The sequence below is a fragment of the Pipistrellus kuhlii genome, unplaced genomic scaffold (assembly GCF_014108245.1).
Source record: "Pipistrellus kuhlii isolate mPipKuh1 unplaced genomic scaffold, mPipKuh1.p scaffold_m20_p_2, whole genome shotgun sequence".
Lineage (NCBI taxonomy): Eukaryota > Metazoa > Chordata > Mammalia > Chiroptera > Vespertilionidae > Pipistrellus > Pipistrellus kuhlii.
This window is the reverse complement of record NW_023425515.1, coordinates 89,500,060-89,644,238: the sequence shown is the minus strand read 5'-3', so window position 1 is coordinate 89,644,238 and position 144,179 is coordinate 89,500,060. Positions and strand designations below refer to the sequence as shown.

Below are 144,179 nucleotides of genomic sequence, written 5' to 3'. Positions count from 1 at the left end.
CAAAAGGTGGCCCAATGAAGTATTGATGGGATGGTCATAATAATCTGGCCACTCAGTTTATGTCTATGCCATAATTACTCTTATTATAAAAGGTATACACTGTATATAGGGAAGGCTATATGAATATCAGGAGAAGATGGCCATCTACAAGCAAAGGAAAGAGGCCTCAGAAGAAACCAACCCTGCTGACACCTTGATCAGACTTCTAATTTCCAGAATTGTGAGAAAATAAAATTCTGTAGTGTAAGCCAGACCATGGTACCAGACCACGTTACCCTTTTAGAGTAGCCAGAATTGACAATACCCTCAGCATCTGCTTCCAAATGAATTGTCTTTATTCATTCTACTATGAGGTACATAATTTGAGCAAGAGAGCTATCACTCTGCCTTCAAGAGATTTGCAGTCTAGTGGATCTCTACCAATTATATGAATTGTCTTTACCAATATTTACTGATAACCTCGTGTGAGACAGCATCTGTGTGCTGAAAATGCAAGGATGAGTTACATTGTAGCTTGTAGGCTAGTGAGAGAAACTGGCTTGGGTATTGCCATTTCCATCAATAGGAGAGTAAACAGAGCACTGCAAGATAGGAAGGGGGTGCAGAAATCACTTCACTTGGAACACCAGGTGGGTAGAAGATGCTTTCAAATAGGACTTCTTAAAATGAGTAGCTTTTGAATAGAAAAAGATAATATGAGCTTCCAAGCAGAGTGAATGGCCTCTGTCCACACATATCAGGGCAGGCTACTCTGATTGACACATGACAGTCATTTGAGGGTAGTCTGGGAGAGTGGTTGAAAGATGAATTAGTATCAGAATAGAAATACCTTAGGTTTATATTAAGAAATTTTATGCTGATCACAGATAAGGGGAAGAGGGAGAGATGGGCATTCAAGGCTTTTAAGCAAGATGATATAATCAAAGAATAAATAATGACAAGGCAGAGAGGGTGAGTTGGAGAGAGGAGAGATTGAGTGACCATATTAGTAGTTAATGTTAATTGTTCCTATACTTGATGTTGCATCTGTCCTAAATATTTTGTTTGCTTTATTAAATGCTCATGAAAAACCCATGAACTGAGTGTTCTTATAATCTCACACAAACACACCACATGCTCACATATATATGTATTATGTTACTTTATAGTATATATTATTTCATTCCTGTTTCCCTGCCAAACTGTGATTTTCTCATGACAAAGACTTGGTTTCATTTATTTTTGAATACCAAGAGATAGCATAGCACCCAGAATGCAGTTATACAAAGAAGATATTTGTTAAGTAATAGAAGGAAAAGAAGCAATAAAAGATATACTCAGACTATTCCAAAAAAAATGAAAAGGAAAAAACACTTCCAAACTCATTCTATAAAGCCAGCATTACCCTAATGCCAAAGCCAGATAAAGACAACACAATAAAAGAGAATTACAGGCCAATATCTCTCATGAACATAGAGGCCAAAATCCTCAACAAAATTTTAGCAAATTGAAAACAGCATTACATCAGAAAAATGTACCATGACCAAGTAGGATTTATCCCAGGGATCCAAGGATGCTACAATATCTGCAAATCAATAAACATGATACATCACATAAAAAAATTGAGAGCTAAAAATCACAGTCATATCAATTGATGCAGAAAAAGCAGTTGCCAAAATCCAACACTGTTTCTTGATAAAAACCTCCAGCAAAATGGGAATAGAGGAAACATACCTCAACATAATAAAAGTCTTATATGACAAACCTACAGCCAATATCATACTCAATGGGCAAAAACTAAAATCATTTCACCTAAGAACAGGAATGAGACAGGGATGCCCACTTTCACCACTCCTGTTTGACATAGTACTGGAAGTGCTAGCCATAGCAAATAGACAAGAAGAAGAAATAAAGGATATCCAAAATAGGAAAAGAAGATGTAAAACTGTCATTATTCTCAGATGACATGATACTGTACATAGAAAACCCCAAAGACTCCATCAAAAATTATTTGACTTAATAAATCAATTTGGAAATGTGGCAGGATACAAAATTAACACCAAAAATTTATGTCATTTTTATACACCAATAGTGAACTTACAGAAAGAGATATTAATAAAACAATCCCATTTACCAACACACCAAACAAATTAAAATACCTAGAAATAAACTTAACTATCGCCAAACAAATTAAGATACCTTAAAATAAACTAAGGATTTTTAAGACCAGTACTTGGAAAACTATAGGACATTGAAAAAAGAGATAGAGGAAGACATAAACAGATGGAAGAACATACCGTTATCATGGAGTGGTAGAATCAACATCATTAATATGTCCATACTACCCAAAGCAATCTATAGATTCAATGCACTCCTCATTAAAATACCAACAACATATTACACAGTTCTAGAACAACTCACCAAAAATTCATCTGGAATACAAAAAGACCCTGAATAGCTGCAGCAATCCTGAGGAAGAATAACAAAGTAGGAAGGGATCTCAATATCAAATATCAAGCTGTATTACAAAGCCACTGTTCTCAAAACAGCCTGGTACTGGCACAAGAACAGATATATGGACCAATAGAATAGAATCACTATGCTCAATTATTTGACAAAGGAGGCAAGAGCATACAGTGGAGTTAAGACAGTCTCTTCAATAAATGGTGTTGGGAAAATTGGACAGATACATGCAAAAAATAAAATAAAACTAGACCACCAACTTACACCATACATAAAAATAAACTCAAAATGGATAAAGGACATAAGACTGGAAATCATAAAAGTATTAGAGGAATTTATAGGCAGCAAAATCTCATGCATATACCAAAGAAATATCTTCACCGCTACAGCTCTTAGGGCAATGGAAACTAAAGAGAAAATAAACAAATGGGACATCAAGATAAAAAGCTTCTGCAGAAGAAACCATCAACAAAACAACAAGAAAGCCCATTGCATGGGAGAACATTCTTGCCAATGTTATCAACAATAAGGGTTTAATCTCCACCGTTTATAGGAAACTCATACAACTTAACAAGATAGATAAACAACCCAATCAAAAAATGGGTAATAGACCTAAATAGATATTTTTTGAAAGAGGACATAAGGAAGGCCAAGAAACATATGAAAACATGCTCAAAGTCACTAATCATCCAAGAGATGCAAATTAAAATGACAATGTGGTACCATCTCACACCTGTCAGAATGGCTGTCATCAGCAAATCAACAATTGACAAGTGCTGGCAAGGATGTGGACAAAAAGGAACACTCATGCACTGCTGGTGGGAATGCAGACTGGTGTAGCCATAGTGGAGAATAGTATGGAGTTTCCTCAAAAAAATAAAAGTGGAACTTCCATTTGACCCAGTGATCACACTTCTAGGAATATATCCCAAGAAACTAGAAACACCAGTCAGCAAGGACATATGCACCCCTATGTTCATAGCAGCACAATTTACCATAGCTAAGATTTGGAAACAGACTAAATGCCCATCAGCAGATGAGTGGATTAACAAACTTTGGTACATCTACATAATAGAATATTACACTGCTATAAAAAAGAAGAAATTCTTATCATTTGCAACAGCTTGGATGGAATTGGAGAGCATTATGCTAAGTGAAATAAGCCAGTCAATGAAAGATAAATATCACATGATCTCACTCATTTGGGGATTATGATGAGCAACATAAACTGATGAGCAAACACAGTTCCAGAGAAACATCGATCAAATTGTCAAACCTCAGAGGGAAGGTAGTGGAGGGTGAGGGTAAGGTGAAGAGATCAACCAAAGGTCTTGTAGGGTCTTGTATGCATGTGTATAAGCCTAACCAATGGACATAAACACCAGATGGGTGAGGTCATGAGTGGAGGTGTGGGAAGGCAATGGGAGGATAAGGACACATAGGTAATACCTAAATCAATATAGAAAAATATGAAGGAAAAAAAAAAAAGCCTAATTGACTGTTACCAGACTGGTTGCTATAACGTGCACTGATCACCAGGGGGCAGATGCTCAATGCAGGAACTGCCTCCTGGTGGTCAGTGCACTCCCACAGCCAACCTCCTGTTGCCTGCCAACTTCCCAAGGTCCCTCCCCACAGCTGGCAGGCTAATCTCCTGTGGTCCCTCCCCCTGGCTGGCCTGTCACCCTCCTTCAGTCCCTCCCCGTGAACTGGGCAAGATGGCCCTCATCACCAGCCAGGCTGAGGGACCCCACCCATGCACGAATGCATGCACCAGGCCTCCAGTATTATATAGAAAAGTAAAAGAAGTTGGAATTCTTAAATTATTATTTTCTTACATTCTTATTTTCTATGCTGAACTTTGAAACATATTCTAATGTATGTACATTACTTTAAAAAACTACATTTAGAAAAGGGAATGGAAAAGTATTTTACTTAATAGGTTTAAGGTTCAATCAGTTCTCTAAAATTCTGTTTTAAGATGCCCTAGTGGTCTAGTGGTCTAGATTCCTGTTGGCATCTACATGGATGCAATTGAAGAATCAGGAGCAAGCTTCTGGACTTTCAGAACTTCTCTCAGATGAAATTTGAGTTTTTGAATGGAAGGAAATTAGCAGGCAAATTTTTATCCATAGGTACTAAACAACGAATCAAAATGAATTAAACATTTAAAATTTTGCTAAATTTATTTGGGCAGCAGTCATTTGGATAAACAATTACCACCAGTAGGTGTCCTAAAGGAATGAAATGACTTCAATATCATATATATTGTATTTGCCAGATTTTAATATAATCATTCTAGTGAGGGTCTAGTGATATATTTTTTATTTCAATCTCTAGTTCCTAATAATTGAGCATAATTCAGTATCTACTAACCATCTAAATCTTTTCTTTAATGAAGTGTCTGTTCAAATATTTTACCCATTATTTTTGACTATTCGTTTATCTTCTAATTATTGATTATAAAAGTTCTTCATATTTTATAGATACAGCCTTTTATAAAATACATAGTATATTTTCTCCTAGTTTGTGTCTTGTTTTTTCATTTTTTTGGAGCTGACTTTTCCAAAGTGGGTGAGGAGGGATAAACTGAAGAAACTGGCCTCAGCTTCTTATATCTTCTCCATCTTGTCAGAAGTGAGAAGCAGGGATAGACTAGTATTTTACCAAATAGTTAGTTAGGTCTAAGAAAAAACTCATTAGATAGTCCAGTGTTTTAGAAAAGAACAGGCTAATTAAGAATTTATTGATGCCGAAACCGGTTTGGCTCAGTGAATAGAGCGCCAGTCTGCAGACTGAAGGGTCCTAGGTTCAATTCTGGTCAAAGGTATGTGCATTGGTTGCGGGAACGTCCCCAGTGGGGGGTGTGCAAGAGGCAGCTGGTCAATGTTTCTGGCTCTCTATCCCTCTCTCTTCCTCTCTGTAAAAAAATCAATGAAATATATTTAAAAAAAGAATTTATTGAATCTTTATTGCTATTGACCTTTAAGAATTGAACAAATGGCTGGGAGTAGACCTCTCCAGAGTCTAAAGGCTGAAATTTAGATGTAAGGTATTAATATTATTATTTCTATGAGGTTTTTCTAAGTCAAAGATCCAACCATGAGAAACTACAAGACTTCTTATAAATGGAATGGCTGTTAATCACTTAGAGAACTTTGCAATGAATGATAATTGAAAGCTTAATCAAGTTATAGTACAAATCACATTTATTTCTCTGTAATTGGTTTCAATTGAGTTAATATCATCAAACAATTACATAAGCATTCATAAATGATTTGCTAAAGTATTTAGAGGACAGAATGCTGTTACTAATCCATTCATAGCTAATCAATTTCTGTGGAAATTGAAATGTTTGTTACAAACTAGAAATGTCCATTAAATACTTGCATCTTCAATTCAATCATAAATTTTTATTGACACTAATGACCTGCTGGCTGTAGCCTATTATAGTGGGAGATGTGAAAAGAATCTATTGTTGGCTTTACTAGTAACTTCCTTTGGACTACTCTTGTGCATCCCTCCACTTCCCCTAGAAGAGCAGAAAGCCTGGATGATTTTCCAGACCCAAATTGCCCTAAAAAGAGTCATTAACACTTCTTTTGGTATTTTTATATTCAAGGTGCATGGCAAGAAAAGGACAGAGACAATATGGTTAGTTCTTGTTATAACTGTTTTTAATTCATAGACAAATCACTGTATCAAAGTACTGAGCATAATCCCTAAAATTGCTGGCTGCTATTCACCTTATTCTACAAATACCCAACCTTCAAAAAAGCATACAACAAAATACTGCTGAGGAAATAGGGGAAATGAGTTAAAAAGAAAAGCATAAAACAACCATAAAAATAAAAGATATGTTGACAGGTTTAAAAAGTCTTGTAAAAGTATATTCATCTTCTGCTTAAAAATATCTCTAAAATTAAAAAGCATTATAGAATTCAATGCAAAAAATGTTTTTTTTCTAAACCATACCATGACTACCATGACTTGCTCTGTTAGCACTGATAAATATATGTATTTATATTTATGTATATGTATATTTATCCTAGGAAAAGGAGGCTTTTGTAATACCAATAGCATGATCTGGGAAGAAAAATAAATACAGCGATGCATTTTAGAACCAATTCTCTTCAATCCTGAGGTCAAATAAATATTGAATTCAAAAAGGATCTCCTGACTGCCTATGTAGTTTATTTCAGTATCGTGAGGAAGAAGCTTCTCTGTGTTAGGAAAGCCTTTCACACAGCCCAGGGCTGTTCTTGTCTCTCAAAATAAACAGAGATGGATGTTTTTGAGGTTCAGCAAAGCTTAAACTAAAAAGACTTTATTGTGATTTACTGAATGATTGACATTTTGATATAAATTAAATATATTGATATAAATATGTAGTAACTATAGTTTGAATATTTTTAATATTATTAATAAGTTCATCCATATAGAGAAAGCACAGTTTCACTGATCTAAGATCAAAATAAATGTCATATATTACAGCAACACTCTAGTAAAGCATTATAAACATATTAATAATTATAGAAAAATAATTTTAAAAGCAATGTCAGGTTTGTTGAATGAATTATACTTGTGAGTATAAACAAGATGGTACTTTGGACAATAATAGCATTTAGTTATAGTAAAATCACTATAAAATGTTTAGATACAATTAGAATAAAACAAATTTTTTCCCCTGAAACTAACTTACATGAACTTGTATGAAATCTCTAGTACTTTTTTATTCACTCTATGTTAGGAGACATCTATTATTATCACATAAGATGTACTGAGATTTTGTTTACCAAGTGCATTGTATCAGTGTGCTAGGCTGGTTCTATTTCTTTACTCCTCCCCCCCTTCCATCCCTTCCTCTTCCTCCTTCTCCTCCTCCTCCTCCTCCACCCCTTTTGACACTTGCTTTATTTATTTATTTATTTATTTATTTATTTATTTATTTATTTATTTATTGAAGGCAGTAGTATACAACTAGTTGCTGGAGAACAATTAGAATTACCAGACCTTTACCTAGATTCTAATTTCAAAAGCAAAACAAGACTCTTCCTCTAACAAGATATTTTCTTGTAGAGAGGTGTGTTGTAAAACCTGTTAAAAGCATCAAAGTGATGGTACTTCTATGCCCTCTGTTGGCCATTATTAGTAAAGTAATATGAAAAAGACATGATGTAGCAAAATGGCTTAATTGGTATTTACTTCATGATTATGTTATACTTTATTCAAATAATTTAAAAATTCAAAGTTAAAGTTCTTAGATCAAAGAGCTGGTTACAATAAGCAGAGATTCACTTTGTTTATGAACCCAAACTTGAGGTAAAGGATTCAATGGGGAATGCCCAGAAAACCCAAACGTGACATGTAAAAAATTTAACTGAGAAAATCTCAGGGCAAAGGAACTCACTTTTTTGGATTCCCTGTGGTTTTAGAAACCTTATACTTTTTTGTAGTGTCTAAAGATCCTACTGCAACTGGAAATTACAGTAAAGGCAGGCTGAACCAGATACCTCAGACATGGTTTGTTGGCAGACTGATATTATCAATGCACTTCTCTCCCTGTTTTATTAATTCAGAACAGATGAATATTGCTGAACTCCAAGAAGACAGTCATATCCATCTCCATACAAAGCAATTACTTAAAATTTTTTTCAATTGAAAACGGAAAATGAACTCTTTGTGGTATAGTTATCTAAATGGAAAGTCTGTGGATAATAAATGAAATCACTCATTTAGCAAAGACCCTGGTTCTAAGTATGTAATTACAAAGGGTGGTAAATTTTATTAACTGTATCAGTCATTCTTGGTGTGTGGTACCAAAAACAGTGAAACTTGTTAAACATGCAAATTTTAGGCTCTTCCAAACCACTCCAAATTTACTGACTTAGAAACTCTGTAGGTAAGACCCAGAAATCTGTTGTAACAAGTCCTCCAGGTGATTTGAGTTCATTGTAAAGTTTAAGAACCAATAATGTACATTAATTTGTATGCAAAGTGAGCTTATATAATTATACTAGAGGCCTGATGCATGAAATTTGTGCCCAGCTGCCAGCACCGGCTTCCCTCTAGAACCCGGGACCCGGGCTTGCTTGCCTCTGCTGCCAAAGCACTTGGGACCTGGGCTTTCCTCGCAGCCCTGGCTTTGTCTGGAAGGACATCTGGTCTAATTAACGTATTTCACTTCTATTAGTATAGATAGGTCTTTAAAGACCACCAATATTTATAACAATATGTATGTAAGTATATATAGATACATACATATTTTATTCATAGAGAGTTATGCGCATATATATATTAGATATATGTATGATCATATATGTGACACATATGTAAGATATATAACATAAAGTACATAACAAGCTACCAAATATCATACGCAGTATATAAACACACTATTCATACACATGTGAACACATATAATCTTACAAAAAGGCTTTCTCATAAGTTTTATGGGACATCTGATTTTAAAGTAAACCCTTTAATTGAGGAGTTAGAATGATAAGTCCATAGTAATTATGTATTATAAAACCTAGAATTTTTATTCAAGATGGGATACTACATGAAAGTGCATGTAATCAATTGGTTAGTTTGTATATTATAATGACAAATAGTTGGATTGGTTTTTATATTCATTAGTTGAGATTAAAATATTTATTATGATATATCTCAGTAGTTTACATAAGTTATCTAAATGATAAGAATCGACTACTAGATAATCTATATATACACTAATAAAAGAGAAAAATGCTAATTGACTGTACTTTCACTACACCCACAGCCAATCAGAGTAAGTATGCAAATTAACCCAACAAATATGGTGGGTTAATTTGCATACTCAGATGCTGATTGGCCTGGGTCCCAGGAACATCCTCCTGACCCAGGCTGCTCTTCGCCTGTAGGCCCGTAGGCCCTAAGCGGCAGGGGTCTCAGAAAGCCCTCTGGCCTCTTGGAGCCTTTGAGGGCAGGTGCCAAGTGGCTGGGGGTGGGGTGGAACGTTCCTGCTTTGTCTGCAGCCACTTGGGAATGCACTAGCACCAAGCGATGGTTTGGGTCCACACCCCCAGCCTGGGGTCTTAGGCCGGCAGTGGCGTGCGCACTCATGCAGTGATACCTTCCTGACCCAGCCTGGGTTCTCAGCCACTGAGTAACACCAGCCAGGCCAGATATGGAGGAATCTTAAATGTTTCTTTATATATCGGGTCTAGTAATAATTAATGTCGTTTTTAAACATTCGTTTAAAATCTTGCTTGGCGTTGACTTGTATTGACATAACCTTCAAACACGTGGTATCTACAGAACATGTGAAGTGCAATTAACAAGTTTTGCTTGAAAAAGTTTGTGTTTGGTTTGGTCTTTGTTGCAAAACTAGGGCTAAGAAGATGGCGGATGAAGAGCATATTCGGCACTGCATGCTTTACGAGTTCCAATTAGGAAGAAGAGCAAGTGAGGCTGCAAAAAACATCTGTAGTGCTCTTGGTCAAGATGCAGTTAGTGCCAGAAAATGCCAGCGTTGGTTTGAGAAATTTCGCAAGGGAAATTTTTCGTTAGATGACAAGAGTGGTCAAGGCCGTGTGTCCAATTTTGATCAAGAAGCTCTTCAAGCTCTTTTGGTGCAAAATCCTCAAATTACCCAACAAGAGCTTGCGACAACTTTAAATTGTTCACAAAAAACAATTTCCAATCAATTGCGTGCACTTGGCAAAGTCCAAAAGTTTGGAAAATGGGTTCCTCATGAGTTGACCAACAACAACCGTAATCAAAGAGTCACAATTTGCAGTTCGCTCCTCTCTCGTCAAAACCGTTTGCCGTTTTTAGAGCAAATTGTTACCGGAGATGAAGAATGGGTGCTGTATGTTCATTTGAAAAGGCGGCCTCAATGGTTGGACAAAAATGAGGTTCCGCAGCCCACGCCAAAACCTGACTTGCATGCAAAAAAAGTGATGATGTGTGTTTGGTGGAATTTTAAAGGAATTCTTCATTATGAACTTTTACCATCTACCCAAACCATTACAAGTGCAGTGTATAGTGCCCAATTGGAAAGGTTAGCCCAAGTTTTAAGAGAAAAAGAACCCGCACTGATTAATCGCAAGGGCGTAATTCTTCACCACGATAACGCATGACCGCATACTGCAAGAATCACTGCTGAAAAGCTGCGGCAGTTGGAATGGGAAGTTCTCCCTCAACCTGCATATTCTCCTGATATTGCCCCTTCTGATTACCATTTGTTTCGTTCTTTGCAAAACTTTCTTCTTGGAAAAAAATTTAATAATGAAGAATGCCTCAAAAATGCATTGACCAAATTTTTTGCATCAAAATCACAAGAATTTTACAACAGAGGGATTAAAATGCTTCCTGAGCGTTGGGCACAAGTAGTAGAAAACAACGGCAACTATATATATTGTTGATTAAATTTTGTTGTATTGTTTAAATAAATTCGATTTTAAAAAGTATTAGAAAACGACATTAATTATTACTAGACCTAATATATATATATATATATATATATATATATATATATATATATATATATATATATATATATAATTGATGTTTTACAGAGAGGAATAGAGAGCTAGAAACATCTTTGTGAGAGAAACATTGATCAGCTGTCTTCTGCACAGTCCCTACTGGATATGTGCCCCTAACCAAGGCATATGGCCTTGCTTGGAATCAAACCTGGGACCTTTGAGTCTGCAGGCTGTTGCTCCATCCACTGACCCAAACTAGTTAGGGCTGTTCAATATATTAAAGAAAAAAAACTCTATCTTATAAGAGGGAATATGCAGGGGAGGGCATTTGGGGGTGACTGAGGGAGGGCAGTTAGGGACAATCAGGCCAGCAGGAGAGCTGTCAGGCGTCGATCAGGCTGGCAGGGGAGTGGTTAGGGAGTGATCATGCTGGCAGGCAGAAGCAGTTAGGGGAAATCAGGCAGGCAGGCAGGTGAGCAGTAGAGAGCCAGCAGTCCTGATTGTGAGAAGGATGTCCAACTGCCTGTTTAGGCCCAGCAGTCAAACATCCCCTGTGGAGACCCAGATTGGAGAGGGTGCAGGTTGGGCTGAGGGACACACACCCTCATGCACGAATTTCATGCACCAGGCCTCTGTGCATATATATAAAAGTCTAAGCAACCGGCCAATTGGCCAGTAGGTATGACATACACTGACTACCAGGGGACAGACACTCAAGCAGGAGCTATCTACCAACAGCAACTTTGCAGAGTGCTCTCTCGCACTCCGGGACCCCTCAGGGAATGGCAGACTACCAGTTTCAGCCCTATCCCCACAGGCCAGGCCTAGGGACCCCACCTGCCCAAGGGACCCTGCTCACTCTGTAGATGCCCTTCAAGCCCCAGCACCACCCCAGGTGTGGTCGACCTGGGAGGAACCCCAGGAAGTTGGCTCCAGGGCATGTCCAGCCTGTCTCATCCAGTCATGCACTGCCAGTCACCTTCTAATTAATTTCCTTTCGATGTGCACAAATCCATGCACCAGGCCTCTAGTTAGGAAATAAAGAACTAAGATAGCTGAAACCAGTTTGGCTCAGTGGATAGAGCATAGGTCTGCAAACTGAAAGGTCCCAGGTTCAATTCCAGGCATGTATTGTACATTGGTTGTGGGCACATCCCCGGTAAGGGATGTGCAGGAGGTAGCTGGTCGATGTTTCTCTCTCATTGATGTTTCTAGCTCTCTATCCCTCTTCCTTCCTCTCTGTGGAAAATCAATAAAATATATTTAAAAAAAGAACTAAAGTAAATATTTTAAAGTATATGTTCAGAATAAAATAGTGTAATTTTGATATTACAAGCTAAGCATTGTATATATATTTATTGTCTACAATCTTGAAAGCTTAGTCCTAAGACACAGGCACCTAGACAAGTTTCCAGTCTTAATTTTGTATTAACTCCCTAGTTGATCTGGATAATGCAATCTAGTATTTTGGGTCTCTGTTTATGCAGTCATAAACTGCACGTACTAATATTTGGCTTACCTATATTATTTTGATAAAATGTCTTATAAGTTATTCTATATTTAAAAATAAATAATAAAATTATAAGTTTCAGAATTTGATAAAGAAGTATATTCAATTATTGAATAAGACATACCACATGATTTATTTGAAGATACGTATACATTTAAAAATAGGCCAGAATTTTCCGGTTTGGCTCAGTGGATAGAGCATAGGTCTGCAAACTGAAAGGTCCCAGGTTCGATTCCAGGCATGTATTGTACATTGGTTGTGGGCACATCCCCGGTAAGTCTGCAGGCCGTTGCTCCTGATTGTGAGAGGGATGTCCAACTGCCTGTTTAGGCCCAACAGTCAAACATCCCCTGTGGAGACCCAGATTGGAGAGGGTGCAGGTTGGGCATATGTTACATAATTTATTTCATTAATTAAGTTACTTGATAATGTTGGATATTATATTCATAATGTTTTAATCAATAAATCTAGGTTTGGCCTTTTCCTATATATTGTCTTTCTATAAACCACAATCAAGCAAGAAGATCTCAATGATTCCACAGCCCAGGAAGTTACAAAAATAGATAGAATCCTAATGTTTTCCTTTAAAGTACATCTAATAATTTTTTAAAAGTACTGCAACTGGAGCCAAATAACAATCTTCATGTGAGATTAAATAATGAACCCACTAGTCAATATGTTGATTTATGGGTTCATTATTTAATCTCACAGATAGATTTTAACTTTTAAAACCAGAATGCAGTGTTGAATAGTATCAAGTCAGAATACTTAGAACAACTTTTCTATAAAAATGTCAGACAGACAATTTTGGCCATAAAAGACTAATATTCAAATCGACCAAATGGCAGAATGACCTGTTTCTATGATGTGCACGGACCACCAGGGGGCAGACACTCAAAATAGAAGCTGCCCCCTGGTGGTCAGTGTGATCCCACAATGGATCGATGAGAGAGAAACATTAATCAGCTGCCTCCTGCACCGTCCCCCCCCCCCCCCCCCCCACTGGGGATGTGCTTGCAACCAAGGTGCATGCCCTTGACCGGAATAGAACCTGGGACCCTTGAGCCCACAGTTCGACGCTCTATCCACTGAGCAAAACCAGTTACGGCTTACTTGATTATGTAAAACAAACAAAAAAAAGTTATTGTACACTTCGGGTAGCTTATAGTGAACATACTCCATCTCAAGATACTTGTGAATGGTGGTTTAAATGATTTAAAAGTGATGACTTTGATGTGAAAGGCAAAGAACATCCAGGTCATCTGAAAAAGTTTGAAGACCAACAATTACAAGTATTATTGGATGAAGTTGCATGTCAATCTTAAAAACAACTTGCAGAAAGATTAAACTGCTCAGCAAACAATTTCTAATTGTTTACAATAAATGGGAAAGATTTTAAAGAAAGGAAAATTGGTGTCACATCAACTGAAAGAAAGACAAATGGAAAACCAAAAAGTCATCAACAACGTTACTTCAACAGCACAAAAGAAAGTCTTTTTTGCATTGAATTGTGACTGGCGATGAAAAGCGGATTTATTCTGAGAATCTCCAATGCACAAAATCATGTGTTGATCCACGTCTACCATCAATGTAGAGTGCAAGGCCAAATCGTTTCGAAAGAAAACTATGCTCTGCATTTGATGGGATCAGGAAGGTGTGGTGTATTATGAGCTTCTAAAACCTGGTGAAACAATTAATACTCATCGCTACCGACAACAAATATGGTTCAATTTGAACCATACTTTGATCATGAAATGACAAGAATGTGCCAGAAGACATGACATGGTAAAATAATTTTGCTTCATGATGACACATTTCAAAACTAAAGACACGTTAAAAGATCTTGCCTGGGAAGAATTGATCTACCTACTGTATTACCAGTTCTTGCTCCTTCAGATTATTACCTGTTCCAATCAATGGCTCATGTGCTCTCTGAGCAGCCTTCAAAATGTATGAAGAAATGGAAAATTGGGTCTTTGAATGGTTTGCCTCAAAACAAGAAAAGTTCTATTGGGATGGTATCCACAAATTACCTGAAAGATGGGAAAAATGTGTAGCTAGCAATGGACATTTGAATAAAGCACTTTTGATGTTTCTCTTGAAATTACCGTGTTTCCTTTGATTACAAAATCCACATTACTAACTGGTACACCTAGTATATGAAAAGATGTTCAACCTCACTTGCACTTAGGGAAATGAAAATTAAAACTACAGATGGCTGACAGGTAAACACCTGGCCGCAGCCGCACACAACAATTTCAATAAAATACAACTAAAATATAAAATGGACATTACCCAGAACTACAGGAAAGTTGACTGACTGGAAATTCTACAATGAGAAGCAAGGAGAAAACCAGAAGGAAGCGCAGAGGAGCTGTAAAAGCCTAAGGTACGGAGATGTGCAGCGCGCGAGCAGAGAGGACGGAGCCGGAGAGGAGGGAGGCTGAGTGCCAGGCTGGCATTCCCTAGCAGGAAGGAGATAAAAGCTTCTACTGTGTTGGGCCCCAGTTCTGACTGCTCTGAACCCCAGTTCAAGGCCAGACCCCGGGGACCCAGGCTCATCCAGAGGGAGCTGGGCTGTAAGGCAGAACCCCGGGGGAGCAGCAAAAGGAGGTTCTAGAGACGCGCACATTGTGCTCAGAGAAGGGATGGTTGGCTGTGCCGCAGGATTGCTCCTGGCAGACTCTGAACACCACCTCCAACTCCACTTCCAACTGAACTGAACCCCAATACCGGGCTCATTGGGGGAGAGCATAGACAGTTTGGCAGCAGGCGAAAATCGAGGGCACCTCACTCTCAGAGGTGCTAGCAGCCAGTACTGAAGGACCCTGGGGATTAATGGGACCCAGGAACCGCATAGGGCGGGGCTGATGGAAGCCAAGGCTGTAGGCTCCACCCTGAAACCCCACCCCATCCAAGCAGAACACCAAGACTGTTAAGGCTACCAACTCAGGAAAGCTGCGAAAATGCCGAGAAGAAATAGATCACAAACGAAAGAAATGGAGGACAAAAAGCGACTGGATATAGAGTTCAAATCTACCCTTATAAGGTTTTTCAAGAATTTCCTAGAAAAGATGGATAAGTCTTATGAGAATATGAAAAGGGATCAACTGGAATTAATAAGGAATCAACAAGAAATGATAATAGATCAACAAGAAATAAAGAATACATTGTCTGAAATGAAAAATATTTTACAGAGTCCTAAAAACAGAAGGGAAGATTGCAAGAATCAAGTCAAAGATTTGGAACATAAAGAGCCAGAAGACACTCCTCCGCAGAAGCTAGAAGGCAAGAGAATCCAGGAAATTGAAGATAATCTAAGAAACCTCTGGGACAACTTCAAGCGAACCAACATCAGAATTATGGGGGTCCCAGAAGATGAGAGAGAGCAAGATATCGAAAACATACTGAAAGAAATAGTGACAGAAAACTTCCCCCACCTGGTGAAAGAATTAGACTTACAAGTCCAGGAAGTGCACAGAACTCCAAACAAAAGGAATCCAAAGAGGACCACACCAAGACACATCATAATTAAATTTCCAAGAGCAAAAGACATAGAGAGAATGTTAAAAGCAGCAAGAGCAAAGAAGGTAGTTACCTATAAAGGAGCATCTATATGATTGTCAGCTGACTTCTCAACAGAAACCATGCAGGCCAGAAGGGAATGGCAAGAAATATTCAAGGTGATAAATAGTAAGAACCTACAGCCAAAGATAATCTATCTAGCAAAGCTATCACTCAGAATCGAAGGTCAGATAAAGAGCTTCACTAATAAAAAAAAAGCTAAAGGAGTTCATCAACACCAAACCAGAATTATATGAATTGCTGAAGGGGGTTCTTTCAGAAGAGAAAGTTAAAAAAGATAAAATTATGAACAACAAATACTTAACTATCAACAAGTGAATCTAAAAACCAAGGAAATTAAAAAAATTCTGATGAACAATATTAACTGTTGAATATAATAGAATCAGAGGTATGGAAGGGGAGTGAACTGACGATTCTTGGGGAAAAGGGGAGAGGGGGATGGGGGAAGAGACTGAACATAAACTGTGCACCTATGAATGAGGACAATGGGGAGTGGGGAAAGGGCAGAGGGTGAGTGGGAACCTGGTGGAGGAGATCAAGAGTGGGGGGTGGGAGGGAACATTTGTAATAATATGAACAATAAAAATTTATTTAAAAAAAGAAAAAAAAAGAAAATTAAAACTACAATGAGATATCACCTTACACCTGTTAGAGAGATCATTATCAACAAGACAATAATAAGAGTTGGAGAGGTTGTGGAGAAAAGGGAACCCTTATTCACTGCTGGTCAGAATGTAGATTGGTACATCCACTATGGAAAGCAGTCTGGTGATTCCTCAAAAAAAAATTAAGAATAGAGCTACCATATGACCTGCAACACCACTCCTGGGTAATTACCTGAAAAACTCAAAGTAATTTATTTGCAAAGATATATGCACCACTATGTTCACTGTAGAATTATTCATGGTGGCCAAAACATGGAGCAACCAGAGTGGCCTTCAATAGAGGAGTGGATAAAGAGGATGTGGTAGATATACACAATGGAATACTATTCAGCCATAAAAAAGGATGAAATGGTGTTATTTGCAACAACATGAATGGACCTTGAGAATATTATGCTAAGTGAAATAAGTCAATCAGAAAAAGCTAAGAACTATATTATTTCATTCATATGTGGGATATAAAACTGAAACTATGAACACAAATAGCAGTGTAGTGGTTGCTTGTGGGAGGAGGGATGGGAGGTGAAGAGGGCCTTACTTTGAGGGGTCAGAAGATTTAACTTTGGGTGGTGAGCATTGGGTAGTATATCAGATTTTATAACTTACAAATCCACACATGAAACCTATATGTTCCCATTGATCAATGCCTTCCCAACAAAATTTAATTAAAAAATGGACTCTGAATTCCAAAAATAAAAAAGAAGAGAATAGATAAAAAGGAAAACATTTTTTTTTTCAAAATGGGTTAGTTTGCTGATATAAATATAAAGAGGCAAGTGTATTTGCTATCAATGGGACCAGCAATCCATCAGAATTTTATAAAGATTATTTTAAACTGAAAACATCTAAATAGCTAAACAGCAGTCTCAGAAAGAAACTTTTCTGAACTGATTTAAGCTTCCCTGAACTGATTTAAGCAGAGCCATAACACACCTCTGAAGGGTTTACCTATTCCGGAGAAGACTGATCCTTAACACTGGGATGTTAGAATTCACCTGCCATAAGTCACCCTTTGTGTATGTGTGTGTGGGGGGTGGCGAGGCCAGGAAGGATACTGCCCATCAGTTCCTTGATAAAAAATTGAGAAAAGAAGCCTAACAGAACCTTCCTTACTTTCCCACCAAAGTCCTAAAACATTCCCCACCCTTTTGGTAAGTTGATAACAATTATCCTTGGCACCTTGAAGAGCTACTCCTTATAGAGTACTCACACATGCATGTGAGTTACACTTTTCTCCAATGTGATGTTAGTTTTATGGTATGTCAACTTGATTGGGCCACAGGGTGCCAAGATATTCTGTCAAACATATTCTGGTATTTCTGTGAGGGTGTTTTTTGGACAAATCTAAAAGCAGATTGCCCTTCCTAATGTGGGTGGGCCTCATCCAATCAGTAAAGGCCTGAATAGAAGAAAAAGTTGATTTCTCCCTGAATAAGAGGGCTACTTTCAAGCTGGGACAGCGGTTTACTTTCAGACTGGAGGTATACCACTGGCTCTCCTTGTTCTTGGCCCTTCAACGTTAAACTGAAACTATGTTGTTGGTTTTAGCTTGATCTCGGGACTTGTCAGCCTCTATAATCATGTAAGCAAAATTCCTTATAATCAATCAATTAATCCGTTTTTCAATCCCATTGGTTCTATTTCTCTAGAGAATTCTGATTAATACATTAAATTAATCTGTCTTCAATTAATTCATAGGCCCCCCATAACTTGGACATAAGTTGGTAGAGGAAAATATTTTCTCCCTACTCACTCTCAAGGCTGCAGTTAAGATTTTGAGACTTCTGACCATGCCAGATAAGGTAAGCTTTCTTACCAGTCTTACTTCTGGATCTCTGCTCAGTTCTTGGTCAAGCAAGAACAATAAGAACCTCTCCTTGATTTTTCTAAAAGGTATGTACATAATTTAGATTTATAGGAGAAAACTTTTGGTCCATTTGTCATTGATATTTGTGTGACTGTTTTGTACTGTGGGACATAAAAGGGTTGTTTGTTATAAAAATATGAATTTTAGGGTTGAAAACAGGCATAGTGTTACAGAAAACTGAAGAACAAAGCAATACATAGAGAGATAGAGTTACATTTATTACCAAGGGTCCAGAGGAAAATGTCCCTCAAATTCTGGGCCCCAACAGGCAGGAATTTTCCCTATTTATGTTTTTGTTTTCTTTGCCTCCAAATATGGAGTGTTTCTGGCCCCTTTTGCAAGTTCTTAAAGAGCCCGTATGTACTGGGGCCTTGAGACCTCAACCAGAGGCCTGGCCTGGCACTAGCACTGATAACCTTATCTGGGGAAAGTTTAATGGCCTCTCTGTAGTGGGAGTAGTCTTAGCAAGCAAGAATTTACAGAAGCCAAATAGCAGGGTTAAAATTTCAAACAGCAGTTTTTATATAAGATGGATGCTTCAATCGTACCTATAAGTCTATTGTTTGAGCTGGCCTCATAGACTAATGAGTTGGTGGTTTTCACTGGATTACCCATTTACTTGAACAAACTTTTCTATGAGTCATCTAAAAAACTAGATTAGTTTCTTCTTCCATCTTGATTTTGTGTCCTGAGAATTTGGCTAAGATACAGACATATAATAGTCCTTATTTTCTATCTGCTGGAGGATACAGATAGGTCAGGTTTATGTCTTGAGGCAGCCAATGGTCAGGTTGAGGTTTCAAGACATAAAATGCACAAACATTATATTCTTACTGATCATCACCAACTTTTAGGGGACTATCTAATTTTAACCCTCCCCCACCCACACCCCCATCTCATTCTCTTTGTAGTGCTTTATATTCCCATCCCAGTATTGCCTACCTAATATAATGAATTAGCAGGACCACGAATGGAGGCATCTACTTTTGAGGGAGACTGGAGTACCATTTTTACTTTCTGTGACAGCATGTTTTATTTTCAGTGATCTTTAGGACTAACTTTGGCTTATGGGGGATGCATCTTCTGTTCCCTCTTCAAGGACAACTCTTGTGAGATACTTAAAACACATTCTAAGCTTAGAAGATTCCCTCCAGGCCTTCCCATAAAAAGACACTGGGTTGGGTCACATTTGTAATAGACATACTTACTTATGCAGATCCAAATTATCCATGGCCAGACAATGAAAATTTTGATTTAGAAAAGTTTTATAATTAAGGGGATTCATAGAGAACTCTCATCCTAAACAACTGCCCTCTTGCTACCTCTAGAAGGATCCAATTGAAACAAGGTAAAAAAATTATCACAGCTGGCCTAAAAGACTCCCTTAACAAAACTAAAGAACAGAAGTCAGACTTAGAACAAAAATTAACATTCACACTAAATTTTCCTCTATCTATTTACTTTACTCCCCTTTATTCTCAACTCCCTCTTCCTGACCCCCATAAGGTCTTTTAGATCTCTGGACCCCTGCCCAAATCCATTCACCCCCAGTCCAATTATTTTAATCCTCAAAACTTCTCCAGCTTCCCCAGAAAAATCTCTTGACCACTTAAATGTTTCCCTTCTCTTACCATTACAAGAGACCCTCTAACCTGATCTCAAAATATGGAGCAGTCAAGTCAGTCATATGACTGCTGTCAACCAAGGAATAGCGCTACCAGATATGACTGGAGATGCACAGCCTACCTTCTGTGACTCTAATCCTCTCCCAAACAATTAGGCCCCACCAGCTTTATGCCTCCCATGAAATGCCCATTATGCAAGTACCCTTTATCCCCACCACAAAGAACTTATGAACCCCAGATAGCAGCTGATATTCTAAATTACAAAACCCCTTTATCTCCACTTACTGGAGATCCTACATATTAAGAAAAGAACTAGAAAAATCAGTGGCCTTCTATAATGCCATTCATGGAGACCTCAACTGACTGTCAATGGGTGTCCTTCCCACCTCTGGTTATAAGTAATATGGCAAGCCAGATGGCACCCTGGAGAAAAATCCCCTTCACTGAGGAAACAGATGGCCAGCTCCTCTACAAGTGATCAATAAATCAGCTAATTGGAGGTTGATATTCAATGCCAGATAGGAGTCATTGGAGAAGCCTTCCTTCCAAAAGTTAACAGGTTTAAGTGGAACTATATGCTAAGAAGGCAGTAGAATATTCTAAAGCCTTTGTGGAACAGCATAAAACATTATGAAGATACAACTGTCCTCAATCCAGAGGCCTCAGAACACAAGAAGGATTTGATTTCTGTCTTTTGAAATATCTCTGTTGTAAAAAACAAAACAAAAACAAAAAACAAACAAACAAACAAAAAAAAACAAGTCTAAAATGATGAAGTTGGGTGGGCAGGTCAATCCCTTAGTGCGATCATTGAGGCTACCATTCAATGCTTTAAAAATAGTTTGTGGAAATCAATAAAAAGAAAAAAAGTAAAGACAACAGTAATTTCCCTATGACTGAAGTTTTTATAAGAACAAAAACATGACTTTAATAGAAATCCCAAATCTATCCTTCTTATCAACCACAGAGCCTTGCCTACGGTATTTATCTCAGTACATTTTTAGATACTATATGATGTTAGGACCTTGAAAAAGGAATGCCCTATGCTTAAAGGTAAATAGTGTTTACTCTAGACCTCAGCATCTTCAGAAGTTCTGTTTTTCCCCTTCTGTAAGTCAGTTTCCAATAAAACCCACTATTTGACACATGATAGAATCCTCAGTCACACCCCCAGAACCAATCATTAAAACAGATGATCAGGAATTGGATTTTTAAATTGAGTCTGATGTGACTTTCTCTATCATCTGCTCAGATGATTTATCTTTTCCTCTCACCTCTAATTCCATTCAAGCTATTGAGTCTCTGCACAACTTATTTTGCTGCCATATCCTAGCCCCGTGGTCAGCAAACTGCAGCTCTAGAGCCACATGTGGCTTTTTGGCCTCTTGAGTGTGTGGCTCTTCCACAAAATACCAAGGCCTGGGCGAGTCTATTTTGAAAAAGTGGCATTAGAAGTTTAAGTTTAAAAAATTTGGCTCTCAAAAGAAATTTAAATCATTGTACTGTTGATATTTGGCTCTGTTGACTAATGAATTTGCCAACCATTGTCCTAGCCTATCCTGATATCCTTAGGGTCTCTTAAGACTCACCACTGGTCTTGAGGCTCTGACTCCTCACCAGCAAATCTTATAGGTAGAAATTTATTATGTAAGTTTAGTGCTAAAATAAAATGCAACAAAAAGAGCATCTTCATTTCCCTACCTTTAGAAAAATATCTCAGCCTTCCTGTTATCTTTAAAGAAAAATCATTTTGTTTCAAATTCTTTGAAAAATATCCAGTCTTAAAAGACGTCCCAATTACCTTTTGGCCTTATATGCAAATCAGGTTGCATTATTACAATATTTAGAGCCCACGTACCTTACCTGGAAAGAAACAAACCTCTCCTATTTATAACCCAAACCCTCCTCTATTGAGGTGCAGAATGAGGAACTAAGCCTATAATAGACACCCTTTTACAACAAGATGTCCTTTTCTTCACCTCCTCACTATGCAATAGTCTAATCTTATCATTGAAGGAAGAAAGAAAATTTGATTAGAGAAGAAATTAAAGCTATTAATTTATGCAAGTTCTAAGAATAATTAACTTATCATGATCCCATGCTATGCCATAAGTCTTTAAATCAGCCACCATCTTATTTCAATCTCTGCCAATGCAATATGATTTCCAGTAGCCAAGCTCTGCTCAGCTTTCTTCTCAATACCATTGCACACTGGCTGATATTTTTAAATTTTTTTTTGCAAAGAAAAAGACAGCTAATATGAACTTGCATACCTCGGCTATTGTGAGTTCCCACTCAATATTTTTCCAAGTCTTTATAGCTAATTTATAGATATAAGCTTTACCCAAAGCTCCACACTTGTCCAAGCTTTGATGACCTTCTACTTTGTAATCAAACTAAGCACAGTTCTTGAAGACACCAGCTGGTGGAGGTTATACAGATTCCAGATACAAACTTCAAGGGCTAAAAAATCTGTTTGCTATTTAGATCATGAACTATCTCAGTATATTCATATAGTCACCCCCAAATGCATTGAGTCAATATGTTGTCTATCTCTCTTCCAAAGACAAAGAAACATTTAGACACATTCTTAGGGGCATCTGGCTATTGTTAACAATCAATTCCCAATTTTGTTGCTCTTATCAAATCTTTTTATGTCCTCCACTCAGATATGCCCACAGAACTCTTTTTTCTGGCCTCGCATTAAGCTGGTATATAAACTTTACTTCTACTGTTTGGGAATCTACTCCTTATATAGTACTCCTATGTGAATTTAACTTTTCTTAAATTTACTAAATCAGAGAGAATTAATCTGTCATAAATTACTTTTCAGATTCAAGACAACTTAGACAGAAGTTGGTAGAGGAAAGATTTTCCTCCAACACTATCCAGGTTGTTAATTGAGAATATCCCTCTTTAATATATATCACTTCTCCTCATGATGTTAAATTCAAATATCTTTATTAAAAAACAAATTATAAACTTCACAGTTTGGAAAAGAGATCAACTTTCTTAATTTGTATGCCCATGGTTTCAAAAAGTAGCTTCTTAAAAGTTGGTATCCTGAAAGAAGGGTGGCTTTGGGGTCAGTATAAGTTTCTCACCATCCCACAGAGGGGTTGAAGAAAGACTTCATTAGTGAATCTTAGAGCAAGATAATGAAGGCACAGTTCACCATGCTCTTAATATTCTTTCAAAGTAGCTGAAGTTGTGTGCTGTAGGTATGCCACTGTAGGGACCACCACTGTCCTAAACTTGAAGATACAGGGGAAGTTATAGTTCTCCCTTCTTGGGATGGAAACCAGCCACTTAGCCCTCAGGAAATTGAATTTTAGTTTAATCCTGGCTAGCCAAAGTGGCAGGGAATCCTTATTTCAGCTAGATTCTCATCAGACTGGATGCTTGCTTTTTTGTTGTTTTTTCCCCCCCAGAATATTCTGCTCCTTGCTAACAGTTGACAATTTACTTTCCTTAGAGGTTCACTTATCTAATCACTTAAAATATTTTATGACAGGAGATAGATTTCTTATGCTATTTTAAAGTGTGTCATATTACTTGAGACTCTCTCAACTTAAATTTTAGTTGACTTTTAAAGTTTTGACTGCTATCAACTATAAATAAGTTCCTTAAATCTTCCCACTTTATTTGCCATATTTTGATTACACTTTTCATTTTCCTACCTCTAAGTCTAAACTGTTAATTTTGCTGAAAAATAACCTCTTTATTCCTAATGCTTCAAAATACAACAGATTATTCTAAATTCAATTTTAAAACAATAATCTTCATTGAAATTACTGTGTCACTTAGGTGGAAATGGGATCAAATTCACTTGAGCCCCTTGCTGTTTGCACTATTTATTTGTTTCAAACTCCTCTTCCAATGGTTTGGGGAAATAATATTTGTCAGTGGGAGTGTCATTCCCTTCATTATGATTGTATCCTCTTCAGAGCTGCATAATAGAGGAAACATAATTGTTGTTTTGGTATAAAAAAATCTTAATATAAGCATTTAGAAACTTAAAAGTGCTTATGTTGTATGAAAATCTAAAGATTTTACTTCCTCATATGCTAAGAAAGTACTCCAGGCCCATGAAAGAAACTCAGAATTGCTAATGTTGTATGAAAATCTAGATTTTATGTTCTCATAACTTAGGAAAGTACTTCATGACCCAATCAATATGTAAAATTGAATCTGACACAATTCTAAAAGAAAATACGCTTTTCTTAATATTGCATTGTGAAATGCGTTTATACTCATAATAAAATTTCCAGAAACCATAAAAAGGACTGATAGATTTGAAAACATATTAACTGTCTGCAAATTAAATCTTCTGGAAAGAAAATGAAAAAATAAAATTGAAAATATAAAACATGTATATTTCCTTTTTATTGATTTCAGAGAGGAAGGGCAAAGGAGAGAGAGATAGAAGCATCAATGATGGGAGAGAACCATTGATCATCTGCCTCCTGCATGAACCAGGATTATGCCTGCAACCCAGGCATTTGTTCTGACTGGGAATTGAACTGTGACCTCTTGGTTCATAGGTTGATGTTCAACCACTAAGCTATGCCAGCTGGGCTAAAACATATGTAAAAGAGTTAATTTTCTTAAGATAGAAATGATTTTAATTAGTAAACAACTTCCTTTTAATTATGACTTATTGAGACCAATTTTATCTTCTCTTCCTTCAAAAATATGATTAAAAAAGAGTAAGAATTTTTTTTTTTAATAGTAAGTATTAAGCCACAGAAAATGTAAAAAGAGATAATAAATTTTAGACATTCTGGGAGGAATTGACCTCCAGGCCAATTGTCTGTGAGGATCAGTTGAGTCTATGATGGGAGAACTTCTGTGCTGTAGACACCCTTATAAGGCCTATTCAGGTTTTCTGATTCTTCCTGATTGATTTAGAAAGATTGTATTTCTCCTAGGAATTTGTTCATTTTGCCCAGGTTGTCCAGTTTGTTGGCCTATAGTTGTTCACAGGATTTGCCTACAATCCTCTGTATTTCTGAGGTATCCATTGCTATGGGACTGTTTTCATGTATGATTTTATTTATTTGGGTCCTCTCTCTTTGTTTCTTGATGAGTCTGGCTAAGGGACCATCAATGTTGTTTATATTTTCAAAGAACCAGCTCTTGAATTTATTCTTTGTACTGTTTTGTTTTTTTAATTTTTAAAAAAAAATTTTGTTTTGTTTTTTGTAACTGTGTCATTTATTTCTGCTCTGACCTTTATTATTTCCTTTATTTCCTCTGGGCTTTTTCTTTGTTGTTAGCTTTCTAATTCATTTAGTGTCAGGGTTAAATAGTTTATTAATAACTTTTCTTGTTTCTTGAGGTAGGCCTTAGTCCTATGTACTATGTAATTTTTATCTTTACCTTTTTCTTCTTTTCCCTCTTCTTAAAGAATATCTTTCAGCATTTCATACAATACTGGTTTGGCAGCGATGAACTCCTTTAGATTTTTCTTATCTGTGAAGCTCTTTATCTCACCTTCAATTCTAAATGATAGCTTTGCTGGGTAGAGTAATCTTGGTTGTAGATTCTTGTGTTAATCACTTTGAATATTTCTTGCCACTCTCTTCTAGCCTGCATAGTTTCTGTTGAGAAAACAGCTGACTGTTATATGGGTATTTCCCTGTAGGTAACTGTTTTTATCTTGTTGCTTTTAATATTCTGTCTTTTGCTCTTGGCATTTTAATTATGATGTGGCTTGGTGGGGCCTCTTTGAATTCCTTTTGTTTGGGGTTCTCTGTGCTTCCTGGATTTATAAGTCTACTTCTTTCACCGATAGGTTAAGTTTTCTGTCATTATTTCTTCAAATAGGTTTTCAATATTTTGTTCTCTCTCTTCTTCTGGCACCCCCATAATTCTGATGGCACGCTTGAAGTTGTCCCAGAGGCTTCTCACACTATCTTTATATTTTTGGATTATTTTTCCTCTTTGCTTTTTCAGGTGGGTGTTTTTTGCTTCTTTGTATTTAAAATCTTTGACTTGATTCTTGGGATCCTCTGGTCTGCTGTTGGATCTCTGTATATTATTATTTATTTCAGTCAATGTATGCTTAATTTCTAGTTGGTCCTTTTTCATATCCTTGAAGGTATCACTAAATTTATCAGCAGTTTCTAGAAGATTCTTGAGTAACCTTATAACTTTGTTTTTGAACTCTATATCCTGTAGTTTTCTTTCCTCCATTTCTTTCATTTGTGACCTGTTTCTTTGTTTACATATTTTGGCTGCTCCCCTGTATTAATTGCATGGTTTTATGTGCTAGGTGTCCTATAGAGCCCAGTGGCTCAGCCTCCCTAATTTCCTGAGGTGGACACTCCTGGTGCACCCCTTTGTGGGCTATGTGCACAGTCTTGTTGTAGTTAAGCCTTGATTGTTTTTGGTATCACTGGGAAAAATTGACCTCTAGGCCAATTGGCTGTGAGGATCAGTTGTGTCTATGATGGGAGAACTTCTGTGCTGGAGATACTCTTTTGAGGCAAGACTTGCTTCAGTGGGGCTTTGGTGCTAAGTTTTCCCCCTAAGTGTGTCTCATGGATCTGAAGTTTTAGTCTGGATGGACTCTCTCTGACCACTGGGTAAACTGGCTCTTGGTTATCCAAGGATAGAGGCCACCCAGCAGGAGCTACAGAGAGATCTGCAAATTCCTCTTCTTTGTTTGGGTTTTGGAAGTGCCCAGATGAAGCTATTCAACATGAAAAAAAACTATCCAAGCATGGCTTTTCCTACTGAATTGGGTGGGGACCTCCCAATGATTTAGTAGCTTTAATAAATAAGTATTTTCATTGTTGAAGTTTATGGTGAGCAAAAAAAAGTGAACAAAAATGTCCAAATAAACCACTGATTTTACTATTAAATAAATAAGCCAGAAATAGGAAACTTGATTGGAAAATAAATATTAAATAACATACATTAATGTGATAGTCTATTTATTGTTATCAAGATTTGCTTGTTAAATATACCCTCTCAAATCCAGTTGGTAAAATAATTTATGATAAATTCATACATAACCAACTAATTTTCATGAAATATAGTAAGATGAGGCAGATGTTCACATTTCTATACAGCAGTATAAAAGGAAATAATGCTAAAAATAGCTCCATAATAATTTTTCCTTAGATATCACTACCATATATCCTCATTTTATGAAATACAGTAAACCATAAGACTGAGAAATATCATATTGACAAAAAAAATGAGATTAGCAAAGGAAACTAAAGCTTGTTTATTCCATTTTTGTTAGGAACAACATGTAACTCTTAAATATTTGTACTAGTTTCACTCAGAAAATCTACCATTCCATATAAGCAACACTCTAGGAAAGCATGGTGCCTTACCCATAAGTGGATTTTGATTGACAGTTTATGAAATATCAGTATCACTATTAAAATATGTCACTCAAAAGTATATTTCTTGTTGACAATGTGTCAACAAGACCATTACCAAAGCAAGAAGTTGTATATTATTTAAAAGTCTTTATAATTAAAAACAAAATTTTAATAGCAAATCAGATGCCATATTATTATATATTTCTAAGAACATAAGAAAGCCATAACATTTGTCACTTGGTAGAATACAGGCTTCATTTTTTTCCTTTTAAAAGCATCAAGACCAGTATAGATAAATTCATTTGAAGCTAATATTAATATCTTTTCTTCTTCTTACACTTTTGGAACTTTTTGCTATATTCACTTTCTTTAATGTTTTCTGTGCTACTATCACTATCGCTAGTTTGTTTTTGCCTCTTTCGTTTATTAATTTTGTAAAGGTCAAGGTCATGTGGTTGTTGGTGAGTCCATTCATAAGAGCTGGGTCCAGCCTCTAGATTTGGAACATGGTTTAGTGAAGGAGGCACAGCTGTGCTCTTAGGAAGGGGTGCTGTCATCTCACAGTAAGGAAGCTGCAGCATTGGATTACATGCATGCCACTGCTGTGGATAAAAACAAACATTCATTTATCAATAATGACCAAAATGTTAAAAAAGCTTACAGTTAGTTATACAAATAACTACCAGAAAAATCAAACTGTGTATTAGTATCAGAAAGGCCATGATTTTGCAACGTAGAGATGTGGTAGTTTCCTTAAATAGTTAACAAAGATTCAAGTAGTATACAGCTTACTACTATATAGCCTAGTGCTGACCTATAGAAATAAAATGCAAGCTACATATGTAGTTTTAAATCTTCAAGGAGGCACAATAAAATATATAAAAAACAAACAGTGCAATATATAATGCATTTTATTTATCTCAAAATATCCAAAATATTGTCATTTCAACATGTAATCAATAGAAAATTATGAGATATTCTACTTTCTTTTTTCATACTAAGTCTTCAAAATCAGGTATACATTTTATACTTACAGTATATCTCAATTCTGATAAATTTTCATAGAAAATATTTTATCTAAATTTAGGCTACATTAAATGTACAGTTGAGAAAGTAGATTCCCATATCAAAGTTCTTTCAACTAAAAGTTATACAGTAACTGAATTAATAATATTTTAAATTTTATACTGGTTACAGCATAAATAACATGGTGATACAGGTTTTTGGCCTCACATGTGGTTAATATCCACCATATTGTATAGCACAGTTGTCAATAGTTATGATATACACTTCTTTCTTTTTTTTGAAGTAACTTTTAACTCAAATTTCTAACTATTCAAAGTACACTAAAGATTAATAGAGATAACATGAGAGTAAGTATATATGCATGTTTTTCTCAGATCTACCAAAGATTAAAAATGCTGGGAAAAAGATATTGACAGTTTCAGATGAGAACTGGTGTTTACTAGTATCTCACTATAGCTAAGAAAAGTTTTTTCCTCAAAAATTAAATTATCAATTTTTCTTTTTTGCAAAAATAAAAACAGCTGTTTTAAAATCTGAAGCTCACATGTATGCTGGATATTTGCAAAAACCCTACCCTGTCAATCAGAATAACTGTGTTATAGTCCCACATCTGTCACTAACAAGTACAATCTGGGGTTTGTCGATCAATATTCTTTGACCTCAATTTTATTATGTATACAATGATGAGCTGGAAAAACAAACAATTTCCTCCTAAGTTTCCCTTTAATAATAAATATCATACTTAATATTTCTAAGCCAAAACCATATTTTGAGAGTCTTTGGAAATAATGTATTTATTACATTGAGGATCTTGTCTCGAGTTAAAACAAATTATTTTTAAATTACTCCAAGTCCCAAAGCAACATGTTTGTGATTAATGTATACATTATGTAAAAACAATTCACTAAATAAAATAATTCAATTATAAAAAATATATTTCAAAACAGCCATTTAAGCCCTAGTTGGTTTAGCTCAGTGGACAGAGCTTCAGTATGCAGACCAAAGAAGCCTGAGTTTGATTTTGATCAAGGGTACCTTGATTGCAGGGTCCTCCCCAGCCTGGTTGGGCTCATGTGGGAGGCAACCAATCTCTGTGTTTCTCTACCATGGATGTTTCTCTCTGTCTTTCCCTCTCTCTTCTACCTTCCCTGAAAATCAATGTAAAAATATCCTCAGGTGAGAATTAACAAACAAAACAAAAATGTCATTTAAATGACAACTCTACTCAAATTTTACTTGGACCAGAGTGCATCATCACTCCCATTCACTCTTTGACAGACATGCTGGCTGTCTGCTGATGTAGGTACTGTTCTGGACTTAAGATGACTGTATTAGAGCCCTCTGCCATTGGGGGAAAGTGTTCTAGGAAGCTGCTGACTTTGTCCCACGGTTAGATTTGAGCACTGTAAGCTCCAAATAGTTTTCATATTCTTCACAGTTTGCATCACATTATATATTGAACCAAAGGCATGTGAAACTTACCATCTTCTGAAAGAAAAAATATTCTCGAGGTAAAGCTGCATTATTAGTTGGAAAGAACTGCATGGGAAAGAAAGAACTGCCCATGGCTTCTTCATTTCTTTGGAAAGGCAAAAAAAAAAAAAGTTAAAATTCCTACCCTCAAATGTCCTTTTTTCTTAAAAATAAAAACCACAGGTCTTAATAAGAGAGAGAGAGAGAGAGAGAGAGAGAGAGAGAGAGAGAGAGAGAGAGAGAGAGAAAAAGAAGAAGAGAGTTCCTTTAAGAGAATGTGGTTAAGAGTAGTAATTAACTGTAAACATACATACACAAATTATCAATTAGATACAGCAGTACCTTAAGTCATATTAATATCTACATATTGAAATCTCAATATTTAGAGTCTCATTTGGCTTTTTGATAAGAAAATAGTAAGCAATTCATTTAATAAAGAAAAAGAACATTTAGATATGAAGACAGCAGAGCAAGTCATTAATAATTACTAAGGTTAAATTCAATATTTTACAGATAATGAAGTCGAAAAAAGGTAGATATTTTTCTCAATTTACTTTTGAATGTGTATTCACTGTTTATATAAATATGCTCTTTCCTAAATGTATGTACTATTATTAACATAAACACATAATTGCTGATTTCTTCTACATATTCATATAGTAATAAAAATTGCTAATTTAAAAATGTGGTGTGTAAAGCTTCATTTAAAAGTATACTATTTTCTTCTATGGACATGTTAAAAAAATGGTAATGTTTTCAAAACTGGCTAGATCTGTAGCTAGTCTTCATTAGTCTACTTGCTCCAGCGTATTGTACAATTTTAATGTTAATATTACTAATCTTTGGGATGGAGAATATACTTTGGGGAAGAGTGCAATTAACACAGGCAAGTAGAGGCAGTCAGATGAATTGGTGTATGTCCCAATTGTAAACTGCCACCAAAGGCTAACTGATCTATCACAATGATGCCTTCCATGCTTAGATGATTTTACAGCTATGAAAAGAACATAATAAACTGTAACGAATATATAGATATAACTCTCTACCACATACTGTTAAAAACAATATGACTGAGGTTAAATTAAAATATTTTGTCACTTTTCCTGGTTTCAGCAAAAATGAATTCCTTAATTTTATTGTATGCCTAAATGGTAAGGTTTACAATAATCCAAAACTTTTCCTGTCATAGAACGTATTTTCTTTACCTTTATGAAAAAATATTTTAATTACCTGTAGCTGTGTGAATTGATCTTAACACAGCTCTCAAAACTTTGATTAGCTGGTTCAGAAGAACGAGAACTCCCTTTAAAAGAAATAGAATAACATGGTGATTACTTCATTGTATATATATATATTTTTTTTGAGTTCTAACATAAAACCATAAAAACTCTCCAAACCAAAAAGGTCATAGTATTAAGTAAAATTCTATACTCATATAAGATACATGAATATGTTATTGGTCTCTCAAGTAATATTTATAGATAATTTATATTATTATAAATGACTAAATTATAATCAGGCTTTGTCCAACGCAATGGCTCTATAATAAAATTATATTGACATGGGACCACATAGGATACATGATGTTTTGTACTATACACCTGTAAACTAAAAATAGCAACTCATCAGTGTTATTTGCCTCCCATGTATAAGGCATGAGTTCTTTAAACTTCACTGACAAAGCCAATGCAACTTTACACAGGATGCTAAGCAGCTATGTAGGGATGTGTGAGGACATAATGTCCTGGACCATCCCACCAGCTTTTATAAAAGCTGGTAGAATAGGACAGTATTGAGAGCATGATGCAGCCAATTTTCTTTGCAAAGAAATTAATATTGTAGAATGAAATGCAAAGAGAAGCACTTTTCCTTTGCAACAAGGCATTGTTTTTTTTTTTAATTCTTATTTGATTTTGTATAGAAAGAGAAATAAAAATAGACAAGGGATCCTATATAATAAAGAGGTAATATGCAAATTGACCCTCACACCCTCACAAGATGGCTGCCTACAATAGGCTGGCGGGGGGTTAATGAGGGATGACCAAACGACTGAACAGCAGGCTGTGTGGAGTGACCAGGATGGCAAGGGAGGGCAGTTGGGGGTAAGCAGGCTGGCAAGGGAGGGCAGTAAGGGGTGACCAGGCTGGCAGGGGAGGGCAGTTAGGGGCAATAAGGCTGGCAGGGGAGTGGTTAGGGGGTGATCAGGCTGGCAGGCAGAAACAGTTAGAGATAATCAGGCAGGCAGGAAGGTGAGTGGTTGGGACCCAGCAGCCCTGGATTGTAAGAAGGATGTCCCAGATTGGAGTTGGGTGCAGGCTGGGTTGAGGGACATGCTTCCCCCACCATGAACGAATTTCATGCACCGGGCCTCTAGTATATTAATAAGGCTGAAACATTTAGGGGAGAGAACCAACATTAAGCATTGCAAGCATTACCTCAATCAGTCTATTCAAACATAAAAGGCCTAGAGTATTAGTAGTGTCCTCAGGATATCTAATAAAAGATCAGTTCTTGGCATGTGTATAGGAGAAGGCACTTGAGGCCATTCATGTCAGGAAGCTTTCTTCCACCACTATGAAGGGTCACTCTGGAGCTGGTTTTGGTCAGTTGCTCTTAAAGGGGCTTAGATCCAGGGCAATATACATAGTATGATTCCTTCCCTAAGTCCAAGGAGAAGAAGGACTGTTGCCTACCATATCTTCCAAATAGTAAGTATTTTGTATCACATATTAGAGGCCAGGTGCATGAAATTCATTCACTGGCCTGGGGGGGAGGGAGGAGGGAGTGGGTGTCTCTCAGCCCAGCCTGCACCCTCTCCAATCTGGGATCCCTCTGGGACATCCCACTCACAACCCAGGACTGCTGGCTCCTAACCACTTGCTTGCCTGCCTGATTGATCCTAACCACTCCTGCCTGCCAGCCTGATCACCCCCTAACTGCTCCCCCTGCTGGCCTGATTAACACCTAACTGCTCCCCTGCCGGCCCGATTGACCCCAACTGCCCTCCCCAGCTGGCCTGATTGCCCCTAATTGCCCTCCCCTGTCAGCCTGATCTCACCCCCAAGTGCCCTCCCTAGCTGGCCTGAAGCCCCCCAACTTCTCTCCCTTGCCTGCCTGGTCACTCCCAACTGCCCTCCCCTGCCGGCCTGATCACCACTAACTGCTCTCCCCTGCAGGCCTGATATTGCCCCCAACTGTCTTCCTCTGCAGCCAATTTGGTTCTGATTGTTTGGTTTCTATGCCAGTCAGTGTCAAAAGCTCTGCCTCCTAGACAGCCATTGGTTCCTCACAGTTGACTCAGATTTGGTTCTGACTGATCAGTTTCTATGCCAGTCAGTGTCTCTGGGCCTATTAATGGGGCCTGATCAGAAAGGTAGGGCTGATCAGCAACCCTGGGGGAGGCCTGGAGAGAAATGGAGGTGCAGCTGCTGACCAAGCCGGGAAAGAAAGAGGCAAGTGCTAATCAACAGCTGTGACATAAGCTACAGATCAGACCCTGCTTCTCTCTTCAGGCCTCTATTCAGGCCTGATTAACAGCCCCCTCAGCAGTCAGTGCTAGGTCTCCATGGCAACCCAGTGCTGACTGCAGGACTGACTTCTGGATGGCCAAGCCTCCCAGTTGTTGCAGATGTGATGGATCCAGGGTTTTTATGACAAAAGGATGAGCAAATATTTTTGCTAAATAAAAGATAGAATTGTGTGTCTACATGTCATTTAAATTTGCTTAATTTATAATAGCCAATAGCAATTATCATAGATATTTGCTGGCTGATACTAAAATAGAACATTGAAATTTTTAATACAGAAGAGATACAATAGGGTTGGCAATAATAATTAGTAGTAATTATATACTGTTATGAATTAGATAAGTGTTCTGAGGAAATTTAATTTAGACTATGGGAAAACTTTTTTGGTCTTTGCTTTATAGAAAACAAAATGCTCACACCTCTGAAATCACCAACAATAATAAAATTCAGATAGACCTACCAAATCGATACTGCACATTAATTGGTCTTCCATATAAACGAATTCCATTCAGCAAAGCTATGGCATATGACACTGATTCTGGGTGTTTAAAGCAGACGAATCCAAAGGACTTCGGCTTTCCTTCTCTGTCTTTGCATATAGTCACTTTGGTTAATGGCCCAGCCTATAAAAAACTTAAAAATTATTTTCTCATAAATCTAAAGTGTTTTTTTTTTGTTTGTTTTTACAAATAACTCAAGTACATTTAACTTTAGATTTTAAAAATATGTTAGCAGGAACAGCTTTATGTAGTTCTGCTAATAATAGATTTTCCTAACAATTAATATTATACTTCACTCTTTCTTGGTACTTTCTGGCTCATCAAGAAACATTCACAGTAATAAGAATAGAAAATTCTAGGTAATGGGAAATTCTAGGTAATAGGTCCAAATTTTAAAAGGAATACTTTATTACCCTTCAGTTAGGCTTAACAAAACAATTTAGAGAGCATTTACTATGTATCTTTATACATAGTAACAGTGTATAACTAAAAAATGAAATGACAAACCAATGTTGGTTGAGTTATGACAAAAAATAAAACCGGAAAAAATTTATCACAGCCTAATTTTTTTTTTTTCTGTAAAGAGTGTTTTCATCAAGAAATGTTTTAAGCCGAAATCGGTTTGGCTCAGTGGTAGATCGTCGGTCTGCGGACTGAAAGGTCCCAGGTTCGATTCCGGTCAAGGTCAAGGGCACGTACATCGGTTGCGGGCACATCCCCGGTAGGGGGTGTGGAGGCAGCTGGTCGATGTTTCTCTCTCATTGACATTTCTATCTCTCTATCTCTCTCCCTTCCTCTCTGTAAAATATCAATAAAATATATTTAAAAAAAAAGAAATGTTTTAATATATAGGTCCATTATTTATAATTAGTGAAAAATCAGAAAGGCTCTACATACAATTGGAGAATATTATTCTGTGATGTATTATTTAAAATAAAATATCATATATGGACATATTCAATATGTAATATTGAACTTGTAATTAGAAATATGGAGTAAAAAAGTGGAGTCAAATATTATAAAACAAATAATTTTGTTAATTATATTAGTAACTAAGAAAAAGTTTGCATCACCACAGTAATGATCAGAGGAAGCAAAGACACAAACAACTAAGATTTGATAGTGAATGGATCAAACTTTTAAATTGTACCATAAATTAAAACTGATTGCTTTTCTCTGTAAAGATGAATAACTATATTAAGAAACTGCTTTTAATCTGAAGAAGAATGTTAATTATCATCTTTCAAATGCTGCTGTATTTTAGGATTCAGTCTTCTTTTCATTCTCTGCTGTCTCATGAACTAGCTCATCCTTCCTTCTGGCTTCAAGGATCACTTCATCAACAAAACTATTTTTTCCTACTCATATTTTCTTCTTTTGTGCCTCTTTCTAAGAGACAGTCTCCTGGGGACTTCCGTGTGACTGTACTTCCAACTCAACATTTTTGAAACTTAGTTCATTATCTTTCAACTGGAAATCTATATTCCATTCCTTAGTTTATAGTACAATGATATTAAACCTTACTTTCTAACTTTAAAGGATCATCAGAAATTTGAAAGACACTAGTAAAAGGATAAATGCATAGTAATAAAAACAATTTTTAATCAATACTTTTCTACCACTGTTATTAAATGTATGAAATCACAAAGGGACAGAATATCTTAAATTTTATAAATTAAAAAATATGCCAAAGCACGTTTAAAGATAAAATTCAACAAGAGATGTGCTTGTAGCAACAATCACATGAGCTTAGTCTTTTTATCAAAATAAAATACATAAATAGTATTGTAGTTGTCAAGATTTGTTAGGTTGTCTGGATTGAAGCTTTTCTAAAAGATACCTCACTTTAAAAATATATATATATTTTATTGATTTTTTTACTGAGAGGGAGAGGGACAGAGAGCTAGAAACATGGAAGAGAGAGAAACATTGACCAGCTGCCTCCTGCACACCCCCTACTGGGAATGTGCCTGCAACCAATGTACATGCCCTTAACCGGAATTGAACCTGGGACCTCTCAGTCCACAGACCGAAGCTCTTCCACGGAGCCAAACCAGTTTCGGCAAGATACCTCACTTTTAGCAACTTCTCCTAGAACAGTGATTTTCAATCTTTTTCTTCTCTTGACACACATAAACTAATTACTAAAATTGTGCACACACCAAAAAAGATGTTATCTTTTTTACCAATCTGAAAAAAAAATTGTTATAATTTTGATTCATTCACACCAGATGGTTGTTGTTGTGTTGACTGTTGTCATTTTTTTATTTGGCAGTCTAAGGGGAAAGAAGTCAGTGCCCCTGACTAGTCAGGCACTGCATGTTTTAAAATTCTTGTGTCAGAGGTGGAAAACTGCTGTACAAAATAGAAAAGGACAAAGGTAAAAGAAAAACATATATTTGGTTGCCTTATCATTAGAAAATATGAATATTTTGTTTAGGTAAACATCATTAAAAAATGAGATTATAGATCCAGTCCTTACTGAGTAGAAATAACATATGTGCATGGGGACCTTCATGCCTTATTCCCCCCACCCTCACCTTGTTTTTGGAGGCTCAACATAAAAAACCTTCTGGAGAAAACGAATGATTAAGTTTTGTCTCCCTTCCTTTCCCCTCTCTTCCTCTCTCCCTCCCTTCCTTTCCTCTCCCTTATGTTTTTTGGAGTGACAAGTTTTAATATTTGAGGGGGTGGGGGATAACTAAAGGAAAAAGACAAGTATTAGAGCAGATCTTAAAAAGCAAGTTTTAAAAGACGGCAAGTTATTGGAAGGATAAGCTTAAAAGCCTCCTACTTAATATTTTTCAAAAAGTTTTATGTCCAGGACAGGATACTGTATTCCTGGAAGGGACTATCTCTATCAAATTGTATCTATATTGTATAACTAACAGAGGGGAACTTTAGTTCAGAGACAAAGGGCCTTTCAAAAATAAAGAACCCTTTTCATGGCTGCTACTCATACTTATTCATGGAAATTTAGGTTTTGCTATTGTCTCAATAGGAACTTGTCCTTATTCTGATAGGGGGAACTCACTCTTTCCTAATTTCTCTTGATGTAGGTATTAGCAGTGCTATTAGCAGTCCTGGCAGCAGCACACAGCAGGTGCCAGGCTCGGCTCTATTTTGCCTGGATTCAGTTATTTAATCTTCACACGTCATATTGGAGATACTACTGTGCCCGCGCAACATTTCAGGAAATCCAGGCACTGATACTCAGTTACTTGCCCAAGGTCACAGTGCTGATATCAGAACTCACAGTTAAAAACAAACACAAAACGTCGCTATACTCTGTATCCTGCTCTTCTGGAGATTATCCTAAATCATGGCAATTAATTTTGTTTTCCCTTTTTAAAAGGCCAAGGTCTACCTCTTAAGTTGAATGCTGAGCACCTTGCTCAGTGTTTGCCACGTAACTCTGGGTCATTATACAATGAAGTGAATGTCTGAGTGAGAATCTCTCTTTAGCAAGGGAGACCTGGTGTAAGACTGGGAACAGGTGTTCACAGGAGACAAGGCTCAATCCTGGAGTCGCCAGGTCCGGGATATTCCAGGTCTTCCTGGAATGAGATAAAAGGAACTGAGCAGGGAGTTAATTGGTCACAGTCATGGTTTAGCTGAGCAGATCACTCCAAATCTCCTTTAGCAGCCAGGCTGCACTGTAAAGGGCCTGAGGATAAAGCAGCGGATGGGGAAGCATTTACAAAGCTCACATCGCGGGCTGTAGGGCATGAGGATGCTCATTTCATCACCTGAGGGCGGTTCCTCTGAGCACGGGGCAGGCCCCCATCCTCCGCGGAGCCCTCACCCCGGCGGGGCCGTCACTGCCTGGGGGCGGGGGGCGCCCCCAGTGTCCCCTCACTACCCCGCCGCTCACCGGGGGACGCGAGGGGCGGAACCCTCCCCGAGGCCAGGCACGCCCCGCCCCCGCGGCTGCGCTTCCGGCCTCGCGGCCCCGCCCCCCGCCGCCCCTTCCCCACCGGCGGTACCTGAAGGAACAGCTCGTAAAGGATTTCTTCCCGCACTCGGGCCTCCAAATTCCCCACAAACACCGTCCTGTCCGCCTCCTCCTGAGCAGGGAACATCCCTCCGGTCTCGGCGGAGGACGAAGGAGGAGATGCCACGCGCGCCCGGGCGAGGGTGGGGCACGACTAGAGCGCCGCGCGGGGGCGGGGCCAGGCTGCGGAGCCACGCCCTTTCTGCCCTGAGGGACCGCCCCCGCGCCAACCCCGCCCGGGATTGGCTGGGACTTGGGGGGCGGGGAGAGTAGGGTTAGTGTGAAAGGGGCTTTGCCTGGTTGCTTGTGGAGTACCTGCATTATTTCTGGGTGCAACATTATTCACTGATTCTGGATTTATTCAACCAGCATTTTATATAAAGTTTCTATAGAGATTACTTTATACTATCAGGCTAATGAGGGGGAAATCAGTTTCCAAAGAGTAAATGAATCATTAGGATTTTAAAATTATGTTCTTTATAAAATTCTTTTTTGAAAGAATGAATGCATGGATGTGGCTACAATAGAATACTAAAACTAAATTTTATTCACCTAGATAGCATTAACTGGAAAAGTCTGAAAATGACAGCAGAGGTTTTAGGTGGACACCAGAAGGCATTTGAACTTGAGAAAACAGCCTATACCGAGGAATATTAGAAAGTGTATATAGCAAGTTTTGTGACTGAAGCCAGAATTGTTGAGGATGGCTGCTGGGCACTGTAACAGGATACAAAAATATGTACCTTGTATTAGGACTGTACTTCATATTATTGTGTCCCAGGGTGAAGAATTGATTCCTTTGGGACAGCATGAATGGACCTGGAAAATATTATGCTAAGTGAAATAAGCCAATCTGAGAAAGAATTATCATATTATTTCACTTATTTTGAAATCTAATGAACAAAATAGTTGATCAATAAAATAAGGCCTGAAGCATGAAGGTATGAAACAGACTGACATACCTTGATGTGGGGTTGGGGAAATGAGAAGAGATAAATCAAAGAACTTATATGCATAGCCCATGGACACTGGCAATAGGGTGGAGAAGAACTAGGTGTGTGTGAGGGGGTGGGGCTGGGAGGACAGGGGTAAAGGAGGGTAAGTGAGAGACATCTGTAATACTATCAACAATAAAAAAATATACATATAAAACACAAATAGGAATATTTTAAAATATTCAACTCATTTGTCAGGTAGATAATCAAGAAGAATAAGTTAGGCCTTCAAAAATTATTCCATTCTATTTATTAAGTACCTACTTCATGTAAGCAGTTAGGTATGGTATATGGACTATAGAACACATCTTCAGCATGCTTCCCTTAAATCTTTTTCCAGGATTATTTGATATCAGTAGTGCATAAAGAAGTAGTCTCCAAACAGTTTTATATAGTAACTAGAGGCCCTGTGCATGGATTTGTGCACTGATGGGGTCTCTCAGCCTGACCTGTGGGGATCGGGTGGAAAGTGGCTTTCTGACATCCCCCGAGGGGTTCCAGATTGTGATAGCGTGCAGGCCAGGCCGAGGGACCGGGCCTCCAACATCCCCTATGGGTCTGGGGTGTGGGTGAAGCAGATTTGGGGCCAACAGTGTCCCAGCAGCAACCTAACGCATGGCCAAATCTGTTAGGACTCAGGCTCCCTCCTCTACTGGTTGGAGTGTCTGCCCCCTGGTCGTCATTGTGCATTATAACTACCATGCAAATAAACAGTCAATGGTTGCTTATGCTTTTATATATTTAGGTTTTGCAAATGTATATCTTATAAGCTGATAAGATATACTATCTTATGTATATTTTAAAAGTAATATGAATGTATTTTTTAATGAATGAAATAAATATAAATGGGGAAATAAAGAATTGACTCCTACTTGAGGAGGAATTTTAAAAATCTTAAAAATAATAAAGTTAATTTAAAGAGAGGGGGAAGAAAACAGAATCTCAGTACGTTGGTAAAGCAATTATCTGTTAACTTGTCTTTCTTTCTAAAGATACCATATGTATGTGCATGTAGAAACCTGAAATCATGGTGTTAGTATCATTTAAGTAATCAGGATGCCATTTGGCCTTTAGGTAGGCATGGAGAGAATTCACTTGGATTTAACGAGGCATGCTTTTGCTTGGTTGGTAGACCAAAAAAAATAAAAACTAGTAATAATCTCTTCAAATGAAAAGGGACATATTTTTGGAACCCTGATTTCTAATTGAAGGCTGACATTACTTAATTTTACGATATTAGATAAGTAAATTTACCTTTTGGAATTCAAGTTTTATTTCTTAAATTGAATGGACTAATATAATTAATTCATTTATTAGGTATTTTCTGAGAGCTTGTTTTGTGCCAGGCACTGCCTTTAATCCTTGGGAAATACAAATAAGTATAAAGATCTGCCTTCCTGAACTCGCATAATGCGAGACACTGACTTAAATACAAAGTAGTGTGCCAGCAACTTTACTAATCACCTTCAGTTGATATATCATAATGTAAATCCTGTCTGCATCTGTTCTTTCTTTCCTCTGTCATCAACATTATTACAGTAAGGTAGAAATGGGTGAAGGAAACTATCATGTTGTAAGTGAATAATAAATATATGTTGATCAAATGAATACATACTTGCAAGTTTTTATTCTGACTACAACTATAGATTTAAAAAATATATATATTTTATTGATTTTTTTTACAGAGAGGAAGAGAGAGGGATAGAGAGTTAGAAACATCGATGAAAGAGAATCATCGATCAGCTGCCTCCCGCACACCCCCTACTGGGGATGTACCCGCAACCAAGGTACATGCCCTTGACTGGAATTGAACCTGGGACCTTTCAGTCCGCAGGCCGATGCTCTATCCAGTGAGCCAAACCTGTTTCAGCACACCTATGGATTTTTAAAAATTCATTTACATTATAAGTTTTATCCAAACAAACATATTTCCTTATTTACTCCCTTCAGGCACTGTTTATCTGGAAGATGTATCTTCAGGTTTTATTGTAATCTGGAAAATAATGTGCAAGATTCATATTACCCTGTCACATCAAAAGCACAAAGCAAAAGGATAATTTATGTTAAATAGTAAAAACATATCTTTTAATTTGAGTATACTCTGGTTAAGAAAAATCTCTTTGAACATGTACGACAATTATATATTTTGTCTTCTCAAATTTTGAAATGATGTTGTCTATTTATATATTGATTAGGAAAATGCAGCTGCTACAGCTCAATAATATGAAAGGACCGGGTTATTTGGTGGTCTTCAGTCAAATGTTAATGGACACAGACAACAAAGTGGTTAGAGCCAGAGGGAGGGGTGGGTGAGGCCTGACTGGAGAGGGACAAAGTGGGGTCGGGGGATAGGGAACATCTGTAATAATACAAAAATGTTAGTGGTGACACCCTTTTAAAAATGAAGTCTCACAAAATAATGATGAGGCTTCATCCGCAGTTATATTTTTCTTGATTTTTAAATGAATAACCCATTCTGTTTGTGAATCCAATGAAACACATCCCCAGACTGCAGACTCGTTTCTATTGATCAATGATATATTTAAACACTTCTTTTTTTAAAGTATCTTTGGAAATGTATAGACTTAAATTTCAAAAAGACAAGTTTAATTTTGAACTTGTAATGCATGTATTTAGAACAATTCTTTATTTTACTTGCTTACTGAAGTCCATTGCTGGAAGGAAAATAAGAGAAAAATTAAGTAACTGTATGAAAATAAAACCTATAATAATTTTAAAATATGTTTGCTATACTAAAAACAAAAATATACATATATTTTACATTTTCAAATTATGGATCTAGAGAGACAGGCTAGCATTTTAACTTAAAATAGCCACTGAATTTGGGTTACATAATGACAAGCATGAAAAAGCCATATTTTATACTTGACAGTTTTATGGATTTGAATTTCATTATTGATTTTATGGTGTATAAAGACAACTTAGTTTATAATCAAAATTAGCATAAAACCACAACTTTTTCTGACTCTTTCCATTTCTAGCATTTGTTAACATCACATTTGCTCTAGGTTTTCAATAGATATGTTTTCCTAACCACTTCTGAAACCCTGAGGTTAAGAGGAATAAAGAAAGATATAATTAGGTTTTTCTTTCCCTTAAATCCAACTTGTATAGTTGAATGTTTGTGAGTTATTACAAAGTCTTTGACTTAAAAGTCTTTCTCACAGCCACAAGCTAATTGGGTAGAAACAATCTACCTCACCTTTTCAACAAACAGGGTGGAGCAAAGGTCAGGGATCTTTTACATTAAAACCTACTAGACTGTAACAGTCATACCAAAGAGAAACCTCACTGACTCTCACAATTTCTTCTTTGGTGAATCTAAGTGCTTCTTTTATCAGATTCCAAATGAGAGTGTACATATTTCTCTGTTTGATGTGCTGGGCAAGATCTGGTAAGAACTTGATAATTTGTATTATTTTTAAAAATTGTGTATAAAATCAGTATGGTCTGTATTGTGGGATATAGACTGTGGACATGATATGAAAAATATACTATGATTATGGATACAAATGATATCAAACAGATTACTATGAAGAACACACACACATATATATACATATATATATATATACATATATATATATATATATAGTGTGTGTCTTGGTAAAATATGTTTCATTTTTCCTTTCCAGGTAATAGTAACTAGAAAACATTTTATAAAAAGACATAAATAGAGAACAAATAGAAATGTTCAAGAGAAATCAGAATAACTAAATTTTTACATAGGTATATTGTCAATTGCAAAGCAAACAAAGTAAATATACTACAATTTTCCTTTAAAAAAAATGCATCCTATTATGCTAAAGTAAAACCCAAACTGATATGTGGTAATAAAACAAAACTTTCTTCTTCTGGTATGCTAGTTTATGGTAATACAGTTTACTATTTTTAATAATATTACTTATTACTTCATGGCAATAAAGTAGAACTACTTGTTCCACTTTATGATAATAAGAAAAGTAACAAATTTAAAATTCATGATGAATAGTTTTTTTGTTGGGATTTACAAAAGAAGACTTTTTTTCTTTGTTTTGATTCCTTTAAAATTCTTTACTGCATACTTGAATCTCTTTAAAAATATAACCTAAAAGTTCAAGTTATTTTTTGTATCTCTTTATCTTGAAATTAGATATTTCAGCTAATTATAGATTCTGGAAATGGTTGCTTTTTATTCTGTGGGGGAGGGGGAAACTTTCCTCTACCCTCAGAGTTCTTTCAGCTGATCTGCTAATGACATGGGCATGAGTCAGATTGACAAGAGAACAAATCAAATTTAATACATGCATATGCATGCGAACCTTCTTGTGCACATGAGAGATTCAAAGACCAAAAGGGAGAGCAGTATATATGACATTCAAGCTAAGGATGAGGTAAGGCACCTGGAGGGAGGAAAGCTGTTTACAAGATGAGAAGAGCAGCTCTTTAGCAATTGGAAGATAGATTTTTTTTTTTTAAAGGATATCTCTAGATAATCTCTTATTATGGGCAAGGACCCTGATTAGAATTTCTCTAAATAGTTAAGGGGAGGGGAAAGAAGTTTCCATTAAGTCATTAGTATCTTGGTTGTGTTTAGCTCAAGCAATTTGAATACCACAGAATCACATCTGTCTACACTTCCAAAATTCAAATACAGAACTTTAAGTGGTACTAATATGGAAGTTATCGTTTATATTTTACTCATTTGGAAGTTTCTTGATAGTATTTTATGTTTCTATAATGTATAATAGTAGCACCTTTACTTGAAAGTCAGAGAAATATGAAGTCTTAGGCTCCTAAGCTTTGTGTCATATCAAGATTTATATCATTTTAATATCACAGTTTGTATATTAAATTTATATGGTTGACTTTCTGAGATTATTATGTTTTTTTTTACTGGCTAAGCAGTTGTCTATATTTTCAATTGGAAAAACTCAGATATAATTACACATATGTTTCTGACTATTGACTGAAATAGAATAGTAGATCTTTTAGTTATTAACAGTAAATAGGAAATAAGGAAATTAAAGATTTCAGTGATTCTCAAAATCATTCTTAACCTATGGAAACTCTTATGCTTCCTAGCATTTTCTTTTTCTTTTTATTGTTAACATTATTATAGATGTTCGCCATTTCCCAGCCCCACTTCACCCTGCCTTCACCACACTGTTGTCTGTGTCTTGGGCATTGCACTAAATTATATGTTCTTTAGCAAATTCCATCATCTTCTTTTATCCAGTTTGCCTTTAAAAAAACAAAAAAATATTTTAAAAAACAGATTAGTCAAATGTTTTTTTTTTTAATTTTATTTATTTAATAGGTTAAAAGGGGAGTAAAGTTGTAGTTAAACAAACTATACATATAAATATGTATGAATATACATCCAAATTGTATGCATAAGTATATATATTCTTAGTATAGTTTCTGATTCATACATATTTTAGGCCTTGAGAGGCATTCAGTCTTTTGCATCTATTCAACTCTGCCATCATAGTATGAAAACAGCCATAGACAATTTGTAAAGAAATGACTGTGGCTGGGTTCTAAAAAAAAATGTTTATGGATGCTGAAATTTGAATTTATTATAATTTTACATGCTATAAAATATTATTTTAATTTTTTATAATTATCTGAAAATGTAAATACCAATCTTAGCTTGCCATCCAGATTTGTCCCACAGGCTTAGTTAGCCAACTCTTGGGTTTCAGTAAGCTGGAAGAGATGTTAAAAATAGACTAATTCATTCTCATTTCACTATTGGAGAAAGCGAAATTCAGAAAAATAGAGTCATTTTTTTTAAGATGGTAGAACTTACAATATGTGATAATGGAAATCTAGAATCTTATCTAAAATGCAGATTCTCATCTATTGGTGGGAGTGGAACCCAATATTTTGGAATTCTAATACAAGGTATCGGAACCACACTTTTAGTGGTGGTTAGAGTTTAGAAATTTGTAGAACGTTACTTCGTAGGCTGTTTGTAGGGCAATGATCTTTTTAAAACTTGTGGAATTCTGAGCCCATTGTTTCAACAAATTATTATTTTTCTCTAAAATGTATAAAAATATCTTTGATGTGGCTAGTAATTTATTCCAGTTGATTTACTTAAATCAGATGCCACAAACAATATTAATTCATTAATTTTAAAAATGAATTGATTTACTGTACATTGATTCTTGAAAATTTGGAAAATGTGAAAGAACATGGGATTGAAGTACTAGTGGCTTGTTATCCCAAGCCAAATTGTTTAACCTCTCTGAACCTCAGTTTTTTTACTTGTAAATGGAAGTAAAAGTATAGTACTCTTTTTCTGTCTTGTGAAGCTCCAAGGAGATAACATAATGTGTGATTTGGTTAATTATAAAACAGTATAAATTAGGATAGAATAACCCACTATATTTTCTCCCATGTCCACGTTCTCTGTTATTCTCTCAATATTCAGGTGTAAGGCTTAGCCATTATGTGGCCTGTATCAGGACCACCTGTATCAGGACCTCCTGGATTATGCAATTAAAAATGCAGAGGTAGCTATCAAACTAGAAACTCTGGGGATGGCCCCAAGAAGCTACATTTTCATTGGCTTTTCCAGTCATTTTACACTTATTTTTAAACCCATATTTAGGAATTCCCGCTCTAAAGACTTATTTTGCTTGCATAGTCAGCTTCATTTCAACAGCTTTCCGAACATTTTGCCCAGCTAAAGTAGTTACTGATTGAATATCTTGATTTCTTAGGACATATTAAATAATTATATATATTCTCAATGCACTTTGATCGCTTCAGAACTAGAACAAGATATTTTTACATCATCTAATTTTGTGTGCTGCCACTAGCTTTCAGAGATTTTAAAGTTCTACCTACAGTTTTGCATCTTAACAGGCTTTATGGCCATACAAACCTCTGCCTTTGTAGCATCAGTCAGTCAATTGCTTGTACCTGGAATTCTGCTGGCCCCAAAAGGTTTTCATGTTTACTACACATGAATAAACAACCGAACTAGTGAACTTCTAATAGTCTCATTTATGTTGTTCAACTGTTTATATAATGACATGTGCCATAAATATGTCCATGCTTTTCAGATCACACCCAGAAATGTCCCCTTGCTTCTAATTGTGTGACCTTGGGCAGGTTGTTTGATCTCATAAAACTTCACTTGCTTCATATATTAAATGAGGGAAAGGGTAGCAAACATAAAGCAGTGCAGTGCCTCACATGGAATGATTGCTAATGATCAATGCCATTATTATTGTTGATTGATAGTTACTGCTGTTAGCAAATACATTTTGTTTACAGAAATGAGGCCAGAGAAGGAAAGAGGTTTTCATGTGGCTTCTGAGATGAGTGTGGGTTTGGAGAGGACTACTGAGGAAGAAGTGTTAAATCTTTCCAGAATGTGAGAGGATTAGTAGCTTTTTAATAGCTGAATTTTGAGGCCTCTCTGTTATTGATTTGGTCAACGCTGAAAGTTGCAAAACAGGCTAACATGTTTCTGAAGGTTACCAACTTTAAGATTTGGTTTGAAATCGAAGAAAGAATAACATGAGTTATTTGAAAAAACCAAGGCTTAGAGATGAGAAGAAAAAGAGAAATTGTCAAGTCATAAGAGATGTTTGAGAGAAGCTAGAGACTCTTAAGCCATAGCTACCTATGTCCAGCCCACTGCCCACACATTGGAACTCTGTTTGATCTCCCCGTCCTCCTCTTCACAGACATTCTTACTATCATGGAAAAATATTTCAGGGACACAGCTGAACGACCTAGAGTGATTGTTCCTAACATCACCATATAACTTTTATATTTTTAACAGTTTACTGCCAAAACCTCAGAAGATTTTTAGAATTCTCTCGGTGTATCTCTGTGATGAAATATTGCTAGAGTTGTGGCAGAATGCACGGGAGAACGATCAGCCAAGACTCCGAGGAAGGACAGTTTAACCTTTATTTCACAGATCTGCTACTCCAGGAATTCCAGATCCAAAGCCCGAACTGAAATAGTGGGGAGGCTCTGACCTACTCAGTCAGTCAGAGCGGGGAAGTAAGACTACAGTTTTAACCAAATACTGGACTAGGTTGCAAGCCTCCCCATCCACATTTTCCTTTTCAGAGTCATTATCTTTCTACATACTTGTTAATGAATTACAATATTTGGTCCCTCTTACTGAGTTTCTAATCATAATACAGTTACTCAGTCTAATTCCCACACTCTCAATTTTTTAGTTTTCAAACAGTATTTAAAAAAACTAATACTTTTCTTCTTGTTTTAGATCTTTTCATTTTTTTGCTAATATCTTATTCTTGTTACTATCATTTTTAACTACCTGTAGTCTTTGTAAAAATTTTTTGTCATTATAAAACTAAAAAATAAATAATTTATAACTAGAACATCCAGAAAATATTAAAATACAAAAACAAAAATAGAGAAAAATATAAAACGTCTTCATTAATATCATCATCATTACAAATAATAAAGTAATTGTTTTATTTCCTACCAGTCCCATTACAATAAATATGTGTGTATGTGTACCAATATGTATCTGTGTATATAGTATCCTATATAATAAAAGGGTAATATATAAATTTACTGAATGGTGGCACGACCTGTCACTATGATGCTCACTTTCCACCAGGGGGCAGATGTTCAATGCAGGAGCTGCCCCCTGGTGAGTGGCACAGGGGGAGTGCCACTCAGCCAGAAGCCCGGCTGAAGGCTGGCGAGCCCAGTGGTGGTTGGGGGAGCCTCTCCCATCTCCACTACAGTGCTAGGTGTGACCAACTGATGGCGTAGGCCCACTCGCCATCCTCCAAGGGCTCCCAGACTGCAAAAGGGCACAGGTTCCCTTCACCACCACCCCCACAGTGCACAATGTCATGTACCAAGCTTCTAGTACTGTATAAATATCATACACTATTGATAAAATTATAACTGTGCATATATGGACTATTAATTGCTGCATATACTCCCTATCTATAGATACACCATAATTTATTTTTCTAGTTTCTCATTGCCATATATTTAGTTGATTTCTAAATGTGCACTATTAAAAATTTTGTGATACATAGTGTTGATGGTCAATGTATATAATGGTAAAATGAGATGGTAATGTTGTTTAATTAATCTTTATTTGACTTTTAAGAAGGTTAAGTACCTTTTAATTAGTTTATGAGCAATATTTTATTTTGTAAAATTATGTCATTCACTTTGTGTTCATTTGGGGTATTTGTTTTCATTCAAAGTATCCTATATAATAAAGAGAGAATATGCTTATTGACTCTCAAGCCATCGCAAAGATGGCTGCACCCGCAGCCTATACGGAGGGAATATGCTAATTGACTGTCCTGCCCTCAAAGATGGCAGTGCCCACAGCCACAAGGTGGCGGTGTCCAGTCCCCTCAGCCCAGCGGGGGTGGCAGTCATGTGGTAAGGCCGGGCTCCACGCTCCTGCCTCCAGAGTCCCTCAGTCCCCTCAGCTCCACAGGTTTCCAGGGCAGGCCCAGGTGCAGACAAACCTCAAATGGTGGCTGCCCAGATGCCCAGGCCACCCAAGGCTCAGGTAACGAGGGCTGGCTGAGGCTTGCGTTGCTGACAGTGGCAGCAGCAGAGGTATGATGGGGGGTCACCTTCCTCTGATAACCAAGTTGCTTCCTGCCCCTGAGGGCTCCCAGACTGTGAGAGAGGGCAGGCCGGGCTGAGGGACTGCCCTCCCCTCCAGTGCATGAATTATCATCCACTGGGCCTCTAGCCTTATTCATAAACATATTAATTCCTTTCCAACCTTTTATTGAAAATATTTCAGAGGGAAGGTTGGTGAGAAGAGATTCACCAAAGCACTTGTATGCATGTGTACATAACACATGGAAGTTGATAATACTGTGGTGAAGGTGTGGGGTATGGGGCAGGTGTGGGCTAAAAGGGGGATAAAAAGGGGACAACTGTAATACTTTCAACAATAAAGATTTTTTAAAAATTTAACAAACATCTTGATGTGTTTCCTCTGCTAATCTCACTTTGAAAACTACTGTAGCAGCATATCCATCACAGAACATTTTAACCTGCAAAAAAGTACACTGGGAGAAAAGAAAAAATACTATTTCCCCAGTTTATTTATTTTTGTCATTTGGCTAATTATAGTGTTTATTACATAAACTTTAAATTAATGTGCTGTGAAATCTATTGTTCTCATGCTTTATAATTCCCCCCTTTATTTTTTGGCTAAAACATTTTTTAATGTGAGATCATGTCCATATTAACTCTATGCTTTTTCTAATTCATATAATTTTACTTTTATGTGAAAATTTAAATATAACAATAATCAATTAATTATCCTAGCCATTGTTTATTTAAAAATTCATTACCATTTACTACTTTGAATTGCCAATGTTATCATGAATAATAAATGTATTGCTGGGTGTTCTCATTCTGTTTCATTAATTTGTCAATTGATTCAGTTTCACAGGCCTCTTTTTAATTCATTTGTAATATTAATATAATATTAATCATGCCCTTTAGTGATTTTTAAAATATCATTCATTTTTTTATTGGGCATTTCTCCCTTTTGCAGCAATCTGGAGACATTATTTTAGAATTGAATTACACAAATAAATTAATTTTGCTAGAATTGAATTTGTGGTATTAATGCTTCCATTCTGGATCATGATATATCTCCATGCTTATTCAAATATTTTATGTTCCTGGGTAAAGTCTTCAGCTTTATAGTTTTCTCTTATGGATACTGTATATTTACTTTTTCCCTTTGGACTTTTCTTCTTTTCTCTTCTACTTTTCCTCTTCCCCCTCTTCATCTTTCTTATCCCTTTCCTCTTCATCCATTCTTTCCTCCTCCTCCTTCTCCTTCTCCACTTCCTCCTTCTCAACCCTCCCCCTACCCAAGTATTTCTTTTTCTCCTCCTTTTATCAAAGAGCCAATTTAACTTTCAAGTCACCAGAAACCTGGTTCAAATTAGCTTAGGCATAAAAGGAATTTGTTATCTCACATACAAGTTTTTCATTAAATACCACTGGGTCCAAATATTGGGGAAAAGAAAAGAAAAGAATAATGTCTGCATTCAATGATTACATCATATTTCTTTTTCTTTTGGCCAAATTAGAATGCTAAAAAATTTCTTAGTGTGATAGCAGATGTTTTATGCTTCTAAAATTTAATGGAAATATGTCACTAGTGTTTAGTTATTAATATAATAATCACTATTGGCTTTAAATAGCATTTTATAATTTTACTAAAAATACTTATATTTTATTTTATTCAAAACTGGAAGCCTGGTGTATGAATTTTATGCGTGGGTAGGGTCCCTAGGCATGGCTGGCGATCAGGACCAATCAGGGCCTTCTGGCTGCGGGCAGGGGCCTTTCTTCATTCCTTGACACTCCCTGGTGGTCAGCACATGTCATAGTGAGCAATCAAACTCCCAGTCTCCCAAACTTCTGAGGGGACACTTGGCATATTAGCCTTTTATATCTATAGATAGTACTAATTAAAGTTATTCTTGTCATAGTCTTATGCTATGGATTGTACTATGAACTGCTCTGTATGTTTGTCAGCATATTACTTGGGAATTTTTCTTTAGATTGCTGCATGAGTTGGAATGGTATATAGCTCATGTAGCTGTGTGTCTGTGTGAGTATTTGTCCTGTTAACCTAAAAATAATAGGCCAATGTGAGAGGCAACAACATTTATTTGAGATTGAAAAGAATGGCTCAGTTGGAAGCACTGATTCAAGCAGAAACCCAAGTAATATTCTGATTAGAAGGTGAAGGCAAGGGATATTTATGAGAAAGAAAAGGGAACAATTACTTCAACAGAAGAAAGTCATTTATATGGATGCTAATAAACTAAATTAATTCTAAAGTATGCTTTTAATTTTTAATACAATAGTAATAATATCCATTTTCTTGTTATCTTTGCAAACAGTTGTTTGAGATACAATGTTAAGAGTAAGACCTGCAATGCAATACAATTCCTCTGGGAGGGCAGCTCCAACTTGATTGTAAAGTGGCTTTGTTTATATTATTTTTTGAGTCTATATTTGCTATGTTTGATATTAGAGTTAATCTCGCTTATAAAAATTATTTGTTAAGCTTTGTATTTTTCTATTTTGCAAAAATATTAGACCTTTGTTATGCTTCAAGTTTTTAAACTTAACTTTATTAAATTTAATTTTATACACCATAAAATGTATTATTTAAATGTACACTTTGATGAGTTTGTAAAAATATGTTCACAATATTTTATATGATATATAACAATCATATCGATCAAATGGAGCAAGCCACCCTACCTATAAAGGGAGAAAAACACACAAATGGAATGGATTCAGGAAAAGATGTTAAATTGGAATCAATGTTTGAAATCTAGTATATTAACATACTTTCCTTTCGAGTAGAATATACTCACATCTCTATTGAAAATATCCCATGTGTGCTTCTTTCAAATATTCATAGCTAAGTTTTATTTATTTTTCTGTGAAAATTGAGATTCTTTGCTTTTAATATTTAGGCTTCATAAAGCTACATAACTGTTTATATATAATTTTTTTCTATTGTAATTTTATTGTTTTTATGCTTTTAACTTTTATATTTCCTTTATTATTTTCTTCTTGTCTTTGCTATACTTTTATATTTTTTAGTGTGTTGAAAGTTGTGTGGACAGTTTTATATAGTATTGTAGTTAACATTTAATATGGCATCAATATTGCACACTGGCATGCAATTATTTTCTTAAATATTGTAACCACCATTCTCTCCCATCTCCATATTTCTCCCCCCACTCACCCAGGGGAACACTGATGATTTTTAATTTGAATTATCATTGTCTGTCCCATATCTTTGTTTTCTTTTGTAATTTTAATTTTTCTTTCTTTTTTCTTACTTTAAAGTGAGCTTTCCGTGTGTCTTAATATAACTAATGTGAATTTCTATTCTGCAATTGTAGTTTTACTTTTTCTTAATAGGAGTTTCTCATTATTTCATGTTTCTTCTTAATCTATGGTATTTTTATCCCAATAAATTTTATACCAATGTCTTCCTATTCCTTTTTTTAAAAACATTATTGTCCTTGCAGTCTAATAAGTATATTATAGTTTTCTGCAATTAATTCTACAGCTGGTATTGGATAACAGATCTCTCTGTTGATTGTTTTGGGTGATTTCTTTTCCTTATATCCTAGCAGGGATTTTATTGATTTATTCCTCATTAATCATTCCAAGGTTAAATCAAATCTAACTTGGCTTGGAATGGACCAGCAGTTTGGATATATCTATTGCATTTGGCCTTCTTACAGTTCCAGATGGTGGGAATATGGGTGGACACTATTCCATAAACAATTTGTATAGTCTAGTAAGAACTGATACTGTACTGTGGGTTTGATTTATCCCTTTTCTTAATTTCCTCATTCCCTAGTACTTAGAATAAATGAAGTATCAGAAATGTTCCAAGTATCTTGTCCAAGTATCTCTTCACTGTTAACTTGGGAGTTAAATGTAGGTCTTGTTTTCCTTCATTGCCTTTCTCCTATATCTTCTTCTAAGTAATTGTGATATAATACATTTATACTTTCCAAATTGGAGTGATTTTAATGAATAAATAATAACATTATTATGGTTTATCATATATATTATATTTATATATTAAATATATTTATATTTATCATATATATTTCACTTAATCAAATTATTATTTGGGCATTTATATAACTTTTATTTCTCCAGTATTGAAATTATATTGGTTATTTTTTTAATGTGTGTGAGAACTCTTTTCTTGGGACAATCTTATGAGTGATATTACTGTGATAAAGTATATTAACACTTCTGTGACTTTTTATATATTAAGAAATAGTTTTCTCACATCTTCACACCAAGTTAAACATTCAGAAGTAGTACAAGCATATAATCTTATTTAAAATTGGTATTATATACTTATTTTGAAAAATAATTACAATTCTGAAAAACTATGAAAAAGAAAATATAAGCAGCCATTGTTTCACAGCCCAGCAATGGCTACTACTATTGATTTGGCTTAGTCATTTATTTTCTGCCCTGTTTCTTTCTAGGTTGAATAGTTAGATGGATAGATGAGTAGGTAGGTAGGAAGGTAGATAGATAAGATGAACATATACATGAGAAGACTTATAAGAGGATTTTTAAAGTGTCTTAAATTTTGGTGTACTTATGCATAACCCTGTGATTTATGTCTTTACATTTAATATAATTGTTTATTAATATAAATCCTAGAAAGAAAATCAGGAAGAATAAATATTTTAAGATTATCTGTGTGATAGACACACAAACATATAAAATGTCAAAAGGATGATGTATTATACATCAGTATCCATGTAAATGAATATTTGTTACATTAACCCTTACAAATATTGAGTATTAAAATGAATTGTCTACTATTGCTTAATTTGATAGGAATAAAATTATGTTATTTTTTATTTATATTTATTTGATCACTAGTCAGGTAAAATATATTTTTTCTAATGCTTATCCATTTGTAACTATTTTCTGCAGAATATCAGTTAAAGTTCATAATCTACTTATCTAATTTTACTGCTTTATTAATAATATTAATAATTTATTCAAACTATTTGCTATACGGTACAGATAAAAATAATTTTTAATCAAATCTTATTTATTTCTATATTTTATAGTAAATTTTAAATACTTCTAGTTCAAAAATTCTTTTTACATAATCAGCACATCAACATTATAGTTACTCAGTAAATTGTGAATTGCTAATGAAATTACTGGTAAATTCTCCCTACCCTTCAAGTTCAATTTTGCTTTTTGCAAGAGCAATGGGAATGGAATCAAATACTATCTCAGTACTCAACTTGACTGAATTTTTTTTTATTCCAGAGAATAAAAGACCATGCCTTAAATTTTCTGAGCTAACTATAAAGGATTCCTTCAGAGATTTGTTTAATCCCAAAGTGGAGATATTTTTGATAATGTATACAAGGAACAACCTAAATTGTGCTGAGCCTCTGTTGGAGCAGGATAATTCACTTAATGTTAACTTCAACACAAGTAAGAAAACAGTCTGGCTTGTTCATGGATACAGACCACTGGGCTCCATTCCATCCTGGCTTCAGAACTTCCTAAGGATTTTGTTGAATCAATATGATGTAAATATAATTGTGGTGGACTGGAACCGGGGTGCCACGACTTTTATTTATGATAGAGCAGTTAAAAACACCAGGAAAGTTGCTGTGAGTTTGAGTGAGTGCATTCAGAAGCTGTTGGTAAGTCTGGAATGTTATATATTATATATGTTATACAATATACAGTGGGTTATGCAAGACTACCAAGTGTTGCCGAAACCGGTTTGGCTCAATGGATTGAGCATCGGCTTGGGGACTGAAAGGTCCCGGGTTCGATTCTGGTCAAGGGCATGTACCTTGGTTGCGAGCATACCCCTACTAATAAATGACTCTCTCTCATTGATGTTTCTAACTCTCTCTCTCTCTCTCTCTTCCTCTCTGAACAAAATAAAATAAAAAAAAGACTACCAAGTGTTAATAAAGAATGCTTTTTTTCATACTTTTAATGCTTAATGCTTTTTTTCCTCAAAATTCAGAATTACTGCTTGATATGCTAATGTATGCAGTCATCCTTTTTTGTATATGTAAATGGATAATTTTATACTTAGATGTGACCTGTCTTAATTTTAAAAATATGTTAAAGACTAAGTTATTGTGTTTTATCTTTTAAGATTTTAACTTTTTATCCCTATGCAGAGTTTAAGATACAGTACTGATTCTGTATAGACATAGGGAATAAACTATATAATCATTAGATACTTTAGTTTTTCTAATATATAGCTAGGGTGTTTATAATTTACAGTTAATAAAGTGTAAATTGGTAAAAAATAGAGAAAAACAACTTGAAAAGTAGCTTATTTCTGCCAACCTTGGAGGAGGTCTTAGTTTCATTCATATTTGTCCAGCATTTAGGTCCAGGGTTGGGGTGAGAGAAATAAATTCAGGACACTTTTAGGTCATCTGTCCTTACTACGTCAATCCATATGGAGATCCATGTCTGTTCCAGATATAGGTGGTGGTGATGTGCACTTGAGAGAAAGAAGGGTGATATTTGATTTGGGGGACATTCATGGCCTTTGAATTGTGTTGTGCTTAACTTCCAAGTCTCTGCTCAAATTGAGCAAGCATGTCACATCCAAGTAGTTACATGCAGTGGTTAGGAACTAGACAGGAGGGTTTCCAAGACCCAATCCATCTCATCATCTGTGTGACTTTGAGCAATTGCTTAAAGTCTCTGCCTCATTTCCTTAGCTATACATTTGGAATAACAAAACTTTTTATCAATGTTTAACTTTTAAATAAAATTAAATTTTAACCAGTGGCTGTTATATAATAATCATTGGCAAAAATCATTTATTCTAATTATTTTTATATACTTAAATGTGGGCAAAGCAAAACCATCCATCTAGACAGAGGTAATTGATTCACCTGTTGTTATGGATAATCTATGAATTTCATAATTGATTTTTTTCCATATAGCAGTGCTCTTTAATTAACATGTACCTTAAAGTATGGGAAATGTAAATGTGAAATAGAAAAATATGGGAAAATTTGTAGTGTTAGATATGCTGCTAAGAGTGGCTTTGCTTACAAAAGCTTCATATTAAGGGGAAGAGATGATAGGATCAGTAGTGCTAAACTTGAAAGTGATACTCCCTCAGGTTTCTGGGCACTGCTCTGAAATTTTGAAGAAAATCACCATCCTGAGTTTATAAAGCCTAAGTCTAATTCCTCATTAGAAGTAAATGCTCTATATCTTCAACAAGCCATCGGATGTGTCACTGTGTAAAATGAACCCTCACTTCCTCCAACTTAGAGGTTGGAGGAAGAAATTCTCCCTCATTTAAGCTCCTAATTGGTCTCCACCCCCGCTAAGGAGGGATGTCTGAAGCTCAGAGAGGTATCTAAAATTTGGCATGGAAGATCAGATTTCATCATTCTCCAGCTTGTTGTGATCTGGGGAAATCACTCAAACACCATGAGTCTCATTTTATCATCTCTGAAATGAAGATGATCCAAACTGTTCAGTCTTTCAATAATATTTGACACAATCTGATGAGAATATAATTTGGAGTTAAACAGACCTGGACTAGAAATACATTTTTTTTTTTTTTTTTGCTTTTAGAAATAAATACATGTGGCTTTGGGCAACTTAAGATCAAATGATATTTACTGTGCATTTCATACATTCTAGGAACAATAGGATAAAAATAAATAACTCACAGAACTATTGTGAATATTAAATATGAGATTTATAAAGCACTTGTCAAGGTAGCTAGTATTGATACAAAGTAAGTACCCAATAATGTCTAATTATTATTGTTATACAATGATTTACTAATTAAATGTTTTATTTTGCATATATTATTCTAGATAATAGATGACAGAGGTTTTAACATCTATATATAGTATATAAAAGCCTAAGTCTCCAGAATGACATGCTCTGTCCATCAGGGGGCAGATACTTAATCAGTGTGCTCCAACAGCCAACCACCCCAGGCCAGCCAACCTACCATGGTCCTTCCCTCCTGAACTTCAAGCTGGGATGGGGAACCAGGGATGGGTGGTGGTGGACACAGCCCCTTTCCCAGAGGGGCTGGCCCTTCCTCGGGACCCTTGGCCGACCTCTTGTGCCCTGTCCCTCCCCTCAGCCAGTAGGCCCTGATTGGCCTTCTGTCTGTCCACCATGGTGGTGGCATGATGGCAAGGGAAGGAGGTGCGGGGAGGTGGGGAATCGCACAGGGGTGGGGTACCAGTGACTGGCATCTAGCTACTGTTCCTTCGGCAGCCTGCCCGGTGACCATTGTCTCCTCTCAGGCCCTGCACTGATTGGCCTGGTCCCAATCTGCCTTGATCACTGACCAGGCCTAGGGATCCCACGCATGCATGAATTTTGTGCACCAGGCCTCTGGTTTTTAAATAAAAATTTAATGTAATTATTAAAAACATGTAGAGAAAAATCAGATATTTCATGGAAGAAATTGAACAAAGATATAGTTATTTTTAAAATTATAAAGTCTTATTTTCTATCTTTCAGAAATGGATTAAACTAGAAAAAGTAACAAATTTTAAAATATTGATGCAAACGGTATAATTTGTGACTTTATGAAATGAAAATTGTAACACTGACTTTCTATTGCAGAAGCATGGAGCATCTCTTGATAATTTTCATTTCATAGGTATGAGCTTAGGGGCTCATATTAGTGGATTTGTTGGAAAGATATTTCAAGGTCAACTTGGAAGAATAACAGGTAAATTTTTTTATACAATTAATGTGTTTGCATACATTTAAGAATCAGAAGTTTTACCTTATTTAAACTTTAATAGCTATAATATTTAAGCCATAAAAATAATGTACAAATATTTATTTTTTTTCTATATTACTATATATTCAAATGCTTGTCTTTATTTTAGTTAGATTTAAAAGTTTTGTTTGGTTCTTAGCTGAGCATGTTACTCTTATAAAATTGAAAAGAATCAGATCAACTTCTGCAGCTACATTTGAATTTTAAAACATTATTTTGACAATACAGAGAAAAAGTTGGCCCATTAAATATAAAGCTTTTTCATGTATTAAATAAAAATATAAACATGTACTATATTTAATTTCAAATTTTAATACAAAATTTGATGTATTTCAATTCTTTTAAAAATTTTACTGGAACAATAGGAGAGTTGGGAGTTGTTATTTAAACTTAAGGGATTCCAGGTCCCAGTTACCCTCATATTTCTATAACAAAGTTCCCTTATCCAGTAAGCTTGATAACTAAATAATGCTGACATGGATTTTCATGCTTCCCTGTAGGAATATTGGTGAATTTTGTAGGAATTACAGATTTGCTTTATATGGGCCACTTCCATTTATGGTAGGGATAAATTGGCCTAAGGTCACAGAGCAGGGCCGCATAAGTACATCTGTACTTTTCTAGGATACGATGGAAAAGGTGCTCCCTTGAGTTCTTGAGTCTACAGCCACACAGCTCAGCCACCCATCATGGGAGAATTAGGGCCAGCTGGTCTTCCTAGTTCTGAGGTGTAGCCAATTAGTGAGAGAGCTGAATTTGAATGCAGGGCTTCTTTTTCTCTGCTCATCATCTTCTAGAAGCATGTACCAGCTTTCTGGGGACAGTGGCAGACGTGGCCTCACTAGGCAGGGCAATATGCTTCCACTCCGTTAGTGTGGAGGTGCTACTGGAAGGTGGTATCCAGATTCTCTCTCTGCCTGTGATGCCATCCAGCCAGTAAGGCCGCATTTCTCAGCAACAAGTGGTCTAAGGGTTCAAGTAGTTTCCCAGACCTCACAGTCAACCTAAGTGTTGATCAGTGAGTATTTCATTTTAATTTTTTATTATTTTTAATGTTTATTTTTCAATTACATTAGTATTATTTTCAGGAATACAGTATAGTGGTTAGATGGCTATATACTTTTGAAGTGACGTCCTCCAATAATTCTAGTACTCACCTGCCACTAGAATAATGGTGATTTGAGAACTGGTAGGATATTATTCCTCCCCAACCAATTTAGCTTTTTAAGAATTATGGAGATTGATGTTCATAGAAGATTTTTAATAATTTCAAGTGCAAGTAAAAGGTAGTAGAGTTTTTTAGGAAAGTTAAGCAAAGGGGGAGAGGAGTGGATAACTTGTGCAGATTTTTAGGATGTTTACAAGCCTTTAATATACCTTCCTTGCCTTGATCAGTTTTAGTGTCATTCTCATTATATGGATGTGAAAAATCTGGTTAATTGAATGAATGTGAAAGTGTTAAAAAGTTAGCAACAGCTAAGCCATAATTTACACGAAGTTCTCTAGCACCCAAGGCCCATTCTTTTTCAATTGCCACATTAACCAGTTTCGACTGGTGGTAAACCTACTTTATTTTAAGGTGTGTTTACTTACATATTAGTCCAATTTGAAAGGCTATACATGTCAAGCAAGTATGAAAGTTTACAAGTCCAAGAAATGTGGTGCTTCTACATAAGAATCACTTATAGGAAGAGAGAATTTTCTGCCTTATTCAGTAAGTGGGCTAACTAAACAAGAATAATAGAAGGGCCTGAGATAATCAACATATTTTACTTTTTAAAATCTCTTTTAAAGATGATGTGTCTTCTATTGTGTATATGTTATCAAGGCATTGACTTTTATCTCCTACCTCCTTTTTTTGACATTATCCAGAAGATCATGAGCCAAGACTTTTTATTTATAATTTCAAATAGAATATATTCATATTTCATGGAACTTTAAATATATTTGTCTTATGTGTGTGGTAAACTTTTGTGAGAAGTAAATGATAAATAAATGTTTATTTAAATATAAAACAGTAATAAATGTATTTTATCTCACAACCCAAATTGCATCTGACACCTAACAATTATTTTAGACCTATAGACAGATCCAGGATGAACTAATAATGCACAAGACTGGAATGGTACTGATTTTCCCCCCCTCAGAAGTAGTAGTAGTTATTTATTATTAAAGTTCTACCATTTTTTCTAGTTACTTCTTAAATAAAATTGCTAAAAAAAAACACAAAACAAAAAACTACAATATTTTGTTGAGGCATCTCTGTGTGACTTATTAATACTATATTGTTGATAAACTCTGAAAATTGGTTAACAGTATCCTATATAATAAAACTCTAATATGCAAATTGACCAAATGGTGGAATGACCAGTCGCTATGACAATCACTGACCACCAGGAGGCAAATGCTCAAGGCAGGAGCTGCTCTCTGAGGTCAGTGCGCTTTTCCTGTGGGAGTGCCACTCAGCTAGAGACTGGGCTTATGGATGGTGAGCGCAGTGACTGTGGTAGAAGCCTCTCCCACCTCTGCTGTAGGGGGTGGTGAGGAGTGAGGGCTCCCAGACTGTGAGAGCCCCAGACTGTGAGAGGGATGTCTAACTGAAGGCTTAGGCCTGATCCCCCTCAGCAGGCAGACATCCTTCGAGGGGTCCTGGATTAAGAGAGAGCACAGGCTGGGATGAAGGACCCCCCTCCCGAGTGCACGAATTTTATGCACTGTGCCTCTAGTTATTAACAGAGTAAAGATACTTGCTATTCATCCAATTTTATTTATTTTTAAATTAGTTTTTAGACAGATTTAAGCTAAAACTATACAGGTTTATATTTATGATGTAATAATAATGAAAGCATATGATCTAGTGAACATTATAGTAGAATTTGATTAATAGATTGATAGTGTCTTTGTTGAATTTCAGGACTTGACCCTGCTGGACCAAAATTCTCCAGAAAACCATCAAATGGCAGATTACATTACACTGATGCAAAGTTTGTGGATGTCATTCATTCTGATACTGATGGTAACAATGCTGGATTTATTGATTAATTATTTGAAAATGAAAAAAAAGGGATGTAAACACTTGAATAGGAGAACCTAAGAAGAGAAAGTGTAGGAGATAAAGTGATGATACTTCTGTAACTATGTAGTGGCTATATTTCCCACAAGCAGTACTTTTTGGAGTTAGTGAAATTCTCAGGCACCAAATGGCACTCTCTGCCTTCAGTTTCTCTCCTTCAGGTTTTCAAAAACTGTCTTGTCATAAAAAATACTTCATCTTGACAATTTATTGGCAGTTTTATTGATTTGACCACAGTTTCCCCCATGCTTAATGTATTTAAGTTACCATTCTCTCCACTTATTTTCTAGTTCTATCACCTAGAACTGACCACAGCAATTCAGGCACAGGTAAGGAATACCTTTCCTTACCGGTAGGAAAATAATTTCTTTAATCTTCCTGAAAATCTCTAATAGACTATTGATAGCTTGGGCCAGAATACATTGAACAGACACTTACAAGGAATAATTTAGTTGACCCTGATACCTTTGACACTCATAATAATAATACTAGTGGCCTGCTGCATGGATTCATGTACATTGAAAGGAAATTAATTAGAAGAAATATTTTAATATCGCTATTGCCATATTTCTGTAATAGAAGTGTCAGAAATGAAAGAAAATTAGTAAAATGTACATGAAAATAATATATAAATAGATTAATAAATAATAACAAAATAATATAACAACATTTAAAATAGGGTTGAATGTGTCCCAAACGAAGAGATGAAATCCATAATACTGCATTTGTGTGACTCAGTTCCTTACATTTTGTCTAATATCATTGTCCATTACACTGTTGTCTCTGAGTCTTAATGCAATATTCATTCCTCAGCCTTTTTCACCATGTGGAGAAAGAATAGGACACGTCATTACATCTAATGTGGGAAACAGGATACTGATTTGTTTTGTTTTAGCAGCATTTGGATTATTGGGATCTGATTTACAATGAACAACGCCAGTTTCTTTTGTGGCAATAGAGATACATTGTGGCAATAGTTGGTCTTTAGATATATTCTGTCAATGCTGCTGCTTTCTTTAGGCTTTATAATGTCAACAAAAACAACTAAATTTATGATTGACAATGACAGATTCAAACACATGCAATTGGTGCCAGAAAGAGTTTTATATGTATTGAGCATGTGTGAGTCAACTTAGCCTTTTATATATATAGAATAAACTTGCTTAATTAGATCTGCTTTCTGATTTAGCTAAACTTTTTCCAGCCCAGTGAAGCACCCCAACTTCTCTTTCAGGTAATTGTCAGCAACACAGCAGTAAATATCAACACAATATTGTAGATCACGCAGGGAAAACAAAGGGTAAAATATTTAACTGTAGCAGTGTTTGACTATATTCTGAGCAGTGAGGAAACTTGAAGTCATTTTCAAGGTCCGCCATTTCTTACTTCTTTTCAATCAGGACAAGTTTCTAAACTTTCCAAATCTCTGTTTTTTGGCTAATGAAAAGAAAATAGGATTCAACTGAGTCTCCTATCTACCTACTCCAGGACTCTGTGAGGATCAAATGAGATCAGGCAGGTGAAAATGCTTCACTAACATTTGTTTAAACTGTAAAATGTTTGCATTTGCCTATAAAACAAGTCATATTCCTGGGCTGAAGAAATTCCAAGGAGGGTAGTCGCTAGGGAGAGGAAGCATATTGTATTGTCTATCATTACTGATGTCATTACCTGGTGCCCACAGGGGACCATTTCTGGGCTGGTCTGGGCTGGGCTGTGGGCCACATTTTTCACCATGGGGTCTTGGAAGTGTTGGATGCAATTCGGTGGGGTGTTGCTCCAGGGTGGTGGCAGGGCCTATGTCCCACTTGGGGAAAGCCAAGTGTTGGTATGTTGGTGCCAGGTTCATGGTGACATTTATTTGTAAATAGCCAGTGCATGTCATGGCAGCTCCTACTTTGAGTATCTGCTCCCTGGAGGTCAGTGTACATCATAGCTACCAGTTGAAGGAAAGGATGGACAGTTAGCCTTTTATATATACAGATATTTTATACAGATTTATTGAACATTTTCTATACAACAAGCAATGCTTTAGGTGTATGTGAATTAATTATGGAATTCTTCTAGGTCCCTATGAGATATGTAAACATTATCATTCACATTTTACCAATGGGGAAGCTAGGGTCAAGGTCACAAGGCCAGCAAGTGGCGGAGGCAGAATTTAAAATGAAACCTTTTGATTACAGAGTCTACACTTCGCTAGTATGTTGCTCTGATTAAGGTGTGTTGTGGTTGTGGGTATGGGGAGATTATGGTGTTAAGATAGAGACATAAGGAAGTGACACTGGACTGCTCATATTCCCCTGATTCCTCGAGTTTTTTTTTCTTTGGTCCAGGTAATTTATTTGCTTCATATTCCTCTGAATTTACCTTGTGGCAATGCCTTTGTAAGGAATATAAATGCCATATATGCCATAGATAATTTTTCAACTTCTATGTCTATATGCCAATTGACTGAAATTATAGTCTGAGCAATTCTGCTCCTTATTTAAAATCTAAATTCACCTACAATGCCCAAAGTTCCATAGTTTGAGTACAAAAGCCCCAACATCTCAAGACAGCTTTATTTCTAACTCTGTATATCAGCTTAACATTCCTACACACTGCACACTTGTTGCCCAATTACTCTTAAGTTCTTTGTCTGAACTCTTCTTCCTGAAATCCCTATATCTATTCTGCCTATGGCCTTTTGAATCAGTTCTGTATACTTTTTAGTATTTTTGTTTGTATATTTCACTTTTCCTAATAAACTCCTTTGGATTGGCATAGGCAATCATCACTTGGTATCCATGGGGTATTGGTTCCAGGACCCCTCAGATACCCAAATTCGTAGCTCTGTTAAAGTCCCATATATAAAATGGCACAGTATATAATATGCATGTAAGCTACACACATCTTACCACATACTTTATCTCTCCCTTACTAATACTCAATATATTGTAAATGTTATATAAATAACTGTGATACTGTATTGTTTAGGGAATAATGACAAGAAAAAATCTGGACTGTTCAATAGAGATGCAAGCATAATAGGCCTAACTACATAGCACATGTCAGAAACAATGTAATATATTTTTTGGAATATTTTTTATCTGTGGTTGATTGAATCTATTGATGTGGAACCCATCGATATGGTGGGCCAACTATACTCAACATTTTTTGATGAAAAGCTCTTCATATCTAAGTTGCCACTAGCTGTCACAGAGTTGATATCTTTGGTAACCTTTTTGGAGAATCACATATGGGGAACAAAGATTTTTGACACTGCATATTCACCTGACAATGTGGTTTTATATAAGAAATACATGGTGAGGCAAAATTAGGTTCACAGTTGTGAGTACATGAAACCCAGAGTTTATTCTTGTAGCATTATTTGTTAAAGTTTTTAAAATTATTTTCCATATGAAAAACTGTAAACCTACTTTTGCCCTGCCCTGTATACTAATAGTCTAAGGAAGCCAGGCACAAAATCACACATGAAGTATAAATCAATTTATGTATTTTTTTAAAAGGGACAATTTTTAAAAATATATTTTATTGATTTTTTACAGAGGGGAGGAGAGAGGGATAGAGAGCTAGAAACATCGATGAGAGAGAAACATCGACCAGCTGCCTCTAGCACACCCCCTACCAGTGATCTGCCGCAACCAATGTACATGTTCTTGACAGGAATCGAACCTGGGACCCCTCAGTCCACAGACCGACACTCTACCACTGAGCCAAACTGATTTAAGCTAAAAGGGACAAATTTAAATTGTAATGTTTTGTGAGGCATGAGACTAGCTAAATGAAGGATTTTATTAATACAAAATATTATTTTTTAGAGGAAAGAGAGAAACTGTGATTGGATAGGGTACACTAGGGGCTTCTGAGTTACTATTTCTTTTCCAGTACTTTAATATACATAATATTTTTCTTTGTTGATTAAGGTATTACATATGTGTTCTTATCCCACCATTGCCCTCCTTCCCCCTAGCCCCCTCATGTCCTTAACCCCCTGGTGTCTGTGTCCATTGGTTAGGATTATATGCATGCATACAAGTCCTTTGGTGATCTCTTATCCCCTTACCCCCACCCTCTCCTACCTTCCCTCTGAGGTATTGACAGTCTGATCAATGCTTCTATGTCTCTGAATCTGTTTTTGTTCATTACTTATGTTCATTATAGTCCATAAATGAGTGAGATCATATATTTATCTTTCTCTGACTGGCTTATTTTGCTTAGTGTAATGCTCTTCAGTTCCATACATGCTGTTGCAAATGGTAAGAATTCCTTCTTTTTTTTCTGCAGCATAGTATTCCATTGTGTAGATATACCAAAGTGTTTTTAATCTATTCATCTGCTCATGGGCATTTAGGATGTTTCCAAATATTAGTAGCTATGGTGAATTGTGCTCTATGAACATACAGGGGTACATATATCCTTTCTTATTTGTGTTTCTAGTTTCTTGGGATATATTCCTAGAAGTGGGATCTCTGGGTCAAATGGGAGGTCCAATTTTAGGTGTTTTTTTTTTTTTTTTTTTTTATAAAGGCTGAGCAGTTAATGTTATCACTTTACTCAGTTCTTTTTTTTTTTAATATATTGTATTGATTTTTTACAGAGAGGAAGGGAGAGAGATAGAGAGCTAGAAACATCAATCATGCAACCAATGTACATGCCCGTGACCGAAATCGAACCCGGGACCTTTCAGTCTGCAGACAGACGCTCTACCGCTGAGCCAAACCGGTTTCGGCCCAATTTTAGTTTTTTGAGAAGACGCCATACTTTTCTCCACAGTGGCTGAGCACCAGTCTACATTCCCACTAGCAGTCCATGAGGGTTCCTTTTTCTCTGCATCATCGCCAGCACTTGTAGTTTGAGGAATTAGTGACAGAAAAACTCATCTTATTAAACATTGCATTTATGTTATTTTCAATTAAAAATTTTAAAAGTCTCTTTCAATAGATTTATAGGAACATTTATTTTATACAAGTATTGTTGATCTGATTATATGCATTTTATGATTCTTGGTTGCTTTTCTTCTCAGGTTTAGGCATTAAAGAACCCTTGGGACATATAGATTTTTATCCAAATGGAGGAAAAAAGCAGCCTGGCTGTCCTAAATCAATATTTGCAGGTATATCAATAGTATTTTTACACAAATTACATGTGATTCAAAATGATGAAAGGAAATCAGTATATATTTTTTCTCCTCTTAAGGTATTTTGACCACTATTGCCCATGAATCAGGAGTTATTGGTGAAAAATGGTTAAGTTCTATCCTTCTTTGTAAAGGTCATGGATGAGAACTAGTACTTTATGCTTTTAGCAATTTTAGTTCTTAATTTTAACACTAGGAAAAGTTTTACATCATTGAAGGAACACAGGTAGCCAAGTATCATATTACACAAGTCTGGCTTCACAATTTAATCTTTACTGTCACTATAATATTGTATAAACACAGATTTATAACTTTGTTGTTTTGAGAATAAATAGCTGAGCAACTACTCCAGGTGTGGGATTAGGCTAACTTGAGAGCCTTAGCGAATAATCCTCTGAGTTGTACAGTAGTCAAGTAACACATTGCCAAATGCCACTGCAGCAACAGAAGTTTAGTCAGGGGGAGAAGGATGTGAGAAGTAGGCAAAGGAAAATAGACATAATAAAGTTTTTAAAAAAATACTCACCTGAGAGTATATTTTTCCAGAGAGAGGAAGTGAGAAAGAGAAAGAGAGAGAAGTGATAGAGAAACATTGATCAGTTGCCTCCTATATTTGAGCAGGGATTGAACCAGCAACCTTTCGGTGTATAGGACAATGCTCCAACCAATTCAGCCACCTGGCTCGGGTGGGACATGATAAAGCTTTAATATTTTATGGACATATATGACATTGAGTAGAAATGTTAAGGGTGTAGGGTTAGAAAAGAGAGATGTATATACTAGTTATTAAGTATGATAGCACCATGTTTGAGTTTGTTAAATTATTGAAATTAAAAAATTGCTGATAATGATTAGAAAAGTTTCTTATAAATATGTTATAAAGGGCATGTTAAACTTAAGTTTTAATTTGTATGACTTATTTAGTTGCTCACAATAACACTGCATTGTAGTCAATACTTTAATATTCATAAAACAGTATTGAGTAGAACTTAATTTTTAATTTTTCACCAATTTTCTTGAACTTACTTTAATGCATCTACAATTCTTTTGCTTGATTTTTAACATGTAAGGAATGAAATTTTTTAAATGTGACCACCAGAGAGCCGTCCACTTATTCATGGCAGCTTTGGAAACAAACTGCAATTTTATTTCATTTCCTTGTCATTCATACAAAGATTACAAGACTGGTTCATGTATGGATTGTGACAACTTTAAGAAGAATTCATGTCCTAGGCTAGGTAAGAGAGATTATTATAATTAGTATAATTCTTTGTGGGAAATGTATAGCATAATTGTATTAGTATTTTGCTGCTGTAAGTTTTCATATTTATTTGTATGCCAACATTTTATGGAAAAATTATCTGTGTAGTAACCAGAAAAAATAGTTCACTTTCTACTAAATATTTTTAATGTGTGTAGTGAAGGGAACTTGATAAACTGCCTTTCTGTTCTTGATATAGTGGAAAAATTTGGTGGTTTCATGATGACCCATGCTCTTTATATTCAAGAGGACTTATTATCTATTTGTCATCCATCTATATTTCCGCTAAAGAAAGAGACTGCTGAATTCTTAGTGGCACCAAGATGTGTTTTTTGTTTTTGTTTTTGTTTTGTTTTTTAGTGTTAAGTGAAGAGGTGTGAATCATAATCATTGTTAACTTTTATTTGCTATTAACAAGTAGACATGACTCATACATGGTTCACACCTTCTGAAGTGTTAACTTTTCATTTGCTATTAACAAGTAGACATGACTCATACATGGTTCACACCTTCTACTTGATAAAGCTTGGTAAGAGCATTTAAGTGTTGCCACTTCTGAGAACTAAAGCCTGCCAGTGGGAAATTTAGTGAAAAAAGATTCCACATAAAAATAGAATGTTAGAGCTGGAAAGAATCTGAAAGGCAATTTGTTCAGAAATTCTAAAGAGAATAGCAGACCCCAAGCGTGTCATGAGCATGTAAACATTGGATCAGTGTCATGACAAGATCTGCCGGATATGTTTCCAAAGCCAAGGGGCTCAACTGAATGGGCAGCAATTACAAAGGCTAAATTGAACAGCTTCCTGCAATTTTCTTCAGCAGGAGTTTTGCACTGAGGTACAGAGAATTGCTACGGAGGTTAGGAAATAAACAAGCTTTGCCAATTTTATTTTCTTGTAGTCAGTTCACAAGATATTTTGTAGAATTCGTTTTCTTCATACCTTATGTTGGGGGTTGCTTTTCTGGTCCCATTGCTTTTCCATATAAATAAGAAACCTCCTGTGAACATATGGATTGCTTCAGGGTACAAGTGAGAACTAGCATTAAACCTCTGAATTCCAAGTTAAGTATCCTTTCTACTATATTCAGATCTCAAATAGAGGTAGCAATATGAAAACAGACAAATACATGAAGAAGCATTTTAATATGTACATATTTGTATAATACACATTCCCTATAATGTATTGAAGTATAGAAGCAACCATACTTGGGTAAAAATTGCTATTTAATATTTTAACCTTGCTGTTTTTGGGTTCTGTACTCATTTAAAAGTTATTTTGATTTTCTGAATTTATGTATGCTATCCCAGTACTCCACTGATGATGGTTTGAATATCCCATTGATTGTGATCTCACTGGTCATCGAAGCACTCGAAGCACATTCCTGGGGTCTAAGACAGTTCAATGATCCTAAATTGCTTCAGTAGCTACAGACAGTGTATTCTTGCTGACTCAGTGATCCCAGAATCTGGACAGCACAATTATTCTAAATTGTCCCGGTGGTCCCAGATAATGTGTTCCTGTCGATTCAGTGATTCGGAGATACTTTAGATAACTAACTTGCTCAGTTTCACTTCTGTAAAATCACGAAACAGGTTCCTCATTCTAGGCCCAGAAATGTAATTGATAGTTTTGTGATATTCTGCCAATATAAGCCAGAAGTGGCATCTCGAGGCTGCGAGATTTGGAGCTTTAGCCCCTCATCAGCCGCTGGCTTTTAATAAATGACTCCATAATTTTACTTTTTATGAGGTGTCCTTTGTGAGATTTGGGGTACATAGTAACAGTATGTATCTAAAATATATATCATTTACATAATAGATAGTGCATATCAATACTACCTATACTTTATTATATTGTACATAATGTATACATAGACAAAACATCTTTATATGAATGTGTATATAGAATTATTGGGAGAAGTACTCATAGAGCTAAGTTTAATGTTAAAGTTTTATCTAATTGATTTATTCTGATAACTTTACTAATAAGAATTACAGATACAATTCTGAACTTGTAATACAATAATGAAAATGTGTACAAATGGACTATAGACATACAGAGTACATTAAGTTCTGATAAGATTTCCAGCGAGTGGATTTATTTGTAAATCTTCAATTTAATACCAATTATTGTAATTTAAAAATGTGAAGTTATTTACAAATTTTTAAGTTATAAAAATCCATGAATAATTATAGCAATAATAATAATAATAATAATAATAATAATATGCATTGATGCTTTAGTTTCTTTAGGAAACTGAAGTTTTTACATGCTCTTTGATGGAAGTCCAATTTCAAATGTTCTATTTCTCAAAATATCAGGTTATCAAGCTGAGCTATGGAAAGATGTTTTAGAAGAAAGAATGAAAACATCTCTTAGGACGACTGTGTTTTTGGATACTACTGGCATAACTCCATTCTGTAGTAAGTAAATAAATAAATAAATAAATATATTTTTATTGATTTCAGAGAGGAAGGGAGAGGGAAGAGAGAAATAGAAACATCAATAATGTGAGAGAATCACCAATCAGCTGCCTCCTGCATGCCTCCCACTGGGGGTCGAACCCACAACCTGTGCATGTGCCCTTGACCAGAATCAAGCCTGGGACACTTCATTCCATAGGCTGGTGCTCTATCCCCTGAGCCAAACCAGCTAGGCCAATAAGTCAACATTTTTAACAAATAAAAAATGATTTATCTTATATACTATTTTGTATATTATCCAAAATATTCTTTCTACCAACTCAAATTTCATCATGCACTTTCAAAAAACTTTAAAAGTTGTTAGAGGCAGTTCTACACATTTAAGTAAACAGTTGATTTTTTTTTTTTTTTTTTTTTAGCTAAAATGAACATATGCTTTGGGTAATATTTTTCCAAGGAACCAATCAAGGTTCTTGTTTTTTGCTGAAAAATTTGCATGACTATCCTTCCCATTTTTGGAGTTATGTCAGCATATAACAGTTGCAAGTATAAGACATTTATCTATACTATTCCACACTTTTGGGAACCAAAATTAAACAATATAAATAAAAAAATGCAAGTAAATAATAATTTTCTAACATATTTAGAATTAGACAAGAAAAAAAATTTAAGAACAAGAGAGAATCTTTTAGAAATATATTATATAATGAACTTATGGGGTGATAGATAAGAAAGCAAAATTATTCTGTTTAGAGATGAAAAGCTTGAATTAGTGTATAAATGAATTTTTTCTAATCACAATCATTGACTTTGGTTACTGAGGGATAACTTTTGGCCTCTGTGGTTTCAGGTAAGGAATCTTTTGTGACTCAAATTGGTGTTCTCCTGTAGGTAATTCATCTTTTTTCTTTGGCTGTTTTCAAGATTATATTCTTTATTTTTAATTTTCTAAACTTTAATAATGATATATCTTGGTAAGGATTTCTTTAGGTTTATCCAGTTTTACTTAACTTCTTGAATCTGTGTGAGTTTTTTTATTGTTGTTGTTGTTGTTGTTCTTTACCAAATTTAGAAAGCTTTCAGATATTATTTCTTTGAATATTATTTCAGTTCCACTCTCTTTTCTGTCCTCTTACACTCTGCTAACACACATATTACATCTTTGTTATGGTTCCACAGGTCCTGAGACTCTGTTCATTTTTTTTTCCTTAGTCTGTTTTTTCTGTTGTACAGAATGAGTGGCAGATTTACCTGTCTTCAAGTTCACTGATTTCTATCCTGTCTCATCTCCACTCTACTATTGAGCATATCCAATTACTTTTTTATGTTGTTATATTTTTTATTTATGTAATTTCTACTTTGTTTTCTTTTATAGCTTCCTTTTATTTGCTGAGAATTTTCTATTCCTTTATTTATTTTTTTTAAAGACTGTGACTTTGAAGTATTTTTATGATGGCTTCCTTAAAATTCTTGTCAGATAATCCTGGCATCTGAGTCATCTCAGTGCTAGCAATAGTTGATTGTCTTTTCTCACCAAAGATGTGATTTTCTTTGTTGTAAGTATAATGGATAATTTTCAATCACATCCTGGACTTCTTGTCTATTATGTTAGGATTTTGAGTTATATTTAAATCTCTCTTTTAGCAGAACACATTGTTTAAATTTTTGCTTATGTATTCTGATGATGTAATTCTTTAGATTATAAAGTTTCAGGATTGTTATATTTCCCTGGCAATTTACTTCTTTTTTGCTTTATATATAAGAATGCATATTGTTTCAAAAACTATTAACTGGATTCACAAGAATTTGCCTCATAGAGCTTTTGAATTGTGTGTCTTCTTTTCTATCTTCTACATTATATTCTGTATTATTTTATTTCACTTCTTACCTAACAATCAATATTTATTATGAATATTATTACTATATCAAATGCTCACTTATATTTAATCATTTCAGTTTTTTACATTTTATCTTACCCTGTTTCACCCACTTTACCCTGTTTCACCCACTTTTTTCTTCTGGGTCCAACTTCTATTTTGCTGAAATAGATTCTAAACTACTTTTCACTACTAGCCCCTCTCCGTGTTTGTTTTGTATTTTCTTTAAATGACTTTATCTTTCTCTTACTCTGCAATATAAAGTTAGTACAGGATAGAATTCTATATCGAAAGTTATTTTTGCTCAGCACTTTAAAGATATTTGTTTCATATAAATTTAAAAAAATTTATTGTCAATGCAATTATTCTATAAAGAAATATGTGGTTTTCTTTTGGTTATATTTATCTATCTATTAATCTAGATATGATTTATTATCATTTTATAGTCTTAATGATCAGTCCCAGTCTCTATCAAAAGGAAAGAAAAATATTTGTGCTATCAAAATAAAAATCTATTATTCTATTACAGAAAATTTTTAACAATCAGCTCTTCTTCAAAATCTCTTCCATCAGAGAAAGTTAGATTTTTCCACCCAGAATTTATGTTCCATAATCCTGGAGCATTTTAAAAATATATATATTTTATTGATTTTTGTACAGAGAGGAAGGGAGAGAGATAGAGAGTTAGAAACATCAATGAGAGAGAGTCATTGATCAGCTGCCTCTTGCACACCCCCTACCAGGGATGTGCCCGCAACCAACGTACATGCCCTTGACCGGAATCGAACCTGGGACCTTTCAGTCCGCAGACCTCTGAGCCAAACCGGTTTCGGCTTATAATCCTGGAGCATTTTTAATACAAATTGGAGAGAGGGGCCTCATCAAGTGGTGAATGTAAATTAAAATTCCATATTATATGGTATTTTATTTAGTTTCAGATAATTGTGCCTTTTTTTTTTTACTTAACCTAAGACTACCTAATAAATAAAATACTGTGCAGGGATTTTTGTTTTAGCCTTATTACTTGTAGAAAATAAGCCTCTGTGGTCCATCTTCAGTGTAGTTAGCTTTTGGTGGGATTATACTAGCAGCATGCTTACCAGCCAGTTACTGAACCACAAGGCTTACACGAATAAAGTCCCAGGGCAAACTGTAGTAAGAACAAGGAATTGTGTATGTGACCAACAGCACCTATTCCAGGATGACCTTCCCAGCACAGGGAGGTGGGGACCGCTAAAAAGATCCTCAGCCTACTTTTTGAATAACCCAATAGGAAACAAAAAGACCTAGGTGACATTCAGGGAAGAATGCTAACCCCACAGTACTCAACAGATAAGGAACCGGGGGAAAGACTCATGCGCACTAGGGATAAATTGCTTGTGGTAACTGCTCAAAAGGGTGTGACTGCTCAACCAGATACCCCATCTTGCAAGACTGCCATTAAAAATTTTGCTTTTGCTGCCTTTGTGTCGCCAAGTCTGAGTCCTTATTTGAATTCAGACAGGTTAGCATATTTTTCATGTTACTTAACATCACATCTTCTGTTCCAATATGGAAGTTGACACTTAAGCCTCTGTTTTCATGCTACACCCAGTTCTTTTTTTTTTTTAATATATTTTATTGATTTTGTATAGAGAGGAAGGGAGAGAGATAGAGAGTTAGAGACATCGATGAGAGAGAGTCATCGATCAGTCGCCTCTTGCACACACCCCCACTGGGGATATGCCCGCAACCAAGGTACATGCCCTTGACCGGAATCGAACCCAGGACCTTTCAGTCCCCAAGCCGACGCTCTATCCATTGAGCCAAACCAGTTTTGGCTACACCCAGTTCTTAAATGCCTCCTAATATTCCCCTTCTTCACCTGAGCTTTGTTGTAATTTAATTTATGGATTGTACATCCAAAATGTCTATGCGCTTTAGCAGATTGAAGGCTTATTCTGTAACATTTCAATATGTTATGCTGCCACAGTTTATGTGAGCAAGTCTGCACACCTTTCTTTTTTGGGTGAGATGAACCAACATATTTTGTCTAAAGCTGGGAAGTCACTTCAAAGTAAGAAGCATTCCTATATATCTCTTGTGTTAGAAATGGATGAGGTCCAATTATAAATCCGTTACCTTATTTGAGGAAGTACTAAGTATCAGACAAGAAGTTACATGTATTTCTCACAAGAAAATTTCATGCATTCTATGTCCTGTTTATATATTGTCTTTAGGGAATGGTGTTCATTACTTGGGAAAACTCACAGAGGGTCAGAACTTTCTGTTCAGCCCAGTCAATAAAGACTACTAGAGCCCAGTGCAAGAAAATTCATGCTCTGGGGAGGGGGGGAGGGAGAGGTCCCTCAGCCTGCCTCCCCCTCTCACAGTCTGGGAGCCCTCAGGGGCAGGAGACAACCTGGTTATCAGGGGAAGGTAATGTCTCATCATACCTCTTCTGCTGCCATTGCCAGCAGTGCAAGCCTCAGGTGGCCCTGGGTGGCTGGCTCCTGAGGCTTGCCTGCACATCAGGTGTTGGCTGCACAGCTGACATCTGAGGCTTGCCTGCACCTTGGGCCAGCCCTGATGAGCTGGGGGATGAGGGGCCTGGGGGACTCCAGAGGCAGGCGCTTGGAGCCGCCAGACCCGCCTGGGGGAGGGCCCAGCTGTGCCACACACCTTCCAATCCAGCAGGGCTGAGGGAACTGGGTGCTGCCATCTTTGTGAAGGCATGACAGTCAATTAGCATATTCCCTCTTTATTAGATAGGATAGTGGTAAGTTCAGAATCTTTGCCTCTAAAAGATATACTGTATCTATTTTTAATAGGAGCATTTTGAATAAGAACTACTATGAGATTAATCTACCTATGATTATTTAATTTTCATAGTTAATCCTAAATTACCAGTAAAATTGGGAACTATATTTGTCAAGCAAGCTTAGCTAGGACTATATTACTTTGATAACTAGGAATGTTATATTTACTTTATAGGTAATATATTTTTAAAAATAGTTTAATTGATCTAAATTCTGAAAACTTTTGGTTTGAAGAAGAGTTAGTATTCACTAATTATTTGTTCATTTGTTCACCATATCGATGATGTCTGGCAGGCTTTGTCATTTCTCATTTTCAAGACTAGTTTAAAATTGATAATAAGTAAAATATATTATCCATATGCCAAATAAGTGCCTCTTGAGATTATTTACATATATAATATGTACTTTTATATATATACATGTGTATCTGTGTATGTGCCAAAACATTTATTTTAAAAATGTGAACTGTATTTTGTATTTTTGTTTTGTAGCTTATTATTTTGTTCTCAGTGTAATTGTTTTGGATAACACCATGAAGGATGGCTATATTACATTTAAATTATTAAACCAGCTTGGAAGGTTTGAAGAACCAAAGCTCTATAAGTAAGTAAAATTTAATATTATTTTTATTCATAAATTAAATGTTTGGGCTTTTTTGAAGGTCCAATTTGGAAGATAATCCAAATTGCGTGGATTTTCTATGCAGGTGCTTTCAAAGGCATGGAGAGAGGAATGTTCCTAATTTCAATAACAGCACACAGACTACAGTCATAGAGTAGTTGTTTCACACTTGTTAGGAAGGCAAATAAATTATAACTCTTGATTACTTTTATAAACATCATGTTCTGTGCAAACACCATGAAATATTAATGTGTTTTATTTAAATACTTGTATTTATGATTTTTAAAATAAAGGAATATAAATATGGAACATGTACCCATGGTAAATCTGTGCTTCTAAACCTGGCCAATTAATTTATGTTTTTATTAATAATTCTTTGCTAATAAATTTAGTCATGCTTTGGGATTTAAACTGTTTTAGATGCCAAGGAAGTAAGAGACTTCTACATGACCTTTTATTTCTCTTTTGAAAATTAAAATAGGAATATTTTCTTGCTGTAAAAAGCATGTCCTATTATATAGTAGCAAATTAGAATAATCTATAATTATATCATCTAGGGATATTTAGATTTATCATTTGGTTTACAGCCAATTTCTACATTTTTTCTCCTTTAATCCCTCCTATATCTTTTTGTACATACCCTTGTGCACACACGTATTACTTTTTATTTAGCAAAATTATGATCTTATTACAAATTTGTTCTGTATCCTGATTTTTATATAAGCGTTATTGTGTGATCACTTCTCTATGTCATTATAATCACATACATTAGATATGCCCGGCCAGTGTGGCTCATGGTTGAGCATCGACCCATGAACCAGTAGGCGATGGTTGGATTCCTGGTGAGGGCATATGCCTGGGTTGTGGTCTACATCTCCAGTAGGGGGAGTGCAGGAGGCAGTTGATCTATGATTCTCTCTTGTCATTGATGTATCTATCTCTCTCTTCCTCTCTTTGAAATTAATAAAAACATTTAAAAATCACATATATTAAGTATAATACCAAATATATTATTATGTCAATATAGGATTTTAAACAGGGGATATTGATAACAGATATTCAGGTTGGAACGATACCCCAAGTGGATGAATAATGGGGCAATTCGAGTGGAACATCAGAGAGGTGACTAGTGTAATAACTGATATGATGTGGGCATAAACCCAGTAAGTGGGAATGGGTTTTTAGTATTTAAATAGATCTATTTTTATGATTAAACATGTGAAAATGAAGGAAATAAATAGATCTAGAGTGACTTCAAGTTTTAATCTTTATAACTAAATTATGGTGCCATTCACCGAGCTAGGATATATATGGTAAGGAACCAATTTAACCAGTCAATAAAAATTCTTGAGAGCTTCTGTAGGACAGGAACTTCACTAAAATTGGGGCTGAAATTTGGGGCAAATTATATATATTTTTTTACATAACTTGTCTAGTACAACAGATAGACTTTATAAATATATAATACAAATAAAATGCTGTTCATTATTTTTCTATTCAAACAATTTTAGTGAATATCCACATGGATGTAGGCACTGGGCTAAATGCTGAGGATGCTGAGATTAAAAAAAATAGATATGGTCTTACCCTCATTTAGCTTACAGCCTAATGAAGGATATAAGTATAATGAAATAATTATTAAAATATGTAAATATAACCTATCCATTCAAAATGTCTTTAGAAACATTATAATGTGTAAGGAAACATAAAATTGGGGATGAGGATTATGTAGTGGGGCCACTAAAAGTTTCTTTAAGGATGTTTTGCATTTATTGGTTGAGAATGAAATCATGAACTAGAGTTAGTCTGCTTTGCTGTATTCCAGGCAGAGACTGATACAAAGATCCTGAAGCAGGAGGGATCATAGGCCATTTCAGGGGCTGAAGGAAGTGCATTATATCTGCAAATGGAGGCAGGGAGAGAGATAGAGAGCACCTAGGTTTTATAGGTACTAGATTTGTAGGAAAATTTTTAGGATTTATATTTTAGTCACTGGGAAAATGAAAATCATTGATATGTTTTAACTGAGGCAATCTGGTTGGGTCAGGACTAGATTTTTATTTTGGAAAAACAGTTTGACTACAGTGGATTGAAAGCAGAAAAGATAGGATACTGTTGCAAGAATATAGGCAAGAAACAGTCCTGAGATAGAGGATTTGCAGTGGAGATGGAGAAATGAGGATTAATTCAAAACAGATTCAAGAGTTTTCACAGGTAAAGTCAGTAGGAATTTATGATAGATTGGATGGAGAGATTGAAAGAAAGGATAATATCAAAAGTGAACTCAAGTTGTCTGGTTTGGGCAACAGGCAGTGGTACAATTTAAAATGGTGAGGAAGTTTGTAAATTTAATTATTATTATTATTATTTTTTAATGAGAAGTAAATGGTGTTGGGGAAGGTGTATTTTAGATTAATGTTCTGGTTACATAATAAATGCTCAGGAAATTGTACTTATTAAATACTAAATTTATTTTTCTTTTGAATCAGGCTTTTAGAATTATTCCTTTAATTCATAGTTTTTTTTATAAAATAGCAGAGAACAACAAAGGATTATTATTTGAATACCCACTCCATGATAGCTGTTCAGAAGTCTACAAATAGAAGCATAATTTTAGACAAATCAACAATCTAAACATCTAGTTAGAAAGATAAAATTTCCCAATTTACCCCCCAAAAGTATTTCCAAATATTGTGTATGTGGATGTAAATGTTATTATTTATTATTTTGTTTTAAATTACTGTATAAATTATTTTAACAAATACTTTAACAAACACATTGTTTGGCCTTTTCCTAGAAAATTGGCCTCTTTCTATCCTGCGTTGTTAATATTATATTGATTTTAGAGTGAAGTTATATTTCAAATTATTAATTGCTGAGTATATAAAATTTTATGTTTAGGAAGAACAAATCATTTTATAAACTTCAAGAAGTCAAGATTCTTGCTCAGTTTTTAAATGATGTTGTAAATATTTCAAGCATTGGTTTGGTATATTATCAGAGCTCCAACCAGCAATGTTCTACATGCCAATATAGTATCCAGCGTCTCATGTTAAAATCACTTACATATCCAGAAAGGTAAGAAAATTAAAATGTTATTTAAATATGTCATCTTTTAAACTTGAAAATATTGGCTTTATAAAAAATGGTTTAAGAATTCATGTACTCAAATATTGGCTTATTGTGTATTTCAAGATGTATCTAAAAGGTGTAAAATTCATTCTGTTTCTTTATTTTATTTTATTTTATTTTATTTTATTTTATTTTATTTTATTTTATTTTATTTGGATGAGATTCATTGGAATTGCATTACCCAAGTGAGGGAAGACACACACAATTACTTCATAAGACATCTTTTCTTTTGTCTAACTTTATAACTCTTTATTTGAGAAGAAAAAAAAAATCTATTTTCATCTTCTGTATCTAAGATTCTACAGTTTGCTGGAGATTCAACCCCAAGAATATGCTGACAGGCGTGAGACTCTAGCATGTGCACAATAACAGCATGAGGACAATATGACTTTACACTCTAATTTTATAGTCAGCTGTCTTGGCTTGTCAGGAATGTCACAAACATCTCAATCCAAAAATTATAACACCATCATTACTGTGTGGGTACCATTTTTTAAAGACAAGAGACTATTGGTATTTTTCTAAGGCCATTTAATATATTCTTGTTCACCTGTCCTCACAATCAAAGAGGTCTTCCCTCTATCCTTGTCCACATGGTGTGGATGCACATGTTCTCCATGGCAGAATCCGTATTTCCACAAAATATTCATTTGAAGCATTCAGAACTACTGAGAGATCTTTAATGATCTGATCAACTGCCAATATGAATATTTGAATTGTTCTAATGTTGTGCATCAATCAAGATAGGTTTTTGGATTGCTAGAAATCTCTCTTTAGCTGATTGCAGCACATCAACTTATTTCTCTGTATGTTTCCGTGTTGATATATTTGATTTCCTAAATGCCTTTCTATGAATGTTGAACTTAGTAAGAATTTTTTAATAATCCTGTATAATAAAGAGGTAATATGCAAATTGACCATCAAACTCTCATACAAGATGGCCACCCCCATGTGGTCACAAGATGGCCCACCACAAGAGGACCTGCAGGGGAGGGCAGTTAGGGGTGACCAGGCCAGCATCAGAGGGCAGTTGGGTTGACCAGGCCAGCAGGGGAGGGAAGTTGAGGGTGATTGCACCAACAGGGGATGGTAATTGGGGGCAATCGGGCTGGCAAGGGAGTAGTTAGGCATCGATCTGGCTGGCAAGCAGAAGTAATTAGGGCAATCAGGCAGGCAGGAAGGTGAGTTGTTGGGTTGGGAGCCAGCAATCCCAGGTTGTGAGAGGGGTCCTGGATTGGAGTGGGTGCAAGTTGGGCTGAGGAGACTCCCCTCACCCTCTGTGCACAAATTTTGTGCACCAGTCCTCTAATATGTGGTTTCTCTTCCTTATGATTTTTCTAATATTTTGTTTTCTGTAGCTTACTTTATTATAAGAATACAGTATATAAAACATGAACGTACAAAATATGTGTTAATTGACTGTTCACATTATCTATTAGTAAGGCTTCTGATCAATAGTATGTTATTAGTAGTTAAATTTTAGGAGGGTCAAAAGTTAAGCACAGCCCAGCTGGTGTGGCTCAGTGATTGAGCATTGAACCATGTGCCCAGAGAGTGCTGGTTCCATTCCTGGTTGCAGGCTTGATCCCTGGTGGGGGTGTGCAGTAGGCAGCTGATCAATGTTTCCCTCTCTCTTCCCCTTATTTCCTCTCTCTCTAAAAAATCAACATATTTTTTTAAGTTAAACAGATTTTTGACTGCTCAGGGTACCTGTACTCCTAATCCCTGCATTGTTCAAGAACAACTGTATTTTTATAATTCCCAAAAGCTAGGTTTAAAGAAGTCAGGGTTGTTGCATCATCCTATTCTCCCCCATTAATACTTCTGTGAACATAAAAAATGTGAGTATGTCTAATATATGGTGATGGAAAATGGTTTGACTTTGGGTGTGTGCAAACAGTGCAATATACTGATCTTTTATCATAAAAATGCACACTTTAAACTTATATGCCTCTATTACACAATGCCATCTCAACAAACTTAGTAATTAAAAAATCCATAAATAAAAAGAAAGGTGAGTATGAACAGTGAAGTTAGAGACTATAGTTACACTTTCTGTTTCTGGCATTTAGATGTAAATAATGCATATTGTCCATGAATAAAGTCTTCTTCCTATATATCATAAATGGAAAGAGAAACAAAAAAGATAATTCCATAGTGTAGAAGATAATTCCATTCCATGTAAATCTTGACCAGACACAAGACATTTAGCTATAATCTCTGCACATAATACAGAACAGAAGCTTTATAAGAAAGATACATTTAGTTTAATACATGTGAACAGTAAAAAGATCCAAAGGCAATCCACCCATGTGTATCTAGGCAAATGCCAGAACTGGATACGCTTGTTTAAATCTTTGTAGAATCGTGCGGCTCATTCATTGCAGTAGCTTCAAGGGTCACTGCTCATATAGATAACAATTGACCATAATGTCCCTGAAGCTTTGCAATATTGTAGATCTGGTTATAAGCAATTTTCTCTTTCTAACTGTAAGCCAACTGCTGCCATCTTTTGTAGAATACTCAACTTAGTTTTCTCTTTATTGTTGGATACTTCATTTTTTCTCAATGTTTGCTTATCAGAAACACTGGCTATACGTAGACATGCATTTGAACTCTTCCCTTGTTTTATATTCATAGAAGAAATATCAAGGTGGGAGAACCTTTTCAAATCTTCCCCTTCACTTCATGATGCTCTCTCTGATACAGAAAGTTGGTGAGTTTACAGACAGCCATTGCTCTCTGAGCACTTCTCTTTTTTAAGTGACTTATTATAAGGGGAAAGGAAAGGCAGACAGATGTGACCACTGTTATATCTGACTCATTATCTTGTTAATTATGGGTTATATAGAGACATTATATACAACTCATTCATTAGGTGAAGTCATAGGTATTTGCCACAGCAAAAAGGATAGCTTTAATTGTAATTTTAAATATATTTTATTGATTTTTTACAGAGAGGAAGGGAGAGAGATAGAGAGCTAGAAACATCGATGAGAGAGAAACATCAACCAGCTGCCTCTTGCACACCCCCTACCGGGGATGTGCCCGCAACCAACGTACATGCCCTTGACCGGAATCGAACCTGGGACCTTTCAGTCCGCAGACCGACGCTCTACCATTGAGCCAAACCGGTTTCGGCCATTAATTGTAATTTTAATGTAACTAGACTATGAATATTTACTAAATTTACAAAATGTAAGTACAATTATTTTCTACTCAGGGAATAAAACACAATGGAAATGCATTGTAGTGTTTAGCACTGCTGGCTGGAGATACTAACAGATGCTTAGACAAAATGTATGCTTTAGGTTTAATTACCTAGATAATTGTCATAACCATTTAGTTGCTTTTCCTATTTAGATCTGTCCAAACAGATAATGTGCAATTAATGAGGATTAGCACTGCCAAATTATTGGGAACATGAATAATAAAAATGCGAGGCCTTATGGTACAGATTAAACTGCTAAGCACTCAACCAGTAATTATCTCCCTGCAATAGACTCTGATAGAGACTGCAACATAATTCTCCTCTAGGTTTTTCCAATAGAGCAGCGCCTTCGAATGAAGGGACTGAGAAAGATGTTCATAGTGGAGGGACATGGCATGACTTCCCAAGATGGACTAAAGCTACCTTTAAAAATGTCACAGTAAAATGTACTCTTTTAGGCATAGAGTTCTATGAGTTTGGCAAATTCATAGTCATATAACCACCACCACCATCATGACCCAGAGCATTTCCATCATTCTCAGAAACTGCCTTGTTCTGTTTTTTGTTTGTTTGTTTGTTTGTTTGTTTGTTTTGTTTTGTTTTCAACATCATTCACCTCTCCTTCTCCCTGGCAATCACTGTACCTGGTTTTGCCTTTTTCAAGACCTTATATAAATGGAATCAGATAGTTGTAGCCTTTTAAGTATGGCTTCTTTCACTTAGCTTCATACGTTTAAAATGTACCCATATTGTTTCTGATATCAATGGAAATTTTGGATGAATAGCACTTTATTATGGTTATGCCAGAGTTCATTTATCCATTCACCATTCACCATGGTTTATTCACAGTTTTTGATATTTGTCTCTGAATAATGCCAACATAAATATTTGCATGCAGATTTTCATGTGAACATAAGTTTTTATTTCTGCTGAATAAATATATATCAATGAGATTGCTGGGTCATATTTTAAGTATATGTTTGTCTTTATAAGAAACTTCCAGATTGCTTTTTTTAAGTGATTGTAAATTTTGCATTCCCACTGACACATCAGAATTTCACTGTTCTCCTGCACCCAAAACTATACATTTGCCAGGTTTATTGTTTTGTTTCTGTTTTCACTATTCTAATAGGTATTGAGATATCTCTTTGTGTTTTTAATTTGCATTTCTCTAATGTCAAATTATGTTGATGACCTCTGACACTTTATTAAGGGTATTAACATCTTTTAACTTAATATGATTATTAAAGTGGTTGGTTTCAATTTATCATCTTGCTATTGAATATTTTGTTTTAGTGTTTTCCTATCTGTTCTTTGTTTCCATTTTTCTCATTGTCTGCCTTCTATTGTGTACATTGAGTGCCTTATGCTTCCATTTTCTCTTTTGTAAGTTTATTATATATAACACTTTAAAAATTATTTTAAAGGTTTATTGCAGTCTACCTTCAAGTGAATTTTATCACTTAATGTGTAGCATAAAAACTGTATAATAATGTAATTCCATTTCTTCCATTCTAGCTTTTGTTTTGTTGTTGGCATACATTTTACTTGTACATATGCTAAAAATTCCAAAATGCAAAGTGTCATATTTTTAAAGAGTAAAACTATTAAAATAATATAAATAATTAGGAAAACTCATATATTTATCCACCTAGTTATCTTTTCTAGTGTACTTCTAAACCTTATGTGGATGTATACTTTCATGTGGTATAAATTATATTTTGACTAAAGGATTTCCTTTAAATTTTTTTTGTAGTATGGGTCTGCTGGTTGTTAATTTTTTTTTCAGACTTTTGTCTAAAAAAGTTTTAATGCCTTCTTTTAAAAGATAATTTACCTGGTTATATAATTCTAGTTTGATATATATATTTTTTACTTTGACTTTAAAGATCTTGCTGTGCTGTCTGCTACCATGAATTTATTCTAATGAGAAATTTCTTACTATCCTTCCTTTGTTCCCATGAAGAAAATATGCCTTTTTCCCCCTCTGGCTAGTTTTAAGATTTTCTCATCACTAATAAAGAGTTTGATTATGTGACATGTAATTTTACTCATACCTCTTGCCTTTTGAGTTTTTGACCTCTTGGGTGTATGATCTTATAGATTTTATCAAGTTTTATTAAAATTTGTCACTATTTTTTGAAATATATTTTTCTGTGTCCTTTCTCTCTCCCTTCGGTGACTATTTCAAGTTTATTAGGCTGTTGAAATTATCCCACAGCTCACTGATAGTCTGATAATTTTTAAATTTGGTTCCTTTTTTACTTCATTTTGAATATATTTTGTTGCAGTATCTTTAAGACCACTATTCTTTTTTTCTAGAATGTCTAATCAGATATGAATCTCATCCAGGGTACTTTTTATATCAGAGATTATAATTTTCACCTCTAGAAATTGGATTTGGGTTGACTTTTTAAATCTTTAATGCCTCTACTTAACTATTTGAATGCATGGAATACAGTTATAATAATTCTTTTAATGTCCTTGCCTATTGTTTCTTATATTTGTGCTACTTCTGGGTTAGTTTCAATTAATTGACCATCATGTGGCTCTATTTTCTTGCTTCTTTGCATTCTTGGTAATTCTAATATTATAAATATGTGAATAGCAGAATCACTTAATGACTGAGGTAATTTATCCATTAGTAAATTTAATGACATATTTGTCCTAGTATGGTAAGTTAAAAAATGAGGTGTAGCCCTGGCTGGGTGATTAAGTTGGTTGGAGTATCATCTTGTACAAGAAAAGGTTGCAGGTTTGATTCCCAGTCAAGGCACCTACCTAGGTTGTGGGTTTGAAGCCCAAACAGAGCATGTACTGGAGGTAACTGATCACTGTTTCTATATCACATTGATGTTTTTCTCTCTCTGTCTTTCTGTATCTATCTCTCTATTAAAATTATTAAAAAAACACAAAAAAAACAACAACAACGTTTAGTCACATGTGAACTTAAAAAAAAAAAAATGAGGTAGAGGAGATCCAAAATACTGAAGGCACATTCAGTGAATAAAGGATGTAGCAGGATAAATAATTGATATAAGTATAGATAAATTTGACTGGGGAAGTGGTTAAGTCATTGTCTACTTAATTCTTAATAATGGAAAAAGGATGAATCTGATTTTTCAATTATATTATGATCTCTAATCTATAATAATAAAAGCATAATTTCTAATTAGACCAGACGTCTTTCTGGATAACCTTCCGGATGAAACCAGGGCTGCAAGAGAAACCCGGGTCCCAGGTGCCTGCCAGCAGCTGTAGTGAAGCCCGGGTCCTGGGTGCAAGAGGGAAGCCAGTGCTGGCAGCTGGGGGGAAGAAAGGTCTACTCTTACACAAATTTTTATGCATCAGGCCTCTAGTAATGTAATAAAATTATTTTTTGCTAAATCTAAAAAAAACCTTATGAGATTAAAGTATTTTACACTTACTCCTATATTATTCTATCTAATAAAAGGTAATATGCAAATTGACCAAATGGTGGAATGACCGTTTGCTATGACACACACTGACTACCAGGGGGAAGACACTCAATGAAGGGGCTGCCTGCTAGAGGTCAGTGCGCTCCCACATGGGGAGCACCACTCAGCCAGAAGCCAGGCTCATGGCTGGCAAGTGCAGGGGTGGTGGCGGGAGCCTCTCCCACCTCTGCAGCAGCACTAAGGATGTCCAACTAACAGCTTAAGCCCACTCCCCGTGGGCCTAAGCCATCAGTTGGATATCCATGAGGGCTCCTGAACTGTGAGAGGGCACAGGCCAGGCTGAAGAAACCCCCCCTCCATGAGTGCATGAATTGCATGCACTGGTCTGTAGTCTCTAATAATAAAAGTGAAATATGCAAATGGCCAAATGGCAGAACAGTAGAACGACCATCTGGACATCCTTCCAGACAACCATATGGATGACCTTTTGGATGAAGCCAGGGCTGCTGCTGTGGGATCGAGGCAGCCACCCTGGCTGCGAAGGCCTACTCTTGCACGGATTATGTGCATCGGGCCTCTAGTTAACAATAAAGTTTAAACATACTTTTATTATTTTAAATGTAAAATACTGTAGTATTGTATATCAGCTTTTATAATTATTGTAGATATGAATGCCTATATTTTATCATTTCCAAATATATTAGAGAAATAGAAAATAGTTTTATTTAAAAATGGAATAATTTAACCTTTCTGTTGAATATTTTAAAACTTTATTCAATGATGTCTTTAACTAAGCTAGAAGAAGACAGGGAGCAGTGTGTCTCTTGAACTAGATAAATGAAAATGAACAATAAAGGTGAACTACCAGCACCTATGAAGTTGAGTTACCCTTTTTTCCTTGATCACATTCTATTGCTAATACAGAAAATTTCTATTTATTGCTACCATTTCTTTCTTTAGCTACATTTCTGAACCTTTGCCAATCTTGTCTTATTCTAGTTAATTACTTTTTTGAAGGTTTTCAAGATATTAGCAAGAATATAATTAGACAAGATGCCTGGTTTACTCGACTTCTCAAAAATCTTCAAATATCAATTATACAAACTCTCCAAGATATAGAATAGTTTACACATTATTATTTCCACTTGAGTAGGTGACAAAGAAAATTGATTAAATTATTTTTCAGCATTTGTCTATGCTTTTCAACCTAACTCTTCCACAGTGATGATCAATGATACATGAGGTGGCCTGACTACTGAGATGAGTTAAGTTTTCAATTATTCAGTTATTTGAGTATCATATATCATCTACCATACATTATAAATATTCCAATGAAGCAGCAAAGAGAGAAGTAGAAACACACAGAATCTCCCTGCCCAGCCCCCACCCACACTGTGTCTACTTCATCCCAGTATAGCCCAATGAGAATGGAGATCATGATGTAGGTGTGTTCCAACTCCCAACATTTGGAGAACTAGTTAGTTAAATGCATAACATAATCTAATATTTATGAGAAAGAAACTTTGTTGTTTTACCAAGAAATTTTTTTCTTTCTCTTTTTCTCTCTCACAGACCCCCACTCTGCAAGTATGATATTATACTTAAAGAAAATGAGGAGGTATTTCTCAATCCATGTACCTGTAAACCAGAGGAAATATAGCATGCCTTCTTACATCAATTGTAACTACTTGTTTGTGAAATAAGGAAGTTGTAAATGGGAACAGTATAATCAGTATTTCTTTTAGAATGTACTGTTCAATCTGGGATTCAGATATTTCTACTTCTTAAAAATTTTTTTAAGAATAAAAAATGTACAAAAATTTAAAAAATGCATATGGCAAATCATTCTGACTATATTCTAAAAGCTGTTTATTTCTGTTTACCTCAACCAACTGTTTATCATCTGATGTTTCCCTTAATTACTTATCCTATATAATAAAAGCCTAATATGCTAAGTATCTGATTGTCTGGTCATCCCTTCAACCAATAGAAGTGTAATTTACTAATGATATGCTAAGGCTGCTCAACTGCTGACTATGATGTGCACTAACCACCAGGGGGCAGACAGTCAATTTTTAGAGAGAGACAATGGCCACCAGGGGGCAGATGCTCCAACTGGTAGGTTAGCTTGCTGCTGGGATCTGGCCAGCCCCATCCCCAATTGGTCCCCGCCACCAGACCTAACCCATGCATGAATTTGTGCACCAGGCTTCTAGTTAATAGATAATATGTCTTTAGAAAGAAGAGGAGCGCAGTCTAAACCTTCTCCACTTCTCAGATGGCAATGATAAAATAAATAAATATTTTAAAATTGTAATTGTAAATTTGTTACTTGGAAAAGTCACTTGGATTAATACAAATCTTATAAACACAAATACACCTTCTGTCTAGGGGTCTATTTAGCATTTTTATGATGCTTTGTACATAAATATTTTGTTCCTATTGAGCATAATAATCTACGGGTCCATAATATTTAAGGACAAATCTTAGGTCCACTACTACTGATGGTATTATCATCAGTAATTAAATTTACCTCACCATGTTTCAGTTACTTAAGAATTTTTGTGAAGATTGATTCAATACTTTGATTAGTATCTGTTTACAATGATAATAAAAATAACGATAGCTAACACATAAATTACTATATTAATATTCATTTAATTATTACAAGAACTGTATGTGATTGGTCTTGTTATATCAACTGATGAAGAAACTGAGGCACAGAAACGTTAACTAACTTACTTAGGATCATGAACAAAACCAGAATTGCAAGCTAAAAAGCATGGCTCATGTGTCCATATTTTTAACCACTATAGTATGTGTTTCTCCACAGTTTAATAAATGTTAGTGTACTCACAAGTATTATTTTCAGAGTAAATAATATAAATGTCCTTGGCATTGTCCTTTTTGCCTGTCCAGTCCAGGAATTCCTGGCCTCAGATCTCTCACTTATGTCTGAATGCTCCCAAGATTTCTTTTATGTATGTTTTAAACCAATCTATTAACTTAGTCTCTAAGCTTCTGAATTCCTCTTTATCAGGGGGAATTTCTGGGGATGCCTTAACAAAATACCACAGACAGAGTGGCCCAAACACATACATTTTCTCAAGTTCTGTAGGCTAGAAGTCTAAGAGGTATCAGCAGGTTTGGTTTTCTCTAAGGCCTCTATTTTGAGTTATTGATAGCCTTTTTTTTTCTTTTTATAATTTGTTTTTAGTGATTTTTAGAGAGAGGAATGGAGAGAGAAATAGAAGTATTGATGAGAGAGAAACAGCAACATCAATTGTTTGCCTCCTGCACACTCCCTGCTGGGGATCGAGCCTGCAACCAGGTATGTGCTCTGACAAGGAATCAAACCCATGACTTTTTGGTGCATGGGTGGAAGCTCAACTACTGGGTCACACAGGCTTGGCAAATAGCCACTTTCTTGCTGTGTTCTCATGGTCTTTCCTTTGTGCATAGTGTCTCTAAATTTCTTCTTATAAGCACACCATTCAGATTGGAGTAGGGTCCACCCCATTAAATTTATTTTAATTTAGTTACCTCTAAAGGCCCTATCTCCAAATACAGTCACATTCTAAGATACTGAGGGTTAGGAGTTTAGCATATGAATTTGGGGAGGGGGCATAGTTCAGCCCATAATACCTTCTATGACTCATTGGTTTCACAATGAGTCTGCTGGCACCTCTATTGTCTGACAGTTGTTGAAAAGAGCTCCTTCAGTTTTTGCTACAGCCCTTCACTCCAACGCCTCTGTCTCCAGACACAGAGACACCTTCTCTCTCACCTCTGACATTTGCTCACAAATTTTCCAAATTCTTAAAACCACATACTGTTAGGTAGTTTCACTTTTCCAATCCCTCCTCCATCTCCCTTCCCCCCAATAACTTGGCAAATGTTTGAGTCTCAGTCAATTACATTAATTACATATAAAATGAAGGGGGGAAAAAAAGCATTATACATATGTTACCAGGAGCAAATATCCTGTTTAGTCTTTTGGTTGCATCAGGCCTCTTGATCACAAACAGTAGCCACCTTGTCTCGGAGCACATTAAGTGACTCCATAACCCTCCAAATAAAACTTCCTTGCCATGAGTGATAGAAACTTCCAAGGATAACTCGAAGACATAAACTTATAAAACGCTGTTAGGTTTTCATGTTAAATTATCATCTTCAATATCTTAATTCCTTACACTTTTACTTTGTTTGTTTGTTTTTCAAGGTAAAGGTTAACAAGGGAAGGAAAACTTGAAGCTTGTTTTGCTGGTGAGGGAAAAATAAACTCCTCTGATACTCAAGTTTATAATCTTCTAGGAATATTTTAATCATATATATTTTTTTTTAATTTGTGGAGATCATAGATCAAAAAATAGAAGAAGAGAAATATGTATTTCCCAGAGGCCCATAAAGAAGTACAGATGTACTATAGCAATTATCTGGTCAGCAAAAGAGAACAAATAGCTATTATTCACAAAATATGTTACTCCAGGCTGCTTTGAAGACATGAAATTCTGGATCAGATACAAAGAGAGTGGAGAGATGAGGTGTTTAAAATCTTTATCCTTAAGAATGTCTACTTGGCATAGGTCACAGAATCAACTCAACAAGGTCTTTAAAAGTTCCCTCACAAATGTAGCCTGAAGATTTTAGGTCAAGATGATGAAATGGGCAAATGCTGTGCTCACCCCCTCGCATGACCAATTTAAATTACAATTAAATTATAGAACAGCCACCCATGAGAACTATGTGAAGATTGGCTGAACAGAACTCTTATAACTAAGGATATAATGAATAAGCAATGTCGAGACGGAGATGTGAAACAGGCAGGTCTTACATCCACATGCAGTGTTTGAGAATCAGGAGGGATATCTTGGCTGCATAGGTCCCCACTGAGGAGCAAGAGGTAGCAGTCCCAAACTGGGTTCCCTAGCCTGGAGTACCAGTGTGACAAAGAGAATTCCCCAAACAGCTGGCTGTGAAAGCCAGCAGGGTCTCCATCCATATGAGATAGGGCTGCTGTGGACCCAGGCAGGTGAGACAGGGCTGCTTTGAATCCAGGCATCTACAAACACTAGACCTAAATTCTAGAGATGGGGCAGCAGCTCAAAAAAGCCTGGGTCACAAGGAGAGGAACTGAATTGTCTGGCTTCAGGGTGAGGGCTGGAGGGGTAGCTCTCTCTGAACTAAAGTGCTGGTAAATGCCATTGTTTTTGTTGACCCCACCCCACACAGCTGGCAGGTGCAAGTGAACACCAAATCTGTGTCTCCATTAATCTGGCTAAAGCCATTCTTGCCCCAAACTGGTGATACTGACCCAATTTAACCACCTTGTCCAAACTTTTTTCAGAGATTAATTTACCTAAAGCACAGATGTTCTATAGCAATTATCTGGTTCTAAAATATAGACTTTTAAAAAATCTCTTAAAGATTCAAAACCCCAAACAAGCAGTCCTGTAACTCTTGGCAAGTGTAACTCTGGCACCAGTAGAAGCAGGCCTCAGTCACTTCCAAGCCCAGCACAGGCAGCCACCAACTACAGATAAGTTTACAACTCTTACCAGATGACCCCAGGCCAGATATAGGCAGCAGCTAATCTTAGCCTTCACCAGAGCCTTTCCACAAAGGTCCCAGTACCAACATACCCAGTGGCCAGCATTAGATCACACCAAAGCACTACCTAATAAAACCACAAACAATGCATGCAAAAGGTGAGTTTGTCAGGCGCCAGAGACCTGCTAAAGCAAATCCCATTCTTTGCGGTCATCTCACACAATAGCTTTTCTGCTATTGTCATAATCAGTCCTCACAGCCAGTCAATCTGAGGGTCAGTTCCACCAACTGAAGGGCCAAAAGCAATTAAGGTGAACTCCAACAGGAGAGCACATATAATCCACACAAAAGACACCCCTAGAGAACTCAGCACAGGTGACCTGGAGCAATGAGACTTTGGGCCAGATAGGATACTACTATATAAGGCCACTTTGCCAAGACTGGGAGAAGTAGCAGATCTATCAATTATATATAAAGAAATTCAGAAAGATAGCCAAAATGAGAGAGTCCCAATCAAGATGAACCCCAAAAAAGACCTACATCAAGACACATTATAATTAAATTGGCAAATATAAGAGATAAAGAAAATCTTAAAGGCAGCAAGAGAGAATCAGAACATCACCTACAAGGGATCTCCCATTAGTCTACTATCAACTTATTTCTCAATAGAAACACATCAGGCCAGAAGGGCATGACATGAAGTGTACAAAGTGATGAAAAGCAAGAGATTAAATCCAATACTAGTCTATTTAGCAAGGCTATCATTGAAAGTGAAACCAGGAGCTTCACAGACACACACACACACAAGTAAATAAAAAATAAATAATAAAGAAAGAAAGAAAGAAAGAAAGAAAGAAAGAAAGAAAGAAAGAAAGGAGTTTATTACCACAAAACCAGCAATGTAAGAAAGGCTAAAAGGACTATTGTAAAAAAAAAAGAAAAGAAAAAAAAAAAAGAAATAGAGGAGAAACCAAGATGGTGGCATAGGTAAACACCTGCACTTGCTGCCTTGAACAACCCCTTCAAAACTACAACTAAAAGACAAAGCAGACATCATCCAGAACCACAGAAAAGCTGGCTGAGTGGAAATTCTACAACTAGAAGAAAAGAGAAAAACACACTGAGACTCAGAGGAGCTGCAGAAGTAAAATGCAGAGGTATGGAGGCGCATGTCCAGAGAGGGCTGCCAACTGAGAGCGAGTATGCGGCTTGCTTTTTCAATCTGCAGGGAGACACAAGCTCCTGACTGCTCTGAAATCCAGTTCTGGGAGAGATTCTGGGGATTCAGATTCATATGGGGAGAAACTGGAATGTCTGGTAGCAGGCAGAACAGGAGGGTGGCTTTCTTTCAGAGGTGCTTGCAGTGATTACCGAGGGACACTGAGACCTGGAGGCTACTTAGGGCACAGCTGATGGGAAGCTATTGCTGTTTCCTCTGCCCTGAGACTCCACCCCATCCAAACTGTGCACAGAGGCTTTTGCATATGAATGGCCTGGTCCTTTGAAATCTAAACTTATCTGACAAACTGCAGCTGAGTTTGTTAGAACATCCAAAATAAGGTGCAAGGCCCCACACCAGCTTGTGTTGCTTCATAGCTGGGCCTCATCTGGGCACCTACAAAACCTACGAACAAAGAAGAGGAATCTGATGATCTCTCTGTAGCTACTACTGGGTGGCCTTAGTCAGAGGCTAAATTATCACTTCCTTGGAGATCTAAGAGCTAGTGTACCCAGGGGTCAGAATAGGACCATCCACATTACAATTCCTCAGATCCATAAAGTACACACTCAGGAGGCAGACTCAGTGAGTACCAAAGCCACAGTAAAGCTAGTCTTGCCTTATAAAGGTGTCTCCAGCACAGATGTTCACCCATTGTAGACACAGCTGATCCTCACAGCCAAATGACCTGGAGGTCAATTCATCCCAGTGATACCAACAACAATCAAGGCTTAACTAAAACAAGACTGTGCACACAGCCCACAAAGGGGTGCACCAAGAGTGTTCACCTCAGGTAACTGGGGAGGCTGAGCCACTAGGACCTATAGGACACCTAGCACACAAAGCCACTCTATTAACTCAGGGAAGCAGCCAAAATGTGGAGACAAAGAAACAGGTCACAAATGAAAGAAATGGAGGAAAGCAAAGTACTGGATATAGAGTTCAAAACCATGGTTATAAGGTTTTTCAAGAATTTTCTAGAAAAGGCCAATAAATTCAGTGAAACCCTCAAGAATATGAAAAAGGACCAACTAGAAATTAAGCATACACTGACTGAAATAAAGAATAATATACAGAAATCCAATAGCAAACTAGAGGATCACAAAAATCAAGTCAAAGTTTTGAAATACAAAGAAGCAAAAAAAAAAAACACTCAACCAGAAAAGCATGAATAAAAAAGAATCTAAAAATATGAAGGTAGTGTCAGGAGTCTCTGGGACAACTTCAAGCATACCAACATCAGAATAATGGGGTGCCACAAGAAGAGAGCAAGATACTAAAAATATATTTGAAGAAATAGTAACAGAAAACTTCCCCCACCTGGTGAAAGAAATAGACTTACAAGTCCAGGAAGCACACAGAACCCCAAACAAAAAAACCCAAAGAGGATTAAAATGCCGAGATCAAAAGACAAAGAGAGAATATTAATAGCAGCAAGAGAAAAACAGTGACCTACAGGGAGCATCCATACGATTGTCAACTGATTTTTCAACAAGAAGCTATGCAGGCCAGACAGGAGTGGCAAGAAATATTCAAAGTGATGAATAGCAAGAACCTACAATCAAGATTACTCTACCCAGCAAAGGTATCATTCAGAATTGAAGGTCAGATAAAGAGCTTCACAGAGAAGAAAAAGCTAAAGGAGTTCATCACCACCAAAACAGAATTATATGAATTGCTGAAAGATATTTTTTAAGAAGAGAAAGAAGAAGAAAATAAAAAGGGAGTGGACTGACAATCCTTGGAGGAAAGGGGTGTGGTGGGTATAGGAAGATACTGTACAAAAATCATACATACACCTATGGATGAGGATAGTTGGTGGGGGGGATTAATGTCAACGGGTGGGGTGGGAACCTTGTGGAGAAGAGCTATGGGAGAAAAAAAAAGAGGAAAAACTGTAATAATCTGAACAATAAAGATTTAATGAAAAGAAAGAAGAAACAGAAAGAGGGAGAGGAACACAAACATAAAGAATAAATGGCAATACAAGTGCCTATCAATAATAACTATAAACATAAATGGATTAAAGCTCTAACCAAAAGACATAGAATAGCTCAATGGATAAGAAAACATGACCCCTACAGTATATATGCTGTCTACAAAAGATCCACCTCAGAACAAAGGACTCAAACAGACTGAAAAATGATAAAAATATTCTGAGGCAAATGCAAATAATAAAAAAAAGCTGGGGTAGCAGTACTTATATCTGACAAAATAGACCTCAAAGTGAAAGCCATAACAAGAGATAAGGAAGACCACTCCATAATACTAATGGGATCAATATAACAATAGCCTATATGTATCTAATACAGGAGCATCAAAATATATTTTTAAAAATCTGGAAGAGAGCAGGGGAGAGATTGACAGCAATACAATCATAATAGGGTACTTTAATACCTCACTAACATCACTGAGTAAATCTTTTAGACAAAAAAAAAAAAAAATAAAAAAAAAAAAAAATAAACAAAGAAGCAGTAATCCTAAATGACACATGAGAGAGAACTAGTTGATATCTTTAGGACATTTCACCCCAAAGCTACAAAATATACTTTCTTCTCAACAACACTTGGAATATTTTCATAGATAGGCCACACATTAGGGTACAAGCTAAGTCTCTACAAATTCACAAAGATTGAAATCATATGAAGCATCTTTTCAGATCACAATAGCATGAAGTAAGAAATCAGCTACAATAAAAACACTAAAAACAAAACCCAAATATATGGAGGCTAAGTAGCATGCTCTTAAACAATGAATGGGTTACCAACGGGGTCAAAGAAGAAATAAAAAACATCCTGGAAACAAATGAAAATGAACACACAACATTCCAAAATCTATAGGACACAGTGAAAGCAGTCCTAAGTGGGAAGTTCATAGCACTACAGGCTATCTCAAAAAAGCAAGAAAAACTTGTAATAAGTTGTCTAATACTACAACTTAAATAATTAGAATGAGAACTACAAAAAAGAAAGCCAAGAGTAAGTAGAAGGAAGGACATAATAAAGATCAGATCAGAAATAGATGACATAGAGACCTCCTCTCTCAAAAAATACAAAAGATCAATAAAACCAAGAGCTATTTTTTTAAAAGATCAATAAGATTGATAAACCTCTAGCCAGACTCTCTGAGAAACAAAGACCAGGAACCCAAATAAACAAAATCATAAAAATCATAATGGAAAGAAGTGAAGTAACAACTGAACCCAGAGAAATACAAAGGATGGTTAAAAAAAAAAAAAAAAAAAAAAAAAAAAAAAAAAAATATATATATATATATATATATATATATATATATATATATATATATAAAGTAGTTCATATATACTTTGAATTACTTTATTCCAAAAATATATGAGCTATTTTATTCTGAACACTTGGATGAAATGGGCATATCCCTAGAAAAATGCACCTTTCTAAAACTTAATCAGAAAGAATCATAAAACTTGAATATCATTTATATAGACCAATAATAGACCAATAACAATTGATGACTTTAAAGCAGTAATAAAACAAAACAAAACAAAACAAAACAAAACAAAAACAACTTCCTGGAAACAAAAGCCCTGGTCTTGACTGCATTTCTGTGGAGTTTTTACTATTGTAAATATTTAAAGGAGAATTAACACCTATCCTCCTCAAACTATTCCAAAAATTCAAGAGGAAGGAACACTTCTAAGCTTTTTCTATGAGGTCAGCATTACCCTAATTCCAAAAACCAGAGGAAGTCACCATAAAGAAAGAGAACTATAGTCCAATATCCCTGATGAACATACATACAAAAATCCTGAACAAAATGTTAATAAATGGGATCCAGCAATCCATTAAAAAGATCATACACCATGTCCAATTCTGATTTATTCCAGGGATGCAAGGCTGGTACAATATTCACAAATCAATGAATGTGATACATCACATTAACATATTGTAAGACAAAAATCACAGGATCATATCAATTGTTGCAGAAAAATCATTTGACAAAATTCAACATCAATGCAGCTCAGCCAGAAGCTGGGATCACAGCTGGTGCAGCTGCGGGAGCATCTCTGGTCTCTGCAGCAGTGCTACCAAAGGTGGCGGCAAGTGGCAGTGGCAGGCAGCAGCTACAGAGCTGGAGATAGCAGGAGGCTTGGGTTGCCCCTGGCAATGGAGGAAGCCAAGCATCCAGCCCTGCCTGGCTGGCCCTGGCCTCCACTCAAGGCTACAAAGTTTCAATTATAGAAGATAAATAAATTCCAACAAAGATGGCACTGGCCACCAAGCTGGAGCTAGCTGGAGGCTTGGGTTGCCCCCAGCAATGGAGGAAGCCAAGCTTCCAGCATGCCCTGGCCAGCCCTGGAGTCTGCTAAAGACTTATAAATAAATCCCAATAAAAATTGTGGCAGCCACTGAGCTGGAGAGAGCAGGAGGCTTGAGTTGTCCCTGGACTCCACTCAAGGACACAAAGTTTCAACTGTAGAAGATAAATAAATCTCAGATATCAAGGCCTCTACTTGGGTCACTGGGAGGGGGAATAGCTGGCCTGCAAACCACCATAGGCACCTTGTCCAGGCTGCCCCATGCTCCAAGGGAACCCCACCCTGATCCAGTACACCATTCAGGGCAAACCAGCCGGTCCCACCCATACACAAGGCCTCTATACTATCTAATAAAAAGTAAAATACAAATTGACTATTACTCTAACACACAAGATGGCTGCCCCATGTGGTCAAAGATCCTGCCCCCGTGTGGACAAAAGATGGCCACCACAAGATGGCCAGCAGGGAAGGGCAGTTGGGAGGGACCAGGCCTGCAGGGGAGGGCATTTAGGGGTGACCAGATCTGAAGGGGAAGTCAGTTAGGGATGATCAGACTGTCAGATGAGCTGTTTAGGCATCAATCAAGCTGGCAGGGGAGCAGTTAAGCATCAATAAGGTTGGCAGGGGAGTGGTTAGTGGGTAATCAGGCTGACAGGCAGAAGTGGGTAAGGGCAATCAGGAAGGCAGGCAGGCGAGCAGTTGGGAGCCAGCAGTTCTGGATTGTGAGAGGGACGTCCAACTGCCCATTTAGGCCCGGCCCTACCTGGATTTGGCCTAAACAGGCAGTTGGATGTCCCTCGAGGGGTCCCAGATTGGATAGGGTACAGGTTGGGTTAGGGACACCCTTTTCCCCTCTTCCCCCCAATGCATGAAATTTGTGCACTGGGCCTCTAGTATTAAATATTATTCTATTGCTTAGCCTTAAAAACAGAATTAAATTTTACTATTTGTGACATGGATAAAACTAGAGGGTATTATGTTAAGTGCAATCAATAAGTCAGAGGAAGACAAATACCATATAATTTTACTTGTATGTGGAACCTAAAAACAAAATAAACGAACAAACAAAAAAGAAAGAAAAACAAACAAGCAACCTCATAGATACAGAGAACTAACTTGTAGTTGCCAGATGGCAGGGGGTTGGAGGGCTGGGTGAAGAAGGTGAAGGGATTAAGATGTACAAATTAGCAGTTGTACAAATTGGCAGATGTACAAAATAGTCAAAGAAATGTAAAGTATAGTTTAGGGAGTCAATATTGTAATAATAAGGGATCTCTTTAAGGTTTTTTTTTTTTTTCAACTTCCCTGAAGGACTTTAATTCTCTATCTTCATATAGATCATTTATTAAATTAGAAGGCAGAAAAGTAAAAATATACTTTACAATCAAAGAAAATCTGGACACTGGACCCAGGAGAATGACAGGAGCACAGACTCCGAGACGCACTTGCACCCACACTGGCAGGTGGGCAGGAGGCCGGAGGTGTGGTGAAGGGGCCTTCAGGAGACTTGACTGCCCAGCCTCTCCTCACCCACAGCTGGCTGAGGCGAGAGGAAGCAGCAGAGCCTGAGGCCCGCCATCTGCAGGCGGCTTGGCATGGGCCTCCTCCCGCCACACTGCCCTGTGGGTGCAGGCGGCACTGCGGCACAGGCTGGGCAGCTGTGGAGGCTGTCTGTTTAGCAAGGCAGGCCTTGTGACACGGGGCTCTGGTCGGTGACAAACACAGGCGCACGAGAAAGAGAAGTGGGGATGTGGCAAATGCTGGTCACCCTAAAAACTACGCGCCTGCACATGGGGCCCAGTGCTTTCAGGGGTCCCACAAGTGTCTAACCACTATGAATACTCCTAAAAACTAATATAATATTAAATGTCCATGGTAATTGAAAAAGTTAACAATAAACCTGTAAAATCAATTTAGTGTGATGATGATTGTTTTTTTTAAAAATCCTTACCTGAATATATTTTCAATTGATTTTTAGAGAGAGTGGAAGGGAAGAATGGGGAGAGAGAGAGGAAGAGGGAGAAACACTGATGTGAGAGAGACACATAGATTGGTTGCCTCCATACTGGGGCCAAGGATCTAAACTGCAACCAGGTGTATGCCCTTGATTGGAAATCAACATTGGCCAGAGTTAGTTTGATTATTTTGAAGTTAATTTTAGAATTTATCTAATTAAATAATATATAACCTATTTTATTTATATGACTTCTTTGTGTTTCAACTGAATAATACAATTTTATTGAGATATATTAAAAATTAATCAATAAAAAAGCCATAAATCAGAGTAGTCAACTGATATAAATGGAAATAATCAAAGGCCAAATGGACTATATTTGTTTTAATAAGCTATACTTAAAAAAATAAATTGCACCACCTAGAGAGGTTGTAATATCATTCTAATATACTGTATAATTGTTTAATTGTGTGTGTGTCCAATACAGAAGAGGCACAACTATGTAAAACTACTTACTACTAGTTAATCATATTCATAAAATTTTTGTGAGTCAAAACTTTTATGGCTTATACATGAACCCTGTTATTTTATATTTTTACATCATTATAATAATAGCAAATGCAGAAAAACTACTATTTTCTACCAGTCAGTTTTAGCTCCAACTTGAATTGTTGTGATTCGATTATCTATATAAAACCCTAAGCGACCGGACGACCTGATGACTGGATGACCAGTCCATAGCTATGATGCCGCAGTGATCACCGGGGGAAGATGCTCAATGCAGGAGCCGCCCCCTGGTGGTCAGTGCGCACCCACAGGGGGAGCGCCACTCAGCTGACCAAAGGGCTCCAGATGGGCTCATGGCTGGTGAGTGCAGCTACAGTGGCATGAGCCTCTCCCTCAGATACTCCCTCTGTGCCACCCCTCCCCCATGAGCTGGCCAGGCCAAGCACCCCACCAGTGCATGAATCCATGCACTGGGCCTCTAGTTGATTATATAATAGGCATTAGGTAAGTTTTCGTGAATAAACAAATGGGTAGCTGGGTCAATTAGAAATCAAATCCTGTGTGAAAAAAGCATAGGCAAAAAGGGGAATACTGCTCAGAAACTGTGATGTGGCTCGTAGGTCCCTGCCAACTGCCCATGAGGCTTGCTGAATGTGACCATCCCGACAAATCTCTAGACACATTCGCTGGTTTCTGACGTGTGCTTTTAGGATCTCAGGATAAAGACACTGCTGAAAGTTACCAAATAACTGAGTTCTGCCTCTGACAATAAACCTGCTTCTCAAGGTGGCATAAACAACATTGTTAGAAAACAGTGGGGGAATGACAATGGGGCTAGAAAATGTAGGACTTCAAAGCACAGATATTTTCTTTGTTCCTATGAACATGTGGTACATGAAAAAAGAAGGAGATATGGGAGTGGTGGTGAATAGCTGGTGATTCAGATGGTATTGATTAATTGGTTTTGGATTTCTGTATCATGGCAGACATTTTTGGAATCCTAGGCTCTTGTCTAGGATTTGAATTATATCTCACAGGGACGTGGAAGAATACATTTGCATGTAGACTAGCAGTAATGAGAAAGTGCTTAAAATGTAATGTAATATTACAGACAGTTTGAAGATTCAAACAACAGATCACCCATTCAGATTCACTAGGAACCTATGGAATATTCTTTCAGCTTTATACTTTACCTCCTTTAGCTCCTTCCAGTTCTTAACTCATAATTTGCCCTCACATTTTTCTTCTCTTTTGGGCCCTTTTTGGATTTTTTCATGGTTAACTTGTTATCTCTCTCAGTGTGACTCCTTCCTTTGCCTTTACCTCCTCTTCTGTTTCCCAGAGATGGCATTTTACAGCACAGGCATTAAAACTCTGGGCTTACTTGTCTGTATCCATCACTAGAATGGAATTTTCCTGAGATAGGAAGTTTTGTATTATACATATTTGCATTTTCAGGGTCCACGTGAGTGACTGGCCTGTTTCAGGAGCTCCATAAATACATGTTGAATGATAAATGAAAAATTAAATAAGCAGAACAGTTTTTAGCTTACTTGGAGAAGAGTGGGCAGAGACCAGTGTGTGCAGGCTATTTAGAAGAACAAAATGTTAAAAGTGGTTCTGGTGAAAGATCAGAGAGCTCTCCTAGTACAACAAATTTAAAATTATCTATGTCTTATACTCTTTTCTAAGAATGAAGTAAAACCAGATTTTAATACAGTCTTTAAGAATATTTTTTATTTAGAACTGAATTTGAACATTTTCCACCATATCATTAAAATATAAAAAAAATTCATTAACACTCTAAACTAGGGGTGTTGAACTCAATCAGAGAAGGGGCCAAAATCTAAAATCCAGCCTAAATCGCGGGCCGAATGGTTTACTGAACAGTCATAAACTGTCATTGTGATGGAAACGCAGCGGAGTGCAGTGATGACAGCGCGGTGCGGGCCACATTGCAAGGCCTGGCAGGACGGATTTGGCCCGTGGGCCTTGTGTTTGACACATGTGCTCTAAACACATGGAGGGATTTAAGTTTCAGGTCTTGCCTTAATAACTCTTTGGGTAGAGAGACCATTTAAAGGCTTTTCTAAAAAGTCTACTGCAGCCCCAGATTCTGAAATCACTAGATTTTGTCAGTTGAAGTTGTCATTGTTTTCATTTTTTTTCCTATTTTTACGCTTCAATATTTGTTAGTATTGTTTTACGTGTAATCCTTGATAGACATATTTAATTAGGAAAATGTCTTTTAAGATAAGGGTTGTCAAAATGAATGGCAAATGGAGAACTATTGATAGAAAGTAGGTTTACTCTTAGCAATGCACTATTTTAGAATGGAGAAATAGAATGAGAAAAAGACAGAGGGAAAATTAGAATTTATTAAGAATATCTTTTATTTTTAATGATTAAACTAAATGTATTCTCAGAACCATATGACCTAGGACACTGTCCCCAAGAAACTTTCATTCTAAAAAACATACTGTTTTTGTTAACAGTGAGTTATTAAACATAGGGACAATCTTATTTCAACCTTTTCTCCCAACAAGCTGTACCAAAAAATAACACTTGATCAATTTATAGACTTTTATATAGACACAGTTTTATACTTGGTAAAGCAAAATTATTTGGAAGACTCCCCAGAAATATGATGATTGCAACCAACAGTGCTGGAAGACCAAGTCAAGAAAATAAACATTTATTATTAGTAGTGGATATTTCATTGTCCAGATATATCACAGTTGATTTATATATTTACCTACTGAAGGACATCTAACCTGCTTCCACGTTTTGTAAACTATGAATAAAACTATTATAAACATTCACATGTAGGTTTTTGTATAGACATATGTTTTCAATGTCTTTGGATAAACACCGAGTAACACAATTGTTGGGTCATATGATAAAATATGTTTAGGTTTGAAGAAACTGCCAAACTGTCTTACGAAATGGTTTTGCCATTTGCATAGTCACCAGCAATGGATGAGAGTTCCTGTTGTTCCACATCCTCACCCACATTTGGTGTTGTCAGTGTTCTGAATTTTGGCCATTCTAATAGATGTGTATTGGAATGTCACTGTTGTTTTAATTTGCATTTCCATGGTGACATATAATGTTAAGCATATGTTCACATGCTTATTTACCACCCTTACATCTTTGGTAAGGTGTCTGTTAAGGTGTTTGGACATTTTTCAATTTTTTTTCTTATTGTTGAGTTTTAAGAATTCTTTTTTGAATAAGTTCTTCATCAGATGTGTTTTTTACAAGTATTTTCTCCCAATCTGAAGCTTGTCGCATTCCCTTTCAAAGAGCAAAAATTTTTAATTTTAATGAAGTTCAATTTGTCAGTTATTATTTTTATGGATCATGCCTTTAGTGTTGTATCTAAAAGTCATGGCCATGCCAAAGGTCATCTAAGCTTTTTTTCTAAGTTATCCTGAAGGAATTTAATGTGTTGCATTTTATGTTTAGGTCTATGATCTATTTTGAGTTAATTTTTGTGACAAGTGAGACATTTGTCTAGATTTTTTTATTTGCATGTGGATGTCCAGTTGTTCCAACACCCTTTTCTCCATTGTATTGTTTTTGCTCCTTTGTAAAAAAATCATTTGACTATATTAATGTGGTCAATTTCTGGATTCTCTATTCTGTTTCATTGATTTATTAGTCTGTTCTTTTGCTACACCATCTTGATTCTTATAATTTTATAGTAGTTCTTGAATTTCGGTAATACCAGTCCTCCAACTTTGCTCATCTTCTATCTTGTGCTGGCTATTCGTTGAAAAAATTTTTTAGAATAGATCTCTGAAGACTTGCTTTTTCAGCTTTAAAATATTTTGCAAGCACTCAAATATTCATCATGCATCTCCTTAAAAGGAGTGGGGTTACTGTATACTTAAATATTACAATAAATTTCTTGGAATGCAAAATGGGAAAAGTTAAAATTTCTAATTCAAGGAACTTGGTTGTATATGCTGCAATACTGTATGATGCTTACATAAATAATTATTATTCTAAGGTGTGGTGTGGAAAAAGCTGAGTATTGGCTGCAGTGGAGGAGGTTAGGGAAGGTGTGACTGGTAGTAGAGATGATTACATTGGTTCTTGAATGTTTAGGGATTAGTATATGCAAGGAGCTATATATAGAAAAATATATCTTGGTGCTTTGCAGACTATGAGACAGGAAGGGAAGACATAATGCAGGCAGGTCAGATTCTATAATTTCTGTATTGTCATAGAAAATGAATTATTCCAGTCAGGAGATCTTTAACATTCTTGTGTAAGGACAGGGCATATTTGTGATTTTTCTAAAGATATATATCTCATGTACCTTACTGGAAATATTATTAGTAACCTCTCTGCTGGGGTCCTGGGCATACCGAGGAAGAAAGATAAAAGATATTAGGTGAGCAAGCACATATATGATGTGCTGAAGTTTTGCTACAACAGTTTGATGAGAGCAAAAGCAAAGTTTATACTTTATGAAAATGTAGCCCTCTAATGTGGTATGATTTTCTCCATCTCTTCTCTAAAACATGTTGAGACTGTCAGCTCCATCAAAGGGAAAACCTAGTGGAAATTATGTAAGTGGTCTCCAGTGGAGTAATGGACAGCACAAGAGAAACAATTAAGAATTGCTCACCACCAACTTGAAAATTGCATGAGGTTTAGTTTACAGAACACAGTACGTATAAGCTATTTGAAGGATTACTAGTAGAAGTGGTTACAAATCCATGCCTACCAAACATATATATCCTAAATGAGTTATATCTATACTCTCTGGGCCCAAACTACAGCATATCTCTGCCATTCCTTCTCCAGAATAAGGGCATTTTTGTTCATTTTTTTAAAAAGAAAGATTATGATAAGAGATCTTATGTGTGAAAGGGTTAAATAGAATAAAATGAGGCAGAGAAAAACTTATTGTGCTTACCAGATATCTTGCAGAAAGCTTGCAGCCTTGGGCACAGCATAGCTCAGATAATCAGAAGACACCTGGCATGGGAGGAACCAGACCCTTACATCAGCAGAGCGGTTGCAGTCAGCAAAAATTAATGAAAACCTGTCTCTCCCTGCTCTCTTTGCTGATGCCTTTCTCTGTCTCAGCCCACCTGCACCCAGGCGCCTGGAATAAAATATATTTTGGTACGTTATGGCCTCATGTCATAGGTGAGTGACCCCAGCCCACTCTGGGCATTTCAATATGTAATTTTTATTTTTATTTATTCCTGGCAAAAATCATATATACATATGACATATATATATATATGTCAATTTACACTTTTTCTTTGTAAGTGCTTGGTTACATCAGCTATTTCCTGTATTACACCAAGAGCTCTTCAAAGCCAGAAGACATACTATTTATCTTTCCATTAGTAATGTTTATTGTTTAACTAATTATTCATTCTGAGGGTGACATTCATAGTTACAATAACATAAATGACAAATTAATTTATTATGTTATATGATATATGCCACTGACACCTCAATCTATAGATAAATTTGACTAATTTATTTATTAAGGGCAGATAAGTGGGTTGTATATGTTAGAAATAAATTCATTAAGTGAGTTAAATATTGAGATGCATTTAAATGTTCAGTTCCCTGGAACATCTGTCTAATCAGTACTATTCATTATCCAAAATTGCTATGTAAGCAAGATAGACATTTTAAATTAAAAACTTTATCAAGGTTTTATTTCTTTCTAATAGTATTATCAGTTGGATTCAAGAAGGTAAGAGGCTGATTTTCCAGTAGTACATACAACGCATTGTCACAAGAGGGCAGCCTTTTAGCAAGGATTGTTCTTCAATTTGTAGGCATTCCTTAAATTTTAGACAGTTACTTTAATTACACAACTCAATAATAATAAAAAGCAACACAAAACATTCAAACAGATATTTCTTATTATGTATGCTGGTTGTTTTTTTTTTTGCATTACTTATTCCAAATATTATTTATATTATGTGTTGAATAGATTGCACTGTAAACATCAAGACAGCAGGTCGATGGCTGAGTTGAATGCATTAAAAAATTACATGACCAAATTTGAATTCTCCTCTGATCTACAAAAAATTCTAACCAATCAGTCTGGAAGCAACCAGATTGATATATTAGCCAAGGGCAAATGAATATCATTGGATTGCATGTTTCTAATTTTTAACTTTTGAAGTGTGTAAAAGACATATTGCCATCGGACATATCGATGAAGAGTAAATTGCAAGATGTATTGGTGCATGGCTGGTCTCGGTTTGTTTTACAGTTAATAGAGCTACCTCTCCCAGAGTCACAAGGCCTTTCCAGGGGGGGCCGGTGGCATGGTAAATGCCTGGCCCCACCCTGCCCACCTTGCTGCAATTTATGTTTCTCTAATGACTGAACAAGATAACTGTGGTTTCACCATCCTTCTAGGATATTCTAACTGAGAACTATGGGCAGCTCCTAGCAGATAGCAACAAAGGCCAAATCCCCCTGTGTGGTTTAAAGGCCGCATCTATTGTAGTTTTCAGCTTTGATGCCACTCTCCTAGTCACAGCCTTGTCCTTTAAGCCCCACACAGTCCTATAAGACAGAATTAACTGTAGTCTAATACTTACCTCCCTGTCTCCTATTCTTAGGTTTCTATTTCGGTAATTGGTTCAGTATTCCACTTGTTCTCACTGCCTGGAAACCCCAGAATACAGCATTCTGCCTTGTATTCTTCTGAGTATTTGAATGATAAACTTTCCTTTTTGCTAGTTTCAGTCTAGCAACAGGCCCAATTTCTGTCTGAATTTCAAAGTACTGACTATTCTAAACACTTTCATGGGTGATATGCTTTTTCATCTTTGACATCACTGCCAATCAATTCATCTTAAATTCAACTGAAATAGCTTAATCTGTGTTACTTCCCAGTAGCAAGGACCTTCTTTACCAAATCTGGAAGGGGTGGGGTGGGGGGGTCAGTGTTGCAGCTTGTGTCCCACTCCTTGTGAGAATGTATGACAAAGCCTGGCCTTTCTTTGCCCCCAGCTGGGTTCTCAATAACTAGATCTTCCCCACGAAGTTCCAAGGCACAGCTCATGAGGCAGGCCATGTTTGGGAGTGATAAAAGCTGTGAAATAAACCTGCCTTAAATAAGGACTTAGAGTGTAAAGAAGCAGGACGGAATTGTTTTTTTAGGATGTATATTAAATTGTTCACTCACTGGTTACTGAGTTTTGAAAGTTATTTATTTTTTTTATTGTTTAAAGTATTATATATATCTCCTTTCCCCCCAATTGACACCCCCATTTCCCACTCCCACCCCCCAGGACAACCCCCCACTGCCCCAGTGTCTATGTCCATTGGTTATGCTAATATACATGAATACAAGTCTTTTGATTGATCTCTAACCCCTTCCTTTTCCTTCTTTCCAAGGTTGAATGGTCTGTTTAGTGTTGCCTTGGCACTGGGTCTATTTTTATTCAATAGTTTATGTTGTTCATTATATTCTACATTTGAGTGAGATCATGTGATATTTATCTTTCTCTGACTGGCTTATTTAGCTTGCCATAATGCTTTCTAGTTCCATTCATGCTGTTGGAAATGGTAAAAGTTCCTTCTTTTTTACTGCAGTGTAGTATTTCATTCTGTACTAGTAGATGTACCACAGTTTTTTAATCCACTCATCTGCCAATGGGCACTTAGGCTGTTTTCTAATTTTAGCTACTGTAAATTGTGCTGCTATGAATATAGGGGTGCATACATTCTTTCTGATTGGTGCTTCTGGTTTCTTAGGATATTATATATTCCTAGTACTGGGATTACTGAGTCAAATGGGAGTTCCATTTTTAAATTTTTTCCCCACTGTGGCTGCACCAGTCTGCATTCCCACTAGCAGACATGAGTGTTCCTTTTCCTCCACTTCTTCTTTAGCACTTGTTATTTGTTGATTTGTTGATGATAGCCATTCTGAAAGGTGTGAGATGGTACCTCATTTTTTTTTTGCATCGTACTCGTGGGCAAAAACTAAAACCATTTTCCCTAAGAACAGGAACAAGATTGAAATACCCACTCTCATCACTCCTGTTCAACATGGTACTGAAAGTGCTAGCCGTAGCTATCAGACAAGAAGAAGAAATAAAAGGCATCAAAATTGGAAAAGAAGAAGTAAAATTGTCATTATTTGACATGATATTGTCATTAGATGACATGATATTGTATATAGAAAACCCCAAAGACTGCATCAGAAAACTAATAGACTTACTAAATGAATTAAGCAATGTAGCAAGATACAAAATTAACACCCAGAAAACTATGGCTTTTTTATTCACCAATAATGAACTCACAGAAAGAGAAACTAAATAAACAATCCAATTTTTCATTGCATCAAAAAATTAAGATACCTAGGGATAAACTTAACCAAGGAGGTAAAAGTCCCATACTTGGAAAACTATAGGACATGGAAAAAAGAGATAAAGGGAGACATAAACATACGGAAGAACATGCTGTGTTTATGGATTGGTAAAATCAACATTGGTAAAATGTCCATACTATCCAAAGCAATTTATAGGTTCAATACAATTCCCCTTAAAATACTAATGACATATTTCACAGACCTAGAACAAACTCTCCAAAAATTCATCTTGAATAATTAAAGACCCATAAGAGCTTCAGCATTCCTGAGAAAGAAGAATAAAGTTGGAGGGATCACAATACCAGGTATCACGCTATATTACAAAGCCATGATTCTCAAAACTGCCAGGTACTGGCACAAGAACAGGCATATAGACCAATAGAAGAGAACAGAGAACCCAGAAATAGAGCCAAGCCATTATGCTCAATTAATATTTAACAAAGGAGAAAAGAGCATACAATGGGATCAAGACAATCTCTTCAATAAATGGTGCTGGGGAAATTGGTCAGATACATGCAAAAAAAAAAAAAAAAAAAAAAAAAAAAAAAAAAGAAACTAGAAACGATCTTACACCATACACAAAAACAAACTCTAAATAGTTAAAGGACTTAAATGTAAGATGGGAAACCATTAAAATTTTGGAAGACTCCTTAGGCAGGAAAATATCAGACATTTGTCATAGCAATATCTTTACCTATACAGCTCCTTGGGAAATGGAAACTAAAGAGAAAATAAACATCAAAATAAAAAGCTTCTGGCCGAAACTGGTTTGGCTCAGTAGATAGAGTGTTGGTCTGCAGACTGAAAGGTCCCAGGTTCGATTCCGGTCAAGGGCATGTACGTTGGTTGTGGGCACATCCCCAGTAGGAAGTGTGCAAGAGGCAGCTGATCGATGATTCTCTCTCATCAATGCTTCTAACTCTCTATCCCTATCTCTTCCTCTCTGTAAAAAATCAATAAAATATATTAAAAAAAATAAAAAAATAAAAAATCTTCTGCAGAGCAAAAGAAACAATCAACAAAACAACAAGAAAGCCCACTACATGGGAGAACATATTTTGCAATGTTACATCTGATGAAGGTTTAACCTCCAAATTTACAGGGAACTCATATAATTTAACAAACAAAAGGTAAATATTCCAATAAAAAAATGGACAAAGGACCTAAATAGACACTTTTTAAAAGAGGTCGTACAGAAGGCCAAGAGACATATGAAAACATGCTTATTGATTCTTAATAGAAAAGGGCCAATAGCAATTTATAAAATTTCTAGAGGCCCGGTGCATGAAAATTCATTCACTGGAGGGGGCAGGGCAGTCAATTAGCATATTCCCTCTTTATTCACTGTGGGTGCCATCATCTTTGAGAATATGGTAGTCAATTAACATATTCCCTCCTTATTCACTGTGGGCACCATCATATTTAGATAGCTGGAACACACAAGTTACATCATTGGCACTCAAAGGCACAGAACCAGGTTATAAATAGTCAGTGGTATTTTCCATACACTTAGCAGCCATAGCAATGGAAGGTGCAGCCCAGAAAATCAATAGATTTGAAACTGTTGAAGAGACATAAATGGCATAAGCACTTTGAATCTATTTGGATTCAGATTAAGTAGGAGGCTGGGTAGCTCATTTGTTCTGCACCAGCCACTCATTACTGCTGTTTCTCCCTTTTCAGTATCTCTAGATGGCAGTAGGTATGGCTGCCTTGGTGTTGGTGGAAAACAGTGCCATTCATAGAAAGACTTCACTGGCCAGCATCTACATCATCTCACTGTATGAGTCCTATTTTTTGTTGCTCAAGATGGAAATGGTTATAAAATACAAAACAGCTATTGGAAAGCTAATATAATACACTTCTCTAAACTCTGATAAAATGATGTCATCAATGTGAACAAGAAAAATCTGGGAAAGCTGTTCAGACAGTTTGCAATCTAAGTAAAATATCTGGAAGTCATTGTAATCTTGAAAATGTGCTTTCATATAGTTCTTGTCATATACAAGACCTTGTTGCTCCAATTGGAAGCTATAATGTGCATTTATTATGAAATTCCTAAGTTGTTATATGATAAATTATAATTCATGGTAGTATTGAAGTGTCCATTGTGATTTCAACAAAAGAAAGATGGTTGCTAAATTCCGATCACTTGAAATTAAAATTGACTTCCTGCCTGCTCTCATTGCTGTCCTGTTGAAATACTGCAGCTTCCTAAAATCTGGAATCTCTTATAAATCCTGGAATTCTCTGTTGTTGAGTAATAAGATCATCTGATAGCAAATAAAGCAAAACTTTTCCTTAAAAGGACATGTACTTTCTTGTTAATCATTAAACAGAATGTGTGTTTGTCTTTGAAAGTTTCTGTAGCTATGGACTAACCTTGGGTCATAATAATTTTCTGCCTACTTTTCATAAAAAGACAATATTTAGTTTTGAAAATATTCTTTTAGTATTTGATGTAAACAGTAAGTGCCAGTTATAAGAGTCTATCTCCCAGCATTTTAACTGTGAAATCCAGGGAAATCAAGAGTCACTATGGAAAGCAGTCTGGCAATTCTCAAAAAATTAAGAATAGAGATACCATACTACCCAGCAACCCCATTCCTGAGTATATACCCCAAAAAACTCAAAATCATTTATACACAAACACCTAGTACCACTATGTTCATTGCAGCAGCATTATTCAGGGTGGCCAAAACATGGAAACAACCAAAGTGCTCTGCAATAGAGGACTGGATAAATAAGATGTGATACCTATATACAACAATACTACTCAGCCACAAGAAAGGATGAAATAGCATCATATATATATGACTAATATGCAAAGTATATCCTTGGGAGTTCAGCCAGTTCAATCACTCGCTATGATGTGTGCTGACCACCAGGGGGTGGAATGTAATGAAGGAAGGCTCTGACTGGCAGCTGGTAGCCAGGGAAGGGAGACCATGGCCGGCAGCCAGAAGGCCCTGATTGACCCTGATGGCCGGCCAGGTCTAGGGATCCTGACCGTGCAAAGATTTTCTGAACTAGGCCTCTAGTTTACAATAATATGGATAGACCTTGAGAACATTATGCTAAGTGAAATAAGTCAAACAGGAAAAGCTAAGAACCATATGATTTTACTCATATGAGGGATATAAAACTGAAACTCATGAATACAAACAGGAGTGTGGTAGTTGCCAGAGGGAGAGGGATGGGGGGGAAAAGGGAGTCCTAATATGAGGTGATAGGAGAAGATTTGACTTTAGGTGGTGGACACATGGTGCAATATACAGTTTGTATAACTTAAAAATTCACCATGAAACCTATATGTGCATGTTGACCATTGTCACTCCAATAAAAATTAATTTAAAAGAAAACGAGTCATGCCCTAGCGGGTTTGGCTCAGGATAGAGCTTTAGCCTGAGGACTGAAGGGTCCCAGGTTCGATTCCAGTCAAGGGCACATGCCTGGGTTGCAGGCTCGATCCCCAGTTGGGGCATGCAGGAGGCAGCCGGTCAGTGATTCTCTCTCAACATTGATGTTTCTATCTCTCTCTTCCTCTTCCTTCCTCTCTAAAATCAATAAAAATATATTTAAAAAAAAGAAAAAGAGTTACTGTTAGAGATCTTCACCAACAACACTGTAAAGTAATAGATATATCAATAAAGATATCTATCTACCTACCTACCTACCTACCTACCTATCTATCTCAGATTGGGCAGGGTTTTGACCTTTCTCTTACAGTTCTGGGTTAGGGATTCTGGTCACATGTACTATATCTTTTAAATGTCCTTCCAAATTATTTTATATAGACTTTCCATGGGCTTGCATTTGAGAACCATTGATAAAGGAAATCATTAGAATTGTTTCGCTCAAGTAGATTTCTCCATTAATTTATATATGCAATAGTGATTTTCTGAAACCAATGTTCTTCTTTTGAAATTGTAAATCTTAAATATTGACTGGTAAGTGCAATACCTTAAATAACAATGTTTAGCTAAAACCAGTTTGACTCAGTGGATAGAGCGTCGGTCTGTGGACTGAAAGGTCCCAGGTTCAATTCCGGTCAAGGTCTGTACATTGATTGCAGGCACATCCCCGGTAGGGGGTGTACAGGAGGCAGCTGGACGATGTTTCTCTCTCATTGATGTTTCTAGCTCTCTATCCCTCCCATTTCCTCTCTGTAAAGATAAATAAATACAGTTTAAAAAATAACATTTGACTCAAGTAAATTGTGTTTTTTTTTGGTGAAGTGGTACAGATTCTGAATCACCATTCACTCCTCTATGTTTTCTAAGTTTCAGGGGAAGATTGAAGCTTCTCTGCTATATTAAAATCATGTGTCAGAATGACTAAAGCAAACCAGTATTTATCAGAAACACGTCCTCCAAAGCCAGCATTGAATATGTGGTGATATTTGATAAGACATCAATTTAATCATCACAGCATTTACTACCAATTACATTCATATTATTGGTGTTTATGATATTTAATTAAATGTTGTGTGTATAATGATAAGATAAAATAGTGTAGCACCTTGGCAAACCTATTACTCAGCTGGTGGTAGCAGACATGTCTGGGTAACAAGAAACAAGCCAGCCATACGTGGTAGCAGTTCTTCAGGCAGAAATGTATGTTAAATCAGAGCCAATAATAACTACTGATGAGTTAAAAGATCAAGTATTTGCAAAGTGTTGCTTAAATTTTTACTAAAAAAGAAATATGGCTATAATGATTTTTCCCATACTTTTCTGGCTGTTACTTCTCAATCCTTTATGAAAGCTTCCACCAGCCATGAGTCATCTAAAACCTATGGATCATACTCAACATTTCATTTTCTCAAAATTTTTTTACCTTCTCAGGTTCTCCATCAGAACATTCCAGGCACTCAACAGTTTCCAGTCCCTGATTGATTCACCATTGTGATCTCATCCTTAGAGACTTTCCTTTCCTCCTCTCAATTTAACATACTTTCAAATATATTTTCCAGTAAAATTGGGCTGTTTATATGGTTTTGTATTTCTTTCTGTTGTCTTTATATATACTTATGCATGTTGACATTGATTTTAATCAGGTGAAGAAAATGGTATAAAATGGCTAATATGTATTAAGAGTCTGGTACTGTTCTAAATGTCCTACAAGCATAAACTACTATAATATTCACCAGGTCATTAGAAAGGTACAGATTGATTCATACGGAAAATTAAGACCCGAAGGGGTAAAAATCACAGAATCACATAGCTACTAATGGGATGACACAGAATTTGACAAGAGCTCATATTTTAGACCATCACTTGTACTGCCTCCCTAAATTATACTCTACTAGTCAGAGTATAATCTCAATTATGCTACTGATTATCTGGGTACCATTACAATTTATTCTCTATATGACTCAATTTAAAAAAGTATATATTTTTATTGATTTTGTACAGAGAGGAAGAGAGAGAGATAGAGAGTTAGAAACATCGATGAGAGAGAGTCATCGATCAGCTGCCTCTTGCACACCCCCTACTGGGGATATGCCCGCAACCAAGGTACATGCCCTTGACCAGAATCGAACCCAGGACTCTCCAGTCCCCAAGCCGACGCTCTATCCATTGAGCCAAACCAGTCTCGGCTATATGACTCAATTTTATGGTAAATGTTCTCAAGGTCTATTTTCTATATGACTCACAGTGATAAAGTTAGTACATACCTCAGATTTTTTGGAAAAATTGCATGAGATATCACATGTAAAGATGATAGAAAGAACTGAAAGATAATAAACTGAGTGGCCAGATTATTATGATCTCTGAATGCATAATAATATGGCCACATGCATGAATTTGTGCATGGGTGGGGTGCAGCCAGCCTGGCCAGGGGGAGGGGACATGGGCAGTTGGCCGACCTGCCTGCTGGTCAAACTCTTGATGGAGGGGACAATTTGCAAATTCATGCACAGCGGGTGTTCCTTAGCCCAGCCTGCACCCTCTTCAATCTGGGACTCCTGAAAGGATGTCCTATTGACGATTTACAGGAATTGGGCCTAATTTGGAGATTGGACATCCCTCTCTGGAACTGCTGGTTTCTATCTGCTCACCTGCCTACCTGCCTGCCTGATTGCCCCTAACCACTCTGCATGCCAGCCTGCTCGCCCCCAACTGCCCCCCCCCGCTAGCCTAATCACCCCCAACTGTCCCCCATGCCAGTGGGCTCTCCCCCAACAGCCTCCCTTGCTGGTCCCCAACTACCCCTCAACTAACCCCCTGCTGGCTTGCTCACTCCAAAACTGTTTCTACCTCCCCCCCTCCCCTGCCCCGCTGTCCTGATCACCTCAACTGACCCCCACTGATGGTCTGCTCACCCCAACTGGCCCCCCCTGTTGGTTTGCTCATCCCCTACTACCCCCCCTGCTGACCAATGCCCCCCCCCCCCCACTGGCCTGATCACCCATAACTGCCCTCCACTCTTGGTCTCTAACCACCTCTTCCCTCAGCCCCACCACCTGGCTTGGTCCAGAAGAATGTCCAGAAGTTCTCCTGGAATGTTTCCAGTCCAATTAGCATGTTACCCTTTTATTTGTATAGATAGAGGCCTGGTGTATGGGTGGGGGCTGGCTGGTTTGCCCTGGAGGGTGTCTCAGATCAGGATGGGGGCTCCCTTGGGGCATAGGGTGGCCTGGGCGAGGGGCCTGTGGTCATTTGCAGGCTGGCCATGCCTGTGTAAGATGAGGGTCCTTATTAGGGGGGTATGGCCAGCATGGGTGAGGGGCTAAGGGCTGTTTTCAAGCAGGACAAAGCCTCTTCAGGGTGGGATCCCCACTGGGGTCCCTGGCCAGCCTGGGTGAGGGGCTGATGGCTGTTTGCAGGCTGGCCAAGGCCCCCTGAAGGGCCTCTCACCCCATGGAAATGTGGCCAGCCTCTCGCGTTGCCTCGCCTCGCCCCGCCCCGCCCCCCCTTCCCTCCCCTCCTCTCCTCTCCTCTCCCATCCCCTCCCCTCCCCTTCTGTCCCCACCCCTCTCTTTCCCACCCCTCCCCTTTTCTTTCCTTTTCTTTTCTTTTTTCTTTTCTTTTCTTTTCTTTTCTTTTCTTTTCTTTTCTTTTCTTTTCTTTTCTTTTCTTTTCTTTTTCTTTCCCTTCCCTTCCTTCCCTCCCCTCCCTCCCCTCCCCTCCCCTCCCCTCCCCCCCTCTCCCCTCCTCTCTCCTCCCCTCCCCTCCCCTCTTCTCTCCTCCCCTCTCCTCCCCTCCCCTCTCCTCCCCTCTCCTCCCCTCCCCTCTCCTCCCCTCCCTTCCCTTTCCTTCCCTTCCCTTCCCTTCCCTTCCCTTCCCTTCCCTTCCCAGTGCCTCATGAATGGAGACTAGATCTGGCTGAAAGGTACCCAGGATTTATTTATCTTCTATAATTGAAATTTTGTAGCCTTGAGCAGAGGCCAGGGATGGCCAGGACAAGCAGGAAGCTTAGCTTCCTCCATTGCCGGGGGCAACCCAAGCCTCCTGCTTGCTTCAGCTCTGTGGATGCCATCATCTTTATTGGGTTAATTTGCATACTTGCTCCTAATTGGCTGGTGGGTGTAGGAGAGTGATGGTTAATTTGCATGTTTTCTTTTATTAGTGTAGATATACGCTGAGTGGCCAGATTATTATGTGTGCAAAGATCATAATAATCTGGCCACTCAGTCCATTTTCTCAGTAGTATATCAATGTTATGTAGTTAATCTTAAATGAGTTTCACTCAATGAACAAATGAAATGTTAATGATAATATTGAATATTTTTAATAACATGAAACTTATTAATATAACATTAATAAATGTAGATATTTAATTGATAACATATATATATATATATATATATATATATATATATATATATATATATATATATATATTGTGCTTTTCAGGGGGCAGGGACTTAAGTCTTCTCAATAGTGCATACATTTCTTAATTTTGGTGGAAGGATTCACATGAGCATTTAAAAAATTATCTTTATTGTTGAAAGTGTTACAAATACTTTTCCCCATTGACCCCCTCCACCCTGCTCCTGCACCCTCTCCAAATGCTAAATTCTGACATGCATGAGAGGTTTTTTTATTGTTGGCACACTGGTTTAATAGTTCTTTTATTTCCTATGTGGTGGTTCTGATCTAATTGGTGTTTAGAATAAAACTCTGTCCTTTTTAGAACCCCTCATAATTTCAAATTTCTATCTTATTACCTTCTGCACATATACTGTGTTTTTCTTTAAGATTTTTACTGTTTTATAATCATGGATTTGAAATCTCATAAATTGTTAGTTTTGGGGCCTGCTAGAAATTTCATCTACATAGTAATTGATTACATTTATAATATCTTTAAAGCATAATAAGAGATAGAATTCATAGCAGAATAATAAATATATTTTTTTAGGGGTTTTTGAAATGGGTAGGATTTTGCTCCCAGAGGGCAGTTAGTAACACAGCATATGACTATGTAAAAAATCCCCCCCAAAACAAAAATTTTCTTTTTAAATTAAATACATAATAATAATAATTATTATTATTATTTAATATATTTTTATTGTTTTCAGAGAGGAAAGAAAAGTGAGTCAGTGATAGAAACCTAAATGATAAGAGAGGATCATTTATTTGCTGCCTCCAGCATACCCACACTAGCAATTGAGCCCACAGCATGGGCTTGTGCTCTGACGGGGAATGGAACAGTAACCTCCGAGTTCATGCATCAATGTTCAACCACTTAGCCATGGCAACCCAGCAATACAGAATTACTATTATTAATTTTGGTCAGAATTCAAAGTCTGTGAATGCTAGACTTGTGACTTCTTAATTTAGCTTTGCAAGTGCCATGAAGTGATCAGATTTTTCAAGGCACTTTTGAGTGAATAATCTGAATCCAGAAGAACATTGTTTGGACACAAGTTTATGAAGTGACCTAACTGAGCAGAATTAAGCACAATAATCCCTAGCTGGTGTAGGGCTCTTCATCTCTTCTTATGAAAGGAGCTTTTGATGTACAGTTAGAAGGTAGATGGATATTTATCACATATTATATGCAAAGGAGAGAGTTCAAGAGAAAGTACTAAATTTAATCCAGAATAACAACAAATCAAAAAATAATGAACTTTACATGTGCTCTTTTACCCATGTGTGCTACTCACAAGATAGCTTAAATACGTTAGAGTTGTACTAATAATTACAAAAGTCTACATTGGTGACATCCAAACAAGCTGTGTTCTTGTTCTGTGAGTCTAAGCATAAGGCACATGGTTTCCTTTGGATATTATAAAGGCATTGTTTATCAAGTCAGCAGTTGAAGTCTTCCCCTGGTATGTTCATACTAGAGGCCTGATACACTAAATTCATGTAAGGGGCTCAGCCCTCACAGCCCAGCCTTCATCCAGAAAATCATTTGGCTGTCAAATTAGCATATTACTTTTATAATTATAGATCTCTTCATTATAATTAAAAACTATTTAGATAAAGTCCACTTGTTGTATCAAGTCTCTCAGAATCTCAGAGCCTGAATGCTTAACTCAGCCTGTATTTTTTCATGAGAAATCAGAATCTTTGCCTAATTAGGAAAAAATGGGGGAAAAACATATTCCTATTTCCAAATGAATCCTACCTAATAAAAGAGTAATATGCAAATTGACCATCACTCCAACACACAAGATGGCCACTCTCATGTGATCAAAGATGGCTGCCCCATGTGTATACAAGATGGCCACCACAAGATGGGCAGTGGGGAAAGGCAATTGTGGGTGATCAGGCCAGCAGTGGAGGTCAGTTGAGAGGAACCAGGACTGCAAGGGAGGCCAGTTAGGGGTAACCAGGCTGACAGAGGAGGGCATTTGGGGGTGACCACACCTGTAAGGGAGGACAGTTGGGAGGTTCCTAGGCCTGCAGAAAGGGCAGTTGGGGGCAATCAGGCCTTCAGGGGAGGGCAGTTTGGGGGGGACCAGGCCAGCAGGGGAGGGAAGTTTGGGAGAACCAGGCCAATGAGCGATGGCATTTGTGGGTGACAAGGCCTGTAGGGGATGACAGTTAGGGGCAACCAGGCAGGCAAGGGAAGGCAGTTAGGGGTTACTGGGCCAGCAGGGGATGGCAGTTAGTGGCAATCGGGCTGGCAGGGGAGAGTTAGGCATCGACCAGTTTGGCAGGGGAGTGATTAGGAGTGATCAGGCTGGCAGGCAGAAGCAGTTAGGGGCATTTAGACTGGCAGGCAGGTGACAGTTGGGAGCCAGCAGTCCTAGATAATGAGAATGATGTCCAACTGCCCATTTAGGTATGATTCCACCAGCAGTTCTGGATTGTGAGGGGGCAGTTGGACATCCCTCAAGGGGTCCCAGATTGGAGAGAGTGCAGGCTGGGCTGAGGGACACACACACACCTATGCTCCCCCGACCCCCGGGTGGCACAAATTTTGTGCACCAGGCCTCTAGTCTAATCATAAAATTGGACAGTTTTTACCCTCCATTATATTATGTCAATCTGGCAATAGCAGGACTTCAGTTAAATAATTTCTAAAGCTAAACTTTATAAAAGAAGAGTTCTCTGGTATGGAGTACAAGACCCTTAAAAATAATCCAGAATTTGTAATTGTGTGTTTAGATTGGAGGAGGAGACAGTATTAGATTTTCATTGTTCTAAAAGAACTATCCCAAGTATAATAAAAGAACACATGGTAAATTAAAAAAATGCTATATCATTGAGCTTCATATTGATCCTGTGTAGAATTTCATGAAGCCCATTAAATGGTGTTTTGAGAGCACTTAGGATGAAAAGTTGGCAGCAGAGATTCTCTATAGAGACTTGTGCCAAGCTTACCTCCAATACCTTGTTACCTGGATGATAGAAAAAAAAAGTATACATTAGAGAAAGATAATCTGAATATTTCCAGGGTAAAGTTACTGTGGGCTGTAATTGCCCTTTGAAACTACCCTCAGCTTCTCCTTAGGCCAAATCCAGAAAGAATAGTGGACTTGTCATCTAGAAATTTATATTGCTTAGTAAATAAATAAATTCATAAATAAAGTAGTAAACTATTCTTTAGGCTGCTCTATACCCAGTTAATAACAGGATGCACAGTAAGGCCACACTGCAGACACTGCTCTAGGGATGAGTTTCTTACATTCTGTCCCGCTTCAATGTTCTTCAAAAGGCCTGTTATTTTACATCAGCAATCAGACTGCCAACTACTTGAAAGGAGGGAGCATATTTTTTTTTGTCTCTAAGTCTTATCAAATGTCTTTCACATTATGGGGGCTTTACATTTTAATTATGTGATTGTTAATTACTATAATTATTATTGTTATGAACCATAGAAGACACACTTGTTACCTCACATGAAACATTCTCTCTTTCTCTGATTAACAGAGCTCCCACTTCATACAGGAATTGGACACCATGTGCTCCAACAAGCCCTCCTCGGCCTTAGAAGAAATCGTGACAAATCTAAGCTGACGGTTCTCTGCTTTATCTCATCCAATACTTGTAATTCATAACTTAATCTCTACTGGCCTGTTCACCACTCTAAAATGTTAGTGAAAGCATAAATATATTATGTATTTAAGTAATTAAAAATATTATAATGCCACTACTAATATGAAGAGGAAATAATTTTATAAATATAGCAATGCATGTGAGTTTTACTGGAGAACTCAAATACTGAAAACGCCACTGCCATTGTTGATATAATTAATTTGGACTGTCATATGTTGTGGATATCTTATGTTTATCCCTCATCCCCAGTTGTCCTCCAGCCTTTTATCCAAGTGAATGGCCGGTGTTGAATATATCAGTAACACACACCGCTCCCCCACTCCCACACACACCTACTCTTGGCTTCTGTTTGTGTTTAAAATATTGGAGGTAAGGAGGAAAAAAGGGTCAGGCATAATCTCCAGAACTTTCTTCTTACTAGATCTTCATAAGGTTAGTGTTCCCTTCTTCTTTTAAAGTGATTTATTCTCCGTGATCCTCTCTGCTGCTGCTAACCCAGCATTACAGTGCTACTTATTGTGGTTCCTGTACTCCTATTGCCACACATCTTTGTTAGTAGTCTTTTTTGTCAATAAACCTTTGTTAAAGTATCTTAACTTGAGAATGCTCTTTCCTTTCTTATTTATTTATTTATTTATTTATTTATTTTTGTGTGTGTTCATGGGAGTACAGCTCTCTCTATTTGTGATAATCATATTGGTTAGGATCATGCAATTTGAATATAAACATATCTTATCTTACCTCACAATATCATTTCTTTTTTTGACCTGCAAAATTATCCCGTGATAATTGCATTAAAGATCAGTTTTCATGTTTGAAAAGCAATGACATATTATACATCTGATATTAAATTATGGTATCTATGGAAACAGTTTAAATCTATGATGTTCTTTAATATTGGCTGTGAAGCAAAACACATGTATCTGTAATAATAGGCTCCTATTGATTTTTAATTTAGAAATAATTATAAATATTGAACTTCATATGAGTTTTTTTATTTTTGATATTAAGATATGAAATCTCAAGAGGAAAATGAATTGGTATCTGATTCTGTTCTGAGAACCATGATTTGATCAACCATCCAACAATGTCTATTAATTTTCCTTTGCATTGTAGATATAAATAATACTATGCTGAGTAAGTAATGTTAGAAAAGGTGCACTGTCAATAATGCTTTCATGAGATTGTCAAATCACCTCACCTAGGCATTTTCTTTTTCTTTTTAAAAATTTGTTTATTAAGGTATTACATATGTGTCCTTATTCCCCCATTGTCCCCCAACCCCCACTCATGCTCTCACCCCCCTGTTGTCTGTGTCCGTTGGTTAGGCTTATATGCATGCATACAGGTCCTTTGGTTGATCTCCCCCTTACACCACTCTCCCCTACCTTCCCTCTAATGTTTTTCTGTGGCTAGATCTGTTTTTGTTCATCCGTTTATATTGTTCATTATATTCCATAAATGAGTGAGATCATGTGATATTTATCTTTCTCTGACTGACTTATTTTACTTAGCATAATGCTCTCCAGTTCCATCCACGTTGTTGCAAATGGTAAGAATTTAAGTATTCCTTCTTCTTCTTCTTCTTTACCACAGGTTTTTTTTTTAAAGTATATATTGTATTGACTTTTTACAGAGCAGAAAGGAGAGGGATAGAGAGTTAGAAACATTGATGAGACAAAAACATCAATTCAGCTGCTTCTTGCACACTCCCTACTGGGGATGTGCCTGCATCCAAGGTAAATGGCCTTGACCGGAATTGAACCTGGGACCCTTGAGTCTGCAAGCCGATGCTCTATCCACTGAGCCAAACCAGTTAGGGCTGTACAACAATTTTTTAATCCCACATCTGCTGATGAGCACTTAGGCTGTTTCCAACTCTTAGTTATGGTGAATTGTGCCACTATGAACATAGGGGTGTATATATCCTTTCTGCTTGGTGTTTCTAGTTTCTTGGGGCATATTCCTAGAAGTGGGATTACTGGGACAAATGGGAGTTCCATTTTCAGCTTTTTGAGGAAACTCCATACTGTTCTCCACAGTGGCTGCACCAGTCTGCATTCTCACCAGCAGTGCACAAGGGTTTCTTTTTCTCGGCCTCTTTGGTATTTTCTTCTTATATCCTTGTTTCTTCGCTTCTATCAATAAGTATCTTCTAAAAAATGGGCAACTAGAAAAATAACCTTAATCTAATTAACTAGCTCTCTTTCAATATTTTTTTTTAAAAAACAATGTTCATTTTTTTCTTTGCAACCTTTATTTTTTCTACATTTTTAAAAAGACACCTATAATAAAGATAAAAGAACACTGGCATTTCCATGCAGCTGCAAATTTTGCACTGCTGTTGACAAAAAGCATTATCTACTTTAAAGAAAAAAAAAAAAGCAACCAAGAAAGCACAGAAGGTAGTAACCACATTTAGTTGTTTATCATGGAATCATTTTTATAATCCATCTGTTTCAATTCCACAGAGCAAATTACATGTAATTAGAAAGTCTCTCTTCATTTTATAGATTTGTGCTTGGAAGATTATCAGGCCAGTGCAACTTAAATTTTATTTACTTGTTTGGTATTAAGGTTTTAGCCTGGGAAAATGGCCATCAGGTAGATGATGGAGGCCTCTGAGAAATACAGATAATCTTTGTACAGCTCTGATGATATAAATATTACAGTGTGTTTCCATTCCCTTTTTATTTTTTTTTAAAACACACTTTTTAGAAAAGATAGCATCATAGCAACAAATCATTAAATTTAAAAGATACAAGGAAAAAAACACACAAGGAAAGTAATATGTTAAAAAAGTTCCTGTGAAAAATTAATTACCACTGTTTTCTTCAAATAATTTTATCCCCTTTAAATGTAAGCCTCTTTCGATCCCAGGTATGTGGTCCTGATGATATCATAAATGATATTTACTGGGCATTGCCTACATAAACAGCTTTTCTAGATGCCAAAGTCTCTCCACAACCTCCCTTTTGCCTCTATAATGGTAGCATGCCTCTGGTTTGGTCTATTTGGTCATAATTGAAGTTGGCTGTGGTGAGAGCTCATCTGAGATGCATGACTGAGCAGCTGGGCTTAAACTGAGATGCTGAGAGGTTGCTTTCAGATGTAAGTAAAGCAGGACAGAAAAAGACTGGGCAAAGTTACCAAATTTTAAACTATAGGTTGTTAGAAATCAAGTTTTCAACTTCATCAAGCATCCAGAGAGGGAGAAACAAAGGATGATGAGATGAACGTTTCATTTGTTTGGTTTAGTAGTTAAGCTAGGCAAATTTTGGATATGCAATTTCCCATCTTTATTCCTGTGCCCAGGGCCAATTTGATATTGGAGGGCCAAATGTAAACATTGCTGAGACCCAGCAGAAATATCCATTGGAGCATAGAGGATAGTCATTTTGGCCCAAATGATGTTTCTTTCCCTTTTGTCATATAGAGTGGGATTTCTTCTTGCTGATCACTGTTCTGAAGGAATGTTGGGCAGAGGACAAGTTGGTACTGGAGGATGGAAAGAAGTTCTATCAAAAATGCAAAAGGAAGTGAGATCCACCGGAGCGCCCCTCTGCGGGTCAGGGGAGAGGGCTGTGGAACACAGAGGAAGAGGAGCCAAGAGACCAGATAACCCACTGCCTTCTCTACCTTGTGGGAGTAAAATTGTGAGCAATGAATATCAATAATTAACTAGAAGCTTTTTGAAAGTATGAATTCTGATGCCTTAATAGCTGAAGTCCCTTCTCAGTACCACACATGACCTGTGGACAGATTTTAGTCACTGTTAATTATTCATTCACTCAAGAAAAAGCTATCAAGTTTAAGGCATAGCCCTAAACTATGGAGAAAGTTAAAACCATATCTTCCAACTAAGGAAAGTAAGGAACCAATGTAATATACTGGGCCTCCAGTCATAATTGGATCTCTGTTATTGATCTGTTTACCTTTTTATTTTCCTGATAGCCTGCCCATCTTTTGGCTCACTCCCTTCCCCTGCCATAGCCAACCCACCTGTGGATGGATCTCCCTCACCATAACCACCTTCCCAGATATTCTATTGCTTGTTTCTTTTTCAATGTATCATTATTTTAGAGCCACATTAGAATGTTATTTTGGGACATAATAATCTAAAGATAGGTAATGACTGAAGCTGTCTTGATTCAACGATCTTTTGGAGAAGGAATTTAGTTTGAAATTTTTTGAAAAATTCCTCTGTTCTTTATAAATCTGGGGCTAAATATATTGCTTGATTTCTACATCAATTATATTTTAAGCTGCATTTGTGCAAACTAATTCTGATGAGAGTTTATTATTCTCCTTCAACTGATGTCAGCAATGATGATCTTCATGGTGCAATGGATAATTAAGCATTTTTAGTACCAAAGGTCCTCTTGTTACTAGGTCACTGAAACAGTCTTATAATGGTACCCATAACCTACTTCTCACTCCTATATGTGGACTTTTTTTTTCTTTGACACAACATTAAATGTAGAGGTTTTATGCTCTTAATTTACAAACATGGCTTATTTATAAAATAATAATGCCTCCAAATCTTTTTCTTTTGATTGCTAGACATCCAAGGTATTTTTTTCTGCAAGAAAAATGATACCCAAATATAGAATAGACATGGCTAAAATAATATTTATTCTTGTGACCCTTAAATGCTTTCAATTGGCATGTTTAATTTATCCCTGGAGAATTGTACATAATTGTTATGTTAGAAGCATTTGTTGTGGTTAACTTTCATAGAGATAGAAAAAAAATTTCCTTTCTTCCTTTCTAGGTTCTTTGGCTTGTCTAGTAATTAAATTAGCATAGACAGGTCAACACGAGAAAAACAAATTCAATTTCATACATCTGGGACCTCCAAAGACATGAGATTCAAGGGCAAGTTGGCAATTCAGATTTATATGCCATCCTGAGCTAAGAAATGGATAGTAGACAGGCTTTAACAAGGAATATCAGAGAAGATAACACATATTTGGTACTAGGATGTTTGCCCTGCCTTGTAAATAAATATTTCAAATAAAAAAGTTATCTCTGGCAAAAGCTATCTTTCTGGGCCAGCTCCCCTTTCTAATTTTTTTAGGTCCTTAAGAGAGAGGTGAAAGTTCTTCTTGAGTCTGCAGGGTCTTTATTGCCTTAATTTCAAAATAATCTACATGTCAAGTGGTACATTTTGGGTTGGCTTACTCTTCTCCCCCTTCACATTTATAAAGTGAATGATAAATAAAAATGTACTTGAGTAACAATAGTATTATGCAAATATTGCTTTTATTAGAACTACTGAATTTTCAAAGTATTCAAGTCCTCAAAATATGTCTTTAACTGTCAACTTTGGATCATAGGATCATCGTATTCTAATGATCCAAAGGTCTATTTGATAATTAATAATAATAATTTTGACACTTCTGAATAACTGCATAGTATACAGCTAATTTGTGCCAGGAATTTCAAGTGTGAATTACATATTATTCTTTAAATAATTATAGTAGAATATGGATACTACCAATTTATACTCCATATATACAACCAACTTTAATTGTCCTTAAAAGAAAGGCTTAATTTTGCAGGTAAAAACAAAATATGAGGTGTTAATAACCTATACCCTTATTTTCACTTTTAAGTGATTTCTTTGTAATCATGGCACACTACAACAACATTTCATACTCAAGTTACTTAGGAGATCATTTACCTTCAGTCATAATTAATGCAAAAGCATAGCTTATCTATAAAATTTAGAATAGTTTCACTTAATGAGAACATAATGAATTATCAAAGCAATTTTATTCATTCCCAGATTTACCATAGAAGAAATAAAACACACTGACAAAAACTTCCCAGCACTTAAGTCCATTTGAAGTCTATTTCATATGCCCTTAAACTCTTTAAATGTTATTGCCAGTAAAAGAAGAGCCATTCATCTCTCCTATTTTTCTTCTCTTCCTTATAAGTATACAGAATGCTGTCTCCATTCTTGTGGGAATGCTTTCTAGCTGTCTCCTTAGGGTTTGTGTAGGTTTGAGGACAGTGTTGGTTCATTTTACTTTTTATAAAATAGTCTCAATGGTTGAAGGTCTGCCAGCCAACATTTCTTTTATCATCTTACTAATTAATACCTTATTTAGATGGTATGATATTGTGATTTATAATAAATTTATACTTTGGTCCTTTCCCAACAGCTACCACAAACCTTGGAATTACTTGAGCAATAAGAACAATGGGAACATCATTTGTTACAATATTAGGCCTCTTTCTCAGTTCTTAAAACCACTTCTGAGCCTAATGGTGAAATGAGTGTCTTGTTATTCATAAATGCCTTTCAACCACACCTGAGTTTGTCAGTGAGTTGACTTTTGGAAATCCCTTAAAGATGGTGGGAGACTGGTTTCCAGGGGAAGCAAGCACGAACAGAAAATTAAAACTTTCAGTCCTACACTGTGACTTCTGGGGAGAGAAGAGGGGTTGGTGGCTGAATAAATCACCAGTGGCCAATGATTTAATCAATCATGCCTCTATAAAGAAGCTTCCATAACACCCAAAAAGAAGTGGGTGTTGGTGAGCTGCTGTGTAGTTGAACATGTGGCTATCTGGGGAGAGTAGCACACTCGGTGTATTAATACATTGAAGCTCAGTTCCCTTTCCTATGCCTCACTCTCTGAATTTCCTCATCTGGCTGTTGATTTGTATCCTTTTTCATATACCCATAATCTAGTGAATAAATTGGTTTCCTGAGTTCTGTGAGCTGCACTAGCAAATTAATAAAATCCACAGAGGAAATCTTGGGAGATTTTAACTTATAGCCAATTTTTAAAAAGCACACGTAACAACTGGATTTGTGATTATCATCTGAAGCAGGAGAAATCTGGTGGGACTGAATAATCTGGTGTCAATCTTTGTTGTAAAATATCAGAATTAAGTTGAATTTTAGGACCCAGCTGGCATAAAAACATTGTTTAGTAGTGGCAAAAACTTACACATCAGTATTGGGTACAGATAATTAGATGTTGAATCATATAAGAAGAAAGTTAACATTTATAAGAACTATATATCAGAGATTGAATTGATATAATTTTTAAAATTATCACACTCGTTTTTACAATTTACAATTAGTGTTATTGTTTCCATGCTTTGAAAGGTTCACTAACTTGCTGTATATTTCATAGTTTACAACAGAAAGAAACCACAGTAAAACTCAAGTTTATCAAACTTCAAAAGCAAATGCTTTTGTATCCTCATACTGAACAGAGAAGAAAAAACTAAACTCTTTTGTAACAAAAACAAAATTTTCAATAAGAAAAATGAATTATCTTTAAACTTTGAAGGTGAAATGGGTAGCAAAACCCAAATTACATTTAAAAGTAATAAATTAGTATGTAAGATATATGTCCTGTGACATGGTAACATAAGATTGCTATGAACACCTGACCAAAATCTCCCTCATAGTTCCTAAATTATATGCACAGCTGCATTTAATGAGAGTCCATGAATCATTCATATCAAGCTATGAAAGCTGAATTATCAAAGGAATATTAAGATTTACAACAGCAAAGATCTTGTCTAACTAGTAAGAAAATTATATTTAACAGAGGACTTTATTCCCCAAGCAGTCTGGTTAATAATTCAGCTTGCTCAGTGATACAAAATATGGCAACTGAAAAAAATTATGGAAGTTTTAACTTTGTGCTCAAAGTTTAGGACAGATACAACCACCATAGGCCTAACTACAGACACATCAACACCAATGTAAAAGTGTTTTTTGTTTTTTTCAAAATATTTTAGATCTATGACTAGTTGAATCTTCAGATGCAAAATTCTGGGATAAGAAGTGCTGACTTCTATATATGTTCCCATCTACTCACTTTCCAAGTCACTTAGGTAATGTTTTTACATCTTCTTCTGTCTCTTCTTATACCTCCCATACCTCCCCAGTGGTAAGTACATATCATATTGAGTGGTTGAGCGGCCTTAGCATAATACACTTTGATTGGTTGAACAGATAACTGGATGACTGAACACTTAGCATATTAGGCTTTTATTATATAGGATATACTAGTGGCCCCGTGCAAAAATTCAAGCCCATATATGGTCCCTCTGCTTGGCTGGTGATCAAAGTGTGAGCATCTAGCATGGAAGGCAGGTCCCAGCTGATCTTTGGGCCCTGGTCAACATCTAGATCCCTGAGCCCCCATCCACCCCTCCTATGCCTGAGTTATTGAGCTCTTGTCCAGCTCCCTCAGTGCCTGGAAGCTGGGCGGTGACCCCAACCCCTCCCCTCCACTGGTCACCCTCTGCAAGGTGATTGGCAGTGTGATCAGGTCCCACTCATAGCTGCCTTGGCCTGGCACCATCTGCTCACCTGCTCCATCATCCCACTGTGGTCCCACTCTCTTAGGGCCCCATTGGCAGCAACTCCACTGCCAGTGCTGTGTTGCCAACATCCGCCATGTGCCACAATGCCCCCTGGTAGTTAACACACATCATAGTAAGCCGTAGAACTCCCAGTTGTGGGATGGGGACAATTTGTACATTAGGCTTATATTATATAGGCCTATTTTTATTAAGTACTAAAGGCCTGGTGCATGAAATATATATATGTATATATATATATATGTGTCTAATCTTTAAATAAATACTTCCTTAGTTGTCTCTTAAAATATTACACAATTGACATTGGTTAAACCCTGATAAAATATCTAGATTATGTGCAGCTAATGCAAAGTGGAAGCTCTAAATGTCTATTATGTTCTAGTGGCTCTTTAGTCTAGTTTCTACAAAATCCTATCTAATAAAGAGGGAATATGCTAATTGATCCTCATGCCATCGCAAAGATGGCAGAACCCAGCCAATAAGTAGGAAATATGCTAATTGACTGCCCTGCCTTCAAAGATGGCTAGGCCCACAGCCACAAGAGGGTGGCACCTAGTCCCCTCAGACCTGCCGCACCTGCTTCCAGAGTCCCCCAGTCCCCTCAATCATCAGCTGCCCAGGGCTGGCCTGAGGCACAAGCAAGCCTCACATGATGGCTGCCCAGCCTCCCAGGGCTGTCCAAGGCTCAGGTAACCAGGGCCGACTGAAGCTTTCACTGTCAGCAGTGGCAGCAGCAGAGGTAGGACTTCACCTGATTGCTGGGTTTACTCCTGCCCCTGAGGGCTCCCGAACTGTAAGAGGGGGCAGGCTGGGCTGAGGGCTCCCCTTCTAGTACATTAATTTTCATGCACCAGGCCTTTAGTACTTAATAAAAATAGATTGGTTGACTAATAGAAAATTTGAACTGTATATACCGAAATTTTACTTTGTATAATCAACTCTTGAAAACTTGTTGCATAAGATAGATATAACACTGATTTTTATTACATCATATTTCAGACTTGATATCTTCAGCTATAGAATTCCCATTGTTATAATTATATTCATAGCCATTTCACTGCCTAAAGTCTTGCATTGTCTATCTACCTCCCCTAGTTCACAACTCTATTATATTTCTCCAGACTGCCTTTCTACAGTCTGCCTTGTTATAAAGTTTTTTTTTTTCTTGCAGTTCTTGACTGCCATCCAAATTTTCTGGTTTTATGAAAGATTTTTTGACACTTCCTTCTTTTTCTAACTTTTCAAAATTTATTGCAGTTCTACTTGCCTAGGCTTTTAGTTCCAAATTTGTTTTTAAGACTTCAAACTTTTTATTTTTAGCTCATGGTACTTGCAAAAGTCTGTACCCTTTTGATTTTCACTTGCTTCAACACATTCTTATGTTTTGCTTTTATTTTAAATACCAGGAAGTAAAATGTCTCAGCAGCTTGTTGAATGGAATAGTTTATTTATAATTAAAAAAAAAAACACAAAAAACTTTAGTAGTTTTGTGAGGTATTTACTTATAGGTTAAAATCTGTGTATGAATTTCTGAAAAAATATCTTAAATTTTGGGGGAGTTGACTGACATTCCTTTATCATTCTTTGCAACAATTGGTGCAATATTTTTATTCTCCCATCCAGGGAAAATAATTAAAAAAGAAGTGTTGTTATTAGTAGCATCTTAATGTTAATGTATTTCATTAAATATTAGAACATGGTAAGCTTAAATGAAATAAAAAATATATAATTTACCTTTATTCCTCTTAGACATCTTTTTTTCCCCCCCTGAAAAAAAATAAGCAGTGTGCTAGGAAACTAACTAGGGAGGCAAATGGAGATCTGGTATGTGGAGCTTGCCTATTTCTAAGGTATGAATATTATGGTCAATCTCAAGCTACCAGCAGCTCAACAACCAGCTCACAAATTTTAAAAAATTTAATAATCAGCTGATACAAGTAGGTACAGACCAATACAAGCCAGCTCCCGTGCAAAACTGATAATGGTTATTAATTAAGATTTAATAATGGTCACAAATATATTTGATCATATATTGAATCTATAACACTTAAACCAACAAAAACAGCTTGTATACAGATTTTGACAAAATTTTGTGGTACTACCCATGGATCCCTGAATAAGAATTTGCTTTCTATGTGTTCTTATAATTTAAAGGGTTCAGACATTACAATTCTGAATTATTATTCACAGATGATAACATCATTTAACATCAACATTTTGGCTTTTATAATTTGGGAGCCAGCTATTTAACTACTCCACTTCCTCAGAGAAAGTTAATAACTGTCGAGAGCCAAGATTGTTTTGGCTCAGTGGTTGGAGCCTCAGCCATCGGACTGGGGGGTCCCAGTTTCAATCCTGGTCAGGGTCATGTGCCTTGGTTGCGGGCACATCCCCAATGGGGGGTGTGCAGGAGGCAGCCGATTGATGTCTCTCTCTCATCGATGTTTCTAGCTCTCTGTCCCTCTACCTTCCTCTCTATGAAAAATCAGTAGAATATATTTGAAATAAATAAATAAATAAATAAATAACTGTTGGGAAAGGAGCATAAATTGTTAATTTGGTTTCAAGGATTATATATGATTTTGTAAAAGATTCCGCAGTAAATAATCAATTCCAATGACTAGTTAGCAACATTTTAAAATATATATTTTTATTTATTTCAGAGAAGAAGGGAGAGGGAGATAGAGATAGAAACATCAATGCTGAGAGAGAATCATTGACTGGCTGCCTTCTGCATTGTTCCCTAGAGGTGACTGAGCCTGCAACCAGGGCATGTGCCCTTGACCTGAATTGAGCCTGGGACTCTTCAGTCTGAAGGCTGACATTCTATCTACTGAGACAAGCTGGCTAGGATGTTAGCTACATTTTTTCTTAATCTTCATCCAAGAATATGCTAATTGACTAGAGAGAGGAGAGAGACATTAATTGTTTGCCTCTTTTACATGCCCGACAGATGATCAAACCCTCAACCTAAGGTTTGTGTCCTAACCAGGAATTGAACTGAAACCTTTTGGTATAAGGAACAAAGCTCCAACCAGCTGAGCCACTTGACTAGGGCAGTTATCTACTTTTATATTCCATGTTATTTCTGACAGACCATGTAAATAAAGAACTTTTTACTTGCTGCTCTACTGAAAAAGCAAGTTTTTCTTTTCATATTTTAATAATTTTATCAAAGTACAAAATCATAAGTTAAATTAATATTTGAAATTTTCTACTCGATTGTTATAAAAATAAATCCTAGAAATTGTCCTTAGAGAGAATATCAAAAACATCAATATCAGTTACTGTTTCAATGATTCTCTGCATGTAGTGTGTCTAATTAAAAGGCAAAACTCCTCAGGTTTATATACCTCAATTTCCTGATTAGGAGATAAATTCTCTAAATGATGATATGGAATCAAAAGACTTATAAAGTACACTTTAATTTCATTGCTGGTAAGTTTGTAAATTTAAATCTACAAGCTGTGATGAATTTATTTATTGGTGCTGATAGGACAGTATTTGAGGCTTTGTTTACAAGTCGATTCTAAATCTGCAGAGTATCAAAGTCTCCTTATTATGCTCTGGATGTTGTGGTAGATAAATGGTATCTTCACAAAGATATATTCATCATCGTATTGAAAATGCCTACTTGAAATTCTGCATGAATAGTTTATTGAAAAAATATGTAGGCTAGCCGTTAATTAAACACAAAGACTTGGAACAAATTCTCATAAGAAGCATAGCATGTCTTCCATTAAATGTATATATTTTATATAAAGTAACAGAGTCTTTCTGAGGTTAAACAATAAATCTTGGAAATGTAACCAGCCTGCTATCCTAAAAGTAATTTTTTTTCCCCTCTATGACATACACATAGGGCATACACTCAGATCTTAGCCTGGTTTAAATAACTAGACAGTACTTTCAGTGCATTTTTTATTTCTAATAAATCTGGTTGCTGAAGAGTAAGCTGCTCGATTATCTTCCTCAATTTCTTTTTGTTTTATTTTGTAATAATTATTCTATTTTGTTTCTCTTTTAGAATTGCCAAATAATTTAGAAAATGCAGAATATATAAATGAGAATGCATCCTGCCCACTGAATCTGGGAAAAGACTTTTGTTATGTATTTTAACTTGAATTTGAGGTACCATTTTTATTTAAGGCACATGAAGTATTTTCCAGCTCAGATATTAAACAACAGCATAAATCTATTGTTCTTTTATTTGTAAGAAGATTCAGCAGATAAAAGATCACTTTATTTCATATTTTTAACTGTGATATTCTAAACCTGTCAATTATAAATTGAGGGACTGATGAAGTCTTTTTACATGTAAAATTTGCAATCCTTTTAAAAACTAAGTACCAATAGTAACTACTCATACACAAACAGGTAAAATACAAAAAATGATTAAAGCTAAAATATATGAGAAATAAATTCCTCATGCTATCAAATATGACTTGCATAGCATTCCATCAAGTGCTAAATTTTACTGAAAATGTACTGGATGATAGAATTTCAAAAGAGTGCCTTCTACAAAAGCCATTTTTCTGACTGGTATGAGAGAATTGTTCTTCTCATTTATTGATGAATTTCAATTAAGAAATCAGAGCGTTAAAATTTTACCAGGAATTTTTAGAACAGTTTGTTTTATATAAAATTATGAGCTATTTTGCTTATTTAAATTTTATTAGAAAACTTGCTTTACTCCCTCTTCCACATGGAAAAAGCACAAGCACTCTGCAATTCAGGTAATTTACCATCTCTTCAGATACCTAGAACCAGGAATAAATTATTCCTGGTTGAAATTTCAGAACAAGTTTCTTAGGACAAAAACATGAACTTAATCTCAGCTGCTCATGTGACTGGTTTGTTGAATCCATCCCTTAGGGCATTTCACTCTGACGCTGAAAAACAGCAGTTACAGAGATGTATAATCAGTCCTCTTACATTAGGTATTGTGGTAAATCTGGGGAAATAGCAAGAGAAAAATGAGTGACCCACAATCACTGACCTCAGCTTGCTTAAAGATGACCCTGTGTGCACTGTAACACAGGCACAGTTGCAATTGATGTGGACATTGTACCTTCCAAGGTGGCTGCTGCCAGCTTTGAGATGTTGACCTAACCTGATTTCTGACTCCATTTGTTTACAAACTCAAATTTATGTTTTGCTTTGTTTCTGAAGTAAATAAACCAATGTTGGTTACTCATTATTTAAATTCTTTCATTTTTAGGTTTCTGTGGCTCCCTTTGATTTGCTTTGTTATGTTTCTAAAGTTATACATTATTCTTTCTAGTCTTCTCTTTCCTCATCTACTCTTAAATTCTGATTGCTCTCCACCACCCCTGAGCTGGTCCTCCATTCTCTTTTCTTATAATACACACCCCTGTTGATTGGTTTTAATTATAATCATGATTCAGAACCCCTTGAATGTTATGACTCTTGAATCTGTACCCATGTTTGCAAATCACATTTTAACAATACTCAAGTGACTCCCTTTTGAGTCTCTCCAGTGGGAAGTCCTGTAGTGATGGCAAACTCACTGTGTCCATTACTGAACTCATCTCCACCACCTGTCCGAGCCTCTGCTCCCACCTCTCTTCTTCCTGCTTTCCATACGCTGGTCTTTGGGATCCCACACAATGGCCATCAAAGCCAGACACTTCAGCTCATTGTTTCCCCCTATCCATTCATCAACCCTCCTGTCCCAATTATATCCAACAACTCAGCAAACCCTCTTGATTTTAACTCTGAAAGCTTTCATCCCTGTCTATTCTCATTCTTGTTGTTGGTACATCCCTCATTGCCTCTCACGTGGACCGTGTTACATTTCTCTTAGTTGATCTGCTTCCCTTTACCTTTTTTACTCCTCAAGATCTATCTTCTTTTATGCTGCTATTGTATCTCAAATCTTCAGAATGAAACCAAGGCTCTTATTTGGAAATGCAAGCACTTTAGGGTTTAGACGTAGCAGCTTATCAGCCTTGGTTTTATACCCAAACCACATAGGATACTTTAAAGCAGGGGAGAGAGGACTTTTTTTCTGCCAAGGGCCATTTGGATATTTATAACATCATTTACTTAATATAAATGTGTTCTGCTACAAAAAAAGCTCCTAGATTTATTGCATTTTGAGTTCTGCTCGTGTTTCCTTGGCAGACCCAGACTGAATGATTTTGTGGGCCTTTTGTGCCCCACAGGTCAAACTTTCCCACCCCAGCTTTAAAGACACAGACTCTCTGGCCACTGTCCCTGAAATTCTGATTTAATCAGGTTGGGCTAGGGTTCTGCACAAGTACTTCTAAAACACCCAATGGTTCTAAATTCTATGAGGAAAAATCTTAACACCTCTGATTTAGTCCTTTTTTACCTTTCTCACTTGCCCTCCTCAATTCTCCTCCTCTACTTGCTCAGTCCCCTATGACTTTTTACACATGATTCTTTTCCAACATACCCTTTCTTCTGATTTATTCTCTCCACCTCTAGTCCCCATTCCGCAGTAATCTGCTAGATTATATCAAAAACAGCTGAAAAGTCAGTATCATTTACACACCTTCAAATGAAGCTCTAGAATGTTCCTGCCTTCTTTAACTTAATATTGCAGCATATGCACTTTACTGTAATTGTTACATTTGTTCTGTCTCCTCTATTGGGTTGCAAGCTCTTTTAAGAAAGGGGTGTGTCTTAATTTGCTCTGAGGATCCTCACTCTATCCCATTGCCTGGGTCAGCGTAGATACCAATCCAACAATTTTTAAATGGACTTTAAGGTCTTATCATACAGTTCATGCTCTTATTTATGGTTGGATAATGTCAAAATAATTAAAAAATGCAACCCTTCTCTTACCATTTTCCATGCTACCCCCTAGTCCTCCACAGACTCCTACCTGGTCAGCTACTTTCAGATTCTTGTCCATTTGCAATCTTTTCTTGGCACCATAGAAGAATAATAATTAAAATGAACCATTCCAGAGACTTTTCATTATATTGTTAAGGTTCTTCTTTGGCTAATTCCCAAGAGGATTCCCCTTGCTCACTGAATTGCAGCGACACTATCATTTACTTCTTTATACTCCCTGTGATGATGGTGCTTCATCATCCCCTTTCCCAAGTCCATTACAATTTTCTCCCTTCTCTGCCTTGTTAGCTGTACTTTCTGATCCAAGTGCCTGGGCTCCTTTGCCCTCTAATTTCTTAGTTCAGGAAATAGAAAGCCAAAGTGGGATATTGGAGGACTGGACAGGAGAGAACCTGGGCTATTTATCCTCACTACTTATCTTTCTTAATCTCATCCTGGCATGACTGCATTGCTTTATAGCTACAGTTCCTGAAGGAAACTCTTCATCTAAGCCAACTACTCTAACTAGTTCCACTGGTACAGCTCTCCTTCATGCACTGTTAGGTTTAGGGTGTTAAATGTCTCCCAAGGTTTTCAGTTTCTGCATCCCTGACTAAACCTTTCATTTAATTTCTCTAATTAACCATTTTATATGTGTCATCTGCTTCTTGCCAGCACACAGATCATAGACATACTAAAAACACTTCCATCTCAAGACCTTTGTTTAAGGTGTCTTATAGGTGTTACTTCTAAATATTTAAATGGCTCATTCATTCACATCATTTACATCTCTGTTCAATTGAAATCTGAGAGAGGCCTTCCTTAATCACCTTATTGAAAATAGCCTCTTCTACTGTATCTCTATTTCTGTTCTATTTTCTCCATGAAATGTGTTACTATACTAAATTGTTTTATTTATATTGTTTCCTTACTTGCTCATTCATTTATTCACTCATTCATTTACATCTACTTTGGAATTTAAGCTCCTTGAGAAGAATTTTTGCCCCAACATAGGTGCTCAATACATTAAATAAGTTAACTGAATAAAGGGGACTTTATTTGTTCCATAAATAATTCTTTTGCTTTTGCTTCCATGGTTGCAAATATTTCATCACCATCAGGATATGGGCCATACTGTTTTAGAATACACAGACAAGTTGATCACCGTACTGGAACTTTACATCCTTTGGATGGTGTTTCTTGGAAGCAGAGGAGAATAGTTGGGGGACCAGGCCTGCAAGGGAGGGCAGTTGGAGGTGACTGAGCCTGCAGGGAAGGGCTGTTGGGGCGATTGGGCCAGAGAGGGAGCAGTTAGACAACAATCAGGCTGGCAGGGGAGTGGTTAGAGAATGATCTGGCAGGCAGGAAGAAGCAGTTAGGGGCATTCAGGCATGCAGGCAGATGAGCCATTGGGAACCAGCAGTCCTGGATTGCGATCAGGCCTAAATTGGCAGTTGGACATCCCCTGAGGGGTCCCAGATTGGAGAGGGTGCAGGCTGTGCTGAGGGACACTTCCCTTAGTACACAAATTTTGTGCACCAGGACTCTAGTTTATCTATATTTGTCATTAATTTCAAAGTGCTCATCATATTTTACAGTATATTCTGATGCTCTGGATTATGTTAGCATCTTTCTTGAAATGAGAGGCTCAGAAAACAATCATAATATTGGGCTTGTCAACTGGTAAAATTTTATACATTAATATAACAATCTTATACTTACCATATAGAGGGAGCACAAGACAGATGAACCAAAAATTATGCAACACTATGGCATGTGTAGACTTTGTATATCTAAAAAAAAAAAAAAAAAATACAATACATTTCATAAACTTAAATATAGAAATTGATACTTATTTCTACTAAATTTGGTTTTAAATACTTTGACATCTTACTTTTGGATCTTGAATTAAATAATCCAACATAATGATTGCAGTCCATGTCATTGAAAAAAAAAAAAAAAAGAATAAGCAAATTCCAAAGGAAAGTGTCATCCTAAGATGCTATAGAAATCTTTCTCTAAGATGAAAAGGAATAAGAACAAGGCTATTTAAGACACATATCTCAAAAAAGGTAGATGTATCAGGGATCTCCAGAGAAACAGAACCTATAGGATATATGAAATGGGATATTAAGGATTTATTATGAGGAATTGGTTCATGTGATTATCAAAGCTGAGAAGTCCCACCATGTGTTGGGACATTGCATTACAAAAAGAAATTTTTATATAGTTGACAGTAGATCTCTTAGGAATCTTTTCAATGAATGTCATGTCCTGGCTCCCCATAGTATCAACATTCCCACCATGTGTTGTGTGCAAGCTGAGAATCTGGGAAAACTGGTTATGTCATTCCAGCCTGAGTGAGTGGCCTAAGAATCAGAAAATCTAATGGTATAAATCCCAGACAAGAGCAGCATCCAGTTTAGCAGAAAGAAAGAAGCTCCATGGAGTTAAAAAGATAAAAGAAATTTACAAGCAGAGGGAACAAAAATAAGGAGCTACTATTGGCAAAACATAGTTCTGAAGCTGAAAAAAAGCGGTGTCATTGACAGAAAATGTCTAAAAACCAACATGCCTTTGAAGTTGAAAGAAGGCAGTGGTGATGACAGAATATGTCTAAACAACAGTCATCAACAAGTACTATGTTCAGCCAATAATCTGGTTAATTATTGTAAGGATACTTTTCTTTAGGGTCTTGAGGGGCCTATCAGGCATATATAACTAGTACAAATCAGGCAATTGCTGATTTATTGGTTTAAGATTCTATTTTGGGGAGAGCTAGAACTGCAATTAAGACTTGGTTTGGTGATATTGGGCTTAGCATAAGTGATTCTATTTTGGGCCTGTTGCCTTTTTGTTTGTCTGCTTTTTAACAACTCCATCAAGGTAAACAAAGCATAGGAGAAATTGAGTCATAAGAAAAGGATAGAATGATGGTGGAGCTGAGTCCTATGAGGTAAAGAAAAGAGGTTAATTCCTTTTGCAAATGAGATCAAAAGTAGAATCTGGCTCCTCAACATCTACTTCCAGAGAAGAGAGATAATGAAAGCTGAAGAAGCCATAAAACTATCCAGGAAGTCAAATGAGTTTCCTTCTAAGTAAATAATTTAAAAATCAAACACAGAAATTAATTATTTTCTTTGTACTGTTTAAATATTTATCTTGATATTAAGTCATTCTGGATGGAAAATTACTTTGAGTTTTAAGGTAATCATATGCTTTTTACTCAGTCTTTTCTTCTGACTGATACAGATAATTTCAGTTGCTCCAATAGATTTTTCACTATTATGAAATAAGTAATTGTGTATTCAGTCCTCCATATACTTGCTCTTTTGAGTAAAATACCTCATAGTTTGCTTTCTTTTACTTTTTAACTTATATTAAATTCAAACTGCTATCACAGGGTTATACATAATTAATAAACTAAAAACTATTTGAAATAATTTTTTATCACTAAGTTGCCTTTTGGAAACTGTATGATTGATCTGCTTCACTTAGTAGTCAAATGTATGCAAATGTATTTAGTTCTCATAATTTATTACAGGAAGTCCTTGGAGTTATATTATCAATTCTTTTTGCTTTTGTAGGTTGGTGACTTTTTATATTTTTAGGCTTTTATCATATGATAATAGTGACAAGAAAAATAAATGTTCATCAATTAATCAGATTAATTGCTAGGCAAATAGTTTAACCGATAGTTAACCACAGGACTTTATTGTTTGGACATAAAAAGATAAAAAATATTGAGTAATTTATTTTTCTTTAAAGACACTCTAAGGGTTTGAATGTGTTTGGTTTTGTTTTCTTCTTAAGTATCAGTTAAAAACTATTTTGCATTCTCTCTGATCTTGGGGCTTTGATGTTGTGGGCGATGAACTGAAACATTGCATTACAAAAAGAAATTTTTATATAGTTGACAGTAGATCTCTTAGGAATCTTTTCAATGAATGTCATGTCCTGGCTCCCCATAGTATCAACATTCACACAGTATTTCAGATATCTTAGAAATTGTATATAATAAACCAGGAAAAAATCATAAGGCATTCTGCCATATGTAACACCAATATCATTATAATTAACCAAGCAGTTTACTTGAAAAAGTCTTGTTTTGGATTGTTTATCATTATCAGAACAGTTAATGATAACTTTGTAGAATTAACATTGATTTTTAGTTTAAAGTTAAAAACAAGTGTGTCGTGCTTTTAATATTTTAAGTATATACTAAGTAGCTATACTATTATTACTGGATCAAATGTCAAGTTAGTTTCAGCAAAGCAACATTATTTGTTATATTAAATTTAGTATATTAATTTGTATTTTTTATTATGTAATTATATATGTATTTAATTTGTTTTATAATCCCATAAGATAGGTAAACATAAGGAGTTTTATAGATTTTTATGTTTGGACACCTAAGGTGAGGATTTAAATCAATACTAGGAGCTCATGAGAGATTAAGTGGATTCTACAAAGACATGCTCCAGGGGCCAAATTAGAATTAAAACTAAAATTTAAAAAAAAAATCCTGAATAACCAAATGATAACTACATGGAGAGAGTCCTGATAACCAAGGATAGAAAGTGAAAACCATATACGGTAGAAATGGGTAGGAATTGTGGAGGGGCAAAAGGGTTGGCCAGACTCCCACAGATAGCACCTGAAGTCTTAGAGAGATATCTCAGCTGTGGAGGGAGGAGAGTTATTACTGAAAACTCTGGGGTTTAATCCCCAAGCTGTTCCCCCTAGCAGAGAGAACCAGAACTGAGAAAAGTGCTCAAGTAACATTGGACTGTAAAAAGCAGCAGGGTTGTTGTCTGCCAGTGTGAAATAGCTGCAAATGCAGTCATTGTCTTAAAAGACTAATGCACAAAATTTTGTGTGCAGCCATTCACCTTTGGCTCTGGGAGAGGGAGGACAGAATGGATTGGATCTCTGTAAGCATAAGCCAAGGTTGGGGGCTCTGGGGTTAGAGCTCAGTAGTCAGATACCCTAGTTTCCAGTCCTGAGTCATTCTTTCATGCTGTGGAGGTCTTCTTTCTTGGGCAGTCCATTGCTATCCCAATAGTTTTTGCCTAGGGGGATGACACTTGCTCAATTTATTGGAAAACACCTTGCCCCACCCTGTGGAATTTCTGAGGCGCATTAAGTGACTGAGAATAACAAGTAGCCTCCAAACTGAAGCAATTGCCCCACCCAGTTGGCAAAACTCTCACCCCAATGGTGGACAATTGCCTGAGGCTACTCAATACTGAATCCAATTAGTCTTCAGGCATAGGCAAATCTTTGGAGGCTTTGAGTCTTTGCCTACTATAATTAGTCAGAAACAACATTTGGATCCCCATTGCAGACACCAGCCTGGACTGCACAGGCAGGAAAAAGCCAGGAAGACCCCAAGTACCTGAATCTGGACACATGCAGAATCAACTCCATGGGGGAAGGGAATACATCTCAGAAGAGGGACAATCAAGGCACGAGGTTCAAGACAGACCCAGCCTATGAACTACGGAGTTACCAACCACAGGAATACTCAGGGCTTCATCTTTTCAGATGTTATCAGATCTCTTTCTCAGGGCCTAAAATGGACAGTAACTCACATTTACCTGCACTAGAGAAGCTACCAAGAGGCCCAAGACAGACACATCAAGGGACTGTATTAAATGACATCAGAGCAAAATCTAGTAAGCCCCACAAATATTGAACCCAAGGCACCTGTATACAGCTGGCATGAAGACATTGGAGTCAAACCACACTTGAAACAAGTCAGAAGGAAGATCCCTCCCATAATTAGGACATCAAAAATCATGTCCCAATTATAACAGGAGAGCCCAATTTCTGGCAATCCTACAGCCAACATCATACTTGATGGGCAAAAACTAAAAGCATTTCCCTTAAGATTAGGAATAATGCAAGAATGTCTGCTTTCACCACTCTCACTCAAAATGATGCTGGAAATCCTAGCCACCACAATCAGATAAGAAGAAGGAAAAAATGCATTCAAATTATTTATAGATGCAATAATATTATACATAGAAAACCTGAAAGACTCTACCAGAAAACTATTATACTTAATAAATGAATTTGGCAAGGTAACAAGATACAAAATCAACATCCAGAAATAGATGGCATTTTTATGTACTAATAATGAATTCTCAGAAAAATAAACTAAAAAAGCAATTCCATTTACCACTGCAACAACAACAAAAATTGATGTAACAAAATGAATCAGTTGGAAAAAGATAAACATCATATGATCTCACTCATTTGTGGAATATAATGAACAACATAAATTGATGAACAAAAACAGATCCAGAGATAAAGAAGCATCGATCAGACTGTCAAACCTAAGAGGGAAGGTAAGGGTGGGTGGAAGTAAGGGGGTGAGATCAACCAAGGGACTTGTATTCATGCATTCTATATAATAAAGAGGCAATATGCAAATTTACCCTCATGCCCTCACAAGATGGCTGCCTATGACCAGACCAGCAGGGGGGTTAGTGAGGGATGACCAAACAACAGAATAAGCAGGCTGCATGGGGCAACCAGGCTGGCATGAGGCTTAGTGAGGGACAACCAAATGACTGAATAAGCAGGCTATGTGGGGCAACTAGTGTGATGAGGGGGTTAGTTAGGAAGAACCAAATGACTGAACAGTAGGCTGAATGGGGTGACCCGGCCAGTGGAGGGGCAGTTGGGGGCAACCAGGCCAGCACAGGGTCAGTAAGGGTTGACCAGGCTGGTGGGGAGGGGGCAATTGGGGGCAACCTGGCTGGCAGTGGGGGTCAGATAAAGGTGACCAGGCTGGCAGGGGGGGAGGGCAGTTAGGAACAATCAGGCCATCATGCAGAGGAGTGAGGAGTGATCAGGCAAGCAGGTGGGGGCAGTTAGGGGTGACCAGGCAGGCAGGCAGGTGAGCAATTAGATGCCAGTGGTACAGGATTGTGAGAGGAATGTCTGACTACGGGTTTATGCCTGATCCCTGGTATTGGGCCTAAACCAGCAGTTGGACATCCCCTAGGGTCCTGGATTGGAGAATGTGCAGACTGGGCTGAGTGGACCCCCTCACCCTGAACATGAATTTCATGCAGCAGGCCTCTAGTATTAGCATAACCAACAAACACAGACATCAGGGGGGTGAGGGTATGAGTGTGGGGGGAAACTGGGGGATAAAGACGTATATAAAATGCCTTAATCAATAAAGAAAATTAAAAATAATAAGATGCCTAAGAATAAACTTAACCAAGAAGGTAAAAGATGCATACTTGAAAAACTATAGGACATTGAAAAAATAAATAGAGGAAGATACAAATAAAAGAAATCATGTACCATGTTCATGAATTGGAAGAACTAATATTATGAAAATACCTACACAATCTATAGATTCAATGCAATCCCTATTAAAATACCAATGGCATACTTCACAGAGCTAGTACAAATACTCCAAAAATGTATATGGAACCATAAAAGACCCTAAATAACTGCATCAATCAAGAAAGAAGAACAAAGGAGGAGGGATCACAATACTGGATATCAAAGTACACTACAAAGCCATTATCACCCAAACAGCTTGGCACCGGCACAAGAACAGGTGCATAGACCAATGGATCAAATAGAAACTTCAAAAATTGACTCACACCATTATAGTCAATTAATATTTGACAAAGGAAGCAATAACATACAATGGAGTAAAGACAGTCTCTTCAACAAAAGGTGCTGGGAAAACTGGACAGACACCTGCAAAAACATGAAAATAGACCACCAACTTACACCATACACAAGAATAAACTCAAAATTGTTAAAATACTAATTGTAAGACATGAAACCATTAAAATCTTAGAAGAGAACATAGGCAGTAAAAACTCAGACATCTCACATAGCAATATGTTTATAGGTATATTTCCTAGGACAAAGGAAACTAAAGCGAAAATAAACAAATGGGACTACATCAAAATAAAAAAGCTTCTGAACAGTATAAGAAATCACCATAAAATGAAAAGGGATTCTACATCCCTTGAGGGGTCCCAGATTGAAAAGGGTGCAGGCTGGGCTGAGGGACAACGTGCCCCCCCCTCATCCCCATGCACAAGTTTCATGCATCAGACCTCTAGTCTACACTAATAAAAGAGAAAGATACAAATTGACTGTGCCTCCACAAAGCTCCCCAGCCAATCAGGAGTGAGTATGCAAATTAACCCGACAAAGGTGGACTCAGGCCACTCCTAGCTTGTAGGCTCTCATGTAGGCCCTGAGCGGCTAGGGTCCCAGAACGCCCCCTGTCACTCTGGGTCTATGGATGCAGGTGCCAAGTGGCTGGGGGCGGGGTGGGAACATACAGGAAGTGGGCCTAAGCCATCAGTAGGACATCCCCTGAGGGCTCCCAGTCTGTGAGAGGGGGCAGGCTGAGCTGAGTAATTTCCTGCACTGGGCCCCTAGTATACTTATATGCAAGGCATGGCATATAACATGGGCAATGGGGTGGTGATGACCTGGGGAGTGGTTAGTTAGGGGCAGGGAAAAGAGGAGAGGAGGATAATGATAGATATATATAATATTTTCAATAATGAAAACTTGTTAAAAATATTAGGAGCCCATTCAAATGTTATTATTATTATTTGGACAATTGGTGCAGTGAAAGTATTTAGAAACAGACATAAAAATTCCTTGTGCTTTCACATTATTTTGGCCAAAGCTAAGTGCTTATGATTTGAAAGGGAATAGAGTTGATTATTATGGTAGTTATTTCTCAATATAAACTAATAATTTTGTTATTAATATTGATATATCTTTCCCAAATTTGTATACATATTTATTAGTGTGACTTTCTTAGGGCCTGATTAGCTCTAGACCCTCAGATGAAAAGTAAAAAGACAAAGTCATACAAAAAATTATGTTATATCACTATTAATGGCCCATCTTCTTCTGTGCCTTAAAATTTATGCAAAAAAATTAGTCTGTATTCTTAAATGAGAAATTAAGGTGTTAAAAATTTACCAAGATCAGAACATTATGGAATATGGTAAAGCTCAATTACATATGTTGGAAACGAGGTGAGGGGGGTAAGAAGGACAAATAGAGAGAAAAATAAATCTTAAAATTTGACTTGGAGATGGGAATAATATATACTAAAGCAATGAAATTCTTAAGGCAATGCCTTTGATTAGTAAGTTTGAGTTAAACAGTTAGCTATTGATTACATTCAACCTGAATTCAATATTTTTCCTGAGTCTGATTCTGTTTCACTTGAATGATTTTTCTGTTAGAATGAATTAGTCTGAAGGAAGTTGGTACCATTTAGAGTTGAGATATTTTAATACAAAATAAACTAATTTAATTAATACCCAAATTAGTGATGTATTTAAAAGTTCTTGTGTTTTTGAATTTATATAATATCACAGTATTTCAGTTAGGTTCTGGTACTATGTTCAATTCAGAGACAGAGAAGTAGAAAAATAGAAAAGCCATCTAATTGAAACAGTTAGGAGGACCCTGGCAACCTGATTTTCATGTACATGTTCTTAGCCACAATATTGTACGGCTTCTTGATGACCTGGTAAATAACCTTTACCAGCCCACAGTTTGGCTTTTTGAAAAACCTCTGTGGCAAAAACTATGGATGGTTTGGGTTAGACATGAGATCTATAATGGTTGCTATTAAGGAGAATTGATTGTCTGATGCCTGTGTCATAGCCAACTGCTATTCAGCAACTAAAGTTTGTATGTGTGCAAATCCTTCAGTGACCTATTTATATTATTCTTAGTGCTGTACATAAATATTTTATACCCTGTTGTGATGTTTTTATGCTCAATGTGATGAAATAGTTTATCTATAATATATTCTAAATTATTTTATTTTATACTAAAAATATTGAACTTGGATTATTTTTCAAAGCTTGCATTTTTTAGATTAAAAATGTTACAGTAATGTTGTTAATTTTATGAGATAAAATAAAGACTATTTAATTTGAAGTTGAGTAAAATAATTGAGAACATGTGCATGCAGAAGTGGTTTTTACACACATTATTTTCATAGATTTAGCTTCTGACATGAGTGAAGGTGTTAGCACCCAGTTTGTATTGATATATCTTGCATTGTTATGATTAGAAATGGAATACATATGAAATTTATGTATAAAAATCTAATTATCTTGTGTTTTTCTTATATGTATACTTTATTTTGATTTGGTTTGCATTTATAATTTATTTTATCAAGTCATACTATTTAAAAATAATTGCCATGTCTTTAACTAATATGAAAGAAGCCCAGTCATGAGTTGATTATATTTTCAGTGGTAGATATTTCAAAGCATTTTGTCATTATTTATAATAGATACTCAAGTGTTCCTGTACATTCCTTACCTGTTAATTTTCATTAAATTAAGCTTCTTTCTATTGAACTTGATATGGTAGGTGGCCAGATGTATCTTTTTCAATTGATTGTATAACAGGAGATAGTTTCACCCACACTCCTTCTGTCAGCATGATGACGTATCAAGAAGAAAACTTATAAAAAACAACATGTGTGGTGTCATGATCAGATACATTACATCCCTCCATTGAAGTGTCATATCATGACTGCTGTTTATATCACACCAACCAATAACAGGCAAACAATTACTTCTGAGTAAACTCAGTAGTTTCATCTGTTGCCAGTAATTTTTTTATTAATCCTCATATATTCAATATATAAATCTTCAGTGGAATGGAAGGGCAGAGACAGACAGAGAGAAACATCAATGTGTGAGAGACGCATCAATAGGTTGCTTCCTACATGGCACCAGTCAAGGCTGGAGATTGAATCTACAACCTAGGTACATGCTCTTGACTGGGAATTGAACCCTTGACACTTCAGTATGTAGATCCATGCTCTAACCACTGAACAAAACTGGATAGGGCTATAGCCAGTTATTTTTATATAATTTGCATGGTGGTTAAAATTACTTAGCTGATCTTGAAAAATATTGTATTTTTCATTCCATTAAATAACTCACTATATATATGCATTTCTCTGATGATTAGTGACATTGGACAACTTTTCATATGTCTATTAACCATCTTTACAATGCAACACCAAAACAAACAAATAATATAATTAAAAATTGGGCAAGTACCTGAATAGACACTTCTTCAAAGAGGTCATACAGATGGCCAATAGATATATGAAAATATACTCAATGTCACCAATCATCAGAGAAAGGCACATAAAACCAAAATGAGATATCATCTCATACCTGTCAGAATAGCTACCATTAATAAAACATCACACAACAAAAACTGGTGATGCAGAGAAAAGGTACTCTCATG

At 36.4% G+C, this 144,179-nt stretch overlaps 2 protein-coding genes across 2 annotated transcripts; one reads left to right on the top strand and one right to left on the bottom strand.

Annotated features, from left to right (window-relative positions):
- Positions 1–27,644: 27,644 nt before the first annotated feature.
- RBM11 (RNA binding motif protein 11) lies at positions 27,645–38,184 on the bottom strand. Its single transcript, XM_036444368.2, has 5 exons — positions 38,015–38,184; positions 33,989–34,151; positions 31,232–31,304; positions 30,011–30,107; positions 27,645–28,104 (listed from the first exon to the last, which is right to left on the bottom strand). Exons 1-5 carry the CDS (start codon positions 38,108–38,110, stop codon positions 27,817–27,819), a joined length of 717 nt encoding a protein of 238 aa, XP_036300261.1. The 5' UTR covers positions 38,111–38,184; the 3' UTR covers positions 27,645–27,816.
- A 15,616-nt stretch (positions 38,185–53,800) lies between these two features.
- Positions 53,801–86,293, top strand: LIPI (lipase I). The gene is made up of 9 exons (XM_045585205.1): positions 53,801–54,274; positions 57,216–57,324; positions 60,293–60,394; positions 65,481–65,570; positions 66,665–66,832; positions 69,179–69,280; positions 74,447–74,558; positions 77,478–77,654; positions 85,911–86,293. The coding sequence occupies exons 1-9, from the start codon at positions 53,828–53,830 to the stop codon at positions 85,996–85,998; spliced, it is 1,395 nt and encodes a 464-aa protein (XP_045441161.1). The 5' UTR covers positions 53,801–53,827; the 3' UTR covers positions 85,999–86,293.
- Positions 86,294–144,179: the final 57,886 nt, after the last annotated feature.

Excerpts from the sequence above, each read along its gene's own strand:
- LIPI (XM_045585205.1), top strand. The coding sequence starts at position 53,828 with ATGGGAATGGAATCAAATACTATCTCAGTACTCAACTTGACTGAATTT. Across the intron at positions 54,275-57,215 it reads AGTGCATTCAGAAGCTGTTG|AAGCATGGAGCATCTCTTGA; the intron begins GTAAGTCTGGAA and ends TTTCTATTGCAG. Across the intron at positions 66,833-69,178 it reads GAATTCATGTCCTAGGCTAG|GTTATCAAGCTGAGCTATGG; the intron begins GTAAGAGAGATT and ends TCAAAATATCAG.
- RBM11 (XM_036444368.2), bottom strand. The coding sequence starts at position 38,110 with ATGTTCCCTGCTCAGGAGGAGGCGGACAGGACGGTGTTTGTGGGGAAT. Across the intron at positions 34,152-38,014 it reads TTTACGAGCTGTTCCTTCAG|GCTGGGCCATTAACCAAAGT; the intron begins GTACCGCCGGTG and ends AGTTTTTTATAG. Across the intron at positions 30,108-31,231 it reads ATCAATTCACACAGCTACAG|AAATGAAGAAGCCATGGGCA; the intron begins GTAATTAAAATA and ends GCCTTTCCAAAG.